At 44.5% G+C, this 144,179-nt stretch overlaps 4 protein-coding genes across 9 annotated transcripts in view; 3 read left to right on the plus strand and 1 right to left on the minus strand.

Moving 5' to 3' along the window:
* The window catches only part of asph (aspartate beta-hydroxylase), a 32,464-nt gene extending 31,718 nt beyond the window's left edge, over positions 1 to 746 (plus strand). For all 4 annotated transcript variants that reach the window (XM_085255904.1, XM_085255902.1, XM_085255903.1 and 1 more), the window contains one exon: positions 1 to 746. This exon is cut by the window's left edge and continues 887 nt beyond it. The gene's annotated coding sequence lies outside the window, so the exon portion shown is untranslated.
* A 16,394-nt stretch (positions 747 to 17,140) lies between these two features.
* LOC146554378 (phospholipid phosphatase-related protein type 4-like) lies at positions 17,141 to 85,978 on the minus strand. The gene is made up of 11 exons (XM_085255894.1): positions 85,469 to 85,978; positions 69,119 to 69,304; positions 51,656 to 51,785; positions 47,465 to 47,660; positions 46,672 to 46,729; positions 42,978 to 43,151; positions 36,073 to 36,208; positions 31,735 to 31,963; positions 25,177 to 25,792; positions 21,870 to 22,023; positions 17,141 to 20,579 (listed from the first exon to the last, which is right to left on the minus strand). Exons 1-11 carry the CDS (start codon positions 85,550 to 85,552, stop codon positions 19,663 to 19,665), a joined length of 2,880 nt encoding a protein of 959 aa, XP_085112020.1. The 5' UTR covers positions 85,553 to 85,978; the 3' UTR covers positions 17,141 to 19,662.
* An 18,282-nt stretch (positions 85,979 to 104,260) lies between these two features.
* On the plus strand, positions 104,261 to 111,006 carry tyw3 (tRNA-yW synthesizing protein 3 homolog (S. cerevisiae)). Of its 2 annotated transcripts, none has more exons than XM_085255909.1 (6): positions 104,261 to 106,389; positions 106,908 to 106,988; positions 107,073 to 107,171; positions 108,782 to 108,853; positions 110,376 to 110,509; positions 110,608 to 111,006. In XM_085255909.1, exons 1-6 carry the CDS (start codon positions 106,222 to 106,224, stop codon positions 110,852 to 110,854), a joined length of 801 nt encoding a protein of 266 aa, XP_085112035.1. In that variant the 5' UTR covers positions 104,261 to 106,221; the 3' UTR covers positions 110,855 to 111,006. The 2 variants fall into 2 exon arrangements, with proteins under 2 accessions (XP_085112035.1, XP_085112036.1); XM_085255910.1 differs by having other exon boundaries at positions 105,938 to 106,389; positions 110,611 to 111,006.
* An 8,164-nt stretch (positions 111,007 to 119,170) lies between these two features.
* Positions 119,171 to 144,179, plus strand: part of LOC146554380 (phospholipid phosphatase-related protein type 5-like) — a 27,800-nt gene continuing 2,791 nt past the window's right edge. The window contains exons 1-6 of one of the 2 annotated variants that reach the window (XM_085255906.1): positions 119,171 to 120,392; positions 120,798 to 122,519; positions 123,616 to 123,748; positions 124,020 to 124,270; positions 124,367 to 124,543; positions 128,396 to 128,521. In XM_085255906.1, the coding sequence (XP_085112032.1) occupies positions 122,316 to 122,519; positions 123,616 to 123,748; positions 124,020 to 124,270; positions 124,367 to 124,543; positions 128,396 to 128,521 (891 nt within the window). In that variant the 5' untranslated portion in view covers positions 119,171 to 120,392; positions 120,798 to 122,315. Of the gene's footprint in view, positions 120,393 to 120,797; positions 122,520 to 123,615; positions 123,749 to 124,019; positions 124,271 to 124,339; positions 124,544 to 128,395; positions 128,522 to 144,179 lie in introns of both variants that reach the window. The other variant, XM_085255908.1, reaches the window with a different exon arrangement.

Below are 144,179 nucleotides of genomic sequence, written 5' to 3' on the forward strand. Positions count from 1 at the left end.
TATTTTGAAGGCCAGATATAGACTCAAACATCGTTTCTGTTTGTTCTGTAAAAATAAATCACCTCGCTTCACTCGAGGATGATGATGTATGATGATGCGGTGAAAATGCTGTAGGAATCAGTAAACACTACGTGTGGTCCTCACTTACTGTAACAACAGCCGTGTGAATATGTCTGATTTTTCTTTCTCCTGTAACACTAGCTGGTGTTTCTGTTTGCTGAAACTTTGAGTCAATGTGAACTGAACCTTTGTAACATTGAAAAGTAGAATCTTTACTGAGAGACAACTTTTAGATTTTTTAATAGATTTTTTAAAAAGAATTTGGAGAGATGAGAAGAATTCTTATTTCCAGAAGATGCTTGCGGTGCTTTGTACTAAGCCATAAGCTGTTGCTGACTTTGTCCTGTGAAGCACAAACAAGAGAAACACTGTTGGGTTTTCAGTACTCGGCCCTGGTCACAGGTCACGTTCCTGTCTCAGATGGTTGTGGCGCACAGGCAGCGCTGTTGCTAAGCAGAGGCCACTTCTGATGAACACTATGCAACAAAGTATCAATGATGACAGAGGAGCGGAGGGGGCGTGGCCACGTCTTCGATGACATGCTGTCTTTGAGCCATAACCCTCAGATTATGGTTGAGTGTGCAGGTGTGACACTGTGCTGACTAAATGATCATGAAGTACTGACGGAGATTTGAAGTGGGAAGTTTTTCTGTTCTGGGAGCTACAATAAAAGATTTGGGACAACACAGCAGTGCCTGTTTATTTAGTTGTTGTTGTTGTTGTTTACCTGTTGTTTACCTGTGTGAAGCCTCGTCACAACACAAGACTTATTTAGTATTCCTAATCGATGCCGTGATGGTAGAGAAAATCCTCCAACATGTGACGTCGAGCTGCACAGCGCTGTCAGACTGCTGTGTGTGAAACGGCCACAGTGGGTCACTGTGTGATTATTGAACAGCTCTATGTCCCACTGTCCTGTCACAGAAACAAATCCGTGTTTCTGTGCTTTATGGCTATTTTACAGAATTTCAATGATCTTTTTCCTCCATGTTCAATTTTCTGTTTGTTTCTTTTTCTTTTTGCAGAAACTTGTTGTTGAAATTAGTTTAAAAACAGAAGAATAAGAATTTTATCATCATCATATAACACACTTTAAAACAACAGCTGACGCAAAGTGCTGTACATCAAAACTAAATAATACAAATACATAAGATGTAAAGCAAAAAGTACGAAATGAATTAGTTTTTTCTGTAATCAAACTAAGTCTCGCTGAGGCCAAAAGCCAAAGAATAAAAATGTGTTTAAGACGTATTTTATCTCATCTTATTTACTAATGCAGAGTGACTGCACAGGAAATGGTATTAACACTGCTGGAAGCACCGTGCACAGAATTCACCCAGTGAAAATGATTCAGAGTGGAGACATCAAGCAGACTGAGGTGCACAATACTTTTTTTTTTTTTTTCGTGAGAAGAATGGGAATGTTTTTAGTTTTAGTATAGGAAAGTATTCAAAGGGCTGGTTGGAGCTGAAGAAGGTGGAGTCTAGCAAAGGGAAAGGCTTATACCGAGCTGTGGAAGGAAGGAGAAAATGACTTGTATCAGTTGGCTTCGCAGATCAAGCTCTAGCAGATTAGGGCGATCGTGGCTCAAGAGTTGGGAGTTCGTCTTGTAATTGGAAGGTTGCCGGTTTAAGCCCCAGCTCCAACAGTCTCGGCCGTTGTGTCCTCGGGCAAGACACTTCACCCGTTGCCTACTGGTGGTGGTCAGAGGGCCCGGTAGTCCGGCAGCCTCGCCTCTGTCAGTGCGCCCCAGGGTGGCTGTGGCTACAATGTAGCTGCCATCACCAGTGTGTGAATGGGTGGATGACTGGATGTGTAAATCGCTTTGGGGTCCTTAGGGACTAGTAAAGCGCTATATAAATACAGACCATTTATCAAGGACGGGTGGAAATTGACTAAGAAGTGACGAGGGGATGTTAAGAAGATGTAAGGAATACTTAGCAGCCGATGAATGAAGAACAAGAGGATGGAGGACAGATGGTGGGTATGAAAGTGCAGAGGAACAAGTGATGACATGTATGAAGAGTGGAAAGGTGGTTGGTCCAGATGACATGTGGAGAAATCTGGGACTGTGGGCTTTTTGTAGACCAGATTGTTTAACACAGTCCTGGACAGTGACAGCATGTATGCTGCTGCTGATTTCCAAAAACAGGACAGAAATGCAGCAACTACAGAAGGAATCAAGTTGATAAGTCACAGCAACAGTATGGGTTCATACCAAGAAATAGTGCTACACATGTGATGTTTGCTGATGGAGGAGTATGGAGAAGGTAACAGAGTTGTATTGTCTTTGTATGAGGAAGTCAGGAAAAACAGATAAGTATGTGAGGGTGGTGCAGGACATGTATGAGGACAGCAAAACAGTGTTTAGATGTGGAAAGTGATGGATTACATCAGGGATCAGCTCTGAGCCCGGTCATGTTCACAGTGGTGATACGTTGGCCTGATCAATCATGTTTGAAGATGACATTGTGATCTGTAATGAAATTCAATGCAGTGTTATTTACACAACAAATCACAACAGTCGCCTCAAGGTGCTTTATATTGTGAGGTCGACCCTACAGTAACACATACAGAGAAAAACCCAACAATCATGTGATCCCCTATGAGCAGCACTTTGGTGACAGTGGGAAGGAAAAACTCCCTTTTAACAGGAAGAAACCTCCAACAGAACCAGGCTCAGGGAGGGGGGGGCCATCTGCTGTGATTGGTTGGGGTGAGAGAAGGAAGTCAGGATAAAGACATACTGTGGAAGAGAGACAGATTTATTTACTTTTTTTGCCGAAAATTTAAATAGGGGCAGCACGGTGGTTAGCACTGTTGCCGCACAGCAAGAAGGTCCTGAGTTCAATTCCACCATCAGGTCTTTCTGTGTGGAGTTTGCATGTTCTCCCCGTGTTTGCGTGGGTTCCCTCCGGGTACTCCGGCTTCCTCCCACCGTCCAAAGACATGCAGCTTGTGGGGATAGGTTAATTGGATAATACAAATTGCCACTAGGTGTGAATGTGAGTGTGAATGGTTGTCTGTCCCTGTGTGTTGGCCCTGCGACAGACTGGCGACCTGTCCAGGGTGTACCCCGCCTCTCGCCCTATGACAGCTGGGATAGGCTCCAGCGCCCCCGCGACCCTGAAAAGGATAAGTGGAAGCGAACGGATGGATTTAAATAGTTAAAAGTTGAAATGTGAATAGTTGGTTTTTGTATTATATGATTTATTTATTAAATTTTATGTGGAGTGAATAAATAAAAGTATATTTACGGTGGCCCCTACAGACAAAACACATACAAACTCCAAAACACGTCAAAACACGTACGAACTCCGAAGCACGTACAAACTCAGAATTATTTGACTATATATGAATGCTTGTGTATAAATACACAAACAATACACATATGCTTTCATGCTTTTAATTGTGTAATTTAAGTGATCTAGTAGCTCTGTTTTGGAAGTTCAGTTCATGCTAGAAATGTGTTTTGGAGTTTGTACATGTTTTGTCTCTAGGGGCCACCATATATATTTATATATAAACATATATAAATAAAACCACTTTTTTTTACGTTAGTAATTCCTTTTGTACATAATTTTATATTATTGTTAATAATAAATTAATTAAAGCAACAAAACAACCTGAAGAGCCGGTTCGGAGCTGAAAGAGCCGGAAATCCCATCACTAATATGTGTGTGTTATGAGAGTGTGAGTAATGTGCATGTCTAAGTTGTGGAATAAAATTGAGGCACAGGTGGCCAGAAGGGGACAGACGGTGGGGAGTGTCTCCCCTGTACCCTGGTGACCAGAGATGGGCAGTAACGCGTAACGCGTTACTGTAATCTGATTACTTTTTTCAAGTAACGAGTAAAGTAAGGGATTACTATTGCAAAAACGGTAATTAGATTACTGTTACTTTCCCGTAGGAACGCTGCGTTACTGCGTTACAAAAACCGTGATTTTTTTGCGAGAATGTCTCACGACAGTGACGTAAGCGAGTGCGACGTTGGTGACAACAGCTGTGTGCAGATCAACAATGGATCACATATCGAGTGCAGAGAGAGTATGAGCGTGCAGCGTTTAAAGCGTGGAAGTACTGACCTTACTTTGAGTTTGATTCCATAAAAAGTGACAAAAACATTAGTGTCCGCTGTGCGTGGGAAGAAAACTTCTTTTTACAGCGAAAAAAACCCCTAAACTTCCAACAAGCACCGAGTAGCTACGACGTAATGGGAAACTCACAGAGAAACTCGCGGATTCTTCCACTGACCGCGGCACACCTGCACCAGGGTAACCCTCCGCCTACCCCACTCCTGCTTTACAGGTGAAAATAGAGCAACAGGACCGCTGAGTCTTTGACTTTATTTATTTTCTGCTGTGTTTTACTTGCATCTATTTGAAAGACTGAGTGTAAACACAAAAAATATTTTATTTTATGTGCTGGAATGTGCAGAAAATAGGTTTAAATGTTAAACTAATTTCTTCCAGTCAGAGAATGTTGCATATAATTACATTTTTGCTTGATGCATAAAGTTAAAAGATTAAAACTAATAAAACAAGTTTTAAAAAGAGACTTTTCCATTTGATTACATTTTGTGTGATGGATTATGCAGAAAAAGTAGAATTGGGCTGAAAGATCTATCGCTTTATCACCTCTTCAGGTTGTAAATCGGGTTTTTAAAAAGTAACTAAGTAACTAAGTAATTAATTACTTTTGAAAATAAGTAATCAGTAAAGTAACGGGATTACTTTTTTGGGGAACTAATCAGTAATTAGTTACTGATTACTTTTTTCAAGTAACTTGACCAACACTGCTGGTGACACACCTGCACCCCAAGGCCCTGCATGTGTGGGTGGGTGTGGTGGAGCGAGTAGAGGGAGGCAGTTGGGGATCGAAATAAGGGAGGGGCTGCTTGCCCCTCCCTGGGTCAGCTCCCCTGCTGACCACAGTAGGCACCCCCGCCCTCTGGAACCCACCAAGGCCAGGGGGCCCAGACCCATCCAGACCCACGGCAGTAGCACCGCCAAGCCCCACAGGACCCGTGGCCAGAGATTAATAACAAGTATGGTTCAGTGCAGAGAGGTTAGGGTCATTAACACATCATGACAAAAGAAGAAACACCCAGTGCATCATGGGAATCCCCAGCAGCCTACGTCTATTGCAGCATAACTAAGGGAGGATTCAGGGTCACCTGGTCCAGCCCTAACTATATGCTTTAGCAAAAAGGAAAGTTTGAAGCCTGATCTTGAAAGTAGAGATAGTGTCTGTCTCCTGAATCCAAACTGGAAGCTGGTTCCACAGAAGAGGGGCCTGAAAACTGAAGGCTCTGCCTCCCATTCTACTTTTAAATACTCTAGGAACAACAAGTAGGCCTGCAGAGCGAGAGCGAAGTGCTCTAATAGGGTGATATGGTACTACAAGGTCATTAAGATAAGATGGGGCCTGATTATTTAAGACCTTGTATGTGAGGAGCAGGATTTTGAATTCTGGATTTAACAGGAAGCCAAAACAGGAGAAATCTGCTCTCTCTTTCTAGTCCCTGTCAGGACTCTTGCTGCAGCATTTTGGATTAGCTGAAGGCTTTTCAGGGAGGTTTTAGGACATCCTGATAATAATGAATTACAGTCGTCCAGCCTGGAAGTAATAAATGCATGAACTAGTTTTTCAGCGTCACTCTGAGACAGGATATTTCTAATTTTAGAGATGTTGCACAAATGGAAGAACGCAGTCTTACATATGTGCATTGAATGATTTCCTGTGTTGTTCAGTGGTGCATTATGGGTAATCTCAGTCTCTCACTGAGCGTGCTCCTGTGACTAGCCAGCACATCATGGAGTGGGTGGGAGGTATAATCCAGCACCGTCCTTATCTTGGACAGCATCCGCCTCTCAGACACCACCCCGAGGGAGTCCAGCTCCGTCCCCACAACATTACTGGCCTTGTGATCAGTTTAGTGAGTCTGTTGGCACCTGCGACTTCTGCAGGAAGTGGAAACACATAGGGAACACAGCTGACACAAATGAACATGATGCCACAGGGGAAGCAAAACTAAACACACTGAACAAGACTTTCAAAATAAAACAGGGAACATGGAGAGACATGAACTGGGACACATGAGCTTGACAGAGAGGGAGTCAGAGGAGAGAGACACAAGGGGAACCTTACAGAACAAGGAATTATTACTTAATACGAGGGAGAAAGAGTCTTTTTTTGCTTTTTGGTAGACATTTCTACTAAAACACTTTCGCCTTTATCCACACCTATTGTTATTTTATCAACTTTAGCTCATGACATGAGCTTAGCTTGATAAGCATCTTATCTTAATGACCTTGTAGTACCATATCACCCTATTAGAGCACTTCGCTCTCGCTCTGCAGGCCTACTTGTTGTTCCTAGAGTATTTAAAAGTAGAATGGGAGGCAGAGCCTTCAGTTTTCAGGCCCCTCTTCTGTTGCTTTTGAGCCACTTGCAAACAACATCCACACATAATTTAGAATCATCAGTGGAACCAACACAATACAACCAACCAATGTTGGGATGTCAGGAAACTTGAAAACTTCAAAGAGTAATCAAATTACAGTGTTTAATGGGTCACTTATATTGTTGAGCAGAAGCCATCTGTTTTTGACACAGACAGCAGTTTGCTGGTGAAAACATCGGAGCATTTTTCAGCTAAAGGGAAATTTTCCAAGAAGTAGATGGAAACCAAAAAGAGAGCTAAAGGAAGACAGCGCTGTTCTAGATTCAGCATGCTGATGACACTTTGTGTCTCCTCAGTTTGTAAATAACCACTTCCTAAATGAAATCCTATATCCCCGTCTGCTCCAGTCTGCATGCCAAATATCCTTGGGCAAGATGCTAACCCCAAGTCTCTCTCTGATGCATCCATCACAGCATGATGGTGTGAGGATGTTAGAGAGGAAGAGCACAGAGGAAGGTGCTGGTGTGAATGGGTGAACGAGGCAAGTCGTGTAAAGTGCTTTAGGTGCTCAGCTAGCTAAAGTTCTGTATAAGAACCAATCACCCCATATGTGCACAACTAGCTATTGGTCCAACTAGTTATGAGATATACTAGTCAGCTGAAGCAAATTCTGCATGTTATTCATGTATGAGCTAAGCTGCTGCACGCCCATCCTGTAGGTGGCAGCAGCGTTCTCTCTATGTTGGAAGGAGGCGGCATGAAGAAAGACGATAGTTTGGTTTTTCTAGTTTGTTGAAAGTGACTGGTTGTATGTAGAGTTTGTCATAGTAAACTAACATATAACCACTTGACCAGTGCAAGGTTGAACCCTTCTGTTGCAGGCATATGGGTATTAATGCTCACATTAGCCCCACTTGGCAAAACTGCTGTGATCTAGGATATGTCCATGGTTTTACACAGCATATGATGTGATCATCGAAGAATGACTCAAACCTTATGAGATTCTGTGAAATCCTGACTTTTAAATGAGTTTTCAGTAACGTCCCGCTGCATTTAAAACAAGTGTCTCCAAATCGCCAAAGATCTGTGAGTGCAGGTTCAAAACACACGATGTGGTCAAAGAGGCAGAGTTGTGTCTTTGGTCCTCATGGTTGATGTGCATCACTGTCACACACTACAGACGCCTCTGCAGTTCCCTTCTGGGGACAAATCCTGATTGGTCGACTAACCCTGAGTCGGTCACACGTCCATTTTGCATTCGTTAGTGTGTGTGAGCTCCAGTGTGCTGCATTCATGCTGAGCTCTCTGGCATAGTTGCCATGGTGACTTTCTGACCAACCAATCAAAGTTTTGTCTGCAGAATATTTCAGTGTTTTGTGCAAAAACACACATAACAAGTAACATGTTGGACCCACTATATAAATACTGCATAAACACACACACACTGCATGTCTGCATGGAAGTGTATAATAAAGCCCAGATCGCTCTCTTTCCCTCTGTATCGAGTACCCACCCCCAGTCTATCTGCTCTCCTCTCCCTCATGGCATTACCATGGAAACTCAGCTGAGATTACAAGGTTGCACCAGCAGTGAGGAGGACGAGACGGAGGGCGAGGAGCTACTGTAAAAGGAAGCAGGATGTAGTGTGAGATGGTTTTAAATGATTACCCAGCCATCGCCATCATCCTCACTCCCTCCTTTCATTGTCTCTCTGTTGTGTGTGTGTGTGTGTGTGTGTGTGTGTGTGTGTGTGTGTGTGTGTGTGTGTGTATATGTGTATTCAGGTCGCTAACCGTCTGACTTTCCTGCTGACTGCTCTGCTGCCTTTTCTTCTTCATGCTCCCTAATGCTGTAACTCCACACAAACAGGAGAATATCCTCAGTAAACATCCCATGCTCCCACTCCACTCCACCCGGGCCCCACACACACACACACAGACACACACACACACACACAAGCCCGTTCAGCTATCTTAGTGAGGACCTTCATTGACATAATGCTTTCCCTAGCCCCTTACCCTAACCATTAAAAATGAATGCCTAACCCTTACCTTAAACCTAACCATAACCTAACTGTAACGCTGACACTAAAACTACATTCAAACTTGTGAGGACCGGTGTGTGTGTGTCCTCACAAGTGACTGTTGGTTCTCACAAGTGTAGTAGAATGCAGATTTCGGTCCTCACAAAGATAGCTAGACAGGAACACACACACACACAAGTGATCAGGATGTTAAATGTTCGAACTAGGCCTTATTATTGTCGCTCAATAAGCCGTTAACAGGCTGAAACACTCTTGTAAACGCGCTTCTATTCCCTTTCCTCTCCACACCACCACAACTGCACCGCCTCATTTTGCCAGACAGTAATAACTAGAACAAAACACACTCACTTCATTATTTAACCAATAAGAAAGAAAACTGATATTTATGCAGAAATCAAGTGTTTCACAGATTTGTGCAGCAATTTTCAGTCCCACATGTCGCCAGCTGCTGTTTCACAAAGTGGTAACACTAGTTTGCTCTTCCAGTATTTAAATGATCAATGCTCATTTTATAGAATGGTATACATTATATTATTACTAAACAACACAATGATGCATGCATATATATATATTTACGTGTTTTCTTTTGCAGTCATAGTAAAGCTGTTCAGTTTTAAAGAGCCTCGCAGCAAAGGACACTAGGTTACTGTGAGGTGCAGAAGATCAAGAGGATGAGGATGGATAACAGATGCGTCCTTCTTTGGAAAACCATGCAGATGAAGGTTTTCCTTGAGATTGGTTTAATGGAGTCGAAGGTAGTACTCCAAGATTCCTCTCAGTGTTACTGGAGCCCAGTTCTCTGCTGTGGTATCTGAACCCCTGGTAAGGTCATCCTGTTGAATATGTTGTTACACATTGTGTTTGTGAAAAGTGTACCTGTATATTGTTCACATGTTGAAATAAATGACCAATCAATCAATCAAAGTGGGCAGAAACAGTTGTGTCCTATAGATGCAGCATCAACAGGCCAGTACAATAAAAGAAAGCCAAGCAGCGTGATATCAAAGCTTTATTTAGTTACAGAGACACCACTGCAGAACATCATTATCAGCAAACTGCCAATGTTCCACTTCTTTACAAATTCAGTTCATATCTGTTCATTCTGATACACTCAGACCCTTAACATTGACCTGCTTTGCACACAGAGACAGTCCTATAGTCCAGATCAGAGCTTGTTTTCATTAGAAGTGTTGTTACAGTCACAGATACGACAAGTCCAGTAATTCTCTTCACATGGAGCTCACATTTAGTCTCAGAGGCAGGTTATGGGAATGATTTGGTAATAAAACACACATGAACTGGCACTTAGCATTAACTAATGTGACACAACAAAGCAAATAACACATGAAAATAATACTAAAATTACAAATGATGCTGATTATTCTCAGTAGCAGTGTTAATGTTGTGATTCTGCAGCCTGAGCTTTTGTACCTTCTCTACATACTATGACCTCATTATGTTTAATGTGAGCATCCAGAATCAAACAGGACACAACAAAAACACCAGCTTACCAACAATCACACCTTTACAAAGATTGAACTTCCCAGAAGAACACCGCACATTTATATTCAAGTTGGTCGTCTTTACAGTGACGATGTCGTGTCATCTCAAGAATAGCAACTTATTCCCATAAAAATCTGGATAGTTTAATTATGATATAATAAATGTGTTGCTGTTGTTTTTGTTTGTTTGTTTTGGCAACGCTGTAACAATAAAAGAAACAGAGCATGAAACATACCACCCAGCAAACATGCACACAGTATACATACAGTACAATACCATGTACACGTGAGCATGTCCACTGAATGTAGAACATGACACCGTTTCTCTCTATGATATTAAATTCTATGTCTGCCTTTTCCATCAGTCATCTAGAAATGATGGTGCTAGCTGCAGAAAGATTTGTAGACATGTGGATTATCTGGTTGGTGCAGATGTCAGTGTGCCCTACAGCTGCAGGAGTCACTCGAGTTTCAGGCTTTAACTTTCTTGCCTCTTATTGACTTTAAGTGGGGTGACATAGCGCACTGCCAAATTGTGAGTTGTGAACTGTGCTGATTCGCATTGCTGATGCTGAAAGGCTGAGCACTGGCCAATCAATTCACAGTTTTTTAGCTGCTAGCCAACCTAACTATATTATAAAAATAACTGAAAAACAGGAAGTGGGTAGTGATAGTGTGCTCGCTTGGCTCATCCTAGCTGCTCATTGAAGCTTGGTTAGCTTGGCTTCCGAGGATATTAGAATGACACGAGGAGACTGGAATGATGAGCACTACAAAGTTCAGGCAGGCCCGCGTCTCCAGGCCGAGCTCAAAATATTTTGCAGTCTATGCTAAACTTTAGCATTTTCACAGAGCTAAAACCCCAAACCTAACACTGCGGTTTGGCATAGAAGATTTACTGATGAGCAAAAAGATACAAATGTCTATGTACAGCATAGAAACAGGAAATGAATGCTGCTGCCAGTCATTACAAAGAGCTAGTATCTTTTATCTTCCAGTTATTATAAATCTGATAGAAAAAACCCTAAAAGTATAACAAGATTAAGATAACTTTACAGCTTCAGTTTTGTTTTGGTATTGCTTATTTGGATCCTGCTGGGCTCGTGTAATGAACGAACAGTAAAATAGCACTAAGTGGTCTAAACCTCAATAAGAAGGAAACTCTGGAAACAGGACATTATTTCCTCCCTGTCCAAAAGAACTAACTAACAAAGTCCTTCCACATTTCTGTGAACACAGACTTTGATCGTCCACTTTATATAAGTTACAGGATTTATGAGCCCTGGAAAGGCCAGCTATTTTCCTCTACTTTATAAGAAGCTTGGCTAACCACCACTTCACCCCAGCTTGGAGTCTTGTGAAAAACACATATTTTTCCAAATATGGACTGATCCCCGCCTACCGGCTGGCGACTGGGACGCGTATTCACCTTTCTGTTTGGGAAGGAGCCTGAGTGTGTGACACTAGTGGTGACTCTGGAACCAGTCTCTTGGAGAGGGGCTGGACTCTGTCCTAGTCTGGAATTGCCTTCGGTGAGAGGCAGTGGGCTGGGGTGGGGATTTTGGTATTAACTGTGGGTGAGAGGGTTCAGGTTTGGAAACAGATCTTGACTGTCATCTGTGCTGAACGACAGTTCAGAGTACCCCGCCTTCTTGGAGTCTCGGGGTGGGGTCCTCAAAGTGCTCCACCTGTTGTCCCCTTTATTGTATTGTATATTTGTATTTTATTGTACAGCACTTTGGTCAGCCTCGGTTGTTTTTAAATGTGCTTTATAAATAAACTTGACTTGACTTGTCCTACAGGGAGACTTTAATGTTCATGTAGGCAACAACAGTGAGATCTGGAGCGGCGTGATTCGAACCCAAACGGTGTCCTGTTACTGGACTTCTGTGCAAACCACAGCATGTCCACAACAAACACCATGTTCGAATAAGGGTTTCCATAAGTGTACGTGGCACCAGGACGCTCTATTATGCAGGTCGATGATCACTTTTTGTAATCGTATAATCAGACCTGTGGTCATATGTTCTGGACACATGGGTGAAGAGAGGGACTGAGCTGTCAACTGATCATCACCTAGTGGTGACTTGCATCAGATGGTGGGGGAGGAGCTGGGCAGACCTGCTGCACCTAAACATACGGTGAGGGTGTGGGTGGGAACACCCAGCAGAGACCCCGGTCCACAAAATCCTCAGCTCCCATCGCTGGTAGAGCTTCAACAGCATTCCAGGGCACACTGGGGATTTTACTTCCTCCAAACCATCAGCGTGTCTTTTAGACCCCATTCCTACAAAACTGCTCAAAGAAGTCCTGCCATTAATTAATTCTTCGATCTTAAATATGATCAACCTATCTCTAATGATCAGCTATGTACCACAGGCCTTCAAGCTGGCAGTAGTTAAACCTTTACTCAAAAAGCATCTCTAGACCCAGCAGTCTTAGCTAATTATAGGCCAATCTCCAACCTTCCTTTCATATCAAACTTCCTTGAAAGAGTAGTTGTCAAACAGCTAACAGATCATCTGCAGAGGTTTATTTGAAGAGTTTCAGTCAGGTTTCAGAGCTCATCACAGAAACAGCTTTAGTGAAGGTTACAAATGATCTTCTTATGGCCTCTGACAGTGGACTCATCTCTGTGCTTGTCCTGCTAGACCTCAGTGCAGCGTTCAATACTGTCGACCATAATATCCTATTAGAGTGATTAGAACATGCTGTAGGTATTACAGGTACTGTGCTGCAGTGGTTTGTATCATATCTATCTAATAGACTCCAGTTTGTGCATGTAAATGGAGAGTCCTCTTCACACACTGAGGTTAATTATGGAGTTCCACAGGGTTCAGTGCTAGGACCAATTCTGTTTACATTATACATGCTTCCCTTAGGCAGCATCATTAGAAGACATAGCATACATTTACACTGCTATGCAGATGACACCCAGCTCTATCTGTCCATGAAGCCAGATAACACACACCAATGAGTTAAACTGCAGGAATGTCTTAAAGACATAAAGACCTGGATGGCCGCTAACTTTCTGCTTCTTAATTCAGATCAAACTGAGGTTATTGTACTCGGCCCTGAAAATCTTAGAAATATGGTATCTAAGCAGATTCTTACTCTGGATGGCATTACCTTGGCCTCCAGTAACACTGTGAGGAACCTTGGAGTCATGTTTGACCAGGACATGTCCTTCAATGCACATATTAAACAAATATGTAAGACTGCTTTCTTCCATTTGTGCAACATCTCTAAAGTTAGAAATATCCTGTCTCAGAGTGACGCTGAAAAACTAGTTCATGCATTTATTACTTCCAGGCTGGACGACTGTAATTCATTATTATCAGGAAGTCCTAAAAACTCACTGAAAAGCCTTCAGCTAATCCAAAATGCTGCAGCAAGAGTCCTGACAGGGACTAGAAAGAGAGAGCAGATTTCTCCTGTTTTGGCTTCCTGTTAAATCCAGAATTCAAAATCCTGCTCCTCACATACAAGGTCTTAAATAATCAGGCCCCATCTTATCTTAATGACCTTGTAGTGCCATATCACCCTATTAGAGCACTTCGCTCTCGCTCTGCAGGCCTACTTGTTGTTCCTAGAGTATTTAAAAGTAGAATGGGAGGCAGAGCCTTCAGTTTTCAGGCCCTCTTCTGTTGAAACCTACAACTAACCCTAAACAAGTTGCCTGGAGCAACCTGTGGTTAAAACTCTGTCTTTATTGACATTTGGCAAGCAAATATTTGTAGCAACCATGAAACAATTTAGTAATAAGTCAGATATGCACAACAAACTGTTACCAGTTGTATCAGGATTTGATAAAACAGGCTCTTCATTCAGCCAGAGACAATTTTGTTATATTTTTCTTAGGCAGGTCATAAGATGGCCTGTTACCACAGTGTCAACATTTTTTTTTAACCGTTAGACGTCAGTGGGGATTGAAGCATCACAAGATGAATTTAACTGCAGCAACTGGTTTTTTGACTGACTTGTAACTCATGTTTTCAGTATCCTGAAAAAAAAAAATCTGATTTCCAACATGTGATAGTGTGAGACTCCTGTTTGTAGGTCATACTGACTCACAGGAGTGCACATGGTAGCAATCTGCCTCTGAAGTCTGACATCATTAGCTGTTTCCGGGTCCAAACTCAAACACTGCAGCATCACTGAGAGTTACAAACTGTGTGGCTGCTCTACCAGGTGTCACAATAAAGTTTAACATCCAGGAATCCATGAAAAAGGATTTATGAAGTTAGTTAGCAGGCAGTTAGCAGGCAGTTAGCTCACTAGCGTCCAAGTAAAGATGATACACCACGTTTTGGCTGAGGGATTTCTGAAATCCCTAACCCCTAACCCTATTACTTACAACATAAATGAAGACAGAAGACTAAACAACAGTTTGTAGGGTTACTGAAGTTGGGCTAGCTGCTATATAATGCTGGTGGCTAGCTACAGAGCAATGGTTATGATAACATAAGTGCATTAGCACAGTGAAGCTGGAGGATGAACACTAACTTTTTTCTCCTCAGTAAAAGTTACGGCGAGAGCCTCTGATGGGCAGAGACAAATGTAATCACATGACAGGAAAAAGATGCTGAAAACAGACCAAACTTCAGCCAGGAGACCATCTGAGATGATCCATCCCAGCACTACTGCTGCATGGTTTGTATTACTTGTAGTGAAAACATCCTGGTCCCCAGCTTCATGCACACATTCTAATCTTTCTCAGCCTACGAGTGATTCTTTTCTGTCCTGTTCAAATATGTGGCGTCTGGTAAACCGTGAGCCGACGAGCTGTAGTTGAGCTAATAAAAACCCAGCGAGGCCGGCAGTGATCACTGACTGTTTTTAGGGGCTTGTTCAGATTAAACAGAACAAGATCCAAAGCATTACAACACGTTAAAACGACAAAAGCCTTAATGAACACAGTGTAGTTTGCACCTGGAAGCAGGGTTTACACGTCATCACTTAACAACCGGATGATAATTAGCCACAAATTTTACAAGCAGATATAAAAAATTCACACACAACAATATAAAATATCTATACATTGTATCTATCAAGAGAGATTGAACAAAAAAAAGACAAAAATAACCCTACAATGATAAATAAGACAATTATTAAATAGTTTCAGTTATGGGTAATTTACATTGTATCAAACATTTTTAGGACATAATTTCACCAGATGGTTAAATGAACACAGTGGATGTGTTGTAAACAGCAGGCCATACATCGTGTAACAACAGGCAGGATAGCGTAAGAAGGTTACCCGTGTAGCTGTTAGCTGAAAAAACCTGCAACCCTGGTGTCCTTAGCTAATAACTGTTACTACTCCCAAACCAAAGATCGCTGTGCACTGAAGACTCTAGTCTGATAACACACTCCACACCATGGTGACACACAGAGGTAAGCTCAAATTAACACTGTAAGGTTGCAACTTTGACATAAGTTGTGAGAAGCGCTTCAAATATTACTTTCAGTGAACACGATTAGTAACAGGTCATGTGAAACCATGCCTACTGATTCATAGTACTGAGCCATGTACCAACACTGTAGTGTATGCTGTAATTTGCACTGTGCACCTACCCACAACATAACTACACACTAAAGCAACACAGACCTGAAAAACTGGCTTTGGTCTGCTTGGCTGTAATATTCAGTGCAAACACAGCATATTTGAACAGCACATACCATGGCCCACTATGGCTCTACAGAGATTTTATACTGTACTATAAATTAAGGCTGATGGTGCAAAAAAAGAAAAAACCCTTGTTGTTATATGAAGTTATTATTAGAACCAGAAATCCGCGCAGAGCATAAAGAGGAGCCTGGCAGCTGCTTCGGTGACAGTAATGATCAGGTGCAGGGACACTTGGCTTGTACAGTTCTAGTTCTTGGGCTCACCATGACACCATGTGCACGATTGGCAGGGGGTTTTTTCCACATCATTACTGTATTATTCCATGTTATTTGAAACAATTCCACGTTGTTCCAAATTACACTCCAACTACATCTGAGCATAGGTGCAGGTCGTTGTGTGCTTCAGACTTTAAATCGAATCCCCAGACTCTCAAAGTCCTTCACCTTCATCAACTGACAACATGTGCTTTTCAGTATCATCATCCAAACTCCTCCAGTATCAAACTGTACATCGTAACAATGATAAAATGAAGTAGAAGTGTTTAGAAATATTCATATTAGAAATATACAAATGCTTAAAAAACCAGATGAGAATCATTTATGACCTCCAGTCACAAGTTATGAATGTTAAGATGCAGAATGACGTCCCTGCCAGAGCTTAATAAAACTCCAAATTGTCCTTCAAGCACAAATCATAAACCAATTTTTCTGTTCCACAACTATCACAGCCCGTTTCACTCCATCCAAGCGACACACAAGTATAAAATGTTTAGAATGCAAACGTTCACTTTGAAATATTTGGGCTTTTGGGTTTTTGGCGAGTCAAAGTGACTCTTCACCTGCTCTCACTTTAAACTGTTCTCTTTCCAGGCCTGTACACAGAGATCAACATTGTCTCATGCCGCTCACAGCATTCGTGTCAAACGCAGCTGAACTGGAATCACATGCAGAGCACGAACCACAAACATGTCGGAACAATTCTACACGTGTTCTGGCTGCAGTTTCATACGTGTACGTCCACTCTGCATTCTCCCATTAACAGGACAAAGTTACCTGTAAACTTGTAAAGCAGTAGAAAAAAATGAATTTTTTTAAGCCTTACAAACTTCACCAAACCTTCTGAGCTAAAAACACATGCATACACTGCTCACCAACTGCTGCTTACCTAGAAACTTAGTTAACTTCCACTGCTGAAATGAACTGCAGGGCTCAGTTAGTGGGAAATACCTACCAGATTAAATCTTTCATAGCAAAGAGACAAAACGATTACCAGAAGATCAAAGAACTGATAGTAACTGCAGTCGAAGGCATTCTCAGGGACAACTCTAACCCTACCTCCAGGGAATCAGAATATATTTGTGTTTTTATTGGCGATCCAGAGACGAGGACAGTGATGCGTCCGTCAGTCAGCACGCTGTCTTTTATAGCTGCATCATTCACTGTGTTCAGAAATATCTTTCACTTCTGATATTTCAATTGGCCCAAATAAACATGCATTTGTTAACCAGTGTCTCTTTAATGTGATGATGCTAGAAGCCTCCACAACTTACACACCATTTCAAATTTACACAACATCTTTAGCTGGTCTCGAAAAAACAAAAACAACAAAAAACCAGCTGAAAAGAATTCGAACAAACAACCGAAACACAAAAATGACTTCAGCGGCCGGGAAATCATCAAACTGGTGCTTCTTGATCAGGGTACATTCAAGTTGTCTGTTGGTTGGGTAACAACTAAAAGTATCTTTCATATTAGTCCTCTGCCATAATCTTCTGAGGTTCCCTCGTGATTCCTATCAAGCTCCTCTACTTCCTCCTTAGTTCGCCTTGCACTGATTTCCATTGTGCTTATGTGGTTAGCATGTCACAGATCTTTGACTGAAAGCGATTTATGTCAACTTTTGTTTTGAAATTTACTATATTACTAAAGCTCGCTTGACCATTTAAAAACAGCTCGACAGGCCCAGTCTTTCCAGTAGCATCAAACGTTATCATTCACTGCACTGACAGCTGCAATAAGCAAAGAAATACTGGAGCACAAGCAAACACGTACAGAAAGTATATAGATATCTACACAGCACAGCAGCTGGAAATCACCCACCGCACATGTTGGTGCTTTCTGAATGTTTTCACAATCCCAACGTCACTTTGCTGTTTCTAGGCAGATTCTCATCAAGATAAACAAAGTAGAGTCCTGCACAAACACGTGGTATCTATGTGACTCGCCTACAGCTACAGGACTTTTCTTTGATGGCACTTGGGCACAAAGTTTATTGAACAATGTAAACACTGGGTTAAGAAAATGTCTATTAAATATTCTTCTAACTGGCAATCTATACATTTAAAAAGAAAACAACAACAACAAAAACATTTTTTTCCACTGACATCAATGACTGAGTGAAAAAAGTAATAATAATAATAATAATACTGTCTATACTCTATGAATTCACCCACACATGCAAGTATTAAAGTATTTGAGAGTATGAGATAAAAACAAAGTTTATCTCATACTCTTTATTTCCACAACTGCGAAACATTATAAAAAATAAATAATAAATATGTGAACAGAGAGCAGGGAAGTGTTAAAAAAAGAATTTTTAAAACCTTTCTCTGGTTTATTCCCAACGTTTTTTTAAAATCTTCGATAATGGGTGATTTATTTGTAAAATAATAAAGTATTATTAATGGAAATATTTTATCTTTTATCATTTATATGTTTTGAAAATAACATATATAATAAAATTACATTTGATTATTTTAAGAGTTTGACCTTTTCCTGAAAATGTTATTTAAATTATGATAATTACATTTTAATTATACTGTACACTTTTTACTTTTTAGTCTTTTTCTCTTAAAATATTCTGATTTCCTTTGAAAACGGAACAAAGTGGCATTTCACTTATATTTACTCGTTCTTCACTTTAAAGTACAAATCCTCACTGTTACTTCAGCGTGCTCGTATAATTATTATCTTTTTCATCATAAAACATTTTCGTATAAAACTTTATCTCATAACCGTTCCAACTTTATTCTGTAATGACTCCATGTTTCGTCCTTAGAGTGGCTGTAATACCAAGTCATAAAGCTGGGAAATCAAACTAAAGAACAGGAAACGAATGAACTTCCTTTGTGCAGGCGATGCTGCGTGTGTCAGTACAACTACCACACAGTAAGAATCATTTATACACTGCGCACCAATAAAACACAGCATGAGAAAAAGTGCTTGTTTTAGTATCTAAACACCATATATGCCCCTTGATATTGTTCTTATTCAACACAAACACAATACCACCATCAAATAAGATATATTGTTATTACCCAGAAGGGACTCTTTGCAGTCCAGACATAATTAAGACCGTGGATTTAATTTCCCCTGTGGCTGCCCACACTCTTATGTACAAACACAATCACAGTTATAGGCTTTGAATACAAATTTCCATCTAAGGGCATGTGGTTACGATGTTCGATGTTACCTGTGTGTGACAAAAACGTGGATGTGTAGAAATGTCACCCCTATTTTAGCTGAGCTTTGTAGCCAGAGAAAAGCGAGTCATTAGTGTGAATCTGTCCTCACTGGCAGGGTAATAATACCAGCGTAGACCAGCAGTTTATTTAAGCCTCTTATCTTTGTGCCTACGAAGCAAGTGTAGCGATACGTGATAAAAATATGTAAATATGTAGTAAAATAAGAAGAAATGTTGACTCAAACTCAGTCCAACCGACTCCTTGTATGTTGACCAGGAGCAAACTGGGAGCAGTCATGACTCGACGTCTATGGCCTGTGAACCCAAGTCGATCTCTAACCTACTGCTAACAGAATTTAATAAGCTGGACAAAAGTGGCCATCTACTGTAGCCTGATTGGTCATTTGAGAACGTGTGAATGTCTTTTACCATGTCCTATTGGCTGCAGGTGGTAAGCAGATTGTTCACATCATCTCCAGAAACGTCCCATTGGTCTAGAATGGTTTACTTGTTTTTATAATTGTAGTTATAGATGGATAACTCACACTGAACATGCTATTCTTTATAGGCCAGCCCAAAAGTAGGCGGGGGAGTGTGAGTCAGGATTGGGCGGGGTAAAGTAGGGGGAGGGGTGGGGCTTGGACGCCCAAACACTCCCTGCAGCTGCCTGTTGGGGTGGTTGGGGTGAATGGGGTTCTCTTGAAAGCTTCGCAGGTTTTCGTGAAAGCGGTTGCTGCTTTCGTTGTCAAGGCGGTTGCCGTCATCACAAAGGCGGTGGTTGTTGTGGAATTCAGGGGTAGGCCCTCGATCCTGGACGTGGACCATGTTGCTGCTGCTCTTCCTTCTCAAGGTGGATTCACGGCTGGATGAGGCAACCGACTGGCAGTCCGAGCCGCCGTCACTGCTGGCAGCTGTCGCCTCCACTGGTGTAACCCTGATAGTGGTGACTGCTTGAGGGTGGGGGTGGAAGGGAGGAGCAAAGGTGGCAGTGGGTGTGAACGGCATGTTCGAGTTGTTAGAAGGAGGATTAAAGTTAGCGTGAGCGTTGTTAAAACTGGGATTATTGGAATTGTTAGGATTAAAACTGAGGTGCTGGTAGTTGTTGGGATTATTTGGATGTAAGGGATGTAACGGGTGCACAACATGTGGATGGCTGGTGTAGACACCTCCTCCTCCTCCCATTCCACTGCCCCCTGCGTCCCCACCCCCATCGCTCTCTGTTTCTGTCCCCATGACACTCCTCCTCCCATCCACCGATCCACCGTCCTTCAGCGAATCGCAGCTGTCCGTGTGTCTGTTCAGGTCATTGAGGTTGAAAGCCGACTGCCGAAGGGAAGCTCTTTGTTCTGGTGGTCTCCATCGCCAGGAGCCGCTTCCATCAGTGCTCGGAGGTTTCACTATTGGTTTGTTTGATCTGGACTCTGGGTGGGCTTCAACACGAACGATACTCCCAGTTCTCTCCAAACCTCCCCCTAGAAGAGCAAGCAAGTATTCAGCGAACTGAATCATCAACAAGCATGTAAGTACGAGCCAGAAAAGTATGAACAGCAAAATGTGTTACTGTAGGTGCTCACAGGGATGCACCAGCCCAATGATGGGATGTGTCAAAGTTTCCTTTTGTTAGACGGAGAAATAAGAAACAATTCTGAGAACTACACATTTGTTCCAGCTCCAGTTACTAACAACAGGGCTGGCTATGGTCACTGATTTCCAGGAGTGGGTTTAAAAACAAAACAATTTCCCGATTCAAATTGATTTGAGTTTGAATAATGCAATATCGATTTTTAAATCATGTAAAAATCCAATATAAATACATGCTACAATATGAATGTATTTTGCCAGAAACAGCAGAATTTCAGTGTAAAGCTCACAAAACTATGTGAACAACCACCAAAGAGCTCAAACACCAAACGATTAACGAGCAGGTAAACGGAGTCTGCAGAAAGACGTGAACACAAAGAGCGACGGCACGGACACGGACACGCCGTCGGGGCTGGAAGCCGACAGCTCACAGACTCTGATGCTGCAGGTTTCGTCACTCTGACCAAAATTCACTGAATCAGCAACAAAAGAAGATCCAAACTATGCTTCACGTTTGATTAAATTAATTTTTAAACCCACCCCAACTTATAAAGTGTGTCTCAAACCAGCCAACCGAAGAAGTCTTGTCGTATTCATGGATTCAGATCCTAAAGTCACGCCATTACACAGTTAGGGTCAGAGCCAGCACTACACACAGTTTTAGTCTGCTTATCATTATTATACTGTACTTAATTCTGTGTTATTCTTTTTGTAGCTTGTTTATTTTATTTTTTATAAATATCACCTTCTCTTCCTTTGCTCTTTAACCCATCTAGCTTGAAGATTTGGTTCATCAGCACTCTAAACATGTCTTGTTTCTTTTAAATTTGGTTGGACCCAAATGGAAACTCTTTTAGCAAAAAAACTCAAATCCCAAAATGCATTGTGGGATTTCATTTAGAGGCTTTTAAGAGCACAAACACTTTAAATATCAAATCAAAAACGGTCCAAACTGCACACAGCGTCTCCAAACTAGGACCTGGGGAGGTTAAAGGAAGCAGGGAAAGGTTTTTTAAAGCTGCTGCTGGGATCAAAATCCAAATGAGTTTACATTTAAAATGTTTCAGTGTCACATGTTGTCTTGTACTGTTTTCAATTAAAAGTAGAATTTGGATGATTTACGAGTCATTGTGTTTCACTGATGAGCAGTCGGCTGAATCTGCGCTATTAGAAGTACAGACCTCCTCCCACGGCTCCAGTGGTGGAAGCGGGTGGAGATGGATCCTGGTCTGTCAGGGCTCGGTACCGAATGGATCCGGTGCAACTGACAGTGCTGCCACCGTCCTCTGACCGAGGAGAGTGAAGCAGACCCTGTTGTTTAGATAAGGCTATGACCTGGAAAATAAGAGACAGGCAGTGTAACGTGAACTTCTCCACACTTGGAAAACAGGTCTAAGAAGCACGACCGTGTCAGCTTCTCAGCAGCCGCGGCTCTCATGATGCAACGCACCAGCACTGTAATAAAGCACTGTTACTTTTTTATTTTTAAACCAACGAGGAATCCATGTGACAGCTTTACAAACTGAAGCTTTTTGTTTCCCTTATGAGACAACTCAGGATTGTGTCAAACTGAAGGTTTAAAGATTATTGGAAAACAAGAAACTACATTAACTGTGTGTTTGGTCAAAGATGACGGCCAGTGTTTTTGATGGAACTCTCTTTATATCTTCTCATGTTGTCGTAGTTATCATTCATTCGAATGTAGCACAAATGTTATTCAAACACACAAGCACAAAGAAACCAATAAATGCAGAGTACTGCATGCTGACTGTGAACATGTGGAGTGTGATACTTTTTGTTTAATTTTGTATTTGTTGTTTGAGTGAGTAAGACAGATAAACAGGGTTATAGTGGAAAAAGAAGCCAGTTTGTCTTTGTTTCCCTCATTATTGGGTTTTTTATTTCAATCAAATGATTTTGTTTTTTCTGAACGCAGGCTGCTGCCGTTCTTTCAATCACTGCATTTAGACGCAGTCTGAGGAGGGCGCCGTTAAAACAGCGCTATTATATTTTCTGTTGACTGCTTCTCTTGGCTTCAACCAACATTATTAGCAAACTTACTCATGGACAAATAAATAAATAAATCGCTCGTGTAAAACCAATGAAAGGCTCAGCCTGTTGTCGATATATTCGCCCAACCTTGGTGAAGACCTTACAGTGTACAGAAAGTTCCCCTTGGAGCAAGCACACGGTGAAAAGGTGACAGACTCTCTGTGCTCTCCACAGAGAAGCTCTGTGTGCCTCCAGACAATAAGTGTGCCATTAATACAGGATGGGGGCTGGTTCAGGGCACCCCAGGCATCATCTGCAGAAGATTCAATCTCACAACACAAGTCGCCTCAAGGCGCTTTATAGTGTACAGTAGATACAGAGAAAACCCAACAATCATATGACCCCCTATGAGCAGCACTTTGGCGACAGTGGGAAGGAAAAACTCCCTTTTAACAGGAAGAAACCTCCGGCAGAACCAGGCTCAGGGAGGGGCGGGGCCATCTGCTGTGATTGGTTGGGGTGAGAGAAGGAAGACAGGATAAAGACATGCTGTGGAAGAGAGACAGAGGTTAATAACAGATATGATTCAATGCAGAGAGGTCTGTTAACACATAGTGAGTGAAGAAGAAACACCCAGTGCATCATGGGAATCCCCAGCAGCCTACACCTATTGCAGCATAACTAAGGGAGGATTCAGGGTCACCTGGTCCAGCCCTAACTATATGCTTTAGCAAAAAGGAAAGTTTGAAGCCTAATCTTGAAAGTAGAGATAGTGTCTGTCTCCTGAATCCAAACTGGAAGCTGGTTCCACAGAAGAGGGGCCTGAAAACTGAAGGCTCTGCCTCCCATTCTACTTTTAAATACTCTAGGAACAACAAGTAGGCCTGCAGAGCGAGAGTGAAGTGCTCTAATAGGGTGATATGGTACTACAAGGTCATTAAGATAAGATGGGGCCTGATTATTTAAGACCTTGTATGTGAGGAGCAGGATTTTGAATTCTGGATTTAACAGGAAGCCAAAACAGGAGAAACCTGCTCTCTCTTTCTAGTCCCTGTCAGGACTCTTGCTGCAGCATTTTGGATCAGCTGAAGGCTTTTCAGGGAGTTTTTAGGACTTCCTGATAATAATGAATTACAGTCGTCCAGCCTGGAAGTAATAAATGCATGAACTAGTTTTTCAGCATCACTCTGAGACAGGATATTTCTAACTTTAGAGATGTTGCACAAATGGAAGAAAGCAGTCTTACATATTTGTTTAATATGTGCGTTGAAGGACATGTCCTGGTCAAAAATGACTCCAAGGTTCCTCACAGCGTTACTGGAGGCCAAGGTAATGCCATCCAGAGGAAGAATCTGCTTAGATACCATATTTCTAGGCTTTTCAGGGCCGAGTACAATAACCTCAGTTTGATCTGAATTAAGAAGCAGAAAGTTAGCAGCCATCCAGGTCTTTATGTCTTTAAGACATTCCTGCAGTTTAACTCATTGGTGTGTGTTATCTGGCTTCATGGACAGATAGAGCTGGGTGTCATCTGCATAGCAGTGTAAATGTATGCTATGTCTTCTAATGATGCTGCCTAAGGGAAGCATGTATAATGTAAACAGAATTGGTCCTAGCACTGAACCCTGTGGAACTCCATAATTAACCTCAGTGTGTGAAGAGGACTCTCCATTTACATGCACAAACTGGAGTCTATTAGATAGATATGATACAAACCACTGCAGCGCAGTACCTGTAATACCTACAGCATGTTCTAATCGCTCTAATAGGATATTATGGTCGACAGTATCGAACGCTGCACTGAGGTCTAGCAGGACAAGCACAGAGATGAGTCCACTGTCAGAGGCCATAAGAAGATCATTTGTAACCTTCACTAAAGCTGTTTCTGTGCTGAGCTCTGAAACCTGACTGAAACTCTTCAAATAAACCTCTGCAGATGATCTGTTAGCTGTTTGACAACTACTCTTTCAAGGATGTTTGATATAAAGGAAGGTTGGAGATTGGCCTATAATTAGCTAAGACTGCTGGGTCTAGAGATGCTTTTTGAGTAAAGGTTTAACTACAGCCAGCTTGAAGGCCTGTGGTACATAGCCGATCATTAGAGATAGGTTGATCATATTTAAGATCGAAGCATTAATTAATGGCAGGACTTCTTTGAGCAGTTTTGTGGGAATGGGGTCTAAAAGACACGTTGATGGTTTGGAAGACTGTAACAGACAAACGTTCCCCTTGTGGTCTGAGGAGGAAGCACACACTGTATCCTGCCAGGTAACATCAACTGAAGCCTGGACAAACGTATATTACAAGTAAAGGATGGCATTAAGAGCTGTCAGTCAACAGCAACCATACTGCTGTTCAAATGAGTCCCTGTAGATTCCTGTAGGAAGGCGTCTGTGGTGCTTGTGATCTCCTGCCTGGACTAATGCAGCTCTACCCTGCTACACGTCACTGTCCTGGTTCTGACGTTTAAAGAAAGAAGTCAAAGAAGTTACAAACCTGCATGAGACGTGGCTGTCCTCCAGCACTGAGAGGCCTGCAAGGGATGGTGGTCTTCTCCGTCACTCTCAGCCACTTTTCTCTCACTGACCCACCCCCGTCCATGATGCTGTCCTCGGATTCACTCTCCTGATCCTTGCTGGTGGGATTTTCCTCCTCTGGGATATGAACTAGCTGAGAGGATCCAGGTCGGGACTGGATAGATACTCTGGCCCCACCAGTCACTGCAGTGCTCCCATTATGGGACAGATGATTATGATTGGCCAGAGGAACAGAGCTAGCTGCTAGTTTCATGTACTGAACTGGGATGTGCGCCCCAGCACGCAGCTCAGCTTCCTGGCCTGTGGCTATAGGCAGGTGGGTCCCACCGCGGAGCTCCACCTCCAGACCCATGGCAGACGGCTCAGAGGAGCAGCGCAGCTCCATGTTCCTCTGAGGAGATGAAGAGGAGGCGGGCCTGATACCGTCTATCACCTGCAGAGACAGCTTCCTGTTGTCGTTCTTGTTCTTCCATTGGCTGAGCAGCTGTTTGGACCGGGTTGAGTCCATCGAGGCGTGGATGGAAGCGTGACGCCGTGGAATACGACCTTCCTCCAGCGAGGAACCTCCGTGGGATCTGAAAAGAAAGATAAAGGCACTATGAGAAGAAAGAAAAGAGTGACAGCACTGAGCTCATGATCTTCTTTGCTTGATCTTCACAAATGACTAATTGATTTTGGTAAATATAATTGTTCTGTCAAATTCATAAACTGAAAGCACAAATGCCCAGTTAGCGTTCTGGTAGAGCAGCCTTCTGTTATCTTTGTGCCCATGAACATTTCCAAACATGTTATGGTGTTGTTTAAAGTCTGGACATTTCTAATATAACACAGCATCACAATTTAAATTAAAAAAATAATAATTCAGCACTGTATGGATACTCAGAGGACAGAAACCTGGGCACTGGCATTCATGTCGCTGTCCAGCGGCAGCCCCAGTCTCCCCAGTAGGACGATGTACTGGATGCTGAGGTTACTGGTTCCACTGTATCTGACAGAACATCCAGAGAGGAGAACAGCAGCGTGAGCCACATAACAGGGAGCATGCAGAGGCCCATGGCCTGCATGCAGCTGTTCTTCATGTTGCACATGTGGCTCTTGTGTTTCTGTGGCGCTCTGTGACTCTTACCAGCTCTGTTTCTAGGGCTCAGTGCTTCTGCTGCGTTTTGACTGCCTTTTTGCTGTTCTGAGGTCAGTAGGAAAAAATGGCAGTCATAAAGAATCAAATGATTTTTTGTTGTGCAGCAAGCAAGTGTTGCCGTCAAAAAAGGAGCAGGGCATCAAATTGTTCTGTGACTGCTTTCAGCGAAGGCATTTTAAATGAAGTTAGCTCAGGAAGTAGATAACACACTCGTCTGAAGTGCGAGGCCACAGCTTCTCCTTCTGCACCACCTTAACCCCGAAGATCAACCCTGCAAGCGATACTGTCGTGGTATTCTTAGTCTTCGTGTGTTTTGTATTTTGTTCTTTATTCATGCCTTGGTTCCTAGGTTCTGTTAAGATGTTCCTTATTTGGTTCCCCTCTGTGTGCCCCTCTGTGTATCTGTGAACCCTTGTTTCCCCTCCTTGTGTTTTATTCCCCAGCCCGTTATGTCCGTGCTCTCTCCTCCTGTCTGAACCTCTGTGCACTTCCTGTTTTACTTTGACAGTCTCTCGTCAGTGTGCGTCATGTTGTGTTCACTCCTGCCCTGTCTCGTTACGATTATCTGTGTCAGCTGTGTTCCAGATGTGCTCCCACGTCCCTCGTTTACTCTCTGTGCATTTATGTCCACGTCTCCCTCGGTTCAGTGTCGCGTTCTCCCTCATGCTGTGTGTGACTCTCCCTGTGTTTCCTGGTGAGCTTTATATTTAGTTTTTCCCAGTTTAGTTTTGTATTACTCGTGATCCGTCTTTCCAGCAGTAAAGCTGTGCTTTCTGAGTTTATTCCCCGCGTCCCTTTGTCTTCTCTTATAAACACAACAAGAACTTACTGTTTTACTCCTACAGCATAATCTAGTCTGTTCATATGCTCAGCGAATGCCAATGACTGCACGCTGCAGTTCTGTTATTCTACGGCCAACGGCGTCCCTGCAGAGGTCCCGCTCCATCACAGTTAACCTGTTAACAGCCACCGCCAACGCTACATCCAGAAAAGGCAAAGAGTAATGGCAGCATTAAACTGGCATTCAGTTTTTTACTTACATTTTCCATTCTGTTCACCTACTTCTAGATTCAGTGTTACCCGGATGAACGACTTGATATTTGGGTTTCTCACATCTACAGATCAGACAGATCTCTCTGAACACATCTCTCTAGCTGCAGTGTGTGAATGGAAAAACAGGCTCTTATTACTGATGTACGAGGGCTGAATACAAAGAACTGGTGTTGCAGTGCTTCCATGTTTGTTCTTCCCCAAACCTCCCACTGTTTGCTTGGGAAAAACGATGATCTTCCAGGTAGCCTACCGAGACCATTAAACAGTATATGATACTCTATCTTCAAATTGTAAAGCAGCATTAAACATGTGTTCAGAATACTTGTTTATTAGTTTATTAGAAAGTTAATATAAATCCTGTTGCCAGAATAAATGACCTACATTAAGTCAAATTCAAATTCAAATTTTATTCAAATTTTATTTGTCACGTACACAGTCAGAAAGAATAAGATAAAATATATAAATTAAAGTTGAAAATAAAATAACTGTACAACAAAATACACAATATAGAACTATATAAGAATGTATGAAGAAATATAAATAAATATATACACAATAACAGCAGCTGTACAAGTATTAACCGGAAATGAAGAATATAGTGACCAGTGTTGTGCAATCCACATTATGTCTTGTGCAGTGCAAATATGCTTAAAGTGATTTAAGTGATGAAGTGTAAACAATGTCCAGAAAGTCCAGTGTGTGTAAGAACTGTATGTGTGGGTCAGTACTGTGTGGTGGTGTGATTGAGAGACCGTATCGCCTGCGGGAAGAAGCTCCTCCTCAGTCTCTCTGTGTTGGTCTTCAGGGAGCGGAATCGCTTTCCTGACCTCAGCAGAGAGAACAGTCTGTTGTTGGGATGGCTGAGGTCCTTCACGATCTTCCTGGCCTTGGTCCAGCACCGCCTGCTGTAGATTGAGTGCAGGTCAGGGAGCTCGGAGCGGATGGTGCGCTCAGCTGACCGCACAACCCTCTGTAGAGCTCGTCTGTCCTGCATGGTGCTGTTCCCGAACCAGGTTAAGATGTTTCCCGTCAGGATGCTCTCTATGGTGCACGAGTAAAAGTTCCTGAGCACCTTGGAGGGCAGTTGGAAGTCTCTCAAGCGTCTGAGGTGGTAGAGACGCTGTCGGGCCTTTTTCACCACGGTGTTGATGTGACAGGACCATGACAGGTCCTGCGTGATGTGAACTCCGAGGTATTTGAAGCTGTCCACTCTCTCCACTGGGCACTCGTTGATGACGGGGGTCTGGTAGTTCCTCTCCTGCTTAGTGCTGAAGTCCACTATCAGCTCCTTTGTCTTACTGACGTTCAGAAGGAGGTTGTTCCTCTGGCACCAGTTCTCCAGATTCCTAATCTCCTTCAGGTAGGCCGTTGTTATCAGAGATCAGGCCCACCACGACGGTGTCGTCAGCAAACTTGATGATGGTGGTGGAGCTGGTAGTGGCCACACAGTCATATGTGTACAAAGAGTACAGCAGGGGGCTCAGAACACACCCCTGGGGGGCTCCAGTGCTGAGAGTGGTGGAGGCTGAGACATGTCCGCCCATCCTTACTGCCTGTGGTCTGCCAGTTAGGAAGTTGGAGATCCACTGACACATAGATGAGCTGAGTCCCAGATGCTCCAGCTTGGTGGTGAGTGTGGAGGGAATTATGGTGTTAAATGCAGAGCTGTAGTCTATGAAGAGCATTTTAACATAATTCCCCCTTCTAGTGTCCAAGTGAGTGAGTGATGTGTGGAGGAGATGAGAGATGGCATCGTCTGTGGAACGATTTGGACGGTAAGCGAACTGTAGTGGGTCCAGTGTGTCTGGTAGTGAAGAAATGATGAAGTCTCTGACCAGGCGTTCAAAGCACTTCATCACTACTGAGGTGAGGGCTACAGGGCGATAGTCATTGAGAGAAGCAGGGTGGGGTTTCTTCGGGACAGGAACAATGATGGACTCTTTGAAGCATGTGGGGATCACCGACTGAGATAAAGAGATGTTGAATATCTCAGTGAACACAGGAGCTAGCTGGTATGCGCAGTCTCTTAGGATACGACCTGGGATGCCGTCTGGTCCTGCTGCTTTCCTGGTGTTCACTCTCTTGAAGGCTCTCCTTACTTCATGCTCGGAGATGACGAGCACGTTTCCGGTGCTGGCAGTATCTTCCTGTCTGCAGCCGTTAGCGCCGCTAACACTAGCATTGTTGGAGACCTTAGCTGCAGCCTCGAAGCGAGCATAGAAAGTGTTCAGCTCGTCTGCCAGAGTCACGGCCGCGTTCGTCATACCGGTTGTTGGTGCTTTATAGTCCGTTATTGTCCTTAGTCCCCGCCACAGGCTCCTAGAGTCACTCTGTTGGAGTTGTGACTCTAGTTTCCTCCCGTAGCGCTGCTTCGCCTCTTTCACCGCCCTCCGCACGTTATATGACGCGGCTTTGTACGGGTCCATGTCCCCCGTCATGAGTCCCGTGTTGTAGGCAGCGGTGCGGGATCTCAGAGCGTCGCGGATGGTTTTATCCACCCACGGCTTCTGGTTGGGAAACGTTGCGATAGTCTTTGTCTCCACGGTATCATCCGCTAGTTTCCCGATGAATCCCACAACCGCTTCCGTAAACACGTTGACGTCATAGTCGGAGCTGTTTCTGAACATGCCCCAGTCTGCGTCATCGAGTGCGTCCTGTAACGCGGCCACCGATTGATCCGTCCAGCGCGCGACCTTCCTCTGAACCGGAACTTCCTGTTTCAGCCTTTGTTTGTATTTTGGCATGAGGAAGATGGCGGCGTGATCAGATTTGCCAAACGGAGGGCGGGGTTGTGCCTTGTAACCGTCCTTGACCGTAGTGTAGCAGTGGTCCAGTGTCCTTTCACCCCTGGTGGGGCAGGTGATGTGTTGATAAAAGTTCGGCGCTGCGCGTTTGAGGTTGGCGCTATTAAAGTCCCCCGTCACAATAAGCGCAGCGTCCCGGTGTTGTGTCTGGTGCTGTGTGAGTGCCTCATGCAGCTCGCATAAGGCGGTGACCGTGTCCGCTTGTGGTGGAATATAAACGGCACTTACAATGACCGATGTAAATTCCCGAGGTAGATAAAAAGGACGACACATGATGGACAGTAGTTCCAGATTTGGTGTGCAGGAGCGTGTGAGAGGAACAACGTTCGCACTGTTGCACCAGTTGTTGTTCACCATTAAACACACGCCGCCTCCCCTTGACTTCCCCGAGTCCCGTGTCCTGTCCATGCGGTGAACCGAGAAGAACTCGGCCGGCTGGATGGCGTGGTCCGGCACCGCTGGGTTCAGCCATGTCTCGGTGAAGCAGAGGAGATTGCAGTCCCGAATGTCTCTCTGGAACTTTGCATGAGAGCTTTCCACTCTGCATTTTTCCTCTGAACATTCAGGACCTGGAAACGATACTCAGCCGTTTTCTGAGTATCAGAGTCGTTGAACTTCAAATGGACCCAAACACAAATATTTTTGTAGCTCCAACGTACATCAGTGATCTTCTTGGTTCTTATCACCCCAGCAGGTCCCTGAGGTCTTGTGACCAGGGGTTGCTGGTTGTCCAGCATACAAGGTTAAAAACAAAAGGTGACAGAGCGTCAGCGGCTCCCAGACTCTGGAACTCGCTCCCTTTGAGTTTGAGATCTGTGGACTCAGTCGTGTCTTTTAAAAAGCAGTTAAAAACGTATCTGTTTAAACTCGCTTTTGGTTGATTTTGTTTTGTTTTAGATTTTGATGTCTGTTTTCTGCCTCTGTAAAGCACTTTGTGATTTTATCTTGAAAGGTGCTATATAAATAACATTTTACTTTACTTATTAAAAACCTCCACCTGGCACATGATTGTATAAAGTGGAATTCAAAAATACTGGCGACCACCAGTGCTTCCCTCAGCCTTCTAGACAACATGGTATCAATTTGCTACGTGTTCTTGTTTTCAAGTTATCACATTGACAAGAATTCGTGACCTGTGACGTTGAAGTCATGGACACCTACGCTCACAAACGTAGGTGTCCATGACACCCACCCCCCCGAACGTTGTCGAGGTGGTGACAATGACCCATCAGCCTCATATTGCCCATCAACACTCCCTCAACATGAAACTACATCAGGTTTCCTAATCATTGCCATTATTCCACGGTTTATAACGATCCAAAGATCATGGACCCTGCAGACAGCTCGTCTTGGTCTGTAACTCCTTACTTTCCAGAATCTCTAAAACAGACAATTTTACTTGCTGGAAAAAATTACTGAAAAAAATGGATAAAATAAACATGATATCTTTTCAACTAAAACAATAAAAAACTAGATATTCCAAAGTGCAACTATGACTATGGACTCATTAAAAAACAGCTACCTTGGCAGTGTGCTGCTGCTGAAGGTCATCATGTTGTCACGGTTGCCTAACGGACTGGACGGACTTATCACCTCCACTTCAGCACTGGCTCTCTTCATATTGGTCATAGACGGCTCTCGACAGGAGGCGCTACGCGTTAGCATGGGTCCTGTTTGCTCTGGGACTAAGGGGTGGGAAGAAGTCCTTGTAATAATAGGTTCTGGTTGGCTGGGACCCAGTGTGTGGTGGCCTATCAGAAGACAACAAAGCCAAGGCAAACATTAATAACAGGTTAGAAAGGGTGAAGCCACAGAAGTGTCAGTGTGTCATAGCCAGCAGCTCCTCTGTTTCAGCTCTATGGGAAACAAACACCGGCTCTCAGGGTTTGTGACCACACTAAACACTTTCATGTCGAGGTTATGGTCTCATTCGCCAGTTTCAGGTCATGCTGAAAACGAAGTGATGTTCAGTGTGTAAGTTATGATTCCCTTTAGAGCAGGTGAAACCAGTCTATGCTTATTGGTTCTTGACTTTTCATTCACAAATCACGAGCCGATGATTTTCAAAGTTTGATACGACATCTGGTTTAAAAATAGCTAAGATCATGAAAATGTTCATAGCTTCATAAGCGCACATAACCAACCAACAGGTGACATCACGGTGTTCAGGTAAGTATTTCATAGACATCTTGATGCACGCTCAGTCATCCAGGTAAGAAAATCTCCAAAAGCTGATTCTGTTCATCTGGACGTTTTCAGTGGGAAACGTTTCGTCATCATCAGCTGACGTCTTCAGTCTCAGCTGACTGCAGGTTTCAATCTTATAATCAGCACATTTACATAATGACTGAAACCAGCCCACTGAAGGAACAATGGGCTGGGAGGTCAGTTCATTGATCTTAATTATGCAAATTCTCATGACCATTGATCAACAACCATTGATCAACAACCACTGATCAATAACCATGAGTCCCATTCACAGAGAGTTGGGGAATGGCTGCAATCACAGCATTGGAAGATGGTGACAGATGTACCCTTAGGCCCCTCCTCCATTCAGAGATGGTCTTTCCCTTTTCACGTAAACGGCCTCCTTGACTCCGCCCTCAAACCAGCGTTCCTCCCTGTCCAGGATGTTACATCCTCATCATTGAAAGAGTCCACTGGCCTGTAGGTGTAGATAGACTGCAGAGTCCTGGCCTGACGAGGTGGCTCTGCTGTGTTGTAGCCAGAGGTTGTTTGGTTTCCCCGATGTATAAATCCTGGCATAAGTCCCTCATCTGGGACTCTCCTCAGCTCTTACTGGGACAGTGGCGCGGCTGCCCCTCTGTTGGTCTTCCTTGGTCTCTTGTGTTCTGGGGGCCTCTGGATGTCTGGAGTTTTGATCTCCTCCATACCTGCTTCATGCCCTGGAGGACGGGGCTGTGCCCCCCCCACACCCTCTAACAGATCATTACATGAACCTTTTAAAAACAAGCGCGTCCATGCTCACAGGTGTACACACGGGTGATCACACCCACAAACTACACCCTTTTTGGCTCCTACCTCAAAGCACACTGTGTTCTGTTGATCTTATGTGCTGCACAATAATGTTTAATATTTAGTATTTACTGTCATATTCCCATATATCATTGTGATGCTGTTTATTTTATTACTCTTGTTTTCTTCTGCTTGTTTTCTTTTTTCTTTCTCAACAGGTGATCCAGGTGATTGATAGATGCATTTTTTGTCTGCTTATTTTGTTGGTTTTTGTTTTTTTGCCATTTATCCCCGTCCCTCTTCTCCACTGTTTTTCCCCTCTTCCTTTCTCCCTTTTCTTTTCCTCATTCAAGTCTGTCCCGTATCTAGCAAGTGAAAATAAAAAAATAAATAAAATAAACAATAAAAGGTTAATCAAATAGACCATTACGGCAAGGCTGGGATGGTCTATTTGGTAAAGTAAATCCGTTGAGCATCTTTCTTTGCCTTTAGACAACAATTCTGATGCAAAAGAACCAAACAGGACAGGCGAAAGAAAAAAAAAAAATCCTGGCAGTCCTCCTACACTTAACAGCGTACACTCTGTTACTCTGTTTGTGTCCGGGGACCCGATCCTTGGGGTGGACCCATTTTTGGCACAGAGTGTTTTGGGGTTTAAAAGCCACAGAGACGCGGTGTTTAGAGAAAATGCGTCTCTGCTGTTCCAATATTCCTAACATGTACGGGATCACTACAGGTTTTCTCTTAGGCAGCGGTTGTCCTTCTCTCCTGGATCAGCTGAAGCTTTCTTTTGGAGCCTTCCCAGCTTTGACAAAAGTCCAGCTGGGGTAACCACACTTACTCAGGGCCTTCTTGATGTTCTTCTGCCTCCCTGGCTGCTGTGTCAGTGGGGATGGTGTTCGCTCTGTGTTGTAGCGTCCTGATGACGCCCAGTTTGTGCTCCAGTGGATGATGAGAGTCAAATGTTGAATACTGATCTGTTTGTGTAAGTTTACGGTACACTTTTAAATGTCCCCCATTACTGATGGAAATCTCACAGTCTAAGAGTGGCAGGTTAGCCTTCTTAGACTGTGGCTTTTAAACCCCAAAACACGCTGCGCCAAAAACTGGTCCACCCCAAGGATCGGGTCCCTCGACACAAACAGAGTAACATAGTGTACGCTGTTAAGTGCAGGAGGATTGGCAGGATTTATACATCGGGGAAACCAAACAACCTCTGGCGAAGAGGATGGCACAACACAGAAGAGCCACCTCGTCAGGCCAGGACTCTGTTTACACCTACAGGCCAGTGGACACTCTTTCAACGATAAGGATGTAACATCCTGGACAGGGAAGGTTAAGGAACTGACCTCCCAGCCTATTGTTCCTTCACTGAGCTGGTTTCAGTCATTATGCAGATGTCCTGTTTATAAGATTGAAACCTGCAGTCAGCTGAGACTGAAGACGTCGCTTGGACGAGTGACAAAACGTTTCTCCCACTGAAAACACTGCGTCCAGATGAACAGAATCAACTTTTGGAGATATTTCATAGACAGTTTATGACGTTGAGCTCAAGTGCAAACAGATCAGCTGATCTCAGTGCCAGCCCACATCAGCTGATAATGGGCTGGGCGTGGCCACAGTTGCTGCACATCTTCCAATCCACCGTGCTTTATTTCATATTTGTAATAGCCCATATGGAAAAGAAATAGTAAAAACTTATAAAAGACTTGCATCAGATGTGACCTACTTCATATAGTGAATCATATCAGGCTTATATGATTTACTCATGAAAGTGGCCACTTTCTCATTACTTTCATATATTGTTTTAGGAAGTATCCAAAACATACAAGTTCCATTTATATAGATCTGTTTTCACTCTTGTATGCTTTTCATACAAGTTTCACACAAGACAGATACAAACTTTATAAGATTTATATAAATCTTTTCCATATGGGAGACCAAGGCTGCAGGGGGCTTCCCATGAAGTATTTCTTCTTCACTATCTGCTTTTACATAACTCTGCATGTAATCCTTACTTATTATTCATCTCTGGCTTTCTTCCAAAGTGTGTATTTAATCCTGTCTTCCTCCCATCACCCCAACCAGGCCGCCCCCCCTGAGCCTGCTTCTGCTGGAGGTTTCTTCCTGTTAAAAGGGAGTTTTTCCTGCCCACTGCTTGCTCAAAAGTGGTAATTTAAATGTCTTGTTGTCGGGCCTGCCTTACAATATAAAGCATCCTGAGGCGACTGTTGTTGTGACTTGAACTGAACTGAATTGAAATCATACCACTAAATATGAATTAGTGCAGTCGGTAACCACAGCAGTCCTTTCTGATTAGGAGCTCACTTACATTAGCCAGTCTTCATTATAAATGGCAGCACTCGAGATTCACATTTCAACACATGAATTATTAAAAAAAGATGAATATTTAAATTCGGAGGAGTCGACTGACTACAGTGGTCTTGAGAATACTACTTGACAACAACAGCTGTATCAAGAGACCTTTCAGCTGATCAACTTTAGGAATCGTGTGACATTTAAACATCACATTACCCACTTAATAAAATCTGACATTTAGTATTTTCATGCTCACTGGATATACACAACTCTTTTGCCTATAGTTATCAATCACAGCAAAATAATGAAGAAAATTAATCTCAATCAAGCAAAAATGCCAAAGATTTTCAAGTTCTAGCTTCTTGAAAGTCATACTGTGAGCTTTTCCATGAGTTATAAGTATTTTCACACTGGCCCAGGATCACACTTGTTAGGACTGGGCTGAACCCCGAGAGCCCCTCAGATCAAAAACAGTTGTTAAGAACATTCTTTCTGGAAACAATGTTACTAATCGACATGTCAGGATGATGTAACCTGTAATCTAAAGTAGCAGGCGTAGCTTTACCTTGGTGGCTGTTGCCAATTGCTGACTGGCTGACATTGGGCAAGGAGGAGAGGGGTGGCTCTCTCAGTATGGGGGCAGGTTGTGTACTCCCGGAGCAATCTTCACTAGGCTGGAAATTCCCCACGGCATACACACCCTGCATCCAAACACACTGACAGTAATGAGAAGCATGTAGCTAACACAGAACCTTTTGAATATTGAACCAACGAGATTTTCAGTCTGTATGTTTTAAATTAAAAAAATAGCAACATCAAAAAAAACAAAGATTAAGGTAAAAGTGATGTTTCTGTAACTAAATCGCTGGAAGATAATGTGTATTTTTACTATTTTGGGGACTGCACTGACATATGATTATCACCTGTTACTGACATGTATTTATCTTTTGTGTCACATCAATTTTGTAGCAAAACTCTTTAGACTGAGTTAGACTGAGGAAAAGATTGTTCTACCTGATGCCATAGGTTTAAATACCAAGAGCTCTGTGATCATCTCAAGTTCAAAGACACCTCAAGGCCATTACACACTTGTGAAAAATATTCTTCTGCTTCACTTAATCTTAATGCAGCTGTTCAGACCAACAAATCTGTGGGACGGATTTGCAGCATTTGATTTTTCAAACACTGGTTGTGATAAAGGCTGACCAGAGTTTGTTTTTGACTTTCCTCAGTCTCTTTAGTAATACGTGGATGGACAGGCATCCAAGGTTTCTCTGGCTCATCTGGTGATTGTTTGGCATGTTTATGGGGCAGCTGTTTTTTTTTCAGAGGCAACAAGTCTATTCCAAGACTCACTCTCTCCTGCAGAGAAACCTCTGTCAAGGTTGCATGGCTGTTTCTGCCAAGAGCTGCCAGAAGAACCGCGCTGGATTCCTGCCACTTTCACCGCTCCGACGTGCCAGCGTTCCCCTTACCTGGATGTCTCAGTGTCACCAGCCTGCCTCAGTTTGCCTACTTACCAGCCTACTAACCTGTTCACCTGCTCAGCCAGCTGTCTGCTGTAAAAAGTGTGACAGGTAGGATTTATTGATTCACTCGATAACTCCACTTGTTAACTTGGCAATTTAAAATGTCAAGTTTTCCCTCTCCCCTCCGATCCCTCATGTGCTACCAGCCTATAAGTACTTTCCTGTGTCGTCAAATTGCACGGTAAATAACCTTCATCACTGCATTGTGAGTTTGGGTTGTTTTGAGTTTGTCTGCCCTTTTGGGTCTGCTTGACATAATCGCATATGTGCAGATGAGATTTCCCTGATTGGATTAAACAGATCGAGCTAATTAGACCACTCCGTTTGGCAACAACTGCACTAGTAGCTCAAAACACCAATACTGAATATACAAATAGTAAAATAACACCATTTTACATCAGACACACTGGACTCTGGTCAGGATCAATTGGCTCTCTGAAAGGATTTCTCTTGCTCTTCAGATGTGGTCACAACTCTGCTAACAACAGCTCAAAATTCCCCAAATGCTCACAGAGAAGGTCAAAGCGTATGACTCTTACTCTAGCAAAACACCAAATGTATCAGATCAGTGTGTACATTTTAGACAGCTGACAGCAGAACTATACATAGGTCAAAGCCAAAAAATCCCTGCTGGTGATGTGAACTGCACCACCAGGCTGACTGGTGCCAGTTAAAAGTCTTGTGTAAAATGGGCTTGGTGTAGCCAAACACTTTTAAACTGTGTAGGCACTTCAGTGCACTTATAGGCACCTCCAGACTTTCCCCTTGAAACCATTTATGAATGCTCAGCCACTCCTGATAGGCTGATATGTCCCGACAACAGCTATCGGACTACCATCTCAGCCAACCTGGGGGGCCAGCAGCACTGAAAACCATGCTAGACATTGCGAGTCAAGTCATGTTAACAGTGCAGCCACAAACAGCAGTGACCACCATCTCCTCAGCAGCAGTACTTTGGTAATTAAACTGGCCATGGATCAAGATGTCATTAACCTGCTGGAGGCAAACAGCTAGAGTGGAAGTAGCATCAGTATGCAGATTTGCCACTCAACTACTACATGCAAGTAACACGCCCACTCTCATTTCAGCGCCTGAAGCAGTCCTTCCCAGCTTGTGCGGTATAGAGCCTCTAGTTAGATCTAGCCCTGCCCCCCAGTTACAATGAGGGGCGGGGCTTTTAGTTGCTCTGCCCCTCGACTGTGGCGTTCCTTACCCCCTGACCTCAGAAATATTACTTCATTCCCTCATTTTAAGTCCACCCTCAAAACTCACCTGTTTAAAATTGCTTATGTTTAAACCTCTGCATGCTCTTAACTTTTATCTGTTACTCTTATTATTGTGTATATTCCCAGCTTTTCTGTTTTTATATATATATATCTGTTTTATTTGCTGTACAGTGTCTTTGGGTGTTCTGAAAGGCACTATTTTTAAATAAAATGTATTATTATTATTATTATTATCCATCCATCCATCCATCCATTCGCTTCCGCTTATCCTTTTCAGGGTCGCGGGGGGCGCTGGAGCCTATCCCAGCTGTCATAGGGCGAGAGGCGGGGTACACCCTGGACAGGTCGCCAGTCTGTCGCAGGGCCAACACACAGGGACAGACAACCATTCACACTCACATTCAAACCTAGTGACAATTTGGATTATCCAATTAACCTATCCCCACAAGCTGCATGTCTTTGGACGGTGGGAGGAAGCCGGATTAATTATTATAATTATTATTATTATTATCTAGAAAAGACTGAGGCTTACCAAGCTGAGACTGAGAAGCTAGAGAAGACAGGTGATTACAGTGAGGGAAGGTTAGACCCTCCAGTCTTGATTCATTCTTCATCATATGGTGATTCATAATGAGACAAATCAAGATGTGTTCAGCTGTTCATTGACATACAAAGGCCAAAACCTGGATGAACTGCTACTGCCAGACCCAACCTCAGTGCATCTCTCCTGGGTTCCTCCTGACGTTCAGGCGGGATTTTGTTGCTATGAGGAATATTGGGAATATCCCACCAGGTGAGATTGCTACCTGAAGACCAGCCACTATTATACTTTCTCTGGTGTGATATGAGAAGAATTCCTAACCTAAGGTGTAGCAGTGGGTGTTTGTCATTAAGTGTTCCCCATGTTATGCCCAGATGCTCTTTGGAGGAATGGGCTAGGAATGAGCCATCAGGGAGATGGTGATTGTGAGTCCTTCAAGAAGTACTGTGAATGTGTATATAGAGGCCAATGACATCATCAACAAAATGAGGGAACTATTAATGGAGGAAGACTCGGAGCTATGTCAGCAGGACCTCAACGATTGGTTGACATAATCAAAGACGTCAACTAGAAAAATTGGCAAATGTGGAATTTTGATGTGTCATATTCTAAAACCACATAGTTATGTTTTGCATTTTCATGTGTTTGCATTTCCTTTTGTGCAATACTTTTGTAAATAGTCAACAGTGCAATAGACCTCAATACTTGAAATGTGCAATTCACTTGTATTTGTATTTTTTATTTTTTATTCCTATTTATTCTATTTATCCCCTTCGTATATTTTATTTATATTGTCTCTGTATTTATATTTATATATATATGTGTGTGTGTGTGTATATATATATAATATTCTGTAACTCTGTAACTTCTGTCGTTGCTGTGCTTTTTTGGAAGTCGAATTTCCCAGAGGAACCCACCCGAGGGATTAATAAAGTTCTATCTTATCTTATCTTATTTCTGCAATACACTACTGGAAAATATGGGCGTTTTATGTTCTCAGTCATCCAGGTGATGATGGTCTTAAGAGCTTTAAAAAGGGGCAAATGGACTTCTTTACATTTGTGAAGATGTTTCACCTCTCATCCAAAAGACTTCTTCAGTTCACAAAGGAGCCCTCTCAAGTCAGGCTTTTTGGAGGCTCCTTTTATCAAGCTGGTAAGACTGCTGACAGTCTTTGGTTCCATAGCCAATCTGTAGCTGCCACCGAGCCATTGGACGGTTTACTCTATTATAAATACTGTTATACACATTATACAATGAAGGCATCACGGACGAGCAAAGAAGGTCCACGTCCTGGCTAGTTGCAGCAGTAAATACCCCTTGATATACTCTACCTGATGCTCAGCAGATTAGCACCTTCAATGAACTAGTGAAGGCAACCACGTGGCACCTTCACGGGGTGGCTTTAAACACTGAAGAGACCTCGATAGTGGACGAATTCTGGGAATCAGAGGCCAGCATCTTGCAGTCTGCTTAATGAGACAGCTTTCCTGAAGAAATTGAGTGCAGGTGGTAGAACAGGTGGGAATCGGGTCCCTTAATCAAACTGCTTGATGACCTTGGACCAACAATATGATGAATCACTTCAGCTGATACGGGTGGGTGGTTGTCTATGGCACTGTCAAAGTCTGGAGGATGATTTCCCCTGTAGTCCTTGACTTGAGATGTGGTGGCAAAGCTGTTAATCAGACACGTGGAGTTTAATGTGAAACACCCTGGTGCAGAGGGCCTCTTTGCTGAACTGAGGACAAAGCTTTGGATCCTTTGTGGCTGTGAGGCTGCTAGAAGAGAACAGCACTCTTGTTCTGTTTGCCAAAGATGGAGAGCCCAACCAATCAGCCCAAAGACCCTGTATCCTGCTTGGCTCTGACTTCATATCTCAACAGAAATGTACTGTTTTGGACCACTGCAGGTTAAAGTTGGCCGTTGGCGTGAAAAACATTGAGGTCTGCTTTTCACATTTAGAAGGTGGTGACAGGAAGTTACAAGAAACTTTCAATCCCCCACAGACTTAGCTGTCGGAGCACCAAATACAATTGCACTGCAACCCACCAGAGCTCCTGAATTTGGAGGCCCCTTGGAGAGCAAAATCAGTACTTTGAGCACTGCCCTGACTGCAACCCTGGGCTCAGAAGTCATCAGCCACGAAGTGTTAATATTCCTGGTTGAGATTGAGGGCATTCCTAACATTAAGCTTGACAGACCCAGATCCAGCCAGTTTGTGGCTGATGGGGCAGTCCGCGCCTTCAGCACCGTAGGCAGTACATCATGATTCAGGGCGGTTTAGACGTAAACACTGAAGGGCCTGTCAAGTGCTGTCTGACTGCTTCTGGACAGGGTTTCTGCACCACTATCTGGCGGCCCTGCAAACTTGGTTTAAGTGGCAGTGAGATACAGCCTCTCTTCAGCTGGATAATGTCATAATTGTCGATCCCCAATTAACCAGAGCTTCATGGCCTGATGGAAAGATTAGCGAGGTGTTTCCTGAAGCCTTTTTCACACTGCAGTGGTTGAAGTGGGGGACTGTACCTATGTTGGACAAGTGTCACCCAGACTTGGTACTGTAGCAGGTTTTTTGGCAGCTGCTCTGAAGATGTAGCAGGACATGCTATTTGCAGGCCAGGCCACAATAGACAGCGGCAGACTGCACCCAATGCAATTAAATCAGTTATAAGCAATAAAGCAACATGCTGCCAGTCTATTCTGTCTTGTGTTTGATCAGATTCCCAGTTGATTTACTCACTGTGTATTATATCATTAATCCTGGTTTTTCCATAAAGACAATACTCGCTCTTGCTCCACACTGGCCAACTGACCGCCAGTGGTCACAGACCTGGTTCTTGTCATTGAAGCAACCATTTCAAAGGCAATGATATCGCAGGTTCACTGTGCATGGTTGTAATCATTTTGGCCATGCCACAGTCCCCACCCACTGTTTTCCCTAGTGAGAGAATAGCAGATTAACAAAAGCTAAAGATGCTAGTTGTGGACATGTGAACAGTAGAAGTTCACAACTGTTTCAGAAGCTGTCCTTTGCACATATATGGTACAGGAAGAACTTGTATGGGAGGGGGTTTCACAATAAAAGCTACCAGGTTGTGATTTTGGCACTTTGGTCATGTGTCTACTTGATCAGTTATTTCTACTCATCCCATTAACTGTTGAAGTATGTAGCTATGCAATGCATTCTGGAAACTTCTCCGTCCCTGTGCTTCTGTTACTGTTTTATAATTTGGTGGTGTGAATGATTTATACCTGTAACTGCCACAGGAGTCTGCTGACAAGAGAAAAAAATAAATAAAAACTGCCAGTCAGGTCTACTTTTATTTAAGAGCAGAATATGAATTTGCGTTATAATTTCCTTTCTCAGTACATCTATCATCTCTCCACACCGATCTCTTATCACAGCAACGAAAGAGCGCAGCCAACACTGTGACAGACAGCTTCACATGTTGTTGAAAACATTCTGCTAGAGTGGAACACCTGGAATACAAAAAGTATTTATTTGTGTGCTATCAACTCATCCTCACCCTGTCCTGCTAACCAGAACCAGTGCAGCAGCCAAACAACAGGATGCTTCAGCCTCAATGAGTTTTTTCTTTTTATTCTGATCTAAATATTTCTAAAACAGCCCAGAGGAGTCCGGACTGCAGCGAGCCTACAAGGAGAAGATCCAAGTGACAAGTAAAAAATAAAAACTTAATCGCAGAGATGCTATTCCAGTGAAACACTTTAAATGGAGAATCATCTGATGGTGGACAGTTGTTCTGCAGCAAAACCTCAAAGATTCTTCTTGCACAAAAGTGTAGGCAGTGTGTGTGTTTGTGTGTGTGTGTCTGGGTGTTTGTGGGCTGCAGGGTGATGGTGTGTGGGTGCAAGTATCCAACAGTTTCTGCACTACAGTTGAGCAGAAAGATTTCTTTCCAGCCCCTGAAGCTGTTTGGAGCCACATGTCCTAAAGCAGCTATATTACCTCGAAACGATCTTCATCAAACACAAAACTAAAAATCTAGAAAGAAGAACAATCTGACTCTGTGTGCTTTTATCGCTGTAACTGCTGGCCCTCTGAAGCTGGTGTGAGACGACTACAGTAGCATATAGTGTAATGTGCTATGTTATTCTTTCAAATATTGCTTTCGTGTTTCATCGTGATGTATGTAACTGTAACTTTTACCAGGTAAACAGCAATGGCAGCTCCCAGCACCCACCCACAGTATACATCAACAGGGTGGTTTCTAAACTGGATGATCCTGGTTAACCCAGACAGGATGGCCAGCATGACGAAGGAGAACACTAGGAGAGGCTTCAGCAGCTTGGCTGAGTCAGTCAACACCGTGTTGAAGTACATCTGAAACACACAAACTCACGTTAACAAATGTTTGTTTAACAGGCCTCATTCAAACCTGCTATTAATGTGTATTAAGTAACATGTGTGACTGCAAGAAATTCAAGATGGCGCCGAGTATGGCAGCCTCGTCGCGAGCTCCCCCAAGCAACGGCTTTCTTCTGTGTTTAATTTTACTTTTCCTTTATTTTTTCACGAGCAGCACTTGTCTCCTTGTGTACGACCGACAAACCTTACTGGACATAAAAGACGGTCTTTCTTATAACTTTCCGGAGTTCAAGTTTTGCAACACGGACGCTCCGTTTGCAGACCCCCCATTCATCTCACCTGGCCACCTCACCTTGTTCTCTGGCCCTGGAGGCCGCAAACGCCGACGCAGAGGGAGAAGATCTGGCGTTCTGGTTCGACTGAGACGGCGCACTTACAGACCACCGTTACCCAGTTTATTACTGGCTAATGTGCAGTCTCTGGAGAACAAGCTGTGCGAGCTTCGGGCACGGATCTCATTCCAGCGAGAGATGCGGGACTGCTGCGTGATCTGCCTCACAGAAACCTGGCTATCGGACAAAGTACCGGACTCCACAATACAACTGCCGGGGTTCTCTGTGCACCGCGCGGACAGGTCACAGGATCTTACTGGGAAAAGCAGAGGCGGTGGTGTGTGTTTCATGATCAACAACAGCTGGTGTGATTATGCGAACGTGCACCCGGTCAAATCCTTCTGCTCACCGGACCTGGAGTACCTGATGATTAAGTGCCGGCCATTCTGGCTACCGAGGGAATTTACAGCAGTGATTATTACGGCTGTTTACATTCCCCCACAAGCCGACACTGACCGAGCACTCAGGGAACTGTACAGCGCGATCAGCAGTGAGGAAACCGCACACCCAGAGGCAGCGTTTATCACAGCCGGAGACTTTAATAAGGGAAACCTGAAGAAAGTCTCACCAAAACTCCACCAACACATCCATTTCAACACACGTGGAGACCGGCTACTCGACCACTGTTACACCGCTTTCCGGGATGCATACAAAGCCCTCCCCCGCGCCCCTTTCGGCCAATCAGATCACTGCTCCATCCTGCTCCTGCCCGCCTACAGGCAGAAGCTGAAACAGGAAGCTCCAACCCGGAGGGCGGTGCACTGTTGGACGGACCAATCGGAGTCTGCGCTGCGGGACTGTTTTGATCACGCGGACTGGGAAATGTTTCACGTGGCCGCCAGAGACATTGATGAATACACAGACTCAGTCTGTGGATTTATCAGGAAATGCGTGGAAGATGTCGTCCCATCCAGAACAGTCAAATCCTTCCCAAATCAAAAACCCTGGATTAACGGAGATGTTCGCGCGGCACGGAGCACCGCCTTTGCCTCCGCGAACACATCGGACTACAAACACGCACATTACCAACTCCGGAAGACGATCAAAGCAGCCAAACGTGAGTACAGGGACAGGGTGGAGCAACAGTTTGACAACCCTCGGAGTATGTGGCAGGGACTAAACACGATCACAGACTTTAGAGGGAAAACCAGCACACCGCAGACCACGGCCTCTCTGTGTGAGGATCTAAACGTATTCTACGCTAGATTCGACACAGCGAACACCATGAGACCGGACAGTGTGCGCACCGCGGATGATGTCAGTGCGCACACTGTGTCTGAGGAGGATGTGCGGAAGTGCTTCAGGAAGGTGAACGCACGCAAAGCTACTGGTCCGGACGGGATTCCCGGCCGCGTCCTCAGGTCATGCGCGGCTCAGCTGGCTGGAGTGTTCACGCACATCTTCAACCTTTCCCTCTCTCTGTCTGTAGTCCCAGCCTGCTTCAAAATGGCCACCATCGTCCCTGTACCCTCCACCATCTCCTCATTGAACGACTGGCGACCTGTAGCCCTGACCCCCATCGTAAGCAAATGCTTCGAGAAGCTGGTCAGGGACTTCATCTGCTCTGCACTACCCGACTCACTGGACCCTCTACAGTTTGCATACCGCCACAACAGGTCCACTGATGATGCCATAGCCCTGACACTACACACTGCCCTGTCACACCTGGAGAAGAGAGACACGTATGTGAGGATGCTGTTTGTAGATTACAGCTCAGCATTCAATACCATCGTTCCCTCGAAGCTGGACAGGAAACTGCAGGATCTAGGACTGAGCAGCTCCCTCTGCAGCTGGATCCTTAGCTTCCTGTCTGACAGACGCCAGGTGGTCAGACTGGGCAGCATCACCTCATCCCCCATCACACTGAACACTGGTGCTCCACAGGGGTGTGTACTGAGCCCTCTCCTGTACTCACTCTACACCTACGACTGCACAGCCACTAACAGCTCCAACATCATTGTGAAGTTTGCGGACGACACTACAGTGGTGGGTCTTATCACCAACGGTGATGAGACGGCTTACAGGGAGGAGGTCAGCGCCCTGACCCACTGGTGTCAAGACAACCATCTCACCCTCAACGTCGCAAAGACAAAGGAGCTGATAGTGGACTTCCGGAGGTGCAGAGAAGTACACACCCCCATCACCATCAACGGCGCTGCTGTGGAGAGAGTGAGCAGCTTCCGGTTCCTTGGAGTACACCTGGCTGAGGATCTTACGTGGTCAGTACACACAAACAAAACAGTGAAGAAGGCGCAGCAGCGCCTCTTCTTTCTCTGGAGACTGAAAAGATTCGGCATGAGCCCCCGCATCCTCAGGACCTTCTATCACTGTGCCATTGAGAGCATCCTCACTGGATGCATCACCACCTGGTATGGCAACAGCACCGCTTACAACCACAAAGCTCTCCAGAGAGTAGTGCGGTGCTCTGAACGGATAATTGGGGGTGAGCTTCCCTCCCTCCAGGACATCTACAGGAAGCGCTGCCTGAGGAAAGCGGGGAGGATCATCAAGGACTCCAGTCACCCCAGCCATAAACTGTTCAGACTGCTTCCATCAGGAAGGAGGTTCTGCAGCATCCGGTCCCGTACCAGCAGACTGAGAGACAGCTTTTTCCATCAGGCCATCAGACTGCTGAACACGTCATAGACACCTCAGCTTCACTACTGGAACTTCAACACTATGCACTCCATACTGTACAGTAATGCCACTGTTTTGCACATGTCTCACTCTGTATATTTTATTTATTGTTTACTCTATTTAATTTGTAAAATATGTGTACACACACACACACACACACACACACACACACACACACACACACACGTAGAAAAATATTCAGTATACACATCCAGAAATGCATATACTATTATATATTGTACATATATTTATTAGTTTCAGATGTAGCCATTCTTGTATTTTGCTTGTTTACATTATTGTATTTTGCACAACTCTGTTGCTTGTGAAGCTCGCACACAAGAATTTCACTCACATGTGCTGTGCCAATGTACCTGCACATGTGATGTGACAATAAAAGTGATTTGATTTGATTTGATTTGATTTGCAACAAGCCATAACGGTTAGAACAGGACTGTGGTCACACTGAAGTGTTGTTCTTCATATGTGTAAATGCAGTAACCACTTACTGAGATGTAGACAGCAGCAAAGGCAGCCAGCGTAGCATGCTGGGAGGGGAAAGATTTCCTATAAAGCAGAGCGGCAGAGTGTTCTTGATGTTAATTATCATGTTCAGACAGCTGAGAACAATGCTGAATATTCATGTGCAACAGAAAAATGACTTTCAAAGAAACTTGGACGCGTGACGTGTGCGTGCTGACAAATCTGCCCGAGCAGGTGTTCAATAAGGAGGAAGGATAACCAGAAGGGCAACGGCTCAACCTGGTTTTTAATATCTGCTCTAGGTAAATGCAGCTTCTTAGCTAAAGCTTGATCTGTTGTCCTTAATATACCAAGTATGACGCAGTATAGTTCAGTAAAATGATTAAATGGGTCACTGAGTAGGTCTGTTTAATCTGTTTACAGATTTGCATAAAGGTTGCCTTTAATAATTATATTTTCATAACAGAAAGAACATTTTAATAATCTGAAGGAAATGGTGTTTGGAAAAAGATGCTCGAGATGACTGACAATGCCTTCTACATATAAATTTCAGTGACGTTGGTCAGCAGTTTGGCGTGTGCAGGCACAGTCTGTTACGCTCAACGTAAAACATACAGCTGAAACGCCCACAGTTTGGATTGTGGCTCTTGTTCAGTGCTTTATTATTAATGAAATGACAACATTTCTTTCATTCTATAGCTTCTGCTGTCCAATGTGTGTGCACTTTACAACTTGAGGCAGTACTAGTGTTTTGTGCAAAAACACACCCACATGCATCCACTCTCACACTCTCCCACACACAGTAAATCAAAGCCTCACCTGCCAGCATTGATGAGCCCTATGTCCTGTCCAGAGCAGATATCCTCTAGGATAAACGCTTCATCGCAGGTGGACATGTTAAGGTGGGTCAGGTTAGGTTTGCATACATCCAGCCAATAGGGAGTATGCTGGCCAGTGGATAGCTGAAGAATGTCTGTTATCAGTGCTGTCACACACAGGCCAAAGATATGGACACCTGTAAAAAAAGAAAGCTTTTACAATAGAGAACACTATACGCATTCATATAATACACCAACATATAATAGTCATATTACATAACATCGTTATTCAGTGGCTCCTATTAAGTGCTTGTTTATCTGCTCCAGACATGACAAGAGAAATTCTGTCCTCATTCACAAACTTTATTTACGTGTTGGAGAATCAAAAATGTGCACGTACATGGATCAGAAAACCGCAGTCTGCAAGCACTTATCTGTAGGGATGGGTTCCGGTATCCGGGGCACCGGTTCTGACATAAACGGTAGTAACCAGACCGAAAAGCAGCGCACATTTCGGTACTTTATTTCGGTGCCTTTTGTTTTTTCTTGAGATGTCATACACTTTGGATTCTAGCCAATCATTTTACCTTTCCAAGGATAGTAGGCGGGCCCAGGTACGTTCGTTCTTTTGAGCAGAGCTACAGATTAAAGGCAAAGGCGAAGTGGTCAAAGTCTGGCTGTACTTCACAGTAAAAGATGCAAACTCAGCAGCCTGCAACAAGTGCTTTAAGCTGATACTGTGCAAAGGAGGTACAGTGGCTTGCAAAAGTATTCGGCCACTTGAACTTTCCCACATTTTGTCATATTACAGCCACAAACATGAATCAATGTTATTGGAATTCCAGGTGAAAGACCAACACAAAGTGGTGCACACGTGAGAAGTGGAACCAAAATCATACATGATTCCAAACATTTTTTACAAATAAATAACTGCAAAGTGGGGTGTGCGTAATTATTCAGCCCCCTGAGTCAATACTTTGTAGAACCACCTTTTGCTGCAGTTCCAGCTGCCAGTCTTTTAGGGTCTGTCTCTACCAGCTTTGCACATCTACAGACTGAAATCTTTGCCCATTCTTCTTTGAAACAGCTCCAGCTCAGTCAGATCAGATGGACAGTGTTTGTGAACAGCAGTTTTCAGATCTTGCCACAGATTCTGGATTGGATTTAGATCTGGACTTTGACTGGGCCAGTCTAACACATGGATATGTTTTGTTTTAAACCATCCCATTGTTGCCCTGGCTTTATGTTTAGGGTCGTTGTCCTGCTGGAAGGTGAAGCTCCGCCCCAGTCTCAAGTCTTTTGCAGACTCCAAGAGGTTTTCTTCCAAGACTGCCCTGTATTTGGCTCCATCCATCTCCCCATCAACTCTGACCAGCTTCCCTGTCCCTGCTGAAGAGAAGCACCCCGAGAGCATGATGCTGCCGCCACCATATCTGACAGTGGGGATGGTGTGTTCAGAGTCATGTGCAGTGTTAGTTTTCACACACAGCGTTTTGCATTTTGGTCTCATCTGACCAGAGCAGCTTCTTCCACATGTTTGCTGTGTCCCCCACATGGCTTGTGGCAAACTGCAAACAGGACTTCTTATGGTTTCCTGTTAACAATGGCTTTCTTCTTGCCACTCTTCCATAAAGGCCAACTTTGTTCAGTACACGACTAATAGTTGTCCTATGGACAGATTCCCCCACCTGAGCTGTAGATGGGCCTCTTGGCTGCATTTCTGATCAGCGCTCTCCTTGTTCGGCCTGTGAGTTTAGGTGGACGGCCTTGTCTTGGTAGGTTTACAGTTGTGCCATACTCCTTCCATTTCTGAATGATGGCTTGAACAGTGCTCTGTGGGATGTTCAAGGCTTGGGAAATCTTTGTGTAGCCTAAGCCTGCTTTAAATGTCTCAATAACTTTATCCCTGACCTGTCTGGTGTGCTCTTTGGACTTCATGGTGTTGTTGCTCCCAATATTCTCTCAGACAACCTCTGAGGCCGTCACAGAGCAGCTGTATCTGTACTGACATTAGATTACACACAGGTGCACTCTATTTAGTCATTAGCACTCATCAGGCAACGTCTATGTGCAACTGACTGCACTCAGACCGAAGGGGCTGAATAATTACGCACACCCCACTTTGCAGTTATTTATTTGTAAAAAATGTTTGGAGTCATGTCTGATTTTCCTTCCACTTCTCACGTGTGCACCACTTTGTGTTGGTCTTTCACGTGGAATTCCAATAACATTGATTCATGTTTGTGGCTGTAATGTGACAAAATGTGGGAAAGTTCAAGGGGCCCAATACTTTTGCAAGTCACTGTAAAACCTCGAATCTGATGAAACACCTGGTGACGCATAGCGTTTTTTAAAAGCCGAGAAATGCACCGTATTTGATAGCTTGCTGCGAGACCTCACACCGAGCACATCTACATCGGGTGTGGTGCCTGTTATCGGACCCGGAGATAGCAACCTCTCCCAAAAACCCGAAGAGGAGAGTTCTGGCCCCTAGCCCTGCCAGTGTAGCAGAAATGATGAGGATGATGATGCAGCAGCAGCCGTTCTTCTCTGCGTGAGTAGCTTAATGTTGTTCGTGTGTAATTTACGTTGAGTACACTAACCACGTTATTACATTAATGCATGTAAGGTGAACTAGCAAACATCATCATAGTTACATGCGGCTGTCCTCTTGTTTGATAGAGTGATACCATATACAGTGGAACCCTGACTTACGAAATTAATTTGTTCCAGAGGGTCTTTCGTAAGTCAAAATTTTCATAAGTCGAAGCACCCAGCTCCTTACCATGCATGGAGGGTTTCACCCCGAGTCCAGCATCCTGAGGCTGTACGCTAAGCAGAAGGAAGGGGGCCGGGGATGTCCAGGATGAGATAACGAACATCCACGAATACATCAGGAAGATGGCCCCAACTGACAGTGAATACCTCAGGCACCAGAAACCCAAGAAAGAGGAGGAACCATCATGGAAGGACAGGCCCCTGCACAGTATGTACCACCGGCAGATAGAGGAGGTGGCTGATATCCAGAAATCCTACCAGTGGCTGGACAAAGCTGGACTGAAAGACAGCACAGAGGCACTAATCATGGCAGCACAAGAACAAGCTCTGAGCACAAGATCCATAGAGGCTGGGGTCTATCACACCAGGCAAGACCCCAGGTGCAGGCTGTGTAAAGATGCCCCAGAGACAATCCAGCACATAACAGCAGGGTGCAAGATGCTAGCAGGCAAGGCATACATGGAACGCCATAATCAAGTGGCCGGCATAGTGTACAGGAACATCTGTGCCGAGTATAACCTGGAAGTCCCGAGGTCAAAATGGGAGATGCCCCCAAGGGTGGTGGAGAATGACCGAGCTAAGATCCTGTGGGACTTCCAGATACAGACAAAATGGTGGTGGCTAACCAACCGGACATAGTGGTGGTAGACAAACAGAAGAAGATGGCCGTAGTGATCGATGTAGCGGTTCCGAATGACAGCAACATCAGGAAGAAGGAACACGAGAAGCTGGAGAAATACCAAGGGCTCAGAGAAGAGCTCGAGAGGATGTGGAGGGTGAAGGTAACGGTGGTCCCCGTGGTAATCGGAGCACTAGGTGCGGTGACTCCCAAGCTAGGCGAGTGGCTCCAGCAGATCCCGGGAATAACATCGGAGATCTCTGTCCAGAAGAGTGCAGTGCTGGGAACAGCTAAGATACTGCGCAGGACCCTCAAGCTCCCAGGCCTCTGGTAGAGGACCCGAGCCTGAAGGATTAACCGGGGGCAAGCGGGGAATTTTTTGTGTATATTACACACAGGTGTATATAGATTAGAGAAGCGTCCTTGGCCTTGGCTGTGATAACATAATGTTCTATATATATGCCCCTGAAGTTAATACATCTTTTGGCAACAACACACTGTGGAATGCATACCAACGTCAAATATCTCAATGGCTGATTTCAAGTAACCATGCAGTATAAAAATATAAACTTTTTGGTTAAGGAAGTGTATCTTGCATAAAATTAAGCTAAACAAAAAACTGTGGAGTGCTCCGCTGTGATGACTCATTATTAAGGAGCAGCTGAGAGAACCTCCTTTCTGTTCCACATAGCAAAGTTAGTGGTTCTTTTTGCAGTTGCTTTTCAATCTATTAGTGTTTCGGTTCTTGTTGGAGCAAGTAAATGATACATATAATCAGTGAATATGTCCTCCTACCTATGAAGCGTACAGCCCTGCGAATGTAGGAGTTGAAATTGCAGCCTGCAGCATTGATGTTGGCCTCAGTCTGACTGGCTGATGACTTCCTGGACAGATAGCAGTACAGGATCGCTTCTCCTATCAGAATCTATACACAAAGAAATCAAAGAGTGTTGGCAAAGCAGATTTTTTTGTGATCTGAAAGTTTCTCTGATGTGCTGAGGGCATTTATATATTATTTACTTACAAGTGAAAAATCTGGAGAATAAATGAAGAAGAACATAAAATTTGGTTAAACCTTAGCCAAACTTGAAAGTGGACTTAGACTTTAAGTGAAACTAAGTTGCACACGCAATAACACATTGCTTCTTTGATAAATGAGAACTACATATTAGTAATAACGACTCAGTAGTTTTGCTGACGCCGTCACGTTGGCTGTGTTGGTCCACAAATGCAGGACTTCAAAGGCAAAAAGTAAAACTCAAAACAGCTTTATTGCTGAGCAATCCAAAACAAACAAACACATAATCGAAAATAATCTTGACAAGACATGTTGCATCTTCAAAAACAAAAATAAAATAACTGAGCCTTACACCGGAGTATCGTTGCAACTTGTTTACTGAACCTTCTTTTCAGTACATGTACAGAACATCAGTGTCCATTTTAGTGCCTCCTACAGAACACTCTCTTCTTCCTCTTTCTTACAACATAAATGTAACACAGAACCAATACTGCCTCTCCTGGCATTACCATTGTAACGACACACTCATTCTGTTTCTTTCAGATGAATAACAGGAACATAGGATGTAGGTATCTATGAATAATAACTATTATGCATACTCATATATAACCAACTAATTTCCTGCGATACCACATCTCCTCCCCCCTTAAGTCAACAACTCCCTGGACTTACAAAATAACTGCTTATGTAAAGAATGCTTAACAAGCAATCAACACGTAATTAAGGTAACCATACAACTGTACATATGTTTCAATGTTTCTTTTTCCTTTTTCTTTTTTTTTTAATAACTAGGAAGGTACGTCCTTCCTGTGAGATCAGAGCGCATTGTTGCTCTATTCCTGGAAGATCTCACTCTACCTAACAAAGTCCTTTAAAGTCTCTCTCTCTCTCTGGGAACGTCACAACACTGGTGTCATTAAGGAGTCTCCGGGAGCCGGAGTCTCCGGAGCATAAGGCAACTCCGTTGCCGGAGGTTGTGGCGATGTGTCCAACTCTGATGGCAAGCAGCACTCAGGCACTGCTTCTTTGTCATGCAATGGCTCCACCTCCCTGTCTGGTGTACTGGGAACAGTGTCAGCCACTCTTGCTCTCACCTAATTGATGTGCCGCTTCACAGTTTGACCTGATCCAATGGTAACAATGTAAGACACTGGACCCGATGCTCTCACAATGACTGCGGGAATCCACTTCGGGCCATAGGAGTAGTTTCTGATGAAGACCTTGTCTCCTGGTGTGAAACTTCTCAGTCTTTTCTTGGTGTCATGATTTTCTTTCTGTTTCAATTGTTTGTGCTGCACTTTTGTTTTCACATCAGACATGAGAAAGTCCAAAACTGATCTGAGTCTCCGTGACATCATCAGAAATCGGGACAGTCTGGTTTGCAAGGTATCACCTTTGACTTTCTTCATCCCCTCCTTAAAGGTCTGGACCGCCCTCTCAGCCAGCCCATTTGAAGAAGGGTGGAAAGGTGCTGATCTCACATGGTCAATTCCATTCTGCTTCATGAATGACTCAAATTCAGCACTTGTGAAACATGTTCCATTGTCTGAAACTAACATTTTAGGTAGTCCAAACACACTGAAACTCTGGCGCAGTTTCTCTATAGTTACCTGTAATGTAGAGGATTTCACAGGATAAATGTCCATCCACTTGGAATGAGCATCCACAATGATTAGAAACATCTCCCCGAGGAAAGGCCCTGCATAGTCCACATGGATTCTGGACCATGGGGACTCCAGCCACATCATGCGGGGAACCAGAGATTTTGAGATGATCAATTGTATCTTTTAAAGCAGAATAAGACACTGGCTCAAACTGTTGGAAGACAGTCAAGCATTCAGAGGCTGGAACTGGGTCTAAAACTGATGATGAATGAGATGGATGAGAAGCCGTTAGAGCTGAGATTTTATCAGAGAAATACTTTAAAAATTTATCACAAAGAGCAGGGGAGGCGTCCCTATAAGTGATAGTGCAAGGGTTTATCACAGAGTTAAAAGTATTATAAAGGGCTCGGGGTTGTGGCTATTAGTCATAATAATGCTAGACAAAAAGGCAGATTTTAACAGACTTTTGATACTTAGATAAACAATTATGGAGGATGTCCAAAGAGACGTGGAGTTTGCCTTTCCTCCATTTTCTTTCAGCACGACAACCTTCACGCCTGAGGGCGCGAGTAGTATAATTTAGCCAGGGTTGTTTAATCCTCAGAGGTGCCACAGAGTTAAGAATGTCAGTGCATGTAGTATAAAAGAGGTTAGCAAGCTCATCCGCTGATAAAACCCCATTACAGTTAGCAGCAGAGAGGGGAGAGTCAAGGAAAGCATTAATGAAGTAGGCGATTGACTGGGAGTTAATCGTGCGCGTTTGCCGCACAGGACCATCACTGTTCAAATCCACATCGCTCACTACAGTATTAAACAAAACCGGAAAGTGATCTGAAATCCCAAAGTCCTCTATGTCCGTGATGCAAATATCCAGACCATAAGACCAAATCAAGTATATGACCTTTAGTGTGAGTTGGTTCACTTACCCACTGGGTGAGATTGAGGGTGCTAATAAGAGCGAGGAAATCCTTAGCTAGCGAACTGTCCTCACAGCAAACATGAATGTTGAAGTCACCGACAATTAGTATACAGTCATAACGTAGCACAAGGCTCCCCAGCAGATCAGCAAATTCTGGAAGAAAATCCTTGATAAGTTTCGGGGGACGATACACCACAGCGCAGAGGATGGAGGGGACGCAGTTCACTTCCAATAACTGCACCTCAAAACTGGGGTACAGAACAGGTGGCAGCTGCCGACATCGAAGTTTGTTTTTAAAAACTGAAGCTAGCCCTCCACCTCTTCCAGTGGTCCGGGGTGAGCTAATAAAAGCATAGTCAGGTAGGAGCAGCTCCGAGAAGGGAAAAAGTTCGCCGGGGCGAAGCCAAGTTTCCGTCAGGAATAAGAAATCCAGTCCCGACGATAGAATATCATTTAAAATAAAAAACAATAAAAAAAATTAAAAAAAATTCGTCAATGACCTTGTATTTAGTAAGACCATACGGAGAGTGGTCACACTGTTACTGGTAGGAAAACGCCGCAGCAGGCGAAGGTTGCCAAGATTCGCACCTCCTCTGGAGGACCGCACCCAGCACCAAGCGGGCGGAGGATCAGCTGGGAGATCCAGGTAACCATAAGGGCCAACAGGGCGAATCCAGCGATGACAGAACAGTCTGAAGTTAGCATGGTCCCGGAGGGCAGGAATAATAATAATAATAATAATGGATTGGATTTATATAGCGCTTTTCAATACACCCAAAGCGCTTTACAATACCACTATTCATTTAGATGAATAGATGACAAGATGTTTATAGAATAGCAATCATTTGTTGCAACATAGGACTTTAAAAAGGCCTTGATACGAACACGGATGGCGCCACGTTTACCCCATCTCCGTGAACGTTTCCTTTGAGAGAAGGTAGATGGTAAGTGGCGGAGGTAATCAGGAAAGTCCTTCGAAAGCGGAGGAGGATTCTCAGGTCTCCATTTAAAATCTTGTGTCTGGTAGTCCAAAGGCCAGAGATTCAAAAGAGTTTGGCGATCATAGGTAACTCACGTGGAGCGTGAGATATGTGAAGACTTATCAAAGTGTCTGAAATGTAACATTCCAGCCTCCCCTTTAGTGTGCTTGCTGGGCAACTTGGATGAGGTCACTGCAGAAATAAACACAGCCCACGTTGTCTTTACGGCCCTATGCATTACCAAGAAAATGGTCCTCATTAACTGGAAAAATAAAAATAATCTTAATTCTAACCAATATAGAAACCATCTAATAGATCACATTAGTCTTGATACAACATCTGCCATCACATTTGATCAATCCCTTTGGGCTCCTTTGATCGGCTTCATCACCTAGTGGGGGTGGGGGATCATGGTTTGGTACTGCCTTCGCTATTGTGGTTGATATGGGGGTAGGGACGGCCTTAGGGCATCTGGGGAGTCCCTAGGGATGTTTCCCTAGAGGGCCTAACCCGGGGGATGTGGCCATGGCCTGGTTAGGAGCTCTGGGGGCTCTTAGATGGTGCTTTCCTTGTGGCTGCCTACAGCTGAGATGGGGGAGGGTCTGTGCTGGAGGAAGTTGGTTACTGGCCTGGTAGCCTGGCTGCCCCTGGGAGGGTCCGGGACGGGCGTGGAGGCTTGGGGGTCTGGGAGTGCTCCGCCCCCCGGTCTGGGGTGCTGGCCGGGCCTTGGGAGCTTGGGTCCTGGCTGTTGTGTCGCCGGAGCAGTGGGCGGGTGGGTGCAGGGGGGCTCAGCCCCAGTGCAGGGGACCTCTGGTGCATCGGCCCTACTAGGGGGCTCTCTAACTGGTGGGGAGGTTGTTATATCTTTGCAGGTGGTCTCCTCACTACAGGAGCTCATTCTGCAGGTGGGGGGAGAGATATAGAAGAGGTGGAGAATGAACTCAACCTGTGTGTCTATTGTCTTGTGTAGTTTGGGAGATGATTGGATGATAGGGTGGGTGCAGTTTTCTCTGGGGTGGAGTCGAGTGGCCTGCCCCGGACTCTGTGGGGCTGGGCGGTGCTGCTGCTGCGGGCCCCGGTCCGGATGGGCCTGGGCCCCCTTGCCCTGGTGGGTTCCAGAGTGTGGGGGTGCCTACTGGGGTCAGTGGGGGAGCTGGCCCCAGGGAGGGGCCGCTTGCCCCTCCCTTTCTTCCCTCCCCATCCTCAGCTGCCTCCCTATTCCCGCTCTACCACACCCACTCACACACGCAGGGCTTGGGGTGCAGGTATGTCACCAGGGTGCAGGGGAGGCACTCCCCCTCTGTCCCCTTCTGGCCGCCTGTGCCTCAATTTTATTCTGCAACCTAGACATCCACATCACTCTCACATAACACATACATATAGGGCCTTGGGGATGGGCACGTTTTACAGCATCCAGAGGATGGTCGATGTACTCCAACCCTACCCTCAATTTTAATTGCATTTAGACACTGAGGGTTTTCGGGAGGAGCCGGGCTGCTCTCTGAGAGGAAGCTAGTACCATGCTCTCCTGAGTTTTAAATGCACTTTAGAACAGCACACAGCAACACTACATATGAGCGGGCGTAGGGAGGTTTGAGGTCTTCACTCACACTGGTTCTGTTAGCCGTCAGGGCTGGGGGGCTGGGAGGAGGTGCTGGCCGTCAGACTGGGGTCTGGGATGCGGGGCCTCCCTGCTACTGCAGATAAGGAGGTGGTCCGCTTGCCTCCACCCCAGAGAGAAGGGTTACATCTCCTGGGTCTAGGTGCGGCTTGCCCCTCTGAGGGTGGGGTTACCTGGACCTGGGATATAGAGTATGTTTGGGGAGTGTGACTGTCTGTGCAGTGTCTATTTGTGTCTGTCTACACGTGGGGTGAGTGCCGAGTACTTGGTTGTGCATATGGGGTGGGAATGCACATTTGTGTCTGCGTGCGCCTGTTCGTCTGTGTCTATATGTCAGGTTGGGTCTTAGACTCAACCTCTCTGGGTACATCTCAGGCCCTCTAAAGTACGGAGGCCTATCTCCCCTCACCACACTCCCTGCCGGTGGCTGATGCCCTCAGACGTTGGTGCATTGGTGGTCCTTGTCGCCTGGGGCTAGGCGCTCTTGTATGTACCGGCTCACTCCTGGTGGCCGATTGGCGGGGCCGGGCGCCTGTGGCCTGGCTGGGCTCCTTCCGGGGGGTGGGATGCCCTCTGGCCTCTGGGCCTGAAGCTCGGTCCTCTCTGGCACAGCTGGCTACCGGCCGAGCCTGCGGGCACGCCACTGCAACCCCCTCTGGCCTCTGCTCCGTAGCTGCGGGGTGACCTCTCGTTTGGGGCTCTACTCAGCTCTTCCCAGGAGGGTGGCATGGTTCCCCCCCTTTGGTGGTCCTCCTCGGGTCCTTGTACTCTGGGGCCTGGATCTCCTCCATACCTGCTTCATACCCTGGAGGACGGGGCTGTGGCCCCCCCACACTCCCTAGCAGATCGTTACATGGAGAAACCTTTGGAATACAAGCATGCTGATCCACACAGGTATGCACACAGGTGTACACACGGGTGTTCACAGACGCGGACTACACCTTTCTTGGCTGCTGCCTCAAAGCACATTGTGCGCTGTCTATCTTGCGTGCTGCACAATATTGTTTAATATTTAGTATCTACTGTTATCTACTGCTAGCTAGTTTATTGTGATGGTGCTGTTTTTATTATGTTGCTCTTTTTTTGTTTGTTTTCTCTTCTGTTTTTTTTTCTCCATACAGGTGATCCAGGTGTTTTGTTTGTTTTTCTTTCTTTCTTCCCCCCCTTCTCACCGTCTCTTCTGCCCTTTGGTTTTCTCTCTCTCCCTCTCTTTCTTTCATTCTCTCTCCCTGTCCTATCCCCCAGTCATGTCTGTCCCGTTTGTAGCAACCGAAAATAAAATAAATTCATAATTATAATAAAGGTCAATCAAATGGACCAATATGGCAAGGCCATGATGATCCACTTGGTAAAATAAATCCGCTTGGCATCTTTCTGGGCCTTAAGACAACAATTCTGATGCAAAAGATCCAAACGGGAAACAAAAAAAAAAAGTAACGTGCAGACATCAGGGCAGCACATAGAGAGAAGACGATAAACAACAAACAACAGCGCAGGAGACGGCTTGCCGTGAACACTGGCGCCATCTTGCCACACTGACTGACTTAACACTTGCTGAAGTGTTTTTTCTGTTGTTTTGACTCGGTGCAGCTTTCTGTTGTTACGACTGTTTTTCACTTCACTTCAGTCCAATTTCATTTCCTCAAGCCAAACTCGACCTAGCAAGCTGGGGCCGTCGCCTTCGACCACCACCGGGGGCAGATATTTTTTCTGCTGCTTGTATTTGACGCTGACTCGTGTTGCACCAATCACCTTAACAGGATCCCCTGTATAAGTTTCCAGCTTGATTTTGATGGGCTGCAGGCTGGGGGACTTGCTGTCTTTCCCTGTTTCTCTGAATGTTGCTTCGTTCATGACTGTTAGGCAACATCCAGTGTCAATTTCAAAGTTCACCTTTGTTCCATCAATTTGCATATCCACAGTGTAGGGGTCTACTCTTCTCAAGTGTACCACACTGCCACGCCCTAACTTGAACAGTTTTCTTTTGTGCCCTTGACTGCACTTGACACAGTTCAACATGAAAGAGTCATCTTTCATGTTTCTCGCCCACATTGTGAGTACTGTAGTGTGAACTCTGCTTTTTTTCTTTCTTTACATATGTCGATCCATACTTTTTCTGGTTCAGTTTAGTCTTGCTTCTACAAGCTCTAGCTATGTGTCCCACTTTACCACAAGCATGACATTTTTCTTGTTTGTACTTACAGTCTGCTGCTGTGTGCTTGGTTTCTTTGCAACGATAACACTCTTTACTTTCTCCTTTAAAGGTACGACTCTCCTATTGTCCTCTGGTGAGACTGAAACATTTTGCTGACGCCCCTGAGGTCTGCAGATCCTGTGCATTTTTATTTGCAGTCTCCATGGCTACTGCAATTGACAGAGCCTTGTCAAAAGTGAGATCTATTTCTGACAAGAGACATCTCTGAATTCGGTCATCCTTAATTCCGCAGACGATCCTATCTCTCAACATCTGTTGTAACGTGTTGCCATAGTTACAATCCTGCGCCAGGCGACGCAGCTCCGCTACATATTCCATGACGGTTTCATTCGGCTTGCGGGAGCAAGAGTCGAACTTATACCTTTGCACAATTTCACTGGGCTTCGGATCGAAGTGATTTTTCATCAGAAGCACCAGCTCTTGGAAGGTTTTGTCTTTGGGCTTGGCCAGGCTGAGAAGCTGTACGTCGCTGCTCCGACGACACTTATTAATATCGCTCTTTGTTTCTCTGCATCGTCGATCTCGTTAGCTGCGAAAAACTGATCGAGTATTTCCGCATACTCATCCCACGTCTGATTCTTTGGATCGAACTCTACTAGCGTGCCAATTGTAGCCATTTCCGCTTCGAGGTTACTGCCTTCTATTTCCAGCCGAAAACTTTTGCATTCTTTGAAAAGCTAGCCAAACCTGTAGCCGACTCCATCACTTTTTTTCTTCTTCTCTTTTCTTTCAGTCCGGTTGCCCCAAACTCCTTCCCCCTAAACGTCCTCGTCGCCAAAAGGATGTTGCAAAACAAAAATAAAATAACTGAGCCTTACACCGGAGAATCGTTGCAACTTGTTTACTGAACCTTCTTTTCAGTACATGTACAGAACATCAGTGTCCATTTTACTGCGTCCCACAGGGCACTCTCTTCTTCCACTTTCTTACAACATAAATGTAACACAGAACCAATACTGCCTCTCCTGGCATTACCATTGTAACGACACACTCATTCTGTTTCTTTCAGATGAATAACAGGAACTTAGGATGCAGGTATCTATGAATAATAACTATTATGCATACTCATATATTTATATAACCAACTAATTTCCTGCGATACCACAAAACAGAAACTAGGAAGCCTGACCTCAAATGAGGCAACATGGATCCCGCGTGGATCACAGCGGGGATCGCAACAGGGATCCCGCGTGGATCGCAACGGGGATCGCAACATGGATCCCGTGTCGATCGCAACGGGGATCCCACGTGGATCGCAACGGGGATCGCAACTGGGATCCCACGGGGATCGCAACAGGGATCGCAACAGGGATCCCGCGTGGATCGCAACGGGGATCGCAACATGGATCCCGTGTCGATCGCAACGGGGATCCCGTGTCGATCGCAACGGGGATCCCGCGTGGATCGCAACGGGGATCGCAACGGGGATCCCGCGTGGATCGCAACGGGGATCACGCAGGAATCACATGCACATGGGAAGAGGGACACAGCGTGGAGTGAGAACCCAACAAAGGGAACCCTGAGACAACATAAACACACAGAGGATAACAAGAGAACAGCTCACAGTTGACACTAACAATGGACTAATGAGAAAAAGGAAGCAAAAAAAAAAAAAAGAACACAATGCAAACAGGATAAGAGACTATCAAAGTAAAACAGGAAATGACAAAAACTGAGACCTCGACTGAGAAGTGAACTTAACACGGAGAAACGAAAACAGGAAGACTGGATTACAACTGGAGACGCTGATGACAAGACACAGAGACAAGACTAGGAACAAATTGGAAAGGGAACTGCACAAAAGGGAACTAATGTAACAAAACAAGAACCAAAGATTTAGAAATTACAAACTCCGATTCACTAGAGAAATACAAAACATAAGATTAACAAATACAAAAAAAAGAAAAAAGAATGGAAAGCTCTTCAATCCAAAAGAACAAATCACAAATCCATAACAGCCTTTAACTTCTTTTACTTGACATTTTGAACTTTTATTTTCAAGCTTTTAAAGCTTGAAGCTTTTAAAGAACCGAGAACGAATTCTCTATAAAAACTGGTTCGAAGTAGGGCTGCCATGATTAGCCGACTAGTCACGATTACGTCGACTATCAAAATCAATAGCGTCGACTAATTTAATAGTCGACGCGTCATTTGAAGCTTTGTAAGATCTGAAAGACGCAGGAATAAGTAGTAGAATTTAAGAGTGTAGTAACGGACTGAAACGGCTGCATCCTCCTGAGGCCGCATTTGTAGGCCGATTACATTACAGCGACGCGACGAAGCCTGTCCAAATTCGAAGAATCCTCGAAATGCGGTTGACAAATGCGTCCTCCTTCTCCCCAGATTTGAAGGATGGGTGTATCCTTCGTGGCCCACCATATCCCAGAATTCTTAGCACGACCCAGCCATTTCCAGTTTCCAACAATGGCGGAAGCTACTTAGTTTTAATATTACTCTTATTACTCTTTCCGGGTCACAAAATAAACTTTTAACATATTTTCAGGCGAGAATGTAGCTGTGTAAACCTCAAATATCTGTTCGGTTTTTCAAGACATCACATATTTGTAAAAGTGCTCAGACGTTTTCAGAGAGGTCTGTTACCCACCAACTCGATAGCTGACCGGGAGCTCGAGGGGCACTAGAGCCGGGGAGAACAGCGAACTCCTGGCACATCGTTATGTCAGATAGAAGCCACTGACATAAAGACAAGAAAGCTCCTTACCATGCATGGAGGGTTTCACCCCAAGTCCAGCACCCTGAGGCTGTACGCTAAGCGGAAGGAAGGGGGCTGGGGACTGGTGAGTGTCAGCACCACAGTCCAGGATGAGACAACGAACATCCAAGAATACATTGGGAAGATGGCCCCAACTGACCGAGTGCTCAGTGAATACCTCAGGCAGCAGAAACCCAAGAAAGAGGAGGGAGACGAGGAACCATCATGGAAGGACAGGCCCCTGCACGGTATGTACCACCGGCAGATAGAGGAGGTGGCTGATATCCAGAAATCCTACCAGTGGCTGGACAAAGCTGGACTGAAAGACAGCACAGAGGCACTAATCATGGCAGCACAAGAACAAGCTCTGAGTACAAGATCCATAGAGGCTGGGGTCTATCACACCAGGCAAGACCCCAGGTGCAGGCTGTGTAAAGATGCCCCAGAGACAATCCAGCACATAACAGCAGGGTGCAAGATGCTAGCAGGCAAGGCATACATGGAACGCCATAACCAAGTGGCCGGCATAGTGTACAGGAACATCTGTGCCGAGTATAACCTGGAAGTCCCGAGGTCAAAATGGGAGACGCCCCCAAGGGTGGTGGAGAATGACCGAGCTAAGATCCTGTGGGACTTCCAGATACAGACGGACAAAATGGTGGTGGCTAACCAACCGGACATAGTGGTAGACAAACAGAAGAAGACGGCCGTAGTGATCGATGTAGCGGTTCCGAATGACAGCAATATCAGGAAGAAGGAACACGAGAAGCTGGAGAAATACCAAGGGCTCAGAGAAGAGCTCGAGAGGATGTGGAGGGTGAAGGTAACGGTGGTCCCCGTGGTAATCGGAGCACTAGGTGCGGTGACTCCCAAGCTAGGCGAGTGGCTCCAGCAGATCCCGGGAATAACATCGGAGATCTCTGTCCAGAAGAGCGCAGTCCTGGGAACAGCTAAGATACTGCGCAGGACCCTCAAGCTCACAGGCCTCTGGTAGAGGACCCGAGCTTGAAGGATAAACCGCCCGCAGGGGCGTGCTGGGTGTTTTTTTTTTTTTTTAATATATAATCGCGATTTCAATTTGTCACATATTGACAGTGGCTCACCGATGCCAATAACATAATTGCCCAGCTGGATTTCAGAAAGAATGCAAAAGCATTGACATATATTTTTCCTTCCTACGATAGGCTGACGGGCAGGGCAGAGATAGATTTTGGTAGCCCGACTGGAAAAATCGCTAGCCCCGGGACGTCGGGCTAGCGATTTTTCAAGCCCTGTATCTGATTGAGGAATCACTCATCTTTGGAAAGGAGAGTTTATTACAGAGAAATGTCTCTTTCCAAAATAAAAGCTATACTATACGCTTCTTCTGGGCTATATTCTCAGCAGCATATTAAACATATCAGGTCCCCATAAGGAGACTCATGTGCTAACGGCTGTCTAAATGACTCGGGTAAAGTTTGTAGCATGCTGCTTGTTGTTTTTGTCTGCTTCCACTTGTCTTTGCACTAGGATGATGTCGGAGTAAATGTGCAGTCATATTCGTTATGTTCCCACTAGTGCTGTCAGCGTTAATTTGAAATGACGTTAACGCCACAACACAGCAAATCTCCGTTAACAAGCTACTGCGGATCGCCCCGTGCGTGGGGCTGGACGGCCAACAAGCTAACAAGCTAACTGCGCTAACACACTAGTTCCCACCCATGTAATTGAGCATTGCGTGGCACATCCAACATACTGTTTTACTTTAGTCCATGACGCGCTTACCTTCAGGGTCATACGTCACATGAAAACCAAAATAGTTCCAAAGGCCAGATCTGAATGAGGGTGGGGGAGGTTCAATTTGTCATATTGCAACGAGCTTAGCTTCTGTCTCAGTAGCTTACGCTGCGCTCAGTGGATCTGAGCTCGACAGTGCAGCCTAGGCGGAGTAGTCGAACGCAGATCCACTGAGCGCTCAACACAGACAGCATCGTCAGAAGAAAAGTTGATCAAATAAATAAAAAAATTTGTATTGTTTGATACATATGCGTACCGAACCGAAAGCACTGTATCGAACGGTTCAATATCGATACGAGTATCGTTGCACCCCTAATATATATATATATATAACTAAACACCCAGCACGCCCCTGCGGGCGGTTTATCCTTCAAGCTCGGGTCCTCTACCAGAGGCCTGGGAGCTTGAGGGTCCTGCGCAGTATCTTAGCTGTTCCCAGGACTGCGCTCTTCTGGACAGAGATCTCCGATGTTGTTCCCGGGATCTGCTGGAGCCACTCGCCTAGCTTGGGAGTCACCGCACCTAGTGCTCCGATTACCACGGGGACCACCGTTACCTTCACCCTCCACATCCTCTCGAGCTCTTCTCTGAGCCCTTGGTATTTCTCCAGCTTCTCGTGTTCCTTCTTCCTGATATTGCTGTCATTCGGAACCGCTACATCGATCACTACGGCCGTCTTCTTCTGTTTGTCTACCACCACTATGTCCGGTTGGTTAGCCACCACCATTTTGTCTGTCTGTATCTGGAAGTCCCACAGGATCTTAGCTCGGTCATTCTCCACCACCCTTGGGGGCATCTCCCATTTTGACCTCGGGACTTCCAGGTTATACTCGGCACAGATGTTCCTGTACACTATGCCGGCCACTTGGTTATGGTGTTCCATGTATGCCTTGTCTGCTAGCATCTTGCACCCTGCTGTTATGTGCTGGATTGTCTCTGGGGCATCTTTACACAGCCTGCACCTGGGGTCTTGCCTGGTGTGATAGACCCCAGCCTCTATGGATCTTGTACTCAGAGCTTGTTCTTGTGCTGCCATGATTAGTGCCTCTGTGCTGTCTTTCAGTCCAGCTTTGTCCAGCCACTGGTAGGATTTCTGGATATCAGCCACCTCCTCTATCTGCCGGTGGTACATACCGTGCAGGGCCTGTCCTTCCATGATGGTTCCTCGTCTCCCTCCTCTTTCTTGGGTTTCTGCTGCCTGAGGTATTCACTGAGCACTCGGTCAGTTGGGGCCATCTTCCCAATGTATTCTTGGATGTTCGTTGTCTCATCCTGGACTGTGGTGCTGACACTCACCAGTCCCCGGCCCCCTTCCTTCCGCTTAGCGTACAGCCTCAGGGTGCTGGACTTGGGGTAAAACCCTCCATGCATGGTAAGGAGCTTTCTTGTCTTTATGTCAGTGGCTTCTATCTCCTCCTTTGGCCAGCCTATTACCCCAGCAGGGTACCTGATCATGGGCAGGGCGTACGTGTTGATGGCCCGGATCTTGTTCTTACCATTCAGCTGACTCCTCAGGATTTGCCTGACCCTCTGCAGGTACTTGGTGGTTGCAGCCTTTCTAGCAGCCTCTTCATGGTTCCCATTCGCCTGCGGGATCCCCAAGTACTTGTAACTGTCCTCTATGTCTGCAATGTTGCCTTCTGGTAGTTCAATCCCCTCAGTTCTGACTACCTTCCCTCTCTTTGTTACCATCCGACTACACTTCTCCAGTCCGAACGACATTCCAATGTCATTGCTGTATAGCCTGGTAGTGTGGATCAGTGAATCGATGTCTCGTTCACTCTTGGCATACAGCTTGATGTCATCCATGTACAGGAGGTGGCTGACAACTGCTCCGTTCCGTAGTTGGTATCCGTAGCCAGTCTTGTTAATGATCTCACTGAGGGGGTTCAGGCCTATGCAGAACAGCAGTGGGGACAGAGCATCTCCTTGGTAGATCCCGCACTTGATGGTGACTTGTGCTATGGGCTTGGAGTTGGCCTCTAGGGTTGTACGCCACATCCCCATTGAGTTCCTGATGAAGGCTCTTAGGGTCCCATTGATCTTGTACAATTCTAGGCATTCCAGTATCCAGCTGTGGGGCATTGAGTCATAGGCCTTCTTGTAATCAATCCAGGCAGTGCACAGGTTGGTCAGTCTGGTCTTGCAGTCTCGGCTGACTTTTCTGTCTACCAGTAGCTGGTGTTTTGCGCCTCTGGTATTCTTGCCAATCCCTTTCTGTGTCCCGCTCATGTATTGACCCATGTGCCTGTTCATCTTAGCCGATATGATGCCTGACAGGAGCTTCCATATAGTACTGAGGCAGGTTATTGGTCGGTAGTTGGAGGGGACCGGTCCCTTCTTGGGGTCCTTGGGGATCAGGACCGTCCGGCCTTCAGTTAGCCATTCCGGGTGTCTCTCGTTAACTAGCAGCTGGTTCATTTGTGCTGCCAGACGCTCGTGGAGTGCAGTCAGCTTCTTCAGCCAGTAGGTGTGAACCATGTCGGGCCCTGGTGCTGTCCAACTCTTCATACTGGAGACCCTTTCGTGGATATCTGCCACTGTGATGGTTACTGGACCCTGTTCAGGGAAGTCGCTGTGGTCTGCCCTCAGATCCTCTAGCCACTGAGCATTGCCGTTATGGGTTGCATCCTTCTCCCATATGCTCTTCCAGTATTGCTCCGTCTCCAGCCTTGGTGGTGCTGTTCTCTTATTGTTCCCTTGCCACTGAGAGTACACCTATACTGGTTCTGTGGAGAACAGCTGGTTTATTCTCCTGCCTTCTATCTCTCTGGTGTACCTCCTCAAGCGGCTGGCCAAGGCTGTGAGTCTTTGCTTGGCAGTTTCCAAGGCCTCAGGTATGGACAGCTTGCTGTATTTCTTAGGCACCTTATTTGTTGCACCTTTCTGCAACTCCGTTAGTTGGCTAACCTCCCTCCGTGCTACTTTGATCTTGCCCTCTAGCCTCCTTCTCCATGGAGGGTACTGCCCCTTGTCGCTGTTCAACTTGTAGCCAAGCATCTCACTGTACGGCTATCATTTGTTAACATGACGCTTGTTCTTATACATGTAATACATTTATTACCAACCTGAAAGCTTATCCGCTGGTCATTCGACATGACGAATGACTTCTGAAATCTTAATCTAGCTCATGATGCTGTAGATTTCCGTTTCGGTCCACTAGTAAAACCTAGTTCTATTAATCTGCACTCATTACTCTTGAACCGGAAGTAAGTCCCCAAAAACTGAATTTTGGAACCGAAACTGAATGGTGAGAAGTGAATCTGAAATTATTTGAGAGCTAAATTTTTAAAGGATAATATACAGTTTCAAAGCAAATGAATTCATTACCAAAATATAAAATTCAATTTCAATTTAGTGATGATCATTTTCAAACCAATAAACTGAACTTCAAATTAGGCTAATTCATATTCAGTTTCTAAAAGCATTTATTCAAGTTACAATTCAGATTCAATCCGAGCAATTCAAATGTAACTTATTCAAATTCAGTTTCTTTATTTTAAAGTGGATGGTAAAGCGGATGCTGCATCCAGGAGCGAAACAACCGCATTATACTGCTAACTTAACTTCTGCTCCTTGCAAGCATATGTGTGGACAGCATGCTAACACTAAGCTAGCAAGAAGTCAGCATGACTATAAAGACTGTAGCCTATAGGTTTATAATGATACCATATATAATGATAAATGGTAAGTATGAGACAATGGATTTCATGTCATTTTATGGAGAAATGTAAGAGTAATGTAATGAGTAGTATAACAAATTACTTTCTCCTGGGAGTAGTTTAGCAATGCACTGCATTGATTTTAATAAAAGTGTTCTGTGTGTGTGTAATACATTACTTTTTATGAGTGATGACCCCAACAGTGGTTACAACAAAGAGGGGAAAAACTTCCAACACGCACAAACATTTAACCACACGGCATGATATTAATTTGTACAAATGTATTAATGTTATTATGACACAAATGACATGCTGCTTAGCCTGTGAGAGCCATATAAGAACTCATAAGACATATAGATAATTTTCATGTTACCTATAAAAAAGACCAACATTAAGTTCAATGAGGAGAGATGATTAGAAAGAATGAACGTGATTTATTGATGAAAAGAATATAGATAGCGGATAGACTCTGGTGGCCCGTCTCAGCGGAGTGGGTGAAAGGGATTAGAGCAGGACGGAGATGCTGGTGGTGGAGATGAAGGTGGCTTGAATGGAGCCTGAGTGATGAGAGGTAGAGATGGGGAGGAGGTGGGTTGCACAAAGCCGTCTGCAAGGAGAATGATAGATGCCAATGAGATTTAAAGTATACAGCATGAATGCTGATTGGCCTGGAGAAGGTCAGGAGAATGTGATTGGACTAGACCAGTGATGATGAGTGATGATGGGAGTGCTTAGATTTAGCTGGCAGCACCTGGATGTGGACAGATGTGAGGCCATACATCTTCTTTATTGAACTTGTGCATAAGCTTCATTTGTATTAAAAAAGTCAGTTCAAAATAATTCATGTCAACAGAGAAATGGCTGGATTATTTCTGTTAGTACAACATAGAAACAGTGTAGAGCTTTCACTGCTCTCAGGTTGGTCAGACTCCCACAGCATTGGGAACAGATCTACAAAATGAGTAGGAGTGCAGATCTGCTGTGGGAAGATTGCTTTCCCAGTCAAACACAATTTACTACATTTGTCTCCACAAAGAAAAGAAGGAGACTTAACAGCTCTATTAGTCAGACAAGGAATACATTTACCTAGTTTAGTTATGTTTTATTTGTGGAAACTACAACCCTCTTTTCAAAGATGTGTAGACACTATATTAAACGTAAATAAAAAGACAACATAATAACCTACAATTTGCTGAAAGCGTATACTGGGGACGATCCACCCAAAGTGGCCAGGGAATGATATAGATGAAAACAAAAGAGGGAGCATAAGGAACAAAAAGAGATGAAGAGAGGGTAAACAGCAGGCCTAACGCTTGCCACTGGTACAACTGTTGATGGTGCAGAAGCAGCAGCCCCGACAGCAAACGTGGGGAAATTTGAAAAACATTTCACCCCTAAACTTTGTTCTACGAGTTGCGTGAGCCCACAGCGACGGTAGAGGAAGTGCCCGGCTTCATTAAGGGATTTGACTGGGCGGAGTCGGTAATGAAAATGAATGAACAGGCTGCGGTCAGTGCGTGAAAGTCCAGTGCACAGTGATCAGCCAAAAAGTGTGTCGGCCCACCGGGCAAATGCCTGATATGCCCATTCCAGCCCTGCAGTATTAGTGTCAAGTTTGAAAGTCTAGTATTATGACTAGCCTAATTCCCACCTACACCTGTAATCACAGTCCCTGAAAGCAAGTGGTGTTTTAGACACTATGTTACTGTGCTAGCCAATGTGAAAGCTGCACATGTGGAGATGTACTTACAGTGACAGTAGGTGCAGCGAAGGCCAGGCTGAAGAGCAAAGGCAATGGACAGACTTCCTGTCTTGGGAGGATGTACGGCAGAGATAGACTGCGATCATTACAACTGTACCCAGAATGCACCGGCTGGAAAATATCCGTCAGCTCCAGGAAGTAAAGACTGACAATAGAGGAGGCCAGAATAGGGAGCTGCAGAACAGAACACAGACCGATGCAAAACAAATGAACACAGTGTGTGGAGATGAAGTTAGGAGAAATACATCAATACAAAAAAATCACACACTTGTTTAAAAACAATAAACTGCATGGATATAAGAAATTGACCTGTCTCATTGTGTCTGTTGAAGACTTGTCCTCATTTTTATAGATTCAGGCCAGAGTAACTCAACTAACTTAAAGTACTCATTCAGGTATTTGTCACAGATAAATGGTAAATGGCCTGTATTTGTATAGCGCTTTTACTAGTCCCTAAGGACCCCAAAGCACTTCATACATCCAGTCATCCACCCATTCACACACACATTCACACACTGATACTCCATATGAAGCAATGCCCAAACATTACTCCGTTTACTGCCCTCCCCCCGGCTCAGAGATTTAGTGGGGTGTTGTATATGAGTGTGGACTTGTATACAGTTAAACATGTGTGGGTTATAAAATGGCAAATTCTGAATATTGATTTGAAAATAATGGAATTTGAACAAAGGGGGTTGAAACAGAAAACGTGTAAATGTCATGCTACTCCTTTTTGAGCATAAACACTGTGTAGATATTAGATATTCATGGAAACTTGATGTTTTTACGTTTTTCTCTTGTTATTTTAGTTATATTTACATGTTCAAAATAAACTGTTCTGCCTATCCACATTTTATATGTACATTCACAGGTTAGGTGCTCCTGTTTAAGTGCTTGTTGATGCAAATATCTAGTCAGCCAGTCACAATGTCACAACACAATGCATTAAGGCATGTAGCCATGATCAAGGCTACCTGATGAAGTCCAAACCAAGTGTCACAGTGGGGAAGAAAGGTGATTTAAATGAAGATGAAAGTAGCGTGGTCGTTGGTGCTGCTCTGAGTATTTCAGAAACTGCTGAACTACCAGGATAACACAACCTGCTTCCAGCAGGATAACACACCTTGTCACAAAGGTGAAATAATCTTAAACTGGTTTCTTTGAACACGGCAATTAGCTCACTGCACTCAAATATACTCTATAGCAGGGGTCCCCAACCCCTGGACTCCGGTCCAAATGTGGAGATCAAGGGGGTTTACTCCAGACCTAAAGCATTTTCCCATTTTCTATGTCGTTAGATATTTTATTCCTGCTGGCTGCAGTGGCTGACTTTTGAACAGGCGCGATGGGCAGCTATGTGGGTCAGCGACGTTCTAGTCCACACTAAGCCAGCTGGTGGCGGTATTGCACCACCAACTGCCAAAAAAACGACAAAGAAGAACAATGCAGGCCATTCAATGCGGGTTGCTAAGTAACTATCTTGGAAGCTCGCACTTGCTGACAGCACAATGACGACTTGGTGGTGCACAGAAGACTGGGTAAAAGAAGATGGCTCTGTCAAAAATATGTAAAGTGGACTATGAAAGATGAATGGCCATTCCCCATCTGTGAATGCTACTCATGACCACTGATCAGTGGTTGTTGATCAATGGTCATGACAATTTGCATATTATTGATCAAGGAGCTGATCTCACAGCCCATTGTTCCTTCAGTGGGCTGGTTTCAGTCATTGTGCAAATGTCCTGTTTATAAGACTGAAACCTGCAGTCAGCTGAGACTGAAGACGTCACCTGATGATGACGAAACGTTTCTCCCACTGAAAACATCCTGACGAACAGAATCAAACTTTTGGGATTTACTTACCTGGTTGATTGAGCATCGAGACACCTTAATGTTGGTTTGTGTGCAATAGATTATTGCATAATTTCTTTGTTAAATAGTTTTAATATCAGTACTTGAACTGGATTGCACTTTTCTGTTCAGCAGATGATGTAATGAGCACATGAATAATTGATCAGTAGTTACAAGACAAAAATCTATATTGTTAATTAAATGTTTAATAAACATGAAAGAAAATATTTTTGTTGGTTCATTTAAAATGTTCTGACCCCAGATTGACTGGATGATGGAGTGGACCTCCTGCTATTGTAGCTGGATACCGCTGCTCTGTAGTCACCAGATCTCAGTCCCACAGAGCATCTTTGGGATGTGTTGGAATGACCGAACAGGAAGGTTTCTATGGAGCACGTCTGATTTTGGTTGGCACTGAATGATTTAAAGAAGCCGAAAAAGAAAATATAATTGAAAAATATTTTTGGATTTACATATAATTTGCATCTTACTTGTCTTTCTAAACCAGCCAGAACAACTGAAAGTCCATTTTAAGTTGGATTAACTCCTTCCTATGTTTGTGGTGTATTACATTCAACTGTTTCATAAAATGTAAATAGAACCTAAGTACATGTAAAATTTATTGTATTATCCTTTTCTAACACTTTTATGTTTTAACTGATTTAAAGAAGAAACACAAAAGACAAAGTGCTACATTTTAGATCTCTCTTTAACCTGTCAGTCAAATGTTCAACAGAAAGAAGCATCATATTGCATATTTTTGGCTTATTTAATGATACAATTATCTGCACTGCACATATGTGAAACCCAGGGGTTAAAGTGGGCCAGAGTGATCTGCGTAATTTCAAATGGCTGAATCAAAATCCCCAAACACACAAACTGTTCCCACGCAGTTTGTCAGAAAACATATCTGTGAGCTAAATGTGCAGAAAACATGTGCAGCACTGATAGCTGCAGGAAAATGTAAGAGGAAGAGGAGAGATTATTTTCAAAGGTGAGGACTGCTCAGCAAGCTCACATGTAACGTCCTAAATCGCTGTAGGTATTTAAAATCAGATCATTTATCAAGTTTTTGGCTTGTTTTTCTGAAACATCTTGCAAAACGAGCTGACGTATGCAAATGTTGGGTTATTCACAGGTTGCATGAAAATACCAGGCAGCTTAGCGCAGCATAAAGTGGTGTGTTAGCAGGACTGTGATAACGTTTACAGTGATGCATTATGTTGGACTGGCTAAATCTCGATTACATCAAAGGTAACAGACATTAGTTTATAACACTGGTCAGATTCACTCACTGAATTCCACCTGTTATACCAGCTATCAGCCGTAGAACTCACATAACATTTGTTTATATCTTTTTGAAATTTGGCTGGCTAAATCCACACAGAGAAGCTATTACTGAAGCAGCACAGCTGATCACAGCCTGCACACAAAGAATGTACTGCTCCTACGGGGTAAGAGCATCACAGGAGCACAAGCTAGCTAATGTGGCTTAGCTGCTCAAAAGTGTATGCAACTAAAAAGTTGTGTTGGTTCTCAGTCACCTAGGTCATGGCAGTCTAAGGAGACATTTCACCTCTCATCTGAGAAGCTTCTTCAGTTCTAAAAGCCGAAGGTGGAGAGTCCCAGGTATTTAACCTGGGTTGGAGCTGACCCACTCACCATCACATAGCAAGGTCTCACACCCATGACCTCTGCTTATCTCAGAGGCGTCCTCCTTCGTTTGTTTACTGCTGAGAAACCAAATAATGTTCATTTGTCTATTTAGGGTCCTGAGCTCCAGCATCATGACAGGTATGGCTTAACAGCTTGGACATATCAAACATATGACTCCAGCAGACAATCTATACTGCATTTAAAACATGTTTCTCTCCATGTTTGCTCTGATGACTGTCAGGCAGTATTGGGAATACATGTTGTGTTTCAGTGTCAGCAACAAACAAAGTTTCTTGTTTCTAAGCTGGCAAACCCTAATGTCTCTGCTCCTGAGCCGACTGAGCATCTGTGACTGTTTCTGTGTTCACCAGCCCAAGAAATTAGATAATGAATGTTGTTTTTCTCAGCCTGTGAAGACACAGCCTGAATTTTGTGTTGCCAAGCTGCCATGGCAGAGTCTTTCTGTGGTGCTTCACTTGAGACTATGCTAGTAGCACAGCTAAAGCCTTCAAGGACTGTCGCTCCATCTGGAGCCCAGGTAAGCACTGTTTCTGTTGTTGCTACTCCTAAAGACTGTTGTGCTCTCTTGTCTGTGCCAATAATGATTATAGCTCCACCAGTGATTGCCCCTGAGCCTTCACCTCCACCTGTGTCTGCTCCTAGGCCGGCACGGACCCAGCACTCTCCTGCACCCGTTCCAGTTCTTAGTCTGCTGATTAAATTGTGTCCACAATGAAGATTCAAATTTTAAGGATCAACTCCTGGATTTGTGAGTGAACAACCTGTGAGTAGCAAACTTATCAGGGAGGGAAAACAGACCAAACTCATGTCATACACGAACAAACAAATTAGGTTCCTTTGCTGGCTGCAGGACGTCCTGCAAACAGCAGCAGGGTTTGCTTGAGGTGTTAAGGAAGACTGTAAAAACATCTGGTAGCTCAGCAGACTAATTAAAAATTTAACAAGCAAATATACAGCTTGAACTTTCAGGTGGAACCACATAATTTCATGGAAAAGATCAAGAACGAACACGGAGACACAGAAACCCATCATGGTGTTAAACTGACACAAGCTCACAGCAGGGTTCACATAGATTGAACTAAGTGGTGATATTTTATCTATTTTAAGAAATTGTTTTAATAATGACAGCAATTATAAGAAAGAATAAAGATTTCTAAAACTGTTGTTTTTTTACTATTATTATTATTTTTCTGTATCGTTCCAATCAGCCTTTATCTGTCTGTCTTTCCACATAAACAGGTAGCGATTTTAGCATTAGCATCTTGGCTAATCCAATCAGATGGCGACAGACAACATGTCATTCCACACCTGCAGAAGAAAATACTGCTAATGATGACTTGTGACAATATGTCTCTTGTGTAAATAAACACATACATCCAAATGTATTGTTGTTTTTAATAATGGTAAATGGCCTGTATTTGTATAGCACTTTACTTAGTCCCTAAGGACCCCAAAGCGCTTTACACTACAATAATGGTAAGCAACAATGCGTGCTCCACGGCTAGTCTGCCAGAAAATATAACAAGATATCAAATTTAAAATAATCCAAAGAACATGTGTAGCTGCTACTGTACAAAGAGATGAAACATGCCAAAGATGATTGGTTCAGGTAAAACAAGCAAGTCAAAGGTCAAGCAGAACTGGGTACAAGAGGCTGATTAATAGTACTTTTGCTTGAAGAGCCCACCCCAGTTGAAAGTAGGAGTGTGCCACATATGTTATATACTGATTTCATTGCTATAGCAATGCCATTTTCTTGTTCCTTAGTGTAATGAACGAGCCCAGGCATGTCTGAGAGCAAGAGCTGCTTGTCTGATCATAAGTATCTGCGTCAGCAACCTACAAAGCACCGTACCTTGAAGATATGCAAGAAAACTGATATGCAAGAAACAAACTTGTTTCACTACTTGGGGCAAAAGCACAGCACTGAGTACAACCAGGCTACAGACGAGGGAACACCAGCAGCTGGTCATGTTTAACCCAGATGACTACACTAAACATCAATGGAGCGCTCGTAACTGTACCAGGAGCAGCAAACAATGGATGGAAATTATAAAATATTTTATTATGTCAAAATATTGTGTAGGGTTCTGATGAGTTACACGGTTACTTTAATGACTGATAAACTAAAGCGTAAAGCAGTTATTTTGCAGTTATTTACAGTAAAGACCCTACATATTAATCAGTAATTTTCATTTTATTATTTCATTGGAAAAAGTCATTGGTTACACTGGATCCAACAACTGAAAGCAGTTAAGTAGCTGACACACTGTAACAGGTAGGGCTGCCACGATTAGCGGACTAGTTACGATTACGTCGACTATCAAAATCGCCGACAACTAATTTAATAGTCGACTTGTCGTGTGAAGCTTTGTAAGATCCTGAAAGACGCCGGAATAAGTTGTAGGATTCATCCATCCAACCATAATCTTCCGCTTATCCAGGGCGGGGTCGCGGGGGCAGCAGCCCAAGCGGAGAAGCCCATCCTTGTCAGATGCCCGAACCACCTCAGCTGGCTCCTTTCGATGTGGAGCAGCGGCTCTACTCTGAGCCCCTCCCGGATGGCCGAACTTCTCACCCCATCTCTAAGGGAGAGGCCAGCCACCCTTCGGAGGAAGCTCATTTCCGCTGCTTGTACTCGCGATCTTGTTCTTTCAGCCACTACCCACAGCTAGTGACCATAGGTGAGGGTAGGGACGTAGATCGACCGGTAGTTGTAGGATTTAAAAGTGTAATAACGGACTGAAACAGAAGATGGCAGCACTGCATCTACAAGGATGCCAGCTGCCCTTAAACGCCAAAGAAGAAGAAGCAGTCTCCGTCAGGGGCTGCATCCTCCTGAGGCCCCATTTCTAGGCCGATTACGTCACAGCGATGCGACGAAAGCTGTCTAAATTCAAAGAGTCCTCCAAATGCATCCGCCTTTTCCCCAGATTTGAAGGATGGGTCGCGTGTATCCTTTGTGGCCCAGCCTATCCCAGAATTCATAGCGCGATCCAGCTAATTCCAGTTTCCAACAATGGCGGCCGCTACTTTTTACTACTACTCTTATTACTCTTTCTGGGTCACAAAATAAACTTTTAACATTTTCAGGTGAGAATGTAGCTGTGTACACTTCATATATCTGCTCGGTTTATCAAGACCACATATTTGTAAAGCGCTCCGACGTTTTCGGAGACGTCTGCTACCCACCAGCTCGATAACTGACCGGGAGGTCACTAGAGCCGGCAATAACACCAAACTCCCGGCATATCGTTTTCAGACCCCCACGGTCTTTCGCTACTCAGGTTAAACATGATATATAAGTCGATCGTGGCTCAAGAGTTGGGAGTTCGTCTTGTAATCGGAAGGTTGCCGGTTCGAGCCCCGGCTCCGACAGTCTCGGTCGTTGTGTCCTTGGGCGAGACACTTCACCCGTTGCCTACTGGTGGTGGTCAGAGGGCCCAGTGGCGCCAGTGTTCGGCAGCCTCGCCTCTGTCAGTGCGCCCCAGGGTGGCTGTGGCTACAATGTAGCTGCCATCACCAGTGTGTGAATGTGTGCGTGAATGGGTGGATGACTGGATATGTAAAGCGCTTTGGGGTCCTTAGGACCAAGTAAAGCGCTATACAAATACAGACCATTTACCACTTAGATAACTTAAAAATGTGATTGTTTAGCTTTTTTCAGTGTTTTATTTGTTCCTCAGTAAATCGGTTTGGCTGAGATTAAAGTTATAGTTTTCACACAGCTGAATAAACGTCAAACAGAAAACTGGTTAAACAGAAGTGTGAGATGCTTGAAAATTTACTCCAGCGTCCTGTTATATTTGAGATATGAAGGATCAGATGGCTGAGTTTATTAAACTCCACTGAGACAATCTGCAAATCTCATTAAAAGTTTAATAAACTATCGAGGACTTTCGGTGAGGCATGTAGAGACATGGTCACGCCACATTGAGCTCCGTCTGTACTCTCCCTTTCTAGCAGCCGAAGCCAAAAGAGAAACATTGCAGAGCGTGATGAAAAACATGCGGGCAGAGGCCTTGGACCAAGCTCTATCGCCTGTCGGTGCAAGTATTTCTCAAAATGTAACCTTGCTGCAGTCGGTCCAAGACAACTTAAACATGCAGGAAGCTAAAGTGGATATGCCACTGGTCAAGGTCGATAACCTACAGGGCTCAGTCCGCCAAGTCAAAAAAGATGCTAACAACTGTATAACTGAAATGGGCAAGCTCACACTCAAGATTAATCAGTTGGAAGATCGAGAACGGAGAAACAACATCAGAATCACTAACCTACCAGTGGGAATCGAAAGGGATCCTTGCGAGATGGCATAACTCAGCTCATAACCTCAGGACGTCGGAGCAGTATGCATCACGTGATAGAGCGGCTGTGGCGTGCGAGACCTGTCGGCAGTCTGGTTGAGCATTTGGAGCCTCGCTACCAAACCAGCATTTAATCTCAGAGAAAGGTATCCCAGAGAAGTAAAGCAAGTGTGTAAGTTCATCTCTGAATGTTTGTAAAACATTCCCACATTAAGCTTAACAACTGATATAAGGAGCTACAGCCTCTTCTCTCTCCCTCCCTCTCTTGGTGCTGCTTCAATCATGAAACTGATCAATGATCAGCTGATCGGCTTTTCTCTCTTGTTTGTTTATCGCCCACTTTGCGCCAGAAAGAGGAAACCAGCCGCTGAACAACAGCAGCACGTTTAAGCTTGATAAGCTGCTGTTAGAATTTATTTAATATTACTTTCTACACCAGGATCTTTTTCTACAGCTGACGGCTGTAACTGTGCAGGGGCGGATCTAGCAAAGTTTAGCCAGGGGGGCCGATAGGGCATGAACAGGGAAAAGGGGGCACAAAGACATACTTTTCTTTCTTACTCTCATGTCTAGCTTTTAACAAATAATTATCTGAATCTTACAACCAAAGTTTTCATCTAATATAAAATGTATAGTCCATTATTATATATCAGAACTATTAAGTCAAATTTTTAACTTAGTAAGCTATAGTACTTTTTCCTTTGGGTACCATCTGTGCAGTCTGCAATTCTGTTGAACGAAGATATTGAATCTATTTAATTATTGTAGAAGAATAATTGATTTCTGTGCATTTTTTTGCACATACATTAAATTAAAGTTGATTACGTCGATTAAACATCATGAGGTGGAGGGTGGGGCGTGGTTCCCTATTTTTCTTTTTGCTGGGAGTTTGCAACCCTATTAGTTAGGTTGCTTAATATTTCCTTCTTTTTTTTTTGCCTGTCCCATTTGGTTCTTTAGCCATCAGAATTGTTGAAGACCAACAAGGATACCCAATGGATTTATTTTGCCAAATGGATCATCATGGCCTTGCCGTATTGGTCCATTTGATCGACCTTTGTTTTTATTATTTATTTTATTTTATTTTCAGTTGTTACAGACGGGACAGATATGAGTGAGGGATAGGAAAGGGAGAAAGAAAGAGGAAGGAAAAGAAAAACAGAAGGGGAGAGGGACAGTGAAAAAGGGAAAAAAAAAATCTCCTGGATCACCTGTTGAGAGAAAAAGAATAGAAAACAAGCAAAAAAAAAAACCCAAAGCAACATACTAAACACAACACCATCGCATTAATCTAGCTAAGTGTAAACAGCAGTAAATACTAAATATTCAATGTTGTTGTGCAGCAAGCAGGACCGACAGCGCACAATGTGCTTTGAAGTAGCAGCCAAGAAAGGTGTAGTTTATGTCTATGGACAGTGAACACCTGTGTGGATCAGCACGCTTGTATTCAAATGGTTTCCACATGTAACGGTCTGCAAGAGGATGGAGAGAGCCATAGCCCCGCCCCCCAGGGCATGAAGCAGGCATGGAGGAGATCCAGGCCCCAGACATCCAGAGGCCCCAGAGTGCGAGAGCCCAAGGAGGACCACCGGCGGGGCATCCGTGCCACCCTCATGGGAAGGGCTGAGGATCCCCAGACGAGGCGTCACCCAGTAGCCACCGAGCAGAAGCTAGAGGGGGCTGCACCGGCGTGCCCGCCGGCTCTGCCGGCAGCCAGCTGTGCCAGAGTGAACCGAGCCGCAGGCCCGAAGGCTGGAGGCCCGAGGGCCCCCCGCACCCCGGAGGAGGCCTGACCGAGCAACAGGCACCAGGCCCCACTTAGGTTGCTTAATATTTCCACTAAGTACTCTTTAAAATGCCAGAATATGAAGGATGGAGCAGGTTTAAATTTATTAGATTGATCAGTTTTGTTGAACTATGAAATATTTTGGGTGCAGTGTATTTTTTGCATACAGGTATAACAGAATAGCTTTTGTGTTGTTGTTTATTTAAACTTGAGTATGAACTTATACGAAATGCAGCAAGATATTTAAAAAACTATTTTATTGATCAAAAAATACACTATATCGGATTTATATCGGTATCGGACATAAAAAAGTGGTATCGTGCCATCTGTAGTATAAAGTGGGATATATTACAAAAATCTAGACCAGAAGGAGGATGGGCAGTCCCAAATTTCAAACTATACCATTTGGCATTCACATTGAAATATATCAGGCAATGGTTGGATCCAGATGCAATGGCCCCATGGTTGGACATTGGAAAACACCTTGTAACCTCGATTACACTACAAGACTTTCTTTTCTCTGGGATTTCACTTAAACAGTGCTCATTGCAACAGGGGCCTATAATTTCGTATTTATTGAAATCATTTAGACTTTCAGAAAAAGGTCTTAGGTGGACTAACAAAGTGGCACAAGCACACCCCTGTATGGCAAAATATCACTTGCTAACTGGGTCCAAAACCTTCACTAAAAGCCCATGGGCTCAAAGCCCTATCCAGGTGTTAGAGGAGTTACAGTAAATGGTACAAATTCAAATGCTTAGTTTCCAGGAGCTGGTTACTCGCTATACAGTCCCAGAGCAGTCATTATTTCACCATTTTAGATTACGCTCAGCCCTCAAATCGCATAATATCCAGTGGGGAGACAATTTAAAGTTAGACTTAATTGTAGAGCTGGTGCAAAACTCACCTAAAAGAATAGCTTCATCTATCTATTTGAATCAATTAAAGTGGTTAAAATCCCAAGATTTTCTATTAAAGAATGGCAAAAAGACCTGGCAGGCCAACAGGAGAAGATGGCCTGGACCACAACCTGGGCCAATGTTGCCAGTTGATCAAAGAATCCCAGCCACCAATTTATCCATTATAAGATTAACCCTTGAGCCCACTGGTGCCATATAAATACAACTGAATTGAATGCAGCATTCTCAGGACTAGTGTAATATTTAGTAATAATATTAACTTACTGTGTTTCATAGTTATTAGCTTATTGAGTTGATTTACTGGCCTACAGACACCTGCTTCAGTGACAGAAAAGGATATTTTACACAGAGACAACGATCTATCATTTACTCAGCTGTCGTCAATGACTTCCCTTTAATCCTCATGGATGTTTTATTAAGTACATACAGGAAGAGAAATTTGAAGATGTGCCAAACAAAGCAAAGCCTTTGTGGATACTGTGCACAGAGGGAAGCAGGCTACAGTAAGGATGTTTTCCTCCTCTTAATGTCTGTAGCTCTGAATGCAGAGATATAAAAATATACCCCATTCAGTGGGCCATGTTGCCTAGCAGCCAGTTAGTGGGTAGGATGGTGTGACAGTGTGTGAGATAGGCAATGTACCAGACACAGAGCAACTCTGTCACGGAAAGAAAGAGAAACTGTGATTGACAGAGAATGTTTTCCACCTAAACTCTGTGCCAGGGGCAAACAATGAGCTGAAACGTAATCGTGCACGCTCCTCACAGTTAGCATCGCACGGCAATATTTTATGTATAGCACAGAATCAGCAAACCCTACATGCAAGCAGGCTTCCTCTTCATTACACATTCATATGAAATTCACACATTTTAGCTGAAAATACAACATTTTGGAAAGACTGGCTCGGGAATCTGCCGCGGGTCGGTAGATGGCATGGATCACCTGTGTTACTGTGCATCATAGAGCAGAAAAATATCAACAGGCCTAAAAGCTGGGTGTGTGAGTGAATATAGAGAATTGTGTAGAGGTTGTTTTGTGCGATGCACTGTCAGAATTGTCCTGGCATGCCTTCTCACTAATGCCTTTAGATTAGAGCTGGGCGATATGAGATTTTTTCATATCACGATATGTTTTTTTCATTTCAGGCGATAACGATATCTATCACGATATAAGCCAAATAACTATATTTGTACAATTTAAATGTGCCGTTGCTCACAAGTAAAATGTGAAATAATCAGCAGCTTGTTTTTAAATATTTATTTCCCATAATAAGTTCAACAGGGTAGATGTACTTAAGGAACATGAGACTTTTTCAGATAAATAAAGGCAAATATTGCAAACTACACAAAAGGCAGCCGCTAAAGCGTTTAAGTTTCAAAATAGAACAAACGAAACAGACTAAATTGTCAATTCCACTTAGAAACAAAATATTAATTCTAAAAATAAATCTTAGTTTGTTTTACAGAAGAACAGACAAAACTGACTAACTTTTGTCAATATCAAATAAACTGAGAACTAAAAGGAAATTCTCAATCTCTCCTTGTTGTATAGCTGAGCTTTTCAAACAGTTTTAACAGTTACTTTAGTCTGACAAAAGCCGAATGACGAATTAGCGCTTCCAGTCAGAGACTGAGGCTACGTCCACACGTACACGGGTATTTTTGAAAACGGAGAGTTTCCGTTTTCGTTTTAAAAAATAATCCCGTCCACACATAAAGGCAGAAATGAAGGAAAACGCTGCTATGAACATGCCAAAGCAGCAGGTGGCGCTAGATTCCTAACCTGTAGAAATGTTGGCCAATCAGAAGTCTAGAAGCCTCGGTGGGAAAAAGTAAACAAAGCTGGGACATAGAAGCAGAACCGAGTCGTATGTGTGGAGGGACAGTAACTGTGTGTATATGTCAGCATTTAAACACTGCAGAGAGTAGAATTAACAGTATTGTAGAAATTCATTTCACCGAAACAATAACGTGGCGCACAGTGTGACGTCAAAAAATGCGCACACCTTTGACGCTGCGTTTTCTCCGTTTTTCTAGTCCACACGTAAATGCAAAAACGGAGTTTTCAAAAATATCCACCCTGGTCGGAGTTTTTAAAAATCTTCGTTTTCAGTGACCAAAAACACGTTTATGTGTGGACGAAAGGTGCAAACGCATAGAAAAATCTGTGTTTTCAAAAATACCCGGGTACGTGTGGACGTAGCCTGAGCATGCACCAGTTTATTATATTTCCAGACTTGCTTTCGGCACATTTACAGTGCACGCTACTCTGTTTTTTGTCAGACTTGAAATAGCCGAAATACCTTCACACTACGGAGCTTCTATGGCTCTTCCGTTCGACAATCTCTCCGGCGTTGGAACCATCATCTGTTTTCTCTTCGGTCACGCTCGGTTGATTTTTCTAGTCGGCACACTCATTTCCTCCATTACCCGGGCGGTACGGTGGCTGGCTGCTTCCCAAACATGTACGGCTTGGCACTTGTGCTGTACGTAACAAGTCACGTGACGTGACGCTGCAGCTGTGATTGGTTCGGCTCTGCGCTACTTAATTTGGATTGGCTGTTCTTTTTTTTTTTTTAAAGAGGACAAGAGCGGCGAGGTCTATCGCGATAGCTTAATTTTTCTATCGAGAAAAAGTTACATACATATCGTTATCGTTCTATCGCCCAGCTCTACTTTAGATTTAGCTGGGCCTGACCACTGGAACGATTATGTCTCAGGGCCAGAAATATCCACGTATCCAACGTCCAACTTCAAACATGACAGTAAGTGAAGGGACCATGAAGAGAAAATTAGAGCGTTCAAAGACTCGCTGTGCTGTCAGACACTTGACCAAGCAGCCAGGCGTGGTTTTACCTCCCATCCTTTCTCTGGACTCCTGTTTCTGCCACACACTCTAAGGAACATGCCCCACTGGTTTGGACGACACATTGGTGCCTGCCATGTGGTTGTTTTGGTGTGTTCGGAGCCAGACGTTAACATTTAAGGAGGAAATAGGGTTGTCTGCTAATGCTTGCACACATACATGCACATGCATATACTCCACATGCCGCTGGTACTGCCAAAAGGTCTTACTCTGTGCCACGTCATGTTACAACCTGTGGTACAAGAACAAGTGGCCTACAGGAGGTGATGGCAGAGTCAGAGGTTTTCTGAACAGCATCATTAATCAAACTCACAGAAATGCTTTTACAGACTCACACATGTTCTTTTCTTGGCTCTTTGTCTACTTGTCATTAATTAATCAGTCAGTAATTAGAAAAAACAAACTGAGATTTTACTTCCAGTGGCAAACACCTGTGCACAGTACACAACAGGACAGCGTGTACACTCCTGGGTTGTCCTGAAGACTGATTTTTTGACCTTTGGGGGTTTCGGAGTAATCAGCAACAAATAATCAAAGCTTCCCCCAGCAAGTGGAGGGTTGGGGTGGCGAACAATGACACGTCTAATTTGATAAACACAGCAAAAGTTCAAGACAACGTTGACATTTCAGCTAGTTAAAAGTAGATCACTCAGATAGAAATTCACAAGCAGCAGAAAAGCTCTTACTGTCTCCTTTCACACTGCTGCTCTCTGTCACTGTCTGACCTTGTTTTTCACATTCATCATCGTTGTGAAGCAGTAGGATCCTGTCACCAGATTTCTGCTAAAGGGAACTTGAAAAATGTCTAAATCTAGCAACAATTTGGCGAAATTAGCAGCAGTGAGAAGAAATGTGAAAACAGGAAATCAGCTGACACGATGAAGTATGTTTGGCCTTTTCTGTGCTTTTATTTATTTCAGGTTCTTTATGTTTGGCTACTGCAGATTTTAAGAAATAATTCTACTCATATATGACGCTGTGTGGTCAAATACATCAGCGATCTTCAGCAGCAGTTTGCAGAAGGTTTGTCAAAAATTCTCTTGGGACATTTGTCACTTTGTCGTTCATTTTCAGTCCAGTCCTTGTACCTGAACATTTTCAGAGCAATGATTTTTGTTTGTTAAGTCATGTAACTGACATAACTATTATTCATGCATAAACACCATGCACCAAATTCACAGGATGAACCAGTGTTGTGCCTGCAAATAACAAAGATCATTTATATTTGGTTGTCTGTTATTTGCAGGCATGTCTCAAAAACACACGAGAAAACACAATTTGACCGACATTGCTGGTGGAATATTTCTGCACCAACAGCATGCTGGTTCTGCTCGGTGTTTAACCTTCCCTGATGTCTGAAAACTTGACATATTGCCATATGGTGTGCACAGTGTCCTTAAAAAGGTGAAGGAAAAAAGCACAAGTGGCAATCTGTCGACAGGAGATGAACGGTATCCAAAATTCACAACATTAAGAAATGAGGGAAAAATCCAGCAAAGACCTACATCTTGACCTGAGAGATGCACCTGGAACAAGCCAGCCTTTACAAAGAGAAACGGAGAGAAAAGACACGAGAACTGGCCTGACAATCAGCAGGGAGGGATCTTACAGAGAGAGGAATGCTAAACGTTGGGTCAAACCATCAGTATGTGCAGAGGACGTCAGGAGCAAGGCACAACAGTCAGTGTCAACAGCATCCTTAGAACACAGTACAGGCTCTGTCAGGGTTTGGACTGCACCTCAGCCCATCAGATGCTGATTCATCATGGAAAGCATCTTATTGTGTACAGTCAGATGGTTTCTTAGGTGTTTACAGTCTCAGTAGGTTGCATGTCTAAGTAAAGTAAAATCTTTACTTCCTACTAAACTCCATTGCTGGTGTGTACGTAGAGTCTGAGCAGCAACACAGCCCAGTCTACGCCCAACATGTTCACATTGTCGTCCAAATCTTGAGGAAAATGTCATTTTCCTGGTGCAGCACAATTGTGACTGGGGAACAAAAGCACTGCTGGCGCAGATTTAAGACGTAAACACCTTAGATATGGTGACAAGCAGGCAGAAGTTAGGCTGATGTTTAATTCAGTGTAAAGTTAGACTAACAAATCATCTTTGCACGCACTAACCTGACAGTATAAAGCAACAGATGAAATATTATTATCATGTTCTGCAGTCAGTACTAGAAATACAGATCAAAACAAAGGCAGCCTTAATGGGCCAAAACCAATATTACTGCTATTATTATTAAAAACAGAGATGTCTTCTTTTTAATGCTGCTAGAAGAACGCTGCAGATTGTGGAGCCTACGGGAAGAAGGCTGCTTCACAGTCTGTGGGCGTATAAACGAAATGCAGCATGATGGCAGTAGGATTTAGCCCAGAAGAGGAGAGAAATGACTGTGCAAGTCCAAGCCTCGCACTGATCTGTCGGGAACAGACTAAAGCCCGAACCTGTGGCTGCTAATGTGCTAATCCTGATTATTCAAAACACAATGAAAGTAAGCTGCAGTAGTGCAGCGTTAAATCTGGACTCTCCTCACTCCTTTCTGTCTGCTGGCTCTGATCGACTGTGAGCCATGAACGATATCTGCACACTGACGATGTTTGATCTCAAATCTTTGTCCCCAACAAATCTGCTGTATGCAAAAGGAATCGTAACAGGATGCAGAGTCACTGGCCTCTGAAACATCAGGTAAACATCACTGCTATACCATTACAGCCTGCCTGGCCAACCTAGAGCAAAAAGCATCCTCAGTGTGTATCCACAACAATTTAACAGGTGATTTCTCTGTGAGTGTGTTTGGCTCCCAGGACAGTGACGAGCATCGGCGAGGAGCACCTGCACCAGCTGCCCCCTCCCTCCCTCCACCGTCCCCACCAGAGCAGCACAGACCCATCGCTGAGAGCGTTTACATCGTAATAGACGGACAGATGTTCACCTCTACGAAATAGAAGCAGGGCAGCAGGGTGACGCTGTCCTTGGTCTCCTTCCCGCCTTTCAGTCGCTCCTTGGCACGAGACATCACGAGCGCCCGCTGGTCTCTCCCGTTGCCGGGAGACAGGGAGCTGTACCTGATTCCCGTCGTAATTTTGCCGAAACTGCGGCCGACCCCCCCCTCCCCCTCGACCCTCCCTAGCTCCCAAGCCTCTAACGGCGGACCTCCATCGCCGGGCAAGGTGAGCTGGAAGTGTCGGTGCTTCCTGATGGGGTCCGTCGCCCCTGAAAATATGGTGGCTGGTAGGCTTTAAAAAGCCGTGCTAGCGCACGACTCCAGACACCGTCTCCTCCAGAAGTGTTGGACCGCTGTGGCGACACTCAGACCATTCATCGTGGAAACGTGTGTGATACTGAGAGATGAGCCCTTCGGTCACGCTGGTCCTCCGCAGGTACCTCAGAGACGCTCACCCACTCGCTGTCCTCCAGCTCTGCTGCAGCAGGTGAGCCTGGTTGTGTTCGCCGGAATAAGCGTCGATGGTTCCTGTCGGGCTTTTCAAAATAATCTCAAAGTACTGCTTTTTGTTTGTTTCGGCTTTTTTTTATTCAGTAAATGCAGCACAGTTGCTATATATATATATATATATATATATATATATATATATATATATATATATATATATATATAGAGCACAGGAAAATGAAGAAGAAAAAGATGTCCCACTATGCACCCATTTAGCCAGGAAAATGTACTGTACTTTCCATGTTATGTGACTGTTTTAGAGTCACAGACCCACTTGTGAATAGTTTTTCGTGGAGTACATGTCAATTATTGACCTATGAAACATAACAGCAAACTTGAGCTGCCACTTTGTTTCTGTTTTTGCCTGACAGAACTGACGACATTCCATAAATTTCTAAGTTATCAGCTAAACAGCAAAAATGTTTCCAAAGACTATGTATGTATCACAAATACACACTTATCTTCTAATTACTATACTTTCACTCACCAACACTGAAGCACAAACATCTTGCAGTTAAACAGTTCGATGCTCTAAAACGGGGGTGTCAAACTCCAGTCCTCGAGGGCCAGCATCCTCCTTGTTTTTGAGTTATCCCTGCCATACCTTCTGCTGATTACCTGGATCAGGTGTGCTTTGCCAAAAAGCTACAAAGGCAGGTTAGTTAGAAAACAAGCGAGACAGCGGCCCCTGAGGCCTGGATTTCGATACCTGTGCTCTAAAGGGTGACAACAGTGCAAAAACGGTCATGCCATACTGTAAACATGCTTTTTTAAATGTACTGCTTGTGTTACATGGACGTTTTGGGGGGGACAGACTCACTTTTTGAGCCAGTCACGAGTGTTAGAGGAGGGATGTGAAATTTATTTTACATCGTAGGCCACATACAGCTGACTTTGATCCTATGTGGGACAATTCATTGGCCAGACTATCCTGTAATCATAAATATAATGTTTTCATTAATTCACAGAAAATGTCATTTTTAAAATGTTTTTCTTATAACTGGGGACTCGCTGTACAAGAAAAATAAAAAAAGTAGTAGCTAAAAACAGAAAAACAGGAATTTTTCTGTCATTTATCTCTTAGTTAATTATTTTTGTGTGATATAAACTGGAATGGGAGAGGTGTTTATCAATGGGAAAAGCTGTAAAACAGTTAAAAGCTCACATTTTCTGAAGCTGTCCAGTGGGCCAGACTGGGGTCTTTGACGGGCTGATTCTGGCCACCAGGCCTGCAGTGTTTCTGACTTCAGCTCTACAGGTTAATTGACACTTCTTCTGTAATAACTACACATATTTTGACATATTAAGAAAAAATACTATAACAAAATCAGGTAGTGCCACTTTGCTCAGCAACTGATCTTTTTTTTACTTCCAAAATATGTTTTTTGTTGTTGTTTTTGTTTGTTTGTTTTTTTAAATATAGCGGTGTGCATCTTCTCCTCCGGTATGTGCACTGCAGACAGGCAGGTTGGAAAGAGTCTGATTTCGGGACATTTTTATTTCCCAGAAAGTCTGACAAACTGTTTATATTCCAAATGTAGAAGTTGTTGATATAATGGCTGAAATTAGCCTAAAAAATGTTACATTTCCTTCAAATTTTCCGCTTTAGATCTCAGTTAAGATGAATACAGTAGCCTATTATTAAAAATAAAATAGCTGAAAACACAGATGTGTTGCATTTTGAAACTGCAGAATGTTTAAAACATGTGGAGGAAACTCGCTAAGCACATGCCTAACATGATCTACGCCTTTGCTTCTGCTGTATCAACACTAACCTTTGAATCACACGTGAAAATCCATCTTCTCAACACACGATCTTCGGAAAAAAATCAAACCTGATCGACGCACATGACGTCACATGTTCTAAAAACCTATTTTCTGCAGCGCGCTTGAATGAATATGAAGGATCCTTTCTCTCAGCACTGGGCCGTAATGTTGTGTAATATGTGGGACACGCAGCCCTCGGGCCATGCTATGGCCGTGGGACACAGCCTGCTGTCAGTGCTGTAACAGGTGATCAATCCCATCACCCACGCTTAGCTTTTCATGAGGAGAGAGAGCTGGAGTGCAGAGAAGTCACTGATCAGGAAAATAAATCATTTACAAATATGATAAATAAACTAATCTAAATACATTTCTGCACTGCATTTTAAGCACATGGTGAAATCGAAAGTGGAAACGGACTGGCATTTTATAGCACCTTTTATCCAAGTATTCATACAGTGCGTTACAACCCGGCATCCACAGGCAGCTCAGAATCACCACTTAACCTACAGGCAAGTCTTTGGACAATTGGACAATGATGCTTATGTATGAGTGTTAATCCTCTAAGGCAGGAATGGCCCAGCGGTCAGTTCTGCAAAGTGTGGAAATTACTGAGACGTCATAAATACAGGGAGTGCAGAATTATTAGGCAAATGAGTATTTTGTCCACATCATCCTCTTCATGCATGTTGTCTTACTCCAAGCTGTGTAGGCTCTAAAGCCTACTACCAATTAAGCATATTAGGTGATGTGCATCTCTGTAATGAGAAGGGGTGTGGTCTAATGACATCAACACCCTATATCAGGTGTGCATAATTATTAGGCAACGTCCTTTCCTTTGGCAAAATGGGTCAAAAGAAGGACTTGACCGGCTCAGAAAAGTCAAAAACAGTGAGATATCTTGCAGAGGGATGCAGCAGTCTCAAAATTGCAAAGCTTCTGAAGCGTGATCATCGAACAATCAAGCGTTTCATTCAAAATAGTCAACAGGGTCGCAAGAAGCGTGTGGAAAAACCAAGGCGCAAAATAACTGCCCATGAACTGAGAAAAGTCAAGCGTGCAGCTGCCAAGATGCCACTTGCCACCAGTTTGGCCATATTTCAGAGCTGCAACATGACTGGAGTGCCCAAAAGCACAAGGTGTGCAATACTCAGAGACATGGCCAAGGTAAGAAAGGCTGAAAGACGACCACCACTGAACAAGACACACAAGCTGAAACGTCAAGACTGGGCCAAGAAATATCTCAAGACTGGTTTTTCTAAGGTTTTATGGACTGATGAAATGAGAGTGAGTCTTGATGGACCAGATGGATGGGCCCGTGGCTGGATTGGTAAAGGGCAGAGAGCTCCAGTCCCACTCAGACGCCAGCAAGGTGGAGGTGGAGTACTGGTTTGGGCTGGTATCATCAAAGATGAGCTTGTGGGGCCTTTTCGGGTTGAGGATGGAGTCAAGCTCAACTCCCAGTCCTACTGCCAGTTTCTGGAAGACACCTTCTTCAAGCAGTGGTACAGGAAGAAGTCTGCATCCTTCAAGAAAACATGATGTTCATGCAGGACAATGCTCCATCACACGCGTCCAAGTACTCCACAGTGTGGCTGGCAAGAAAGGGTATAAAAGAAGAAAAACTAATGACATGGCCTCCTTGTTCACCTGATCTGAACCCCATTGAGAACCTGTGGTCCATCATCAAATGTGAGATTTACAAGGAGGGAAAACAGTACACCTCTCTGAACAGTGTCTGGGAGGCTGTGGTTGCTGCTGCACGCAATGTTGATGGTGAACAGATCAAAACACTGACAGAATCCATGGATGGCAGGCTTTTGAGTGTCCTTGCAAAGAAAGGTGGCTATATTGGTCGCTGATTTGTTTTTGAATGTCAGAAATGTATATTTGTGAATGTGGAGATGTTATATTGGTGTCACTGGTAAAAATAAATAATTGAAATGGGTATATATTTGTTTTTTGTTAAGTTGCCTAATAATTATGCACAGTAATAGTCACCTGCACACACAGATATCCCTCTAAAATAGCTCAAACTAAAAACAAACTAAAAACTACTTCCAAAAACATTCAGCTTTGATATTAATGAGTTTTTTGGGTTCATTGAGAACATGGTTGTTGTTCAATAATAACATTATTCCTCAAAAATACAACTTGCCTAATAATTCTGCACTCCCTGTAATTCCTGTTCCTTTTCCTGGCATGAGAAACAGCTGGAGCAAAGATGATTACCAGTAACTTCTATAGACGGTATTGCTGGCTCCATAGTTATTGATTAAAAAAAGTGTGGGGGTCAGGTAAGGGTAGCAGGAGGCACATTTCCAATTATGTTTAATTACTCATTAAAGATGGATAAGTACACCAGCTGGAAGATATGAACCAGGGCAAGTCTCCCACCCCAACCTGCAGAAATAACAGTTCACCACATTTGCTGTAAACCTTGATTTGGATTATATATTTTCTTTTTTCTTTATTGTGATAGTTTCATAATAAGCAGATTAAACACACTGAGACAGAAACTCAGAATACAGATTCATCTGCTGGTTCCCAAACTTCACAGTTTTAACTTCTTAAAAATAAGTTAACTGTAAATATTGGTTTAATTTTAAGCAATGATTGAAAAGTTATCAGCCATTAAAACATCTTATTTATATTTTCATTCACCTGAACAAGGATAAGCACTAAAATCAAAATGTACAAGTTATGTAATGACTACAGTGTTAAAGTTATGCATATACAATGACTGTGCAGTGACAGTACACCAGAATATGTTATGTATCAGCCATATTTATAGTGCTGGGGGTTACATGTGGGTGGCTTTGTAATAACTACAGCAGTATCTCTCCTGGTGGCTGAACAGTATAGGAAGAACAACTCTTTGGAGTCTTTTCCTGCTGCCCTATAGTAATTAGCATCCCAAGGCTCTGATACTTTTGCAACATCCCGTGATAGAGCATATCTGCTATATGTCATGCCTGAGCATTACTAGTGCTAAAGCTCACTAAAACATGTAAAAGAGGCTTAAAGAAAGAAAGAAACTGACCTGTGGTCTGATCCTCATCATGTCCTCATGGCAAGCATGCTTGGTTGTATACTACACTCTGATGGGCTCGCACTGTTTTCCTCATTCTGCTATTCTCAGCTCTGTTGGCACCTAAAGATTCTAGGCCAGCTAAACCATGCCAGTCCAATGGGGGATAACTCCCCCCCCCCCCCCCCCCCTCCCTCTCTCTCTCTCTCTCTCTCAGTGCAGTGCAATCCGGTTGTTCAGTCTGACGTCACTAGCCGTGTCTGGGTCTAAACTCCGCTGCAGGTCCATATATCAAACGATCACTGTGGCATTACTGAGAGTTGAAAAACTGTCTAAAGTCTTTCATCTTTAATAAAATGATCAGCGTTCTGCTCTACCAGGTGTAACAATTGAGTTTAACATCCAGGCATCCATGAAAACGGAATTTATGACATTTAACGGAGTTAGAAGTTAGCAGGGAGTTAGCTCGCTAGCTTCTATCTAAATACAATATAGCATGTCCTGACTGCGGGGTTTTGGAAACAAATTAAAACGTACAGCTCTGCTATCACTTCCAGCATAAATGAAGACAGAAAACTAAACAGCAGTGACGTTTGTAGGGTTACTGAAGTTGGGCTAGCTGGTATATAATGATGTGCTACGTGACCGCTAGCGACACAGCTATGTTAGCATAATATAAACAAGCTAACTTTTTTTCCACTCGATAAAAGTTAACGTGAGTGTTCTCGGTGGTCAGGAACAAATGTAATCGCATGGCAGGATGCTGTAAAAGGACCAAACTTCAGCCAGGAGAACAACTGAGATAATCCATCCACAATACGAGGTTAGTCATTCATATACTGCTGCATGGGCTGGGCTGTAGTTACATCCTAAGGTTTTAAAAACTGAGCTTAAATAAATGATTAGTGGTAATAAAAGCCGAGGGAGGTCAACAGGGATCACTGACTGTTTTAGGAGCTTTTTGAGATTAAATAGAAGAAAATACAAAACATTAAACATGTTAACAACACAAAAGCCATATTAAACGCAGACTACTTTAGACCCGGAAGTAGGATTCGTCACGTCATCACTGAACAACCGGATTCAGTGGGGATTTTTTTTTTTTATGTTTTGCCCTCCTCCCAAATCCTTCCATCCCCATCACACATGCAGGGGCTTAAGGTACAGGTGTGTCACTGAGGTGCGAGGTCAAGGTCAAATTTATTTCTACAGCACATTTCAAACAGCCGATGCTGCACAAAGTGCTTAACAATATAAAAATGGTATTAAAAAGCAACAATGTAATACAATAATAACAATAAAAAACAATAATAGGACAATAAAAGAATTAAAACAATAACTAAACTAATTCAAATAAGACCAGAATGCCTGGGTCATAGTGTGTTAAAAGCCAGGGCATAGAAATGTGTCTTTAGTAAAGATTTAAATTGCTCAAGTGTTTGTGCAGATCTAATATTTAAGGGGAGACTATTCCAAAGTCTGGGACCTGCCACAGAGAAGGATCTATCACCACAGGATTTGAGATTAGTCCGTGGGATGGACAGCATTAGTTTTGAGGTAGACCTCGTGGTTTTTCCTGGAGCACAAACAGAGAGGAGCTCAGACAGGTAAGGAGGGGCTCGGGCATTAAGTGACTTAAAAACAAAAAGTAAAAGTTTAAATTGGATCCTGTAGGAGACAGGAAGCCAGTGTAATGAAGCTAAAACTGGGGTTATATGCTCTCTCCGTTTGGTACCATGGCTGTGGCCCCCCCACACTCCCTAGCAGATCGTTACATGGAGAAACCTTTGGAATACAAGCAGGCTGATCCACACAGGTATGCACACAGGTGTACACACGGGTGTTCACAGACGCGGACTACAGCTTTCTTGGCTGCTGCCTCAAAGCACATTGTGCGCTGTCTATCTTGCGTGCTGCACAATATCGTTTATTATTTAGTATCTACTGATATCTACTGCTAGCTAGTTTATTGTGATGGTGCTGTTTTTTTTATTATGTTGCTCTTTGTTGTTTGCTTTCTCTTCTGTTTTTGTTCTCCATACGGGTGACCCAGGTGTTTGTTTTTTTTCTTTTCTTTTCTTTTTTTTTTCTTTCTTCCCCCCCTTCTCACCGTCTCTTCCCCCCTTTGGTTTTCTTTCTCTCCCTCTCTTTCTTTCATTCTTTCTCCCTGTCCTATCCCCCAGTCATGTCTGTCCCGTTTGTAGCAACTGAAAATAAAATAAATTCATAATTATAATAAAGGTCAATCAATCAATCAGTCTTTATTTATAAAGCACTTTTCATACAAAAAAATGTAGCCCAAAGTGCTTTACATAGTTAAAAGCAGCCCACCCCACCCTCCAACTCACTCCCCACACTCTCATTAACATAAATGACACATATCCCCCCCCACACACACACACATGCGCACACTTAAAGAGTAAAATTGGGCTGGGTTCGCATGAGCCAAGTGAGGAAACACTATAACAGGGAGCCGTCTGCACCGGGAGCCGGTCACAGACCGCAGCCTCCAGGCTGGGCACACAGCAGGAGGGAGGCAAAGGAGCCCCCCAACCAGGCTGAGAGGACCCCCAGAGACCCAGCAGCCACGGTCGATCACAGCCCCGGTGCAGAGAGCCCCCTCCGAGGAAACACTCGAGATATGACACAATAGGATATATACAGGGTAAAACGATAAAATAAATAAGAACAGGATACAATATAAATATAAATATAAATAGAGTAAGAAGATTAAAAAATGAATAAGAATAAAATCAATAAATATTAGGTAAAACCTAAATTAATAATATAAATAGAATAACAGGATAGAATAAATAAGCATAAAATAAATAAATGCTAAGTAAAAGCTAAATTAAAAAGGTGGTCTTGAGCCTGTTCTTAAAAACATGTACGTTCTCTGCGGCCCTGAGCTCCTCCGGCAGGCTGTTCCACAGACGAGGACCATACCACTGAAAAGCTGCCTCTCCGTGAGTATGTGTCCTGACTTTAGGGACAATCAAAAGGCCAGTACCAGAGGACCTCAGGGTCCGCGAGGGTTCGTATGGTAAAAGCAGATCTGAGAGATAAGAAGGCCCAAGACCATTAAGACATTTAAAAACCAGTAAAAGAACTTTAAAATCGATCCTGAAACACACGGGGAGCCAGTGCAGCGATTCTAAAACCGGTGTAATGTGGGCCCGCCCTCTGGTCTTCGTCAGCACACGAGCTGCTGAGTTTTGCAAGAGTTGTAAAGGTGAAATATTCTTCTTAGGAAGACCAGAGAGCAGGGCAGTAATCAATGCGACTGGTAATAAAAGCATGCATCAGCATCTCCGTGTTGGCCCGAGAGAGAATAGGGCGGACTCTGGCTATATTTTTTAGATGATAAAATCCAATTTTGATTACATGTTTAACATGTGGGATAAAACCAAGCTCAGAGTCAAAAATAACACCCAGGTTTTTCACTTGTAGCGAAGGACATAGTGAAAATGCCTGTAATTTAGACAAGAGTTTCTCTCTCTGAGCCTCAGGACCGACGATTAAAACTTCAGTTTTGTCCTGGTTAAGCTGTAAAAAGTTTTCTGCCATCCAAGATCTTATATCCAAGATACAGTTAAAAAGGGCATCCATTGGTCTGGTGTCATCAGGAGACACAGAGATGTACAGCTGCGTGTCATCAGCGTAACTGTGGAAGTTCACTCCATGCCTCCTGATGACACTGCCGAGAGGCAACATATACAAATTAAAAAGTACAGGGCCTAGAACCGACCCTTGAGGCACACCACATGTCATTCTATGGATCTTAGAGGAGCATGTATCCATACTCACCATAAAAGATCTGTCAGAGATATAGGAAGTGAACCAGTTGTGTACAGCACCAGAGAGGCCCACCATGTGTTTTAGTCTGTTTAAAAGAATAGCGTGGTCTACTGTATCAAAGGCTGCGCTTAGATCCAGTAGCACCAGCACTGAGAGCTTTTGGGCGTCCCAGTTACATCTAAGATCATTTAAAACCTTTAGGAGAGCCGTCTCTGTGCTGTGGTTCACCCTAAATCCAGACTGGAGTATCTCCAGGATCTGTCTATCATTGAGAAAATCATTAATCTGAGTAAAAACAAGTTTTTCTAAGATTTTACTTAAAAATGGTGAGTTGGATACAGGTCTGTAGTTATTAAAATCATTACAATCCAAATTGCTCTTCTTCAGAAGGGGCCTCACCACCGCCGTTTTAAAGGCAGCAGGGAAGACACCCAACTGAAGAGAGCAATTCATCATGTATAAAAGCTCAGCCTCAAAAAATCCATAAAGTGTTTTAAAGAGTGAAGAAGGAATTGGATCTAAAAGACATGTGGTGGGTCTCACTGTGGAGAAAACCTTCTGAAAGTTCTCAGCATTAACCAGGACAAAGCTGTCCAGTGTCTCCTCAGGTACAATCGAGCCATCAGATGTGTTTACAATCATATTGCGATTAGATAAAATATCAGATCTGATGGCGCTGATCTTTCCCCTGAAGTGGTCTGCAAACTGCTCACAGAGCGAGTCTGTGGGGCTTCTTTGGGAGCTGTTAAAATCAGGGTTAAATAAATGATCTATGGTGGAAAAGAGGACCTTGGGATTATTTTTGTTAATACTGATTATTTTGGTGAAGTATGAATTTCTTGAGTTCCTTAATGTATTATTGTACATTTTAAGTTGCTCGCAAAGTATTTGATGGTTGATAGTATTTTTATTTTTCCTCCATCTCGTTTCTGCTGCCCTGCAATTTCTTTTGAGTGTTTTGACTTCTTCGTTTCTCCAGGGTGATGCATGTTTTACGTTAATCTTTTTGGTGGTGAGTGGAGCAACGGAGTCAAGGCTTTTCTTCAGTTTGCTGTTGAAATGATTAAAAATCAAATCACAGGGTGCAGGTAGAATCACAGGGGGGCATTCGTCTAAAACCCTGGTAAAATTTGCAGCCACTTCAGAGGTTAGAGAGCGCCTCCTCACAGTTCACACCGAGGTCTCCTGCTGAATAAAACCGGTGATGTTAAAAAACACACAGTAGTGGTCAAAGACAGCCAAGTCAACAACAGAGGACACGCTGGTGGACAGCCCATGGGTGATGAATCAAATGGACCAATATGGCAAGGCCATGATGATCCACTTGGTAAAATAAATCCGCTTGGCATCTTTCTTGGCCTTAAGACAACAATTCTGATGGCTAAAGATCCAAACAGGACAAAAAAAAAAGAAAAAAAGTAGATAAATCTGCAAATCATCAGCAAAACAGTGAAATGAAATGCTGTACCGCGAGAAGATGGAGCCCAATGGCAACAAATAAAGTGCGAACAGAGCAGGACCCAAAATAGAGCCTTGAGGTAACCCGTATTTAAGAGGGGCTATTTTGGAGTTGTGGGGGCCCATACTGACATAAAAAAAACCTTTCTGACAAATAGGACCGAAACCACTGTAGGGCAGATCCTTTTAGGCCAGCATGAAATTCTAGCCATGATAACAGGATGTCACGGTCGACCGTGTCAAAAGCTGCTGACAAGTCCAACAATAAAAGGGCAGCAGGGCTGCCAGAGTCCAGAGTTAAAAGAATATCGTTAAAAACCCTTAAAAGTGCCGTCTCAGTGCTATGTAGTGATTTAAAACCAGATTGAAGTTTTTCAGAGATCATATTAAAATCAAGGTGGGCCTGCAACTGTAGGTAGACCACTTTCTCCAAGACCTTAGATAGAAAAGGAAGCTTTGAGATAGGCCTGTAGTTGGACAGAACAGTTGGGTCCAGGTTTTGTTTTTTAAGAAGAGGCTGAACTACAGCTTGTAGCATGATGGGACGCAGCCTGTAGCAAGGGACGTATTAATTAATCTCAGGATAAAAGGCCCAACAGTATTAAAAGTGCTTTTAAGCAAGCTCGGGGGGAGACAATCAGAGGGGCAGTGTGATGATCTTAGGTTACTAACTACCGCGGTCAAGTCCTTAAGGGAGACGGGATCAAACTGCTCTAAGACAGCTGAGCACACAGGAGAAGGACTCTGATCTGAGGCAGCAGACGACGAGACGAGGGCCCTAATCGATAGGATCTTGACATTAAAAAATGCTAAAACATCATCGCACATACTTGGTGAAGAAATGACTCCAGCATTATCACGTGAACTAAGAAAGCGGTTAAGGACATTAAAAAGTACCTGAGGCCTGTGACTGTTTACTGACACTAAGTTTGAGACAAACGTTGTCTTTGCAGTTTTTACAGCTTCTTGGTGAGCAGAAAGACGAGTCCTTAAAGTCTGTAGGTAAACGTGCAATCTGTCCTTTTCCCATCTCCTTTTGGCGCGTCTGCAGTCACGTCTGAGGGAGCGCGTAGGTGCAGGAGGCAGTCCTCCTCTGTCTCCTTCTGGCCACCTGTGCCTCAGTTTTGTCCACAACTTAGACGCTCACATTACTCACACTCTCATAACACATACATATAGGGCCTTGGGGGTGGGCACATTAAACGGCATTCAGAGGACAGTCTGTTCATTCACCGTCACCTCTGGCGCCGGTGCCCGACTCTCGATTTTAAACACATGTAGACATTGAGGGTTCTTGGGAGGGGCCGTGCTGACACCAGCTGCTGTCTGGCAGAGGTAGCTGGCACTGTGCCCCTGCCATGTTTTAAATGCACTTTAGAGCAGCACGCAGCAACACCACATATGAGCGGGCGGCGTGAGGTATGGGGTCTTCACACCCTCGTCACCATTGCGGATGGGGGCCGGGAGGAGGAGCTGGCCATCTGGTCTGGGTCCGAGCTGGTGGGCTTCCCCTCTGGGGGTGCTGGTGCCTGGACCCATTTGGGGAGTGTGAGTGCGTGTACTGCGTTCAGTTCTGTGTGTCTCCGTGTTGTGCGAGTGCTGAGTATTTGTATATGTGTGCACGAGGGTGGGAATGCATGTTTGTGTCTGTGTGTGCCTGTTTGTCCATGTGCCAGGTCGGGTCATAGACCCCACCTCTCTGGGAACATCTGAAGCCCCTCCAGGTGTGGGGGCCTGGAGGGGCTAGGTGCCCAGGTATGTAGTGGCTCACTCCTGGCGGCTCCTTGGCAGGGCCTGGAGCCCGTGGCTTGGTCGGGCCCCTTCTGGGGTGTGGAGGGCCCCTGGCTCTCAGATCTCTGGGCCCGGTGATCGTTCCACCCTGACTTTGCCAGTTCTCAGCAAAGCCTGCGGGGTTGTCACCATGGCCCCCTGTGGCTTCTGCACTGTGGCTGCTGCTGGTGACCCTCCCCCCCCTCTGGGGCTCTCCTCAGCTCTTTTCTAGGTGGGTGGTGCGACTGCCCCTCTGGTGGTCCTCCATGGGCTCTCGTGCTCTGGGGGGCCTCTAGATTTCTGGGGCCTGGATTTCCTCGATGCCTGCTTCATGTCCTGGGAGGCAGAGCTACGTCACGGGCGGCACAGGAATGAACCTAAAAGCAGACACTGAACTCGGAGTGGTTCGATGCAAAAGTGAATTTATTTACAAGTGAAAAGTGAAAGTGCACAGGAAAAGTCTCGCAGAGAGGTGGGTCTGAAATCAGAGAGAGAGGAGTTAGCGATATGCGCCGCCAGGGACGGGACATGACTGTACTGTGGAATGTGTGGGTGGCTTACTTGAGACAAGGGTGAGCGGCACTGCGGGGGAAGCCAGAGAAGGTCCGGGGTGTCGATGAGCCGAGAGGGAAGCGTCCTTCCAAGCGGAGCAGGCGAGGATAGTGAACAGGTGGGCAGGCAGGTGAGAGTGATCTTCTGATTACGCAGATTGACAGCAGCTGATGTCCTTACTGGCAGAGATGCAACTGACGTGACTAATGTTGCTGTGAGCATCCCTAATGCTCTTAGAATTTGTTTTACTACAATGAAAACATTTAGAAAAACTGAACCATACTACTGTCATAGTCCCTCTATGTATTGGCATTGTAACGTTGGGTTGTGTTGTGTGGTTGAGAAGAGGCGGCAAAACACCTAGCAGGCTAGGCGGAAGAATACACACCCACGCTGGTGTTGGGAATTCCACAGTGTGTTCTTTAATATACCTTCTCTTCATCAACCATATAAGCCCGGTTGAACGGCTGCAGCTTAACAAACATAGCGCACAGTGTTCGTACAACCAATAACGTTGCAAACAAAGGTGTCTGGAGAGGTAAAACATAAAATCCGTCCCTCCTCATGCACTAGCGTGCAAGCACATGTCCACACAATCACAGAGAGAGAGAGCAGAGCAGTGGCACAAACTGATGACACCATCAACCCTCGACTTGGGTGTCTTAGAGGGACACCACACCATAGTGGCTGTTACATATTCCCCCCGGGTTAAACAAAGGCTGTCCTCAGCCGAACCCAGGTGACCCTCCTCCCGCTACCCCCTTTCACTACACATAGCTACTTTAGGTAGTAAGCAGGTTGTGGAGGAATTGTTACACACCTGTACAGCATCGGTACAGTCCAGACTTAACCAGCCTCCATACATGGTCAGCAGGATAAGAAGTTAAAACCAAAACAGGGAAATGTACAGTGCAAAATCGACAAACTGGCATACATGACAGTGTCCCACATGGTGAATGTCCATTTAAACAAATGTTAAAGAAAGAAAATAAACTTAGGATAGCCAGGACAATTACAGAATGAAATTCCCTTTTTCTTTCATTGTGTTTCTTCTTTTTCCTCAAAAACAGCAACAGTAAGCATAATATGTGAAAACAGTACCAGAAAGTACTGTAGAAAACTTAAACAGCAGTCATGTCACAACAGTAACCAACACGAAATAGGGGAGACCGGGGATAGTTGTTACGTGGGTCAGTTGTAACACTTCCAGTTTCTCCAATCAGGGCTAAGTTTCAAATGATGTGACTCATCCTGTGCATGCCCAATTCAGTTCTGCTATCACGTGAAAAATCAGCACATTTTGTCAAACACAGACAATTTAACACGAAAAAAAGTAATTTGTATGCCCAAAAGTAAGTTTTTCTACTTTATTTCAATTTCTAATAGCATTATCTGCTTTGCAGTTATACTCATCAAACTTAAATTATGTTATTTGTATGTCTATGGGGATATATTCTGTGTAGGTCTTTAGTGCTAATGTTTAGCCGTTGGCTGTAATGTTAGCTAGTTCATGGCTATAGGAGTCTGGGTCAGTTGTAACAGCAACAGTCTGGGTTAGTTGTAACAATAACGCAGATGTTACCACACTATTACTTTAACTTATATTAAACAAGTTTGTGAACGACATCAGCAGAGAGAGGTTCACTGGTCACTTTTGTATATGCGGTTAATGCCATTGGCAACACAATTCCTCCACTGTTTGTGTTCCCACACATACATTATGCAGACCACTGTGTCAGAGATGGACCAGTAGGAAGTACTGGTAGTGGAAATAAATCAGGATGGGTGCAAGAAGCAGATTTCCTCATCTTTCTGAAGCACTTTGCAAACCACACCAAGGTAAGCCATGATAAAAAGTAATGGAATTGCGATGCTGGTGAACAACTACATTTTTTCAGCTTCATTGTTATGTTCAAAATTGGTGCAAGAGTTGTAGGTTATAATGCCCACTGAGCCAATGAGGCCAAACTCAAGGAAGACCAACCAAAATTAATGAAATATTCAGTTGCAGAAAATTCCATAATTTGTCTTTTTTGGGGGGTTGGAATATGTTCAAAAGCTAGATTTCTGCATTCTGTCACACACACAGCTACATAAATGGATGTAAGTGCATTCATGTGTTGAATAAACAAAGATTACATGTTAATATTTTGTTAGTACCCTTATTTCATTGTGTTACATTTTACCCCAGGATGTGTTACAACTAACCCAGACTATGGGGTTAATTGTAACATTTCACTCTTTGTGTTTGAGGCCATACCATGCACTGGGTAATTGTGCTGCAGAGAAAATAGCTGCACTATTTAATAGCAGAGACATGTAAATACTTTGCATTACATTTTGAATCCACTACCTTAAAAGAGCTCCAATTTACAGACAGAAATGTGAAAAATGTTACAACTATCCCCGGTCTCCCCTACATTAGAAAAAATACAAATTCAAGAACTATGGCAAAGCCGCATCGAACCCACGCCCAGGAAACGCAGCTCCACGCACATCCAATGGAGCCACGACGAAGAGGCCAAATAGAGAACGGCACCACAGTCCACAAACAGCGCTGAAGCGGCTCCAGTCGTTGCCACGGAAATGCACCGCCGCGACCCTTCGATCCTCCCGACGTCCGCGTCCAGGCCAGCCTGGTCCGTTCCCGCGAAACACGGCAGACATCCACTTTGCCGCGTCGTACCTTTTTATGTACCAATCATCAACCGCTCGAAGATACTGCACACTGAGGTCCAAGAGAAGATGTTCGGGCGCCATTTTGTAACGTTGGGTTGTGTTGTGTGGTTGAGAAGAGGCGGCAAAACACCTAGCAGGCTAGGCGGAAGAATACACACTCACGCTGGTGTTGGGAATTCCACAGTGTGTTCTTTAATATACCTTCTCTTCATCAACCATATAAGCCCGGTTGAACGGCTGCAGCTTAACAAACATAGCGCACAGTGTTCGTACAACCAATAACGTTGCAAACAAAGGTGTCTGGAGAGGTAAAACATAAAATCCGTCCCTCCTCATGCACTAGCGTGCAAGCACATGTCCACACAATCACAGAGAGAGAGAGCAGAGCAGTGGCACAAACTGATGACACCATCAACCCTCGACTTGGGTGTCTTAGAGGGACACCACACCATAGTGGCTGTTACAGCACCTTGTCATGGTGGAGGGGTTTGTGTGTCCCAGTGATCCAAGGGACTATGTTGTCCAGGGACTTTTACTGCCCCCTGGTAGTCTCCAAAAGCAAACAGGTCCTGTGTGAGGGGACCAGACGAAGAGCTCTTTATCGTGTTTTTTGTTGTTTTATTTTTGCTGCTTGCTGTCTTGTTTTCTGTGCTCTTTGCCAAAACTTGGATGTGGTGCCTTGCTTAGGATTACCATAATGACCCTAATATCAGTAAAAAGCACAGAATTGCTGCTTTCAGGAACTGCTGGAATTTTGCAATTGCACCAGTGGTTCAAGAGTCACGGTAGTTTGACACCGTATTCACACATAAGGATGTTCATAAGTGCACAATGCACCAGGACATCCTAAGTAGCACTCAGGTGAAGAGAAGGGCAGAGCTGTTAACTGATCAACACCTGGTGGCGAGTTGGATCAGGTGGTGGGAAAAGACGTCGGACAGACCTGGCACACCCAAATTTGCCAGGTGCACTGGGAATGCCTGGCAGAGGCCCCAGTCTAAGAGATCTTCAACTCCCACCCCCAGCAGAGCTACAAAAGATTTGATGGGAAGCTGGGGACACTGAGTCTGAATGGAACGTTCTACACCTCCATCGCTGAGGCTCCTGCAAGGAGCTGCAACTGCAAGGTGTTGCTTTTCAGGCTTGTTTAGCCTGTAGGATTTCTGACACAGCTGATGGGTACTGGCAGTCCAAATGGTTTGTGGCTCGGATCGTAGCTGAAGCAAAAACGCTGGTGTGGGAGATGTTTGGTGAGGCCATGGATCGAGACTTTCAGTCTGCCTTGAAGCAATTCTGGCAAATTTTCATGCAACTGAGGAGGGAAGCAGTGCTCTGCTCACACAGTGTATAGTGGGGGTGGGGTGCTGATGTGCTCAGGTAGTTGGGAGTTGGAAGGAATACTCCGAGGGCCTCCTTAATCCCACTGACACACATTCTGTAGAAGAAGCTGAGTTTGGGGACAAAGGGGATGACGAGCCCTCTCCTGAGGCCAGGTCACTGAGGTAGTTAGACAACTTCTTTGTGGCCCCTGGGGTGCACAGAGTTCTTGAATGCTCTGGATGTTGTAGGGATGTTTTGGTTGACACACCTCTATACCATATCACATGGACATCTGGATGGTATCTCTGAAATGACAGACTGGGGTGGTGGATCCCATCTTTGATAAGGTGGTGGGTGTTCTCAAACTTCAGGGGGATGACACTACTCAGCCCCACTGGAAAGGTCTATACCAGGGTACTGGAAATGTGAGTCTGTCCATCAGTTCAACCTCGGATAGAGGAGGAACAATGCAATTTTCAACCTGGTCGCGGAACACTAGACCAGTTATTTATCCTTTCAAAAATATTTGAGGGTCCATGGGAGTTTTCCAAACCAGTCTACATGTGTTTTGTGGACCGAGAGAAGGCATTTCCTGGGTACACTGTGACGATAAAGGGATTGACATGGTCAGCAACAATGAGCAGTTCGCCTGTAACATTTAAACAATCCTCAGTGGGGGCCAAGGAGAGCAAAGTGTGCCAAGCAAATAAAGTCACTGTCATATTATCATCTGTCTTTGTTGGTTTTAATTTATTTGAAAACAAAAAACAACAACAACAAGAAAATATTCCCCACGCCATTATACCCCCGGCAGCCTGAACTGTTGATACAAGGCTGGATGGATCCTGCATGGATACTTTCAAGTTGTTTATGGCAAATTCTGACCCTACCATCTTAATGTCGCAACAGGAAACAAGACTTATCATACCTGGCAATCAATGTTCCCTCTAATGTTTCACGTGTCTGAGCGAACACACAAACTCCCTGAGCGTCCCTTGGACCACTGTGAGCGACAGCAGACGTGAGCACTGTGGTCACGCTGGCATCGAATCCATCCAAGTTACATGTTTTATTAAAGTAATCAAATTACAGCATTTATGTTAGACTACTTTTAATTAACTGTCCATGACCTGTGCAGCATGTTAACACTATTAGAAGTAAAAAATAATTTGAACTTCAATTTTGAAAACACAACTTTCTTTAAATAAAGCTCTGACTTGTATTCTGAGTCTGTGGTCTGGGAGAGAGTCTGTAACTCTGTCTGCAAAATACAGGATATAATGACCAATGTTGGGCAATTAATTATATAGTTACTTCTTCAAAAAAGTAACTGAGTTTTGCAAACAACAAAGTTTTTTGCAGCTTTTACCTAAAAATGCAGCCAAGGTGTTTTTAAACAAACATTTCAAACTATTTACAGAACAATCAGCTGTTCTGCATCAAATCTGATGCCACACAAATTATTTGTGCCACTCCAAAAATAATTTCTGTCCACTATGAGATGAAGGAGAACAACAGCCTGATACCTGCAGGCCTGACAGCAGCAGATGTATCACTATCGTCTTTACCGTTTCTTCCCGCAGTAAACATAAACAACGACAGTATTCAGGAAGAAAACCAAACATTGCAGATATTTTATCATAACTCTGGTTTTACGTGGCCGATCAACACAATTTAAAAACTGGTATAAAGTCCACACTTTGTCCGTCAGTTGTTCCGTCTGTCCTGCTCACGTCTCCAATGGTTGTACACGTTGTCATTAATAGGGATGGGTATCGAAACCCGGTTCTTGTTGAGAACCGGTTCCCACTGTTTCAATTCCTTGGAATTGTTTGCCATTTTTGCAAACGATTCCCTTATCGATTCCAGTCGCCCCGAATGACGTCACCACGTTGCGGTGCGTCATTTACCTGGCAGGAAACACGGCGCCTAAACGGCTCAAACGCTCAAAAGTTTGGTTATACTTTACAGAACGAATGACAACAGGGCAACTTGCAATACTTGCAAAGTAGATATTTCATTTAAGGGAGGAAACACTACGAATATGCAAAAAACACGCGATGACCTTAAATGAATGTCGTGTTTTTAATTCCGGACTCGTGAATCTCAACCCAGCAGCAGCGGTAACGTTTGCACGTCCTCTCCCGTTAATGCGGCAGGTAAATAATCAATAACAGTGCATATTATGTTAGCGCGATCTGTCTTATTACAAACCTGCCATTACTGTGCATTTAGGTGATCATGATGAGACAGAGTCTGGCTCAGATGCTGGCAGTTCTCACTGCAGTCTACCGGTAGCGTCTCCTTTCAGGCCAGGATAGACGAACGTCACCGAGCAGTGACTCAGTTTGTGGTCAAAGGCTTGCAGCCGTTTGCCACAGCAGATGATTTTCAGTAAGTGAATGTGTTTAATTGTAGGCAGGGACATTACTGGATATTCTTGTGTAATTGCTACAGAATAATTTATGTTATACTTTGTTGTTGCTACAGAAGAATATTTATTTTATTATTTTACATTTACATTTTTTTCCTGGGGACCCTGTGACACCCCATTGAAGAGCCGCAGGCTGGATCTCTTAAGATGTCACTGTTGGGTTTGTAAGGCCATGTTACTCCTAAATTTCTATCTTGTTCAAAGAGAAGATATAAAACAAAGTTCTAAGCTAATCGACCTTAGTGTTCTCCTTTTTTAAAAGAATCGATAAAGAATCAAATCGTTAAACAGAATCAAAAATGGAATCGGAATCGTGGAAATCTTATCAGTACCCATCCCTAGTCATTAACGTGGCTTCACTCCACATCAGCCGCTTTGCCAGCTAAAACACCGGCACATAAGGACGCTGTCATAGCTGCGTATATACGAATGTAAATCGCATTATTGGCTGGACTATGGGATAAGGTGGCATCGTTCTAATCCCATACGGGAGCAGCCAGTCACTGACTGACACTGCAGAACAGAATTGTTAAAGTTTTAATTTTAATTTCAATTCAGGTTAGATTTTTTCTTGTGCGCAACGCAGATTTTCTGTGCAGAGACCGTGCCAGCAGTGCGCAATTGCGCACGCGCGCAGCTTAGAGGGAACATTGCTGGCAATGTTTTTTCCAGTCCTCTATTGTCCAGTTTCAGTGAGTCTTTGTGACCTGTAGCCTCAGTATACTGGTCTTAGTTGACAGGAGTGGCAATTTCTGTGGCAACTTTAGTCCATCTGTTTCATTTCAGCGTTGAACCTGCTGCACTGAGAGATGCTTTTCTGCATACCTTGGTTTTAACAAGTGCCCTTTTTAAGTTACTATTGCCCTCCTACAGGCTTGGGGCAGTCTAGCCTTTCTCCTCTGCCCTTTGGCATTTTCACCCAGAGAACTGCAGCTCGATGGATATTTCCTCTTTTTCATCCTATTCTCTGTAAACTGTAGAAATGACTGTGAAAATCCCAGTAAATCAGCAGTTTCTGACATACTCAAACCAGCCCGTTGGTCACCAAGAACCATACCTTAGTAGCGTATGCTTCAACTTCAGCAGTAACACTAATGACCCCAAGGACACTGTTATTATAAAAGAGACACACAAAGAACTTCATATTGTTGCATGGAGGCCTTTTTGGCTACCGAGACGAGAGACTTGCTTCTAAAAGGGCCATCACCCAAAAAACGGTCTTCCCAGCTACACTTCCACTTAACTACAGCAGATGGCAGTGTCGCTGCTGACTGCCCTTCATCGGTTCCAGTCCCACTGAAGAAGAAGAACCAGCCCTCCGTGAAGCTAACAGCTAACATCCGTGAAGTAAAAAGGGATGAAAGCTTATGACGGCCGGCTCATGCGACAGGCAAACCAGGTTAAAGTAGCGGCTCGGCGTGCGGAGCTATGGAGAAAAGCTTCGCTCAGTGGAAAAAGCAGTGCCTGAACAAAGCGGACCTGAGTAAGAAGGGCGCCGTGGACGAGGCCATCGAGCACGTCGTGTCTCTGCTCAACAGCCGGGAGGAGTACTTCACCACCAGCTCCTGCTCTGGGAGAGTCATCCTCATCGACGGGGTGAGTCTCACACACTTTTATTATAGAGGGATGTTTATGACAAGTAGCTGGGAGAAAACGATTGCCTTCACATTTTATTTCTGTAATACCTCTGAACTGAAATCAGCTGAAACATGAAGCTGCAGAGGAGAGCATTGTGCTGTCAGCGATCGGAGAAGAGGAGCAGTTCTTGGAATCATTTGAAGGCTCCGGTTGATCTGACCTGGTTGCCGTAGTTTGCAGACTGTGTGACTTGAGACTGATTGTCAGCACATCGTCAGCTGTAGAGGTGAAAGTGTCTGACCTGATCGCTGTTGCAGTGCTGCAGACTGGTTCAAGATGCAACACTCTGGGACGCGTTCGTCATTATCGTTGTTGGACGTATTCAACATCCCTTTTGTTTTGCTGTCTTGCTTTCATGGTGTTTTCTTAAGTTGCAGTTTGTTTGACAGCAAACCACATCCTGACTGCTGTCGGAGCAAACAAACAAAAACCATGGAAATCTGTACTGAAACATGACAGTTGTCCCCCCTCTCTAGGCTCCAGAGAGCAGTGCTGTCCAGAAACAGAACTGTGCCTGGCTGTTTGTCTCACATCACAAGTGTACCTCAGAGGACCTGGTGAGACTCGTGGTGTCCTGATGATTAATACCCGTCGTGGCTGAATGTGCTGTTTTATCACATGCCTGTGTGTGTGTTTTCTAGCTGTCTGCTCTGGCCGGGTGCTCCGGTGATGCTGTGTTGAAGTTTGAGCCCTTTGTACTCCATGTTCAGTGCCGACGGCTGGAAGACGCACAGCTGATGGTGAGTCTTTCTTAGGAGAAACAAATAATTTGTCACATTTTCTGGTTAGTTATCTCTCAAAGGCAGCTCTACTAATCTTTTAGGCTTGAACGTGACCCTTGCTTATGCTTAGTGACTTGTTTCTGCCGTTCATATATGTCAGTGACTCTGCAAACATTTAAGAAGCACAACACCGACAGGAGTCAAGATCTTTACTGACATGAAGAACACACGTTTCATCCCCTAAATCTTTCCTCACTGTGGTGAGTCCTCCAGTGTTTCTGTGTAATCTGTGTATATGCTGATGCCTGCACGTGTGTAAATGGGGCTTTTGCCAGCGTAACTACACGCTGTGCAGTCTTGGACCACATGCTGTAGCTCCTTCAGCTCTGCAGCGGTGGGGCTTTGGGCTTTGACCAGGCTTCAGGTGCTGAAGGTCCATCTCAGGTTGTTGGACATGGTGAGACCAAGGACGTTTTAGTTGTTCATAGTAAGAAATATGAGAATACAGGAGAGTGAAACAATAAGACCAAACTGTGTGTGGGTAACACTGTGACTCAAGTTTCATATACGAACCATCCAGTTGCCTTTGGTCATGTAGTTGACAACATCCAGCTTCAGGTGCTCTCGCACTGCTCTGTTTACGTGAGGAGCTGTGAAAGGTACAGGGTGAAGCCTAACATGCTAGCACACAAGTGAAGGTTTTTTAAACCCACGATGCTGCAGTACATCTCTGTAGTTCGTGAGCAGGTCAGTGCTGCTATGGCCATAGCTCCTACTGAAGGAGAAACACTAACTGTGGGTCAGAAACTCACTCAGCCTCGCTTCAAAGGAGCTAAAATACATTTCGCTCAGTGAAACCAATTTATGTGGTGATGAGCTGATTAAGATGAAACCTTACTGAGATGACCTCAGACATTTGTAATGTTTTATAGTTTTCTTTCTTTGGCTACGACGTGACGATTGTTCCCACTTATGGCCATTCGACACACATGTAGCGCAGATCACTGCCCACTGTAGAGGCCCTGCTCACAGAGATGCTCTCACACTGTGTTCAGTTAGCTTTGCAGGGAAAACTGTGACTCCTATAAATTCTGCTTTGTTTTTCCTTTTTACACCTTTACAAAGAAAGACCCTTTTTGACACACTTTAATTTGAATGCTTAAAGCTTTTATGCAGTGCTGCTGTCACTGCTGAACGTGGCACATGCTGCTGACAAATCCTCTGTCAGCTGTTATGTAAAGCAGCTAGCTCATGCCTTAGTGCAGGGGTGTCGAACTCCAGGCTTCGGTGTCCTGCAGGTTTAGATCCCACCCTGGGTCAACACACCTGAATCACATGATTGGTTCATTAACAGGCTTCTCGAGAACTTCAAGACATGTTGAGGAGCTAATTTATCCATTTAAATCTGCTGTGTTGGATCAAGGACACATCTAAAACCTGCAGGACACCGGCCCTCCAGGCCTGGAGTCCGACACCTGTGCCTTAGTGTCACTATTCTCTAACATTGTCAACACACTACAAAGTATTAGGATCACCTCTAACACCAAAGAGAGGATTGTTTAGGATCGAGTCTCAATAATTTATCCAGGTAAACTGTGTGTGTGTCTAACATGTCGTCTCACCTGCAGCATTCAGTGGCCATCGACTCCGGCTTCAGGAACTCAGGCCTCACTGTCGGCAAGAAGGGAAAAATCATCACGGTATGCTTAAAAATGAATCTGAATCCTTTTGGCCGGGCTCGTTACACTGATGCATTTATCAGTGTGTGTGTGTGTGTGTGTGGGGGGGGGGGGGGGTCGTATTTTCAACGATTGCCATGTTTATATTTGTATGTATGTTAGGGCTGCTCGATTATGGCAAAAATGATAATCACGATTATTTTCACTGAAATTGAGATCTCGATTATTTGTTTTTTACCTCTCTTTTCAACCAACAGCAGTCACTCTCCAAATAACTTCTGCTTAGCTTTCCGAGCTTCCCTCGGGTCCTCTTAATTGCTGTGACGCGTGTTCGAAATGCATAGAGGTGCGCTCGATTTTCCGCACGGAGCAGCGCGAGAGTAAAGCATGAGGGAGGGGCTAATAATCGGCTCAGTCATTTTTAATGATCGTTGAAAGCCCAGATCGTAATCGTGATTAAAGTTCGATTAATTGAGCAGCCCTGATGTATGTAACCTGCTGTGCATGTCTGTTGTAAGAGGGCTTGCACAGGAGGATGAGTGGGAGTGAGGTCGCTGTGATGTTTGGGGGAGGTTGAAGGCCATCAAAGTGAATTCCAGTGTCAGTGATTATCGGACTAACAGTTTACAGACAGTGTTCTTATTGATCAAAGCTAGATGCTGAGTAACAAGTAGAAATGTAACTATAAGAGTTTGACAGTAGTGATGAAAGCACAGAAACAGTGAACATTAAAGTCAGCTGACTCCTGCACGATGACACGCCGTCGTGATGCAGCTGTTGAGCCGAATGGATCAGAAGTAGACTTCATGCAAGTGGCAGCCTGCCCTGTGCTCGCTGCTAACACGGCGTGGTCTATAGAGCAGCAGCCCCACTGCCATTAGGTGTTGGATGAAATCATGTATAAGAGCAGTACTGAGACGTTATGATTGATGCCACCAGGCTACATCTCCGTGAGAGGTTCCCAGGACATGTTGTCTCATTAGAACAATGCTGTGATGACAGCAGGGCTCCAGCCGCTGCAACGCTCCGTTGGATAAGTGACGGAGAACTGACGGTTCTTTTGGGGGGCTTTTCTACACTAACTGACACTCAGAGGTTACCACAAATTTTCACTCAGTCCCACACATGTTCATGCAGTTGCTTTGTTCAGGTTTCATTTTAGTTCAATTCAGTTTCTTCTATATAAGGCCAACTCACAGCAGCATTCAGCTGAACGCATTTTCCATCCCCAGCTGCTCTTTGCAGAAGTACCTTGTCTGGCACGCGTGCACACACACACACACACACACACACACACACACACACACACACACACAGGGTTCAGTATCTGTGGCCTTGGATACTTGAATACATGAAGGCTGGAGTAGCTAACGATTGAACCTCTGGTAGTCGACACTCTGCATCCACAGCTGCCCACATGTATATGCCCTCTTTGTATAATACAGTTACAATGATTCAGTATAATTAGACCTTCGTTGTCGGCATTTCTTCCATAAACTGTAGCATAGTAATAAAAATGTCTTTACTGCATTTGTCCCTGTAGGCAGTCCGTAGCACCCATGGCCTGGAGGTTCCTCTGAGCCATGATGGAACGCTCCTACTTCCACAGGAATACATCACCTATCTAACACAGGTAGCCAATCAGAAGATGGAGGAGAACCATAGAAGGATATCCAGGTCAGTGTGTTGGTTGGCTGTAAAGTCAGAGGCATACTGGAGTCTCACTGGATTTCCTGTCAAACATGTGATTTTTCTCTCTCTCTCTCTGCTGCCAGCAGGTTCTACCAGAACCTCCACTCAGCCCTGCTAACAGAGAAACTCCAAAGAGTCCAGATCCAAGATCCTCATGATGCTCCGGAGACAGAAAAGGGGACAGACGAAGAGGAGGAAAAGGAGGAGAGGAAAAAAACTAGTGTATATAAACGGAGGCGAAAGAGGGAGCAGCATGAGACAGACGGTTGCCATGGTGATGGGGACTGTAGTGTGCCAGGGCTAGAAGACTGTCTGGATCTGTTCACGTGAACTAATGGCTCAGTTTCACAGACTGGTTTCACTGGATTCTAGAGTTTCCAGTTTTCAGTTTTAGAGATTGCTAGTGTTGCAGTGATGATGGGCTTTCATCACTGTGATCACCATGGTAACAACGACATTAAAGCAAATACCAAAACAGAAAAGACTGAAGGGATCAGTTATTTGATTTCTTATTTGTGTATAGAATGAAAAAATAATTCAAAGCATAATATGTGAACTTAGAGTTTATTTACATGCTGTGACCACTAGAGTGCAGCAGTGCTCAGAAAAATGATTGACTTGAGTTACATTAGAATGGAGGGCGAACACCGTGACCTGAAATACAGAACCTGACAGTATGAAGCAATCCTGGCACATAAAACTAAGACATTGTATTTACTGAAACATATTTTGATGCTAGCAACACACATTCAGAAACATCTTTCCTTTGATTATCTCTGAGTCTTAGGCTGTATCCCAATTCAGGGTCTGCCGCCTTAAAGGCTGCATTTTAAGGCCGATTACGTCACAGTGACGCGACGAAGGCTGTCCCAATTGAAAGGCCGTTCAATAGTTGACCTTAGAAAATGTGATCATTTTATGGATAATTAAAGTCAGTCATATATCCACAAACACAAGCTGAAAGTCAGTGATGCTGCTCGGTTTGCAGTCCTGAACATCACGGCACAAGCAGGATTCACTGCACTGTTAATGTGAGCTATGTTATATTGCTGCCTCTGTTCGGTGGTGTCGAGCCAAACGGACTTTAACGTGTGTTTGAACGAGCTGACGGTTCACTCGTTAAGCTGAAAGAAAGATGCTTTAATCACAGCAGTCACACATGTGTCCACTGCACCATCTGGGACTCTTCTTGTTTACACTCGTAATAACACAAACACTAAATCCTGCTTCTCTGTGCTGTTGTGTAGCAGTGTGTACACCTGCGACTGTCACCTGTCTGTCTGTCCTGCACTCTCTCTCTGTTTCTTTCTCTCTGATTGTGGAATAAAAGTATGAACATGTGTTTATAAGTTACACTTGTGTTTGAATCCTGCAGCTTATCACACATTTGATGTCCATGTGTGACGACTGCAAGTGTCCAGAGCAGGGGTGGGCAACTCCAGGTATATATACAGATATATATACATATATACATGTATATGTTCTGTATATGTTCTAATCGCTCTAATAGGATATTATGGTCGACAGTATCGAACGCTGCACTGAGGTCTAGCAGGACAAGCACAGAGATGAGTCCACTGTCAGAGGCCATAAGAAGATCATTTGTAACCTTCACTAAAGCTGTTTCTGTGCTGTGCTGAGCTCTGAAACCTGACTGAAACTCTTCAAATAAACCTCTGCAGATGATCTGTTAGCTGTTTGACAACTACTCTTTCAAGGATTAAAGAATAATTCTCACAGCTTTTCACAGAAGAATATAAAGTCATGAGTAAGGCCACGGGAGGTGATCGGTCTCTGTTTCTGTGCCGGATTTGGTTTTGTCTCCAGCTTTGAGTGCAGTGGGCGTGTCTCTAACACTCATGGCGATTGTTGCCGACTTGAAGATTGTGGAATGCATTTATAAGCACATAATTAACCCTGAAGGAAGGCTTGCGTGTTCCTGCAGAGAAATAACTCGTCCTTTTACTCCCAGTGCAGAGCGCTTATTGAGCCTTTTGTACCAGAGTTGGCATTCAGTGAATTAGGAGCAATTTTAGATTTACTCCTGATGTATTTTTTTTTTAAAAAAAACATGTTTTTAGTGTTTTTTGGGGCTTCTAAAACGTGTTAGCAGCTCAGTGTCACAATTTTATGTTTCATGTTGAAAAATTGAAGCTTTGCTGCAAGTCCTAATCCAAAATGTCATCACGATTGCTTCTGTGCCTGAAGCGCTGTGGCCGTTTCTTATTGCGTCTTGTTGAGGCATGAGTGCGGTCGCAGGTCTTGAACCACAGTTGTGAGTGTGCTACTCTTTCAAGGATGTTTGATATGAAAGGAAGGTTGGAGATTGGCCTATAATTAGCTAAGACTGCTGGGTCTAGAGATGCTTTTTGAGTAAAGGTTTAACTACAGCCACCTTGAAGGCCTGTGGTACATAGCCGATTATTAGAGATAGGTTGATCATATTTAAGATCGAAGAATTAATTAATGGCAGGACTTCTTTGAGCAGTTTTGTAGGAATGGGGTCTAAAAGACACGTTGATGGTTTGGAGGAAGTAATTATTGAAGTTAACTCAGAAAGATCAATTGGAGAAAAAGAGTCTAACTTAACATCAATGGTACTAAGAGTAGCTGTAGATAATATTACATCTGTGGGATGATTACTGGTCATTTTTTCTCTAATGATAAAAATTTTATTTGTGAAGAAGTTCATGAAGTCATTACTAGTTAACGTTAAAGGGATGGTTGGCTCAACAGAGCTCTGACTGTTTGTCAGCCTGGCTACAGAGCTGAAGAGAAACCTGGGGTTGTTCTTATTTTCTTCAATCAGTGATGAATAGTAAGATGTTCTGGCTTTGCGGAGGGCTTTCTTATAAAGCAGCAAACTATTTCTCCAGGCTAAATGATGATCCTCTAAATTTGTGACACGCCATTTCCTCTCCAGATTACGAGTCATCTGCTTTAGTCAGGTACTTCTGATTTATGGCCTTAGTTGTCATGGTCCTGGGTCGATGACCCAGCGTTTTGAGTGCATTGTTATTATTTTCTAGTTTATTCTGATTTTGTATTAATTCTTTGGGTTTAGTTCTCATGTCTTATTATCCCTACCTGTGTCTTCTCTCTGTGCTCTGTTCGTGTCTCCGAGTTTTGTGTTGTAAAACAGTCTGTGAGGTTCCTGTTTTACTTTGTAGGTCTGTGCCTCGTTATGCCCATTAGTTCCAGCTGTGTCCACCCCTGCGTGTCATTTCCTCATTACCTGGTTTGTATTTATAGTGTGTGTTTGCCTCTGTTTGTCGTTGTGCCGTCTGTGTATTTTGGTATTCCTTGCATCTCTCTGTGCTCCTTTCCCTGCGTGTCCTCACGTTTTCAGGTTTGTTTATTAGTTTTCCCAGTCTAGGCTTTAGTTGCTCCTTGTTCCTTATATCCTGTTTTGTACTTTCATTACAAATAAACACTTACTCACACCCCAGCCAGTACCTGCACTTTGGATCCTTTTCTCACTACACCACACGACTGCTGCCCCAGCCGTGACAGTACGGAGCAACCACAAAATGGATCCAGCGGACTTACCTGGAGAGAGCAATCTCGCACGCGTCTTACGCCTGGTGGACTGGATAACCCACACATCTAATGCCAGGGCAAAACTTGTGGGAATGAACGTGACAGAAACAATCCTTGAAGGAAATCCCTATCTCCGCCAGGCTAGAGGATTTACGGACTTAATCGCCGATCTGCATGAAGCCCGGGAGGCGGTGCAGGGTCGGGAATCAGCTGACTTTGTCTGGCAGCAGCGAGCAATGGCCTTCCCAGAGCCGCCGCGTCAGTTTCACCTGCTGGAGATTTTGCCTGGCCCGCTGGATGTGGTTTTGCCCGGCCCGTTGGAGCCGGCAGCCGCCAGTGTGTCAGCCCACAGCCGGATTTTGGGACTTCACTGCGGCTGGCTGTGGTGAATGAGAAGGACACTAGTATTGTTTCTGAGACTATTTTTTTGGGGGGGGGGGCTGTGTGTTGTATGATGAAGGATAGCAGTCGTAGTTTACCTACCTCCATCATAACTGACCTCACCCAAGTGGGCATTTTTTAAAACTTCCATGAAAGTTACAGGCTGTGTTTCTTCCGCTCCTTCTGAGCCTGGATTTGGTAACTCTGAGACAATTAACCCCACTCAGAGGATGTTAGGGACAGTTTTTCACCTGCTCCACTTCTGCTACAATCGGCAGTACAGTCAGCCACTCTGAGTGAGTCAGTCACTCACTCAGCCTGTAGTTTTGCCGTTAGACCAATTATCAGTTCTGTCATTAGCTCACTTATCAGCTCAGCCATCAGCTCTGCCATCTGTGCAGCCTTTAGTGCAGCCTGTAGCACTGTCTGCAGTTCAGTTACCTGCCTCCTCATCCACTCATTCCTCTATTTTGTCACCTGTAGAGCCTTTGCTTTTACCTGCCTCTGTAAAGGAAGCTATGGCAATACATCCTCGCCTGGTCCAGCCTCATCCTCATCCACGCCTGGTCCAGCCTCATCCTCATCCACGCCTGGTCCAGCCTCATCCTCGCCTGGTCCAGCCTCATCCTCAGCCTCATCCTCGCCTGGTCCAGCCTCATCCTCAGCCTCATCCTCGCCTGGTCCAGCCTCATCCTCATCCATGCCTGGTCCAGCCTCATCCTCGCCTGGTCCAGCCTCATCCTCATCCTCGCCTGGTCCAGCCTCATCCACGCCTGGTCCAGCCTCATCCTCATCCACGCCTGGTCCAGCCTCATCCACGCCTGGTCCAGCCTCATCCACGCCTGGTCCAGCCTCATCCACGCCTGGTGGTCGTCGGGCATCAGCCTCCCTCTCCAGAACTATTTCATGGTGAGTTGGATAAGTGTGCAGGATTTCTCACACAACTCACTTATTTTTTTCGTCAGCAAATTCACTTGTACCCTGGTGATGGAGATAAGATTTCATTCTTTGTGCAACTGTTACGTGATCGCGCACTACAGTGGGCCCAGGCAGTGCTGCGATCCCACCCCGAAATCTCCTACCCCGATTTTTTTGTCTAAGTTTAAGAGCATTTTTGACAAAGGATCCGAGGCTGCCGCCGCCGCTCAACGCCTGTTAAATCTCAAACAAGGTAGACGTAGGATGTCGGATTATTCTGTCGATTTCTGGGTTTTGGCTGAGCAAACGGGGTGGGGGCAGGAAGCGCTGAAGAGTGCCTTGCTAAATAACATCTGTGATGAATTGAAAGGCGAACTGATAATGCATGACCTGCCTGCCTCTCTTGACTCTCTAATGGCTCTGTGCATTAAATTAGATGATCACCTTCGGGCTCGCAGAGACCTCCGGGGGCGGGCCTTTCAGGAGCCACGGGTGCTCATGGACCCACCAGCGGGGGAGTGGAGGGCTAAACCCAGTGCTGCCCACAGTGGCGAGCTAAGCAAGGAAGGCGAGCAGCCCATGCAGCTGGGTCGCTCACGGCTAACACCCGCGGAACGTCAGCGACGCATGGTGTCTGGTGAGTGCCTGTATTGCGGCCGTAAAGGCCACTTCATTGCCACCTGTCCATCTCGACCAAAAGGGGGCGCCCGCCCGTAGTTAAGGGAGTACTGGTGGGCGACCTGTCTAGTAAAAGCTCCCTTCCGCGCTTAATGTTACTGGCCAAGTTAACAGTCTGCACAAAGACCCATTCTGTGATGGCGTTAATTGACTCCGGCGCGGAACAGAACTTTATCGATTCAGCCCTCGCGGAAGAATTAGGAGTTGGTTCTGACCCTCTACCTCATCGTTTACATGTCACTGCCTTATCTGGATAGCAGCTGCCTGATATAACCCATGTCTCAGAGCCCGTGTCACTCACACTCTCCGGCAACCACACCGAGGTGCTAAGCCTATTCGTGTTTAAAGCTCCTCAAACACCGCTTGTCTTAGGTCATCCCTGGTTGCGACAGCATAACCCTCATATTGACTGGAAATCCGAATGCGTGGTGGGCTGGGGAGTGGATTGTCACATGAATTGCCTCCGGGCTGCTACTCCGCCCTCCGCGTCTCCTCCAAATAACCTGTCTGAGCCTCCGGATCTCACCTCTGTTCCACCTGTGTATCACAACTTGGCTGAGGTTTTTCGTAAAGATCGTGCACAGTCGTTACCACCTCATCGGCCGTATGACTGCGCCATTGATCTTCTCCCAGGCGCCACACTTCCCACCTGTTGCCTTTATAGTCTCTCCCAACCTGAGAGAGCATCTATGGAGAAATACATCACGGACTCACTGGCAGCAGGCATAATCCGGCCGTCCTCTTCCCCTGTGGCAGCTGGCTTCTTCTTTGTAGAAAAGAAGGACAAGTCCCTCCGCTTTCAACACCCATCTGGGGCATTTTGAGTACCTGGTGATGCCCTTTGGGCTGACTAACGCCCCAGCAGTTTTCCAGGCCCTCGTAAATGACGTCCTCCGGGACTTTATCAATCGGTGCGCGTTTGTCTACTTATCTTCTCTAAAACAGTGGCGGAGCACGAGACACACGTCAGACAGATTCTGCAGCGTTTGCTAGAAAACAGACTGTTTGTGAAAAGCGAAAAATGTGACTTTCATGTGGACTCCGTGGCCTTTCTCGGATACATAATAGAGCGGGGTGATCTAAAACCAGACCCAGCGAAAGTCCAAACAGTGCTTACCTGGCCCGAACCCCCAAACCGTCGACAGCTCCAGCGCTTTTTAGGCTTTGCCAACTTCTACCACCGCTTCATTCGAGATATCAGTAAACTCGCTCTGCCTTTAACCAGAATCACTTCTCCTAAAGTGTCTTTTCAGTGGGACCAGTCTGCGCAGGAGGCCTTCCTACATCTCAAAGAACGGTTCGCTAGAGCGCCTATCCTCTGCCAACCCGACCTCAAACAACAGTTCGTCGTTGAGGTGGACGCGTCAGATTCCGGGGTCGGAGCGGTGTTGTCCCAACGGACGGAGGGTAAGCTCCACCCGTGCGCCTTTTTCTCTCACCGTCTCTCCCCAGCAGAGCGTAATTATGATGTTGGAGACCGGGAACTTCTGGCTATCAAGTTAGCACTGGAGGAATGGAGACATTGGCTAGAGGGAGCCACTCAACCATTCATCGTGTGGACAGACCACAGAAACCTGGAGTATCTCCGAGCCGCAAAGCGACTCAATCCCCGGCAAGCGAGGTGGGCTCTCTTTTTCACGAGTTTCAACTTTTCAATTACTCACAGACCCGGGAGCCGCAATGTGAAGCCAGACGCCCTCTCCCGACTGTATGACTCCTCTGAAGCGGAACCCGAGCCAGGTCCGATTCTTCCAGCCTCCTGCTCCATCGGCACGGTGACCTGGGAAATCGAATCTCAGATTAAGGAAGCTCAGAAAACAGAACCAGATCCCGGGACCGGGCCCCCAGGTCAGTTGTTTGTGCCCTCCTCTGTTCGTTCTCAGGTACTGCAATGGGCACACGCCGCCCGGTTCACCTGTCACCCGGGGGTACACCGAACCATACAATTCCTCCAGCATTACTTCTGGTGGCCCACTTTGGCTCGGGATGCACGGGAATACGTTGCCGCCTGCACGACCTGCGCCCATAACAAGTTGTCTAACCAACCCCCCTCTGGATTGCTACGACCACTACCCACTCCGGGACGGCCTTGGTCCCACATAGCCTTGGATTTTCTAACCATTGTGGACAGGTTTTCTAAAGCTGTCCATTTCGTTGCCTTGTTCAAGCTGCCTACGGCCCTGGAGACCGCTCACCTCCTCACCACGCATGTGTTCCGCCTCCATGGAATTCCAGAGGACATTGTGTCAGACCGTGGCCCCCAGTTCACGTCGCGGGTCTGGAGGGAGTTTTGCTCCGCCCTCGGCGCTAAGGTTAGTCTGTCCTCTGGATTCCATCCCCAGACTAACGGGCAAGCTGAGCGGGCGAGCCACGAACTGGAGGCTGCTCTGCGGTGTGTGCTGTCCACAAATCAAACGACCTGGAGTGAACATCTGCCATGGATTGAGTACGCCCACAATTGCCTGACTTCCTCAGCCACTGGAGTTTCACCTTTTGAGGCGTCATTAGGATTCCAGCCTCCGCTCTTTCCAGCCATTGAGGGTGACCTCTCTATGCCGTCCGTCCAACACCACCTGCGTAGATGTCGCCGGGTGTGGAGAACCACCCGAGCTGCCCTCCTCCGGACGAAGACACGTAACAAACAGCTCGCGGACCGCCATCGGACACATGCGGTCCGACAAAAGGTATGGCTGTCCACCCGCTATGTGCCCCTCCGGGCGGAGTCCAAGAAACTGTCTCCAGCTTTTATTGGGCCATTCGAAATCGGTGCGCTTGTGAACCCTGTGTCTGTTCAGTTGAACCTTCCACGCAACATGCGTGTCCACGACGTTTTCCATGTCTCCCAGATTAAGCCCGTGCTCTCCAGTCCTTTGTGCCCTCCTTCCGGGCCCCCGCCTCCCGCCCGGTTCGTTGATGGGCTGCCGGCGTATGGCGTCTCCCGCATTATGGACTCCCGGCGCTGGGGGCGGGGGGTCCAGTATTTGGTCGATTGGGAGGGCTACGGGCCGGAGGAGCGCTCCTGGGTGCCTCGCTCGGCTGTCTTGTGTCGGCGCCTGCTCCGTGACTTCCACTGCCGGCACCCTCGTAAGCCCGGTGGGTCGCCGGGAGGCTCCCGTTGAGGGGGGGTGCTGTCAGGGTCCCTGTGCCTACCCGGTCGGCTCAGTATGGCTACATATGTTTTTGTATTCTTTTTTTTGTTCCTGCTCTCTCCCTTCCCCCCTTTCCCTCCTCCCTCTGCCTGGGCGGAGCTCACCTGTGGGCTCCTGCTCTTGGCCCACGCACCTGTGGCTCATCACGAGTGATCCAGCTCCTTTATAAGATGGCAGCTCTGTGTTTCTCGTCGCTGGACCGTTGCCGACCCTCGTCAGTGTAACCCCAGCTCAATTACTTCTAGAGTGCTTTCACAGCGATTTGCCTTACTATCCCTTCGTGTCTCTGTGTACAGATTCCCTGGACCAACCCCTGTGTTACCCGAGTGAGTGGTGTGTGAAGAGGAGTGGACGGAGTGTGTGTGTGACTATCGGCGTCTTTCCCGTTCGTGGTGTGGACCCCCGGAGCCCGGCTTTCCCCTCACTTTTGTAAATAATCACCTGGTGTATCATAATAAAGACTCTTGTGCTTTCAAGACCTAGAGCCTGCGCGTGAGTCCGTTCAGTCGCAGTGTGACAATTTTTAAACATGTTTCTAAACAGGCTCCACCACTCTGCAGTCTGCCCCCCCAACCCACTACTAGCAACCATCATGATCCCCCGGCCAGCTCCTTTCGCCAACCTACACAGCTATGCGGCCTCCCCAGCAAATAGTCTGCGTTCAGTACCTTTTCTAACGACTGTATGCTTTGAAACAATAAGCTGCATCACAATTACATTGTAATCTTAACTTCAAAACACTAATTTATGCTGCTGAATATCATCTTATTTTGCTTTTTTAGATTCCAGAGAGTCTCAGGCCAGTTCTAAAATTTTGTACTATGACATTTTATGAACAGGCTAAATTGTAAATAGTTCTAACAGATTGAACTACTTGAACATGAATGCAAAATGTGAAGCCATCACTTATGAATATCGTTGTTTTTCTCATCACAATGCTTGTCCAGTTTATCACAAGCCAGTATTCTTTGTGTTATTGTTTTTTTTTTAACAGATGCAGCCTTCTAAAAACGTATAACCATGGGGAGAGAGCTGATCAGAGAAGTCGGGGACCTCCGTGAGGAGTTCAGAGCCTCCGTTAATCTTGCAGCACTGAACCTGTTGATGCCGGTGTATTGCCTCTGGATTAGCCTTTTAACAACATAGATGAGATGAACAATGCAGAGGCAACTCTGCAATGACTAGAGGCAAATTAAGCACTGGTAAGTTCTTAAAGGTTAGGGGACTTTTGTAACCCAGAACTTTAAAAATTGTCCAAGTTGGTTAAACTGCTTAAAAATGGCCTTCTGCTGTATGTTCTGCTTGAATATACAACAGCAGGCTATCGTTGGAAGATCCAACAAATCGGAATAGAAATATATTTCACTGCAAATGGTTTGGCTTATTTATTTTATCTCTAGAAAATTAGGCTTTGAGCTATTCAACTAATGGCTCTTTGGGAATCGGTGAAGCAGCAGTTTGCTGATTTCTGCCTTGTGACTTTCATATTAATCAACCTAGTAGTTTAGATGCTTTCTCCCTGCTGAAGACAATTGACAAGAGGTTATTCATATTTAAGATCTAATTTGGTCTTTTTTTCTTCTTCGTTTTGTTTGTTTTTGTCCTAGTTGGCCTAACTCGACAGGTAAACGCTGTTTCTGAGTTTGCCTTTCCCCGAGCAGTGCAGAAATGTCCCTGCTACTCTCCAAATCGGATAGCTGGTGCAGGATGCCCGATACCGGAGTAAACATTAAAAAAAACAAAACAAAAAAACTGACTTGGACCTAATACATGTAACAAAGAACCTTTTTCATATCATAAATTACTTTGTTATTGATATAGAGATTTCTGTCATTTTTAATTGCATAATGCGAGATGCTTCATATTATAGGGATATTATTATGGACGTGACAAATTGTAAGATAATGTCCAGCATATAAAGGGTATCCTGTTTGTGGATCATACACAGGGATTCAAGGAGCTTTATTTGTCATTCGCATCACATGTTAACATGAGGTGGAACAAAATTATGTACACACGGTCCCGGAGTGAAAAGAAACAAAAATAATGAAGAAGAGGAAGGGTTTTGTTTTGTTTGTTTTTTTTAGTAATAAATAAATAGTTGGGTTTTTTGTTTTGGTTTTTTAACAAACAGAAATGACAAGTAATAAGAAAATACAATAAATAATACAATAAGTAAAGTGCAACAACCTGAGTACCAGGGAACCTCCCCATTTATCTGGGCTTAGGACTAGCACTGGGACTCCACTGGCCTGTGGCTCCCCCATGGCTGGGTTATCAGATGGGTTTCCCATTATTTTCAGTAGCTTTTTGAAACAGTTTTTTGATCTAAGTAGACATGTCAGGCATACATTTTAACAACTATGTAGCTCTTTGTAGTGAGGTAGAATGATTAAACAAAGCTTAGATTTATTTGATCTTTCTCCAAATAGGAGTAAAGACTTTCTGGAGGTGTTACAGAAATGACCAAAACCCCAAAATGAATTGAAATGTTAAAATTTTTAAAAACTGTCTTCTTTTGTTTGGTTCTCTATGTCTGTCACAACAAAAAAAATCACATTTAGAAACTTTAAAATGTCAGATGACACGTGATTACATTCATCTTTTATTTACAGTCTATTGACCTAACCTGTGACGTGTATTGAAAAGCTCTCAATGCTATCTCCCATTCACTCGACCTGCTCTTTAGTGAGTTTGTGTTCAACAGACTGTAAGTGACTCTTTAGAGATTGTTCACTGAAACAGAATGAGCTCGCCGGTCCACTCAGATGATTCAGTAAAGTCACAGGAGTGGAAGGACGAGGTTTCCCACTCACAGAGTCACTGTGGCTTTCCTCTAACAGCCTGGTCATCAGTAGAATCATCATCACTGTCTGCATTTAGATTTTTGTGCCTAACCTCTGTATTGCTCGACATTTATTGTTCCAAAACTGGGTGATAAACCGTGAGGGCTGGATTTCCAATTATAGTGACAAAAAACAGAAATCTTGAAACTGGATTTGGAAAAAAATGGTGACTGAAATTTGAATGGCTACTTTGTCTTCATTACATCAGCAGCAAAGACCTCAAAAAGCTGGATTTTCCTGTTCAACTGGACTAATGTGGTAACCGATGCTGACTCCATCATGCTGTACTTCCAGGTGGTGATACTCGCTGCTACAGTCATGCTGGTTTACTACTGTGAGTTCACTGACACTTTCAGTCCAGCAGAGCAGGGCTTCATTTGCAGAGATCCCACTTTGACCAAACCTGATCCTGGACCTGAGCAGAACAGCCGCATGCCACCTATAATACTGTACTCTGTGGTGAGCGGACTACCTGTTGTACTGGTAAGTCAATAGAGCTACAGAAAGCCATGCATGTTAAAGGACTGTTAGTATCTGTCAGTTAGTCGATATCTGCAGTGGATGGAACCATGCATTATTGTGCATTTCACAGCAGGTAAAATAAGTATTGAACATAAGTATTGCAGCAGGTCTCTGCAGGTGATTTCAGCAGTGCTGGAACAAAGTTCCACAACACCTTCTCAAAGTCATCAATATCTCTGAGCCCCCCACCGTCACGGCAGGGTGAGGCAGGCATGCTGTTCGAGTGGATATGTGCAAACTTTCTCCATGTGTTGGTGTTGTTCCACCTGTATCCTTTATCTGGAAGCTCTGTCCTCCTTCCACACCATACTGATATTCATGGGGAAACTGAGTCTGATGTTCCCATACCTGCACAGGCTCAGTCTCTAATATTCACCCTCTGTAAACACTTTGCTGATGAGCTTATGGTCAGTTTTGTAAATTGTGGTTATTTTAAGTGTCAGAGAGGATGATTATCCAGTGTATGTTTCCTGATTGTGTGATTGACGGGTTGTTAGTCGACGTTAACGGAGTTGCAGTCAGAACCACGCCCATCGCATATAATTTTAAAATACTAAAAAGGTGAAGATGAAACGTGCAATAAGGCTTCATAATGGGATTTCACAAACTGGAGGGTAACATCATGGTGGCTGTGTTTGTCTTTTCTGCTGTTTGTGGTTGCTGTACGTGGCTGTTTGGTAGGCCCCGCCCACCTCTGCATTAGCTCTGCTGATGTTTTCTCTTCAATGGGTCAAAATTAGTGTGTGGCTAAAATAGCAGAGGATGAACCTTCAATATTTTTTTTCTCAACAAAATGTCAAATGCTAATGCTGATACATGATATGGGTTTTACTGCATGTCAATAACATATCACATAAAAACATGTGAACAAATAAAAATTTGATTTAATAGTAACTTTTAAAATCAAAGCTACATCATTGCAGCAAATTACTGGAATATGACAACGCCATCATTACTGCAAACTTTTCAGTACTGTATACTACAGCTAACATTTTCTCCAATTTATTCTTATTTAATTTATTTTGTTTTTCATTCTGTTTTTTTCCTTCTTTTTCAGATTTCAGGGGTGGAAGTAGTCATCTTCCTCTTTTACTACAACTCAAACAACTTTTATGAGCAGGAGAAGGTTGTTGTCGTGGGAGACTGCTGCTATGTTAACCCCATGGTGCGCAGGACTGTCCGTTTCCTTGGTAATGTAAGACCAGCCCAAAATATTCCCACCATTGATTAACCCAGTTGTCGTGTCTGACATTTTAAAAATGTCCTTATAATAATGTTCTGGGCTACTGTAGAGCTAAACACAATTATGGTGTCTCTTCTAACGTTTTAGGATCAGCTATGTTTAAAATGGCCATTTTCACAGAATTTAAATGAACCGTCTATAATGTAGCCTATGTGAGTTATGCAATAGTTATGTTGGTTTAAGTTGTATACAAATATCACCTGTGTGTCTTTCTGTAGGTGTCTTTGTCTTTGGTTTGTTTACAACAGACATTTTTGTTAGTACTGGTCAGATGGTCACAGGAAGTCTGGCTCCCTACTTCCTGTCTGTGTGCCAGCCCAATTACACTGCTCTCGGCTGCCAGGATACAGCGTTCTTTGTGAGCCAGTCAGATGGCTGTACTGGTGACCCTGATGACATCATCAGAGCCAGGAAGACATTTCCCTGCAAAGAGGCTGCACTCAGTGTCTACTTAGCTGTTTACTTGGCAGTGAGTAGATCTGTCTTTAAATAATCCAACAGTCTTCACCAATGTCAATAAAGTAATATTTGGTTAAAGTGTCAGAGAAATAATCTTCCTTTTCAGATGTACATCATGTCCTGCGTTGGATCTGCAGTGGGGCGTCTGGCTGGGCCCTTTGTCAGCCTCTCATTGGTCAGTCTGGCTTTGCTAACAGGCATCAACAGAGTGGCTGAATATCGTAACCACTGGAGTGATGTTATAGCAGGACAAGGCATTGGTGCTGCTGTTGCTGTCTTTCTGGTCAGTTCCTGTTATTATTAGACTTATTCATATCAGTGTAGACTTCATTAGTGGGTCATTATGAAAAACAGATATGCCAATAAACACAGCATTTTATGCTAGCTCAAACCTGAAGTTAAATGACTGCTTATTTGTAAACCCATATATATATGTATGTGTGTATATGTATACGTATATGTGTATATATATGTGTGTGTGTGTGTGTGTGTATATTAGGGGTGCAACGATACACAAAATTCACGGTTCGGTTCGGTTCGATACTTTGGTGTCACGGTTCGATATTTTTTCGATACAAAAAAAATGTTCATGCCTTTTTAATTTGTCATTTATTAAAATTATAAATATATATTTTAACTCAAAAGTACAGTTTTTAAATTTAACCCTAACCCTTGTGCGTGTTTTTTATTTTGACAGCGAATGCGCACCTGCGGACCACTTATGTGCAGCCCTGGTTATTTAGCTCGTCATATTGCAGCCACAGAAATTCTTTTGTCCATGAAACCATAAAGCTGCACTTTCTTTTTGCCTTATAGTCTGATTTGTCATAACTTCTCCGTTTTGTGGTAAGCTTTTCTTTGGCTGTCACTTCTTCACCCTGACCGGTCTTATTTGGCTCAGCAGAACTGAAATGCTTTTACACACTGCCCGACGGGCAGGGCAGAGATAGATTTTGGTAGCCCGACTGAAAAAAATCGCTATCTCCAGGACGTCGGGCTAGCGATATTGCGAGCCCTGTATCTGATTGAGGAATCACTCATCTTTGGAAAAGAGAGTTTATTACAGAGAAATGTCTCTTTCCAAAATAAAAGCTATACTATCCGCTTCTTCTGGGCTATATTCTCAGCAGCATAAGGAGAATCATGTGCTAACAGCTGTCTAAATGACTCGGCTAAAGTTAGTAGCATGCTTGTTGTTTTGGTCTTTGCACTAGGATGATGTCTGCGTAAATGTGCAGTCATATTCGTTGTGTTCCCACTAGTGCTTTCAGGTTAATCTCGTTGAAATGACCTTAACGCCACAACACGGCAAATCTCCGTTAACGAGCTACCGCCGATCGCCCTGTGTGTGGGGCTAGACGGCCAACACGTTAACGAGCTAACTGCGCTAACACACTAGCTCCCACCCATGTAATTGAGCATTGCATGGCACATCCAACATACTGTTTTACTTTAGTCCATGACTCGCTTACCTTCAGGGTCATACGTCACATGAAAACCAAAATAATTCCAAACGCCAGATCTGGAGAGCTTAACTTCTGTCTTGCTAGCTTGCCCTGCGCTCTTCCTTCTGACGATGCTGTCTGTGTTGAGCGCTCAGTGGATCTGCGCTCGACAGTGCAGCCTAGGCGGAGTAGTCGAACGCAGATTCACTGAGCGCTCAACACAGACAGCATCGTCAGAAGGAAAGTTGATAAAATAAATTACAAATGTTGTATTGTTCGATACATATGCGTACCGAACCGAAAGCACTGTATCGAACGGTTCAATATCGATACGAATATCGTTGCACCCCTTATATATATATATATATATATATATATATATATATATATATATATATATATATATATATATATATATATATATATATATATATATATATATATATATATATATATATATACATATATATATATATATATATATATATATATATATATATATATATATATATATATACATACATATATATATATATATATATATATATATGTATATATATATGTATATATATGTATATATATATGTATATGTGTGTGTAACAAAGAGAGGGAAGGTAGTCAGAACTGAGGGGATTGAACTACCAGAAGGCAACATTGCAGACATAGAGGACAGTTACAAGTACCTGGGGATCCCGCAGGCAAATGGGAACCATGAAGAGGCCGCTAGAAAGGCTGCAACCACCAAGTACCTGCAGAGGGTCAGGCAAGTCCTGAGGAGTCAGCTGAATGGTAAGAACAAGATCCGGGCCATCAACACGTACGCCCTGCCCGTGATCAGGTACCCTGCTGGGGTAATAGGCTGGCCAAAGGAGGAGATAGAAGCCACTGACATAAAGACAAGAAAGCTCCTTACCATGCATGGAGGGTTTCACCCCAAGTCCAGCACCCTGAGGCTGTACGCTAAGCGGAAGGAAGGGGGCCGGGGACTGGTGAGTGTCAGCACCACAGTCCAGGATGAGACAAGGAACATCCAAGAATACATTGGGAAGATGGCCCCAACTGACCGAGTGCTCAGTGAATACCTCAGGCAGCAGAAACCCAAGAAAGAGGAGGGAGACGAGGAACCATCATGGAAGGACAGGCCCCTGCACGGTATGTACCACCGGCAGATAGAGGAGGTGGCTGATATCCAGAAATCCTACCAGTGGCTGGACAAAGCTGGACTGAAAGACAGCACAGAGGCACTAATCATGGCAGCACAAGAACAAGCTCTGAGTACAAGATCCATAGAGGCTGGGGTCTATCACACCAGGCAAGACCCCAGGTGCAGGCTGTGTAAAGATGCCCCAGAGACAATCCAGCACATAACAGCAGGGTGCAAGATGCTAGCAGGCAAGGCATACATGGAACGCCATAACCAAGTGGCCGGCATAGTGTACAGGAACATCTGTGCCGAGTATAACCTAGAAGTCCCGAGGTCAAAATGGGAGATGCCCCCAAGGGTGGTGGAGAATGACCGAGCTAAGATCCTGTGGGACTTCCAGATACAGACGGACAAAATGGTGGTGGCTAACCAACCGGACATAGTGGTGGTAGACAAACAGAAGAAGACGGCCGTAGTGATCGATGTAGCGGTTCCGAATGACAGCAATATCAGGAAGAAGGAACACGAGAAGCTGGAGAAATACCAAGGGCTCAGAGAAGAGCTCGAGAGGATGTGGAGGGTGAAGGTAACGGTGGTCCCCGTGGTAATCAGAGCACTAGGTGCGGTGACTCCCAAGCTAGGCGAGTGGCTCCAGCAGATCCCGGGAATAACATCGGAGATCTCTGTCCAGAAGAGCGCAGTCCTGGGAACAGCTAAGATACTGCGCAGGACCCTCAAGCTCCCAGGCCTCTGGTAGAGGACCCGAGCTTGAAGGATAAACCGCCCGCAGGGGCGCGCTGGGTGTTTTTTACATATACATATATAGATATATATAGATATATATCTCAATCACAGAATGTACATAAGGTGCAGTTGCAGTCTAGGAGTGGGAGCAGTGTGACAGTTCAACTGTTTAGGAGGGAGATGGCGAGGGGAAAGAAACTGTTCCTGTGTTGGTTGGTCCCAGTCTGCAGGCTTCTATACCATCTGCCAGAGGGTAGCAGGTCAAAGAGTCTGTGTCCAGGGTGTGAGGGGTCTGTGATGATTATCCCTGCCTGTTTCCTGGTTCTTCAGAGGTACAGGTGCTGGATGGAGGGCAAGTTTTACTGAAATTTTAGTCATTTATTCAAAGTCAGAAAAAACGGTACAATTTAAAGCACACTTTCAAGCAGCTTTTCAAAATAATTCATCTTTCCAAGAGTAAGTTCAGCACCTTACTTCTGCACATCATTGTGTAACTTGGTCAAACATATTTAGACTCTTTCCTTAATAGAAAACCGATCTAATGGACTAAACTGCTGCAAGATACTCTCACACACACAAGCTGTGCTTGCATGGATGAACATGAATTAATTTTTTCCACTTCGTGAACAACAGTCTTAGTGGGGACAAAGATCTGGGTCACAGAAACAATGTAAACAAAAATAATAGAGCTCTATTTCCCTGCAGCAACAGGGAAGTACTTGCAATCCAAATGGTTGATCCGTGTGAAAGGAATAATTTTGAATGATCAAATGTATTCAACTTTTCTTCTATCTCTTCCTAGGTTGTTTTTGTGGTTCAGTATTTCAAAAAGAGACCTGTGATTCCCCAGAGTCCCTCAGACTCAGGCACGGCTAATACCGATGAGGTTTCCCCTGAAGTCAATCACAATATGGAGACCAGTGATAAGGTAAGGTATAAAGGACTGCACTTTATACCATGCTGTTAGGGCTAGTGGTTGAAAACATGGATAGATAGCAACAGTGGCGTTACCTGTTACCTTCGATACTCCTATATTTGAATCTTAACATTGTATTTATTTATTTATTTTTGGGCATCATGTTGCTTTTTAGAGCCAGAAGCGGCCATATTTGGAAGGTGGAGTACAAAGCCATCAGCTAATGCTAGCAAGCTTGGTTATCAAACTGCATTCATAAATTGACACTTAGTGTTATATGTGTTTTAAGTAATCCAAAGTGAAAACCTAAAAAAAAACTGTAGAATTTGATTAACCAGAGCAGAAGCACAAACGTCCATCCATCCATTCATCGATCCATCTTCTTCTGCTTATCCGGGGCTGGGTCACGGGGGCATAAGCAGAGAAGCCCACCCCTCCCTTTCCCCAGCCATCTCCTCCAGCTTTTCCGGTGGAACACCAAGGCGTTCCCAGGCCAGCCGAGAGATATAATCTCGCCAGCGTGTCCTTGACCTGCCCTTGGGCCCCCTCCCGCTGGAACATGCCAGGAACACCACACCTAGGCATCCCAGGGGGCATCCTTGTCAGATGCCCGATCCACCTCAACTGGCTCCTTTCAATGTGGAGGAGCAGCAGCTCTACTCTGAGCCCCTCCCGGATGGCTGAACTTCCCACACTATCTCTAAGGGACAGGGCAAGCCACCCATCAGAGGAAGCTCATTTCTGCCGCTTGTATCCGCGATCTCGTTCTTTCAGTCACTACTCACAGCTCGTGACCATAGGTGAGGGTAGGGACGTAGATCGACCGGTAAATTGAGATTGAAATTTTACACTCAGCTCTCTCTTCACCACAACGGACCGGTAAAGCGTCCGCATCACTGCAGCCGCAGCACCAATCCATCTGTTGATCTCCCGCTCCCTTCTCCTGTCACTCATGAACAAGACCCCGAGATACTTAAACTCCTCCACTTGGACCAGGAACTCGTCCCTGATCCAGCGTGGGCTTTTTTTGGGGTGGCTGTAGCTGAGGAAGTAGAGCAGGTCACCTACTGGTCAGAAGGTTGGTGGTTCGATCCCTGGCTCCTCCAGTCTGCATGTCATGTATCCTTGGGCAAGATACTAACCCCAAGTTGCTCTCCGATGCATCCATTGGAGTATGAATGTGTGTGAATGTAGTTAGACAGCACTAAGTAGAGTGAAAGTGCTTGTGAGAATGGGTGTGACTGGGTGAATGTGACATGTTGTATAGAGCGCTTTGAGTACTCCGGGAGAGTAGAAAAGCGCTATGTAAGAATCAGTCCATTTACCATTCTGGCTGAGGACCATGGCCTCAGATTTGGAGGTGCTGATTCTCATTCCCACCACTTCACACTCGGCTGCAAACCGTTCCAGTGCAAGCTGGAGGCCATCACGCAATGAACCCAACAGAACCACATCATCTGTGAAAAGCAGCGATGAGATTCTGAGACTACCCAGGTAAAAGCCTTCCGCCACTTGGCTGCGCCTAGATATTCTGTCCATAAAAATTACGAACAGAATCTGTGACAAAAGGCAGCCCTGGCGGAGTCCATCACCCTTCAGGAACAAGTCCGACTTATTGCCGGCTACGCATACCAAGCTCTTGCAATGGTTGTATAAGGACTGAATGGCCCGTAGCAATGGGCCAAACACTCCATACTCCCGGAGCACCTCCCATAGGACACTCTGAGGGACACGGTCAAATGCCTTCTCCAAGTCCACAAAACACATGTAGACTGGTTGGGCAAACTCCCATGCACCCTCAAGTATCCTTGAGAGGATAAAGAGCTGGTCCAGTGTTCCGCGACCAGGACAAAAACTGCATTGTTCTTCCTGTATCTGAGGTTCGACTAACGGACGGACTCTCCTTTCCAGCACCCTGGCACAAACTTTCCCAGGGAGGCTGAGGTGTGTGCCCCCCTATAGTTGGAACACACCCTCCGGTCACCTTTCTTAAAGATGGGAACCACCACCCCGGTCTGCCAATCCAGAGGTACCACCCCTGATCTCCACGCAATACTGTAGAGGCGTGCCAACCACAACATCTCTACAACATCCAGAGCTTTCAGGAACTCAGGGCGGACCTCATCGACCCCAGGGGCTCTGCCACCAAGGAGTTGTTTAACTGCCTCAGTGACCTTGTGCCCAGGGATTGGAGGGTCATCCCCCTCATCCCCAGACTCTGCTTCCTCCACGGAAGATGTGCCAGTGGGATTAAGGACATCCTCAACTTATACCTTCCACCACCCGACAATTTTCTCCCTTCCGCAAATTGCTACCTTATCGTGGTGGAGGGGTTTGTGTTTGTGTGTCCCAAGGATCCCAGGGGTATGTTGTCTGGGGGCTTCTGCCCCCTGGTAGGGCCTCCTGGTAGGGTCTCCCATGGCAAAATGGTCTTGGCTGAGGGACCAGACAAAGAGTGATTCAGAAGATGCCTATGAGTAGAACACCAAGGGAACAGTTCACCCTGCCCGGGGAGGGTGCCCGAGGGAGAGCATCTGGTGGCCGGGCCTTAGTCCATGGGTGCCCGGCTGGGCACAGCCCAAATAAGGGACATGGGCCCATCCTCTTGCAGGCCCACCTCCCATAGAAGGCACCGTAGGGGTCAGGTGCATTGTGTGCTGGGCAGCAGCCCTTGCGAACCAATCCCCGGCTACCAAGACTAGCAGTCTGGACATGGGATGTCACCTCTCTGGTGGGGAAGGAGCCTGATTTAGTGCGTGAGGTTGAGAGGTACCGGTTAGATATAGTCGGGCTCACCTCAACGCACGGCTTGGGCTCTGGAACCAGTCACCTGGAGAGGCGCTGGACTCTGTCTCAGTCTGGAGTAGAGATGGACCGATCCGATATTACATATTGGTATGGGTCCGATACTGACGTAAATTACTGGATCGGATATCGGAGAGAAATAAAAAAATGTAATCCAATCCATTAAATATCAAAAAAGCACCTCACAAAACTTGTGACACGGCATAACTCGGTTCATAACCGTAGAGCAGTATGCGTCACGTGATAGAGCGCCTGTGTGTATTTGTAGCCTCGCTACCAAACCAGCATTTCATCTCTGACAAAGTTATCCCAGAGAGAAGTAAAACACGTGTGTAAGTTCATCTCTGAATGTTTGTAAAGCATTCCAGCGTTAAGCTGATCTTTTTCTACGTAGCTGACGGCTGGTAACTGTGCAGGGGCGGATCTAGCAAAGTTTAGCCAGGGGGGCCGATAGGGCATGAACAAGGCAAGGCAAGTTTATTTGTATAGCGCAATTCAACAACAAGGTGATTCAAAGTGCTTTACAGAGACATTAGAAACAAGAACAAATAAAAAGCATGATTTAAAATTGATTAAAACAAGCAAACAAACAAACAAACTAATTAACAAACAAACAAAACAGTATATAAAATCAAAACAGATAAAAGCAGAACAATAGATAAAATCAGTAGTTAAAATGTTAGTTTTGAAATTTAAGCTTAAAAGTGTGGATTTGGTGCTTTATTCAAATGCAGCTGAGAACAGGTGAGTCTTCAACCTGGATTTAAATAAACTGAGTGTTTCAGCTGATCTGAGGCTTTCTGGGAGTTTGTTCCAGATATAAGGAGCATAAAAGCTGAATGCAGCTTCTCCGTGTCTGGTTCTGACTCTGGGAACTGATAAAAGACCGGATCCAGATGACCTGAGGGATCTGGAAGGTTCATACTGGGTCAGGAGGTCACTGATGTATTTTGGTCCTAAACCATTCAGAGCTTTATAGACCAGCATCAGGACTTTAAAGTCTATCCTCTGACGGACAGGCAGCCAGTGTAAGGACCTCAGAGCTGGACTGATGTGGTCCACTTTTTTGGTCTTAGTGAGGACTCGAGCAGCAGAGTTCTGAATGAGCTGTAGTTGTCTGACTGATTTTTTTTAGGTAGACCTGTAAAGATGCTGTTACAGTAATCAAGCCTACTAAAGATGAATGCATGGACTAGTTTTTCCAGGTCCTGTTGAGACATCAGATCTTTTATCCTTGAAATATTCTTGAGGTGATAGTAAGCTGATTTTGTTATTGTTTAGGTCTGCATCCATCACTACACCCAAATTTCTCGCCTGGTTTGTGGTTTTTAGATGTATAGATTGAAGTTCTCTGGTGACCTGTAATCGTTTTTCTTTGGCGCCAAAGACTATTACCTCAGTTTTGTTTTTGTTTAGCTGGAGAAAATTGTGGCACAACCAGTCATTGATTTCCTCAATGCATTTACCAAGAGCCTGTACAGGGCCTTGGTCTCCTGGTGACACTGTGATATATATTTGTGTGTCATCTGCATAGCTGTGGTAGTTTATTTTGTTGTTGTTTATAATCTGTGCCAGTGGGAGCATGTAGATGTTAAACAGAGGGGGTCCTAAGATGGAACCTTGGGGAACTCCACATGTGATACTTGTCTGCTCAGATGTGAAGTTACCTATTGATACAAAGTATTTCCTGTTTTCTAAGTATGTTTTGAACCAGTTTAGTACAGTTCCTGAAAGACCTGCCCAGTTCTCCAGTCGTTTGAGTAATATGTTGTGGTCAACTGTATCAAATGCTGCACTGAGATCCAGTAAAACTAAGACTGACATTTTTCCACGGTCTGTATTCAGACATATGTCATTGAACACTTTGGTCAGAGCGGTTTCAGTGCTGTGGTTCTGTCTAAAGCCTGACTGGAAGGCATCATAGCAGTTATTCTGTTTTAAGAAGTAACTGAGCAGTTGAGAAACTGCTTTTTCAATGATCTTACTTAAAAATGGGAGATTTGAGATCGGCCTGTAGTTTTTCATTTGTGTCTTGTCAAGATTGTCCTTTTTCAGTATAGGTTTTATTACAGCAGTTTTTAGTGGTTCCGGAAACACACCTGACATTAAAGAAAAGTTGATGATCTGTAACAGGTCTGACTCCAAAGTCTTTGAGACCTTTTTGAACAAACTTGTTGGCAGGACATCTAAACAGCAAGAGGAGGAGTTCAGTTGACCTAAGATGTCCTCCAGGTCTTTGCTGTTAATAGGGTGAAACTGTTTCATGGTGTTTAAACAGTTTTTTGGTGGACACAGTACATAGTCTGGATCTGCTGTTGATGTACCAATTGCTTGTCTAATCTTTTGGATTTTTTCTGTGAAGAATTTAACAATAGCAACCCCTCCTCCTCTCCTGCTCACACTCTCGTATACAGGGGTAGAAGAGCTTCTCTGTCTCGTAGGAAGTGAAGGCCAGTCGGTTTCAGAGATTTCAGCTCGCTGTGCCCTGCCTGTGATACGTCCTCCCCCTTCCAGGAGACATGATTTATGTCTTGGTTTTGCACCAAGACAGTCCAAGGGGGGATTATCGCTTGAGGATTTATAATAGTGCACAAAGTCTACTTTCTTGGTCATGTTATCTGTGCTCCTTAGCTGTGTACTAGCTTGCTCATCGCCATTGTTTTGAATCAAAGGCAAGGTTGTTTCATTTCCACACAGTCCATTTACCTCCACGTTTACTTCTAAGCGATGAATTTTTGTCTCCAGTACTGCAATCTTCTGCAGGAGGCTGTGGTAGTCATCTGTGGAGAGGGAAGGCATCTTGTTGCTAGTTAGCCTAGCGGTTAGCACCATTCCAGGCTATTGAGGCTGCTCGGTGCCCAGACGCTGTAATCAGCTGTGTTTAGGCCACAGACACACGGAGCGCTGAGGATAAGGTAACTATAAAGATAAGATAAGATAAGATAACCTTTATTAGTCCCACACGTGGGAAATTTGTTTTGTCACAGCAGGAAGTGGACAGTGCAAAAGTTATGACGCAAAAATTAGAATACAATAAGAATAAATACAGTACACAGCTGTACAGAATAGAATAAAATAATATACTATATACAGTAGAATAAAATAAAATAAATATACAATAAGATAAAAATAGAATACGAATGCTATATACAACTGAGTAAAAATACAACGATGCCAGAAAAGATTATTGCACTTAGTGTTATTGCACATGTGTGGATGTGTGTGTTTGTTCAGTTAAAGTCTTTGTTGTGGAGTCTGACAGCAGTGGGGAGGAAAGACCTGCGAAATCTCTCCGTCCCACACCGTGGGTACCGCAGTCTCCCACTGAAGGAGCTGCTCAGTGCTGTCACAGTCTGCTGCATGGGGTGGGAGACGTTGTCCAACAGGGATGACAGCTTAGCCGCCATTCTCCTGTCACTCACCACCTCCACTGGGTCCAGAGGGCATCCTAGAACAGAGCTGGCCCTTCGGATCACCCTGTTCAGTCTCTTCCTGTCCCCAGCAGAGATGCTGCCGCCCCAGCAGACCACACCATAAAAGATAGCAGAAGCCACCACAGAGTCATAGAAGGTCTTCAGGAGTGGGCCCTCCACCCCAAACGACCTGAGTCTCCGCAGCAGGTACAACCTGCTCTGCCCTTTCCTGTAGAGGGCGTCTGAGTTATGAGTCCAGTCCAGTCTGTTGTTCAGATGAACACCAAGGTACCTGTAGCTGTCCACAGCCTCAATGTCCATACCCTGGATGTTCAGTGGTTGCAGTGGAGAATGCTTGTGCCTGCGGAAGTCTACCACCAGTTCCTTGGTTTTACTGGCATTGATCTGGAGGTAGTTCAGCTGGCACCAGTCCACAAAGTCTTGAGTCAGTCCTCTGTACTCCTTGTCGTCCCCATCAGTGATGAGGCCGACTATTGCAGAGTCATCAGAGAACTTCTGCAGGAAGCACTGGGTGGAATTGTGGGAGAAGTCTGCAGTGTAGATGGTGAAGAGGAACGGAGCCAGAACCGTTCCCTGTGGGGCCCCTGTACTGCAGACGACCCTGTCCGACACACAGCCCTGAGTCCTCACATACTGTGGTCGGTCGGTGAGGTAGTCCAAAATCCAGGTAGTGAGGTGATGGTCCACTCCAGAGTTCTCCAGCTTGTCCTTCAGAACCGAGGGAAGAATAGTGTTGATGGCACTGGAGAAATCAAAGAACATGATTCTCACAGTGCTTCCAGCGGTCTCCAGGTGAGCGAGGGAACGATGTAGGAGGTGAATGACGGCATCATCCGCTCCAATGCCAGGCTGGTAGGCAAACTGAAGTGGGTCCAGTGATGAGCTTATTAGGCGCCGAAGCTGAGCCAGGACCAACCGCTCCAGGGTCTTCATCAGGTGGGATGTCAGAGCCACCGGCCTGTAGCTGTTGAGGTCCTTGGGGCGTGAAGTCTTTGGCACTGGTACAACACAGGAGGTTTTCCAGAGCTGTGGGACTCTTCCCAACCTCAGGGAAGAGTCCCACAGCTCTGGAAAAATGTTGCTGTTTCTGTTAAGAACACTTTGGTCCTAATGATCTATAAGTGTCCAGAAGCTATCGCAGGTAAGCTCATACGGAAAAAAGGGAAAAAAGTCAGCATAAAAATCAATAAAAATCAATACAAGAAGCAAAGCATTTAAAGAGCAAAGAGACGAAGCGTCCACACTCACAAAGGGGGAAACACAAACAGGGAAAAGGGGGCACAAAGACATACTTTTCTTTCTTATTCTCATTTAAAATGTCTAGCTTTTAATAAATAATTGTCTGAATCTTACACCCAAAGTTTTAATCTGATGTAAAGTATATAGAAGTCCATTACTGTATATAGTAACTGTTAAGTCTAATATACCCCAGTAAGCTATACTACTTTTTCCTTTGGGAAGTTACCATCTGTGCAGTCTGCAGTTCTGTTGAAGAAAGATGTTGAATCTATTTAATTATTCTTGAAAAATAATTAATTTTGGTGCAATTTTTTTCACACTGCATCAAATTAAAGTTGATTACGTCGATTAAGCATCATGAGGTGGAGGGTGGGTGGTGGTTCCCTATTTTATTTATTTTATTTTTTTGCTGGGAGTTTGCAACCCTATTAGTTAGCAGAAATATTAAGCAACCTAAGTACTCTTTAAAATACCAGAATAGGAAGAATGGAGCAGGTTTAAGTTTATTAGATTGATCAGTATTGCTGAACTGTGAAATATTTTGGGTGCAGTGTATTTTTTTTTTTACATACAGGTCTAACAGAATAGCTTTAATGTTGTTGTTTATTTAAACTTGAGTATGAACTTATACAAAATGCAGCAAGATATTAAAAAAACAGTTTTATTGATTAGAAAACACATTATATCGGATTCATATTCGTATCGGTATCGGACATAAAAAAGTGGTATCGTGCCATCTCTAGTCTGGAGTTGCCCCTGGTGAGAGGCGGCGGGCTAGGGTGGGTATCCTAGTATCCCCTCGGCTTGCTCCCTGTGTGTCTGGGTTTCTCCCAGTGAACGAGAGGGTTTGGTCCCTGTGCCTTTGGGTCGGGGAACGGGTCCTGACTGTCATCCGAGTGACGGTTCAGAGTACCCAGCCTTCTTGGAGTCCCTGGGCGGGGTGCTGGAGAGTGCCCCGCCTGGGGACTCCAATGCTCATGTGGGCCACGACAGTGAGACCTGGAGGGGTATGATTCGGGGGAACGGCCTCCTGGATCTGAACCCGAGTGGTGTTATGTTGTTGGGCTTCTGTGCAAACCACAGTTTGGCCATAACTAACTCTATGTTCGAACATAAGAGTGTCCATAAGTGCATGTAGCATCAGGACACCCTAGGCCACAGGTTGATGATCGATTTTATAATCATATCACCAAACCTGTGGCCATATGTTCTGGACAACCGGGTAAAGAGAGGGGCTGAGCTGTCAACTGATCACCATCTGGTGGTGAGTTGAATCAGGTGACGGGGGAGGACACTGGAAAGACCTGGTACACCTAAATGTATAGTGAGGGTGCACTTGGATTGCCTGGCAGAGGCCCCAGTCCGTGAGATCTTCAACTCACACCTCCGGCAGAGAGTCAACAGCATTCTGAGGGAGACTGGGGGAGACCACCCAGGAGGATATATTACTTATGACATAATACTATTAAAAAGACTAAAAAAGGCACTAACGTCACAAACAAGATGGAGAGGTCCAGTTCAGTGACTTGAATACGTGGAAGTAGAGTCAGTAAGGACCAAACTTTTTGCACCAGACTACAGATGCTGAAGTTAACATCAGTGTCTGTCAAGTTACTTGAAAAAAGTAATCAGTAACTAATTACTGATTACTTCCCAAAAAAGTAATCCCGTTACTTTACTGATTACTTATTTTCAAAAGTCTTTAGTTCTTAGTTACTTTTTAAAACATGATTTATCCCCTGAATAGGTACTAAAGCAATAGATCTTTTAGCCCAATTCTACTTTTTCTACATAATCCATCATACAAAATGTAATCAAATGAAAAAATCTCTTTTTAAAACTTGTTTTATTAGTTTTAATCTTTTAACTTTATGCATCAAGCAAACATTCAATTATATGCAACATTCTCTGACTGGAAGAAATTTGTTTAGCATTTAAACCTATTTTCTGCACATTCCAGCACATAAAATAAAATTGTTTTTTTGTGTTTACACTCAGTCTTTCAAATAGATGCAAGTAAAACACAGCAGAAAATAAATAAAATCAAAGACTAGCGGTCCTGTTGCTCTATTTTCACCTGTAAAGCAGGAGTGGGGCAGGCGGATATTTGCCTTGGTGCAGGTGAGCCGCAGCGGTCAGTGGAAGGATACGGCAGTTTCTCTGTGAATTTCACATTCCCGTGGCAGCGCACTGTCGGTGCTTGCTCGGACGTTTAGGGGTTTGTTTCGCTGTAAAAAGAAATTTTCTTCCCACACAGTGAACAGCGGATGCTAATGATTTTGTCACTTTTTACAGAATCAAACTCAAAGTAAGGTCAGTACTTCCACGCTTTAAACGCTGCACGCTCACACTCTCTGCCACACTTGTTATATTATCCATTGTTGATCTGCACACAGCTGTTGCCACGAACATCACACTCGCTTACGTCACTGTCACGAGACACTCTTGCAAAAAAATCACGGTTTTAGTAACGCAGCATACTAACTGGAAAGTAACAGTAATCTAATTACCTTTTTTGCAATAGTAATCCCTTACTTTACTGGTTACTCGAAACGCGTTACTGCCCATCTCTGTTTTTTTTTTTTTGTTTGTTTTTTTGCCTGTCCCATTTGGTTCTTTAGCCGTCAGAATTGTTGTCTGAAGACCAACAAGGATACCCAATGGATTTATTTTGCCAAATGGATCATCATGGCCTTGCCGTATTGGTCCATTTGATCGACCTTTGTTTTTATTATTTATTATATTTTATTTTCAGATGTTACAGACGGGACAGACATGAGTGAGGGATAGGAAAGGGAGAGAGAAAGAGGAAGGAAAAGAAAAACAGAAGGGGAGAGGGACAGTGAGAAAGGGGGGGAGAAAAAAAATCTCCTGGATCACCTGTTGAGAGAAGAAGAATAGAAAACAAGCAAAAAAAAAACAAAAAAACCAAAGCAACATACTAAACACAACACCATCGCATTAATCTAGCTAAGTGTAAACAGCAGTAAATACTAAATATTCAATGTTGTTGTGCAGCACGCAGGACAGACAGCGAACAATGTGCTTTGAAGTAGAAGCCAAGAAAGGTGTAATTTAAGTCTACGAACAGTGAACACCCGTGTGCATACCTGTGTGGATCAGCGTGCTTGTATTCAAATGGTTTCCACATGTAATGGTCTGCAAGAGGATGTAGAGAGCCATAGCCCCGCCCCCCAGGGCATGAAGCAGGCATGGAGGAGATCCAGGCCCCAGACATCCAGAGGCCTCAGAGTGCGAGAGCCCAAGGAGGACCACCGGAGGGGCATCCGTGCCACCCTCATGGGAAGGGCTGAGGATCCCCAGACGAGGCGTCACCCAGTAGCCACCGAGCAGAAGCTAGAGGGGGCTGCACCGGCGTGCCCGCCGGCTCTGCCGGCAGCCAGCTGTGCCAGAGTGAACCGAGCCGCAGGCCCAGAGGCCGGAGGCCCGAGGGCCCCCCGCACCCCGGAGGAGGCCTGACCGAGCAACAGGCGCCAGGCCCCGCCAGGTAGCCACTGGGAGTGACGCCGTTAACGTGCCCACCCTCAAGGCCCTATATATATGTGTGTGTGTTATGAGAGTGTGAGTAATGTGGATGTCTAAGTTGTGAGATAAAATTGAGGCACAGGTGGCCAGAAGGGGACGGGGGGGGGGGAAATGTCTCCCCTGCACCCTTGTGACACACCCGCACCCCAAGGCCCTACCTGTGTGGGTGAGTGTGGTGGAGCGGGAAGAGGGAGGTAGTCGGGGATGGGGAGGAAAAGGAGGGAGGGGAGGATGCCCCTCCCTAGGGCCAGCTCCCCCGCTGACCCCAGTAGGCACCCCCGTCCTCTGGTACCCACCAAGGCAAGGGAGCCCAGGTCCATCCAGACCGGGGCCTACGGTAGCACTGCCAAGCCCCACAGGACCCGGGGCAGCCCACCCTACCCCACTGCAGAGGAAACTGTTCCCACCCCAACATTCAATTGTCTCCCAGACTACACAAGACAACAGACACCCAGGTTAAGTTTATTCTCCACCTCTCCTATGTCTCTCCCCCACCTGCAGAGTGGACTCCTGCAAGGATGGAACAACCTCCCCGCCAGTTGAAGAGCCCCCCAGTTAGGCCGATGCACAAGAGGCCCCCTGCGCCAGGGCTGAGCCCTTGTGCACCCACCCGCCCACAACCTCGGTGACACACCGACGAGGACCGAAGCCCCCAAGGCCCAGCCAGAGCCCTAGCACGGAGGCGAGGCACCCCCGAACCCCAAACCCCCACGCCTGCCCTGGATCCACTCAGGGGCAGCCAGGCCACCAGGCCAGTAACCTACATCCACCAGTACAGACCATCCTCCAGCCCCGCTGCACGCAGCCACGAGGAGAACAACCTCTGAGAGCGACCAGAGCCACTAACCAGGTTATGAACGCAACCCCCGGGGTAAGCCCTCCAGGGATAACATCTCTAGGGGTCCTCCAGGCGCCCTAAGCCCGTCCCAACTCCATATCAACCACAGTAGCTAAGGCGGGACCAAACCACGACCCCCTACCCCCACTAGGTGATGGAGCCGATCAAAGGAGCCCAGAGGGATTGATCTAATGTGGTGGCAGAGGCTATATCGAGACTAATGTGATCTATTAGAAGGTTTCTATATTGGCTAGAATTAAGATTATTTTTATTTTTCCAGTTCATGAGGACTGTTTTCTTGGCGATGCATAGGGCAGTAAAAACCATGTGGACTGTATTAGTTTCTGTAGTGACCTCATCCAATTTTCCCAACAAGCATACTAAAGGGGAGGTTGGAATTTTACATTTCAGACACTTTGATAAGTCTTCACATATCTCGCGCCAAAACTTCTGCACTGGTGGACAGAACCAAAGAGCGTGGATGTAATTGTCTGGTGTATTGTCTTGACAGTGTGAGCAGTTGTTGGAAGATGTAAAGCCCATCTTGAACATCCGATGACCTGTATAGTGCACTCTATGTAGTATTTTGTACTGTATTAATTGCAGACTGGGATTTTTAATCAATTTAAAGGTTTTTAAGCATACCTGAGACCAGAAGTTTAGGTTTAAGCTGACTGATAAATCTGCTGCCCATCTCTGGTTAACATACAACTCTATGGTGGCTTCATTGCTTTTAGAGCGAGCGATAAAAACACCATGGAAAGAAATTGAGACTTACCCGGAATCATTAGGGCAAGATTTACTGTCAGACTTGTTAAGGGTACAGATAAAGGCAGGTAGGAAGGTACTTAACATAAACAAATGTGAATATTCAAACAAATGTTGGCTTGTGTCATGCACTACAAAACCTGCGCTAGGAGCACAGAGATAAAAGAATAAAGTTACGTTGAAACCAAGCACACCATTGTTTTTCTTGTGACATTACCAATAAGTTTGATGTGTCACATGGCCCTCTTCCTATTGAAAAAACAAAAGTTGTATCCAAGATGGCCGACTTCTAAATGGCCACCATGGTCACCACCCATCTTGAGGAGTTTGCCCCCTCACATATACTAATGTGCCACAAACAGGACTTTAATAATATCACCAACCATTCCCATGTTATTACGGTGTATTCATATAAATGGCCTACCCTGTAGTGAAGCCACCAGAACATCCTGTGGAGAAAGGAGATTCTGTCCTGGGTGAAGTTAAATTTGCTGTGTGTGCACAGTGGATTACCTGGAATCTTGCTGCTGTAGGAACATAAAGTCTTTTGAGTGGTCCTCCCCCATTATCACAGTCAGTCTGCTGGTCTGTCCAGTCCCAAAATGCCTCAGGTCACTATGCCAACAATACAGCTGGGGGGCCGGATGGACTCCAGGAGGGAGCATCCAGCGTCATGTTTCATATTTTCTATATTTTAGTCAATATTTAATCAATGCAGGCAAACCCTTTGTACATATTTATACTAAATCACTTTTTCCTGCGTCTGTCGACATGGTGTCTGGCCAAACCAGTCAAGGCTCAGGCTAGCTGTCCCACTCCCATCTCCCCATACCCACACTTCAGACAATGAACAAAGTCCACTGATATCAAAAGAATGGGGTGAGTTCTTTTATGTCAAAAAGGCCCCATGGTTAAATTAATTTTTATTCTGCACTATTTATTTGGTAATAATACATTATCATTATGTTGGATTATTATATTGGAGAAGTGTGCTTTGCTCTGCAAATATTTTGGAGTGTGCGAGAGCTTTAAGTGAAACTGATTTGAGATCCACAATATCTCATGACAGAGATATATATCAGTCGGCTACACTTTGCCTGAAAATTGACAGCCAAAGGATTATTTAATTTATCTTTGCTAATGCTTACTTAAAATACTAAAATATTATTATGTTGTCAATGCAAACAGAGTATTATAAATAAAAATCTGTAACCTTAAAAAAAAATTTTTACATTCCACAATTCCATTCAAAACGTTAATGGATATATTGTGTTTGATGTGAAGATACCAATCAATATTAAAAACTAAATAACATTGATCCATGTCTGCACAGTGTTATATTTTTAGGATTGGCATGCGTTGGGGCCCAAAGTCATTGGGGTTTTTTTTATTTTGCTTTTGCTTTTGCCACGGGTCCCATATCCCTGGTGGCACCCTGCTCCTACCCCAGAGTCCATGGCATTAACTTCCACAATGAATTGTTTGGATTTGTCAGACTGGATGAGAACTGGCACAGATGCAAACAGTCACTTCACACAGTCAAACACTTGCTGTGCTTTGGAGTGGAATGGGACCTTGAGGGAAGTGAGACTCTCACTAATGTTCTTGACCAACGATACAAGTTTGCAAACCCCAAGAAGATTTTCAGCTGTTTGCATGTGGTTGGCTCCGGCCAATCCACCACCTCCTGAGCCTTTAGAGTCTGCCTTTACGTGCCTCCTCTCAATGATAGAGCCTGTGTCTGACTTGATGAACTGAAGTAAATTGTAAGATTCAGTTGACTCCAGATAGTATTAGTGTAGCATTAGCTTACCTGCTTGTCGCTCCGCCCCCCAAGCCTAATTCTGTTTTCCTCAGTGGTTTTGCTAACTTACTTACCCACCTTTCATCTGTCTCCCCACATTTTAGTTTGATGGGAGATTTCAACATTCATATGGTAAATGGCCTGTATTTATATAGCGCTTTACTAGTCCCTAAGGACCCCAAAGCGCTTTACATATCCAGTCATCCACCCATTCACACACTGGTGATGGCAGCTACATTGTAGCCACAGCCACCCTGGGGCCAGAGGCGAGGCTGCCGGACACTGGCGCCACCGGGCCCTCTGACTACCACCAGTAGGCAACGGGTGAAGTGTCTCGCCCAAGGACACAACGACCGAGACTGTCCAAGCCGGGGCTCGAACCGGCAACCTTCCGATTACAAGGTGAACTCCCAACTCTTGAGCCACGATCGCCCCATATAAATAATAATAACCTTCTGCTCACCAGAGACTTTTCCTCCTGTCTTGAGGACTTCGAATTCAGTTTATTGACTTTCCCACTCACTCCAAAGGAGACACCTTGGACTTGATCTGCTGTTCTGGTCTTACTCCCTCTAATCTTTCTGCTTCCCATAACTGACCACTTCCTCCTTTAATTTAACCTCCCTCTCTGCTGCTCTTTAACCAAGCCAACCTATCTCATCTCACTCCACAACATCAAGAATATTGATATGCACATTCTCACTGCCAGTTTGGATAATATTCAGATTCCAGACTTCTATTCTACTCCTGATGATTTGGTGTTATATTTTAATAATTGTTTAGTCATTGTCCTTGATTCTCTGGCTCCTGTAAAAACTCACTCTGTTTCCTTCGCTTCTTCTGCTCCCTGGTTTACCTTTGACCTCCGAGCTCTGAAGGCCAAAGCTGTGCAGCTAGAGCATAGATATAAGAAATCTGGTTTAACTGTTGATGAAGAAATCTATACATGCCATGTACTCCAGTATAAAGACTCCATCAACCAGGCCAAACAAAGCTTCTACTCTGGTATTATCAGTTCTTATGAGGGTAACAACAGGATTCTGTTTTCACTTCTTGACAAACTTCTTAAACCCTCTGATGCTTTACCCCCACACTTCTATTCTTCTGAAACCTGTAACTCCTCGATTCTGTTTTTCCCCTCTCCAGAACCTTTTCTCTATTTTGAGCCGTTTTCCACTTTTCATCTTCATCATATATCTGAGTTTATATGTAAATCAAAGCCATCATGTTATCTTG

The sequence above is a fragment of the Mchenga conophoros genome, linkage group LG18, assembly GCF_057382185.1.
Source record: "Mchenga conophoros isolate Kocher_MC1m ecotype Shallow Benthic linkage group LG18, M_conophoros_male_GT1.1, whole genome shotgun sequence".
NCBI classification, from domain to species: domain Eukaryota; kingdom Metazoa; phylum Chordata; class Actinopteri; order Cichliformes; family Cichlidae; genus Mchenga; species Mchenga conophoros.

Bases quoted from the DNA above. Each gene is read 5' to 3' on its own strand.
- LOC146554378 (XM_085255894.1), bottom strand. From the start codon at position 85,552: ATGTCTCGTGCCAAGGAGCGACTGAAAGGCGGGAAGGAGACCAAGGAC. The intron at 43,152-46,671 runs GTAAGTGGTTAC...TGTGTGTTTCAG, and splicing joins TTGCTGCTGTCTACATCTCA to ATGTACTTCAACACGGTGTT. The intron at 25,793-31,734 runs GTAGCTGTTTTT...CTTTCTTTTCAG, and splicing joins AGCAGCAGCACACTGCCAAG to ATCCCACGGAGGTTCCTCGC.
- tyw3 (XM_085255909.1), top strand. From the start codon at position 106,222: ATGGAGAAAAGCTTCGCTCAGTGGAAAAAGCAGTGCCTGAACAAAGCG. The intron at 106,390-106,907 runs GTGAGTCTCACA...CCCCCTCTCTAG, and splicing joins GAGTCATCCTCATCGACGGG to GCTCCAGAGAGCAGTGCTGT. The intron at 110,510-110,607 runs GTCAGTGTGTTG...CTCTGCTGCCAG, and splicing joins AACCATAGAAGGATATCCAG to CAGGTTCTACCAGAACCTCC.